At 42.4% G+C, this 144,179-nt stretch overlaps 4 protein-coding genes across 14 annotated transcripts; 1 reads left to right on the top strand and 3 right to left on the bottom strand.

Annotated features, from left to right (window-relative positions):
• Positions 1–3,088: 3,088 nt before the first annotated feature.
• Positions 3,089–17,228, bottom strand: KCNE4 (potassium voltage-gated channel subfamily E regulatory subunit 4). Of its 2 annotated transcripts, XM_083742187.1 has the most exons (3): positions 16,982–17,228; positions 7,084–7,303; positions 3,089–5,705 (listed from the first exon to the last, which is right to left on the bottom strand). In XM_083742187.1, the coding sequence occupies exon 3, from the start codon at positions 5,677–5,679 to the stop codon at positions 5,167–5,169; it is 513 nt and encodes a 170-aa protein (XP_083598313.1). In that variant the 5' UTR covers positions 5,680–5,705; positions 7,084–7,303; positions 16,982–17,228; the 3' UTR covers positions 3,089–5,166. The 2 variants fall into 2 exon arrangements, with proteins under 2 accessions (XP_083598313.1, XP_083598314.1); XM_083742188.1 differs by lacking the exon at positions 16,982–17,228 and having other exon boundaries at positions 7,084–7,707.
• Positions 17,229–36,734: 19,506 nt separating this feature from the next.
• ACSL3 (acyl-CoA synthetase long chain family member 3) lies at positions 36,735–95,296 on the bottom strand. Of its 10 annotated transcripts, none has more exons than XM_083742102.1 (18): positions 94,759–95,296; positions 74,926–74,965; positions 72,313–72,411; positions 69,677–69,753; positions 67,964–68,387; positions 61,565–61,742; positions 55,161–55,270; positions 52,704–52,842; positions 51,946–52,102; positions 50,772–50,895; positions 49,907–49,978; positions 48,598–48,737; positions 47,715–47,887; positions 47,270–47,344; positions 44,810–45,001; positions 44,088–44,202; positions 42,709–42,866; positions 36,735–42,050 (listed from the first exon to the last, which is right to left on the bottom strand). In XM_083742102.1, the coding sequence occupies exons 5-18, from the start codon at positions 68,336–68,338 to the stop codon at positions 41,887–41,889; spliced, it is 2,172 nt and encodes a 723-aa protein (XP_083598228.1). In that variant the 5' UTR covers positions 68,339–68,387; positions 69,677–69,753; positions 72,313–72,411; positions 74,926–74,965; positions 94,759–95,296; the 3' UTR covers positions 36,735–41,886. The 10 variants fall into 10 exon arrangements, with proteins under 10 accessions (XP_083598228.1, XP_083598227.1, XP_083598225.1 ...); XM_083742101.1 differs by having other exon boundaries at positions 74,926–74,970; positions 94,759–94,991; XM_083742099.1 differs by having other exon boundaries at positions 72,243–72,411; positions 74,926–74,970; positions 94,759–94,925.
• On the top strand, positions 76,204–93,736 carry LOC310846108 (uncharacterized protein; the record flags this gene model as incomplete). The annotated part of the gene is made up of 4 exons (XM_083742193.1): positions 76,204–76,286; positions 79,176–79,296; positions 91,473–91,520; positions 93,229–93,736. The coding sequence occupies 4 exons, from the start codon at positions 76,204–76,206 to the stop codon at positions 93,304–93,306; spliced, it is 330 nt and encodes a 109-aa protein (XP_083598319.1). The 3' UTR covers positions 93,307–93,736.
• Positions 95,297–113,994: 18,698 nt separating the features above from the next.
• On the bottom strand, positions 113,995–138,495 carry MOGAT1 (monoacylglycerol O-acyltransferase 1). The gene is given in 11 exon segments (XM_083742119.1): positions 113,995–114,299; positions 117,279–117,478; positions 119,966–120,140; positions 121,834–122,038; positions 123,086–123,264; positions 137,850–137,969; positions 137,972–138,120; positions 138,122–138,155; positions 138,158–138,211; positions 138,214–138,244; positions 138,246–138,495. Coding segments are annotated over 11 exon segments (1,392 nt in total). The 5' UTR covers positions 138,336–138,495; the 3' UTR covers positions 113,995–114,144.
• Between the last annotated feature and the right edge of the window lie 5,684 nt (positions 138,496–144,179).

Below are 144,179 nucleotides of genomic sequence, written 5' to 3'. Positions count from 1 at the left end.
AGATCTTGGAGAGAATTTTATTGTGGACCTGTCAGCTAATTCATATATACTATATCGTTTTTGGCTTACGTCCCTTGTTAAAAATATTTCAAGAATTTCTGGATCAGGTTAAGCTGAACTTCAGTGTTTGTTTTCATTTCGTATTATTTCCAATGTTGCTAAAGGTCACCAGCTTAATTTCATAAAAACCCAAAATCAAAGTGAATGGAAATGTTTGAAGACTCCATGCACAGTTGGGAGTCAGAAGAGCAGACGTTAGAGAAACATACATTTTCAGATGGTACATTTTGGTCATCCGAGTCTCAAAAGCCATTGTTTTGCCATGGAGTGAGCCATCACTTTTCCCTTCACAGCCCTGACATCTTCCAGTGGATCACAGTACAAGCAAAGCTGTGTGTCCCGTGCAGGAGGGTTGAAGAAGAAATTCAGTTTGGAATGCATATTAATGGGGAAATTTGCATTTCCTGAAACAACATACAAACTAAAACAGCTATCCTTCAAAATTCACTGACCTCTGAATTTTGCAGTGCGATTTTCTGACCAAAGATACCTATACAAAAAGGTGTATGTTTTAAAAGGACTGTAAAAATGCATACATTAATGAGTGCTCTTGTGCATGAATCCTGCCTGTGGGTTTTCCCACAGACATCTGCCTGACCCCTGTGATAACAGAACACTTGGCTAGATGAGCCATCGGTCTGGTCTGTAAGATAGTTGGTGAAGCCGCTGCTCTCTGCCTTGCTTGCCCTACATTTCCAGGCTTTGCTGCCATCATTTACAATCCTGCACCCTTGGAGCCCTTTCAAAAAAGTTAAAATCCTACAGTTTAGCCATTTGACACAGGGAGCGCAAGACAGATAGTAACCAACAGTGCTGTTGCAACCATGTCAAGACAGAAGTAAGTTCTACTGAACTCAGTGGGGCTTGCTCTCAGGTAATACATGAGCTTGCTTTTTCCCCTCTGCCCTCCCAGTCTTTTTTCCTTTTGTGCCATGGCTGTTAAATTGCAATTTCCTATTACTGATCTGGGAGAATATTAAAAATGTCTTATTTCATTTATCAATTAATTAATTATTTAATCAATGGAACTGGTTGCTGGGATTCTGATCTGCATCAGCTGCTTATACCTACTTTATTACAACGGGGTCCCCTTCCCCGTTACTTTTCTCATCTTCTTATATTCATTACTTCTTGTTCTAAAGAGCACATCTCTGTTCTTTTGTCTTGCAGAAATCAAGAAAGTGTGCGTGCAGGCTTCTATCCAATCCCTTGGTATCCAATTAAATCACTTTAAACCCATTATGCTACCAGCATGTATACGCGAGGTGTTTTGCAATTATGTCGTCTCTAACTGGCTTCCTACAGTCCTGTCTGGGCCACACTCAGAAGCCTACCTCTCTTCCTGCCACCCCCTGCAGCCTGCTACTCAGAGTCCAGTGACTCAAGTGGGGCCTTCAAAGGAGTACCAAGACAGCCCAACAGTCCTTTAGCTAAGGCTAGCCCAGTCACATTTCCTCCACTTACATCATCAGAAGTAGGACGGCCCAAAAAGAAAATATGCATCACCCAGATAGAGGACAAAAGAAGGAATGGATTTCCATAAGTTTATTCTTCTTACATATAGAGGCAAATTTAGAAACTGTAATTTAAATAGAATAACATAGTGAGGAAGATTGTACCAGTTGACCTGTGTGTCTGCTCAGTCTGCTGCTCAAGTGCTAATTGTTGGTTGGCAGCTTCCAGGCTCAACCACTGCTATGTCCTAAGATGGCAATATTGATGCTCTTAGCGTTTGAATGTCATCGCTGGAAAGCTGTAAGGTAATCTTTCACATTAGACAGCGTTAATCCCAGGAGAAGCAATGTCCCAGTTATATTAGGGTGGCAATTTGGGAACTAGCCGCTTGGGATTATCACCGCTAGTGCCGCCACAGACTTCCAAGGGGATCGTGTTGTGTATTAGATACAAGTCCAAATGCTCAACCAGAACGGCATTCCACATTCAGGTTAAGAAAACTTCTAGCAGTGCAGTGGTAGGGAAGCTCAGGCCCATGGGCCAAATTCAGCTCCCTCTGAACCTTTTTATCCAGCCCTCAGGACTCTCCCCAGGCCTGGGGTGGGAACCTTGTGTCCTGTGGCCAAATGCAGCACCCCTAGTCTATCGGGCCTTTGGGATGCTCCCCTGGCCCTCCTCCATGCCAGACCTCCCTCTTCTCAGCCCTGCTCTATGCCTTTTGTGTTTTGCATGGCCAAAATGTGTCCTCGAACTATTATCATGCCTCCTGCCTCAATGGAGAAGAGAGAGAGAGAGAGAGATGTGTGCAAAAGAGAGTGAATTTTACATGACTGGAATGCAGCCTGTTGTAGAAAGGTAAGAGTCTTATTCATTGACCCACACAGGGGAAGACTAGAGTAATCTTTTATAATATGGCACCCTGTGAGAGGCCAGAATTTGGTGCCCCCAAATGGATCTTCTCAGTTATTTTCTCAATTCTGTGCCCGCTCGGCTTGGCACCGTGTGTAGGGGAACCACCTTAAATCCCGTGCTGCCCCACACATTTTTACCTCTGCCCACCACTGGAATGCAGCCCCCAAAAGGTTCCCTGTGAAGGAATGCAGTCATTCAGCTGAAAAAGGCTCCCCACTCTTACCATCAAAAGCAGACCTGTTTGTTCACTTCTTTCAGTGGCAATTTCAGCCACAATTTCCATAAACTAGAATGTCCACTGCCTTGTTCTGTGCTACCAAGTGCTTCAGAAACATTATCTTGTTGCACAAAATAAAAGTAGGTATGTTGGCTCAAAATACACGCTGTGTGCAAGCTTTTGAGTTCCCCAGAACTCTTTATCAGGCTAGATGGGGGAGGAAAAAATTTGGCTGATGTTGAAGTCATGCCACTGTAATTCTGGTCTGCTGCAATCCTTACAACAACCTTAGCTCCATATTGAAGTGGTGGGAAAGCAAGGGAGGACCAAGTTTGAGACAGAGCCGCTTACTCAAGGCAGTGTTCATGGAAAAGGTGAGATTTGCCCCAGGGAATCCTGAGTCACAGAAAACCCATTGGAGTACTGAGCACACACCGCAGAAAATTCACAAAAGAGTGGTCGCTTTATTTAAATAAAAATTAGTGTTTGTCAGAAAGGAACAGTTAAACATAAATATGTAAGACAAATATATACAGCTTGGTATCAAAGTATATACACAATTGTCTTTTGAAGAAAAGAGAGAGTGACAAGTAGATTTGTACGGAAATCAAAGAATTGAGGACAAAGCAATGGAAAAACATGACAACTCGAAAGTTGGAGTTGGAAAGTTTCAGGATTCAAGTGATTCCAGGCAACATGCCAGAAGTAATTTGGCTCCTTTGAAAACTTAAAACAGTCCCTCTTGGAATAAAGCAACCCAGAATTCATGCTTGCGGGTTGATCGGCCGAGTCAATGAAATATTCCCATTGCCTTTAATGAGATCTGCAGCCATTCGTCAATGAGCAACAAAGTCTCTGCACAAACAAAAGTATCCCCAGTGACATCAGAAAGAGGAGGTGAAGGTCCCATTTAGTCTGTCACACTCATACAGAACTTGGAACTGAGACTTTCAGATGGGAGTGGGAAATGAGAGCTCTTTGCCTCATTTGTGCCTGTCCCCTTTTCATGCTCTGTTTTCCCACACCGTATCCCATGGCAATGAATATGTTCTGGAGCTATTTAACTCAGAAAACTCAGAGAGGCATTTTGGCAGCATTTCTGTTCTCATACTCATGAGACCAATCTGACGTTATTGTCCAGTGCAATGCACGATGGAAGCAAAACCCCTCTGCCCCATTGCTATTAAACCCTCTATGAAAATTGTGCAGAGGTTTAACTGGCAAGTTCCAAGCATTTGTAATATGAACATACAGTTCAGTTCTTCAGAGACACCAGTGCCAAACTATGGTTAAAAAGCTTACCTATGGCTTAGCATGATATTTGAACTGACAAACTATGTTTTGCAGACAGCCAGCAAATGAGAATCAGGAATTAAGTTTGAAGGGCATTTGCAAACAAACGGTTGGATCCAGACTAAGCTAGTAACACTTTGTTCCCATTACAATCAGTTGGACAAGTTTATCATTACTAACTTAACTCCCACTGATTTCAAGCATGACTAACTTAGTCTGAATCCAGCCCAGTGTTTTGTGACAGTGTGAAATCTAAATTGCCAGTTACAGGCCATGTTCCATATCTTGCATCATTGGAACAAGAGTGTTGTACAGATGGAAAGCAAAAGCATGCAAGCAGATTTGAACCATGATTTGCCCCCATCTGCTATGAAACTTGATGTATGATTTGGGTGCTAATTCATGCTTTTCATATGATAGCTGAATGGAGCCATTGGGGTAAACATTCTTACAGCAAATCAGGACATAGAAATACATGCATCATGATGCAGACCTAGCCTGATCTGTGTCTGTTTTTGTAGAATTTCACCATGGTACCCACTTCGTTTCATTGTGTTACCCCACCCCACCCCCTCTAAATGCTACTAAAATGAAAAGAGTTTGAGTATCCCCATGGATTGAGATCATGGTCTGCTGGTATGAATGGATGTAGCTTCATTTCTTTCGCAGACACTCTGAAAGAAATATTTGCTCAGATATACTCGCACATGGACCTACTTCTTCTGACACAGCTGCACATATTTGAGAGTCAAGAATGAATTAAACTGGGCTTAGTCATTGGCTGAAGCAAAGCTCTTTGTTTGGTATTGCATTATCCCTGCCCTTGGTGACCACATTTTCCATAGAAACTCTTTCTTTTTAGACTTGCTTATGGGGGTGAAACACTCATAAGACCAGATCCATGAGGCTGGCAGCTCATTCACAAAACATCCCTGATGTTTCTCAGCTACTTCCCAGATATTTGCAGCATTCTAAAGCAAACAGAGAGGCTACGCAAACACATTTGCCAGGAGAGAAATATCCCTCCCTGTCCTTAATAACAAAACTATTCTCCTATGCACAACAGATTCCTACCCAGTTGTTTTTCTGCTTGCTGCCTCTCCTCCCTGCTTCCAGGCACCCCTCCCATCACTGGTGCTCGACAAATCGAGACAGGAGAGAAAGTGGGAAATGGTTTTCCTTCAGTTCTACTCATTCAAAAGATGCTGTGTCTCCAGGTCCTGCAAGCGCTAGGAATTTTGGTGGATGCTTTCCGAAGAACCTTCACTGCTGTCATCGAGGAGAGCCACTTCGCCTGTTTCCCCCAGCTCGGAGTCAGCCACTTCCTCTTGAATAGTAAGGTGAACGTCTGTCAAGGAAGACTCGCTCACGCTGCTGCCTTCCATGGAGCAGAGGGTGCAGGAGAGAGCCGGTGCCATGCTCTCTTGCAGCATGCTGAACATCATGGGGATCTGGACAGACCTCAGTCCCGAGATGGTGGGCAGAGGCTTGACAGCCTGTCCCCATGCCCTCTCCTCATCCTTGTAGAGCAGCAGCAAGTTGGATTTCTTCTCCTTCCTCTTGGACTTCATGTAGCCCAGCATGATGCCCATCAGGAAGATGCCGTAGAAGGACATCACGATCAGGACATAGAAGTATTCGTTTCCGTTCCCTCCGCCTTTCTCGAGAGTGGACGCAGCAGGTCCTGTGCTTTCAGCAGCAAGCATGGGCTGGGTCATGTTCAAATGATCCATCGTGAACATCAAAGCTCTGTGGGGGAACCAGGAACCTGCAAGAGGAAATAGGTCGGGACATCAAACCCAGAAATCAAAACCCAGGAAACAAAATAAATACAAACATTTTTAGAAAGCTAAATAGCTGCAAATGGGAAATCCTTGGTCTATCTATTTTCAAAAGAAAAGGAACAATCCCAAACGACCACCATCATCATAATTATTTTATATACTTTGCCCAGGAAAGATGTCAAGTATTATTATTCCTTTATTACGGATGTGGGAGCTAATATTCAGGACCAGGGATGGAGACAGGGTGGCCCTCCAAATATTGCTGGATTACATTTCCCATCATACCGGCCTTTGTCTATAGTGGTTGGGGCTGGTAGGAGTTGCAATTCAACAATATCTAGAGGGCCATCATATTATTATGCTGGAAATAATAGAACAGTTTTCTCAGTTGGGAATATTTTAAGGAAGGTAAGAGGAGGTCCATCTCAATGACTTTACACCAGGTCAGACTATGTTTCCATCTAGCCCCATGACATCCACCCTGTCCGGAAGCAGCTTTCTGGCACCTCACAGTGCCTGCTGCCTGCTCCTTTATAATTGGAGATCCCAGGGATTGAACCTGGGATCTTCTGCATGAATAGCATGGTGTTGTGCCCCTGAGGTGTAGTCTATCCTTTATGCAGTGTGCATCTCTTGCCGTCCCCTAATTCTATGAGAGCTGGTGTCATGTTTGGTGGCTGAGGCTGCCACCTCTCAAGGAATTCTGACCACTGCAGTTGATTGAAGGTTGTTGGGAATGGGAACTCTGTGAGAGGTGAACTACAGTGCCCAGAATACTCTGAGGGAAACATGTGTTTCGAATGTGTTCTAAAGGTATAGTGTTCACGCAGACTAGGAGAGTGAGCTGAGAAGATTCTGGTTCAAATGTCACCATAGCCATTGAGTTTCCTCAGCATCAGTCATCCACTCTCAGTTCTGCAAGATGAGGATAATACTTGCCCTAGGCTGTTGCACGACTTACTAAGAAAAAGTATACAAAATGCTATTTCTTATAATAAAAATCATATGGCAGATTTTCTTTCCTTTTGAAAAGAAGATACAGAGCTTCACAGACTTGGGCTTCTACCAGAGCAATACTTTGGTTTTGTCTGAAGATAATCCAGCAGACAGCACCACAAAGAGAGTATGTGATCACAAATGAACAAAGTGTGAAAAAGCCATTCTAAAATACAAGAAATATATAAACGTGGGAGGCAAAAAAAGTTTCGGGGGAAGGCTTACTATCAAGACAAGCTTAATGCATCAAAGCTCTAAGAATCTGAATACATAGCTTATCAGTGTTGTTCTAGACAAGGTAATAATAAGAAAACACTATTATATCTAGCACAGTGAAACAAAGGAAAAGAGACTTGAACAACTTACGTGAGTCTGCAAATAATTTTGTGCTTCCCAAAGCTCCCAAGAAGACTGTTCACGAAGCAGTTTCCTGAGTTCTGGAAACTTTCTCCGTCCGCTGCCAGAATTAATAGCCTCTGAAGAGAAGTTTCATCACGTGATTCCCAAGAGTTTACAATAGCTGCATGCTGGAGTCAGTGCATGAACTCAAAGGCTTGCGGTTTAACTGGTTGGATTCCTGACACCTCTGTGAAAATGAAAAAGGCTGAGGATGCTGAGTAACTTTTCCTAAACAAAGCTCAGTGCCAGAGAGTGTGGACACAAACACAACTCAGGCACTCACACTCCAGTGGTGGAAACTGTGATTTGTACCGACGGTCGCTTTGTGCCAATGGAGGAAGAAGCTTTACAGGGCAATACAGTTAAGAGAAAGAGCAAGCAGCAGAAAATCCCTTTCATGGCCATCTGCAAGTAGGGATGGAGGAATATGTCAAATATAGGGCCGTATATATAGGTTTCTCAATTCCCTATCTTAATTTCAATTCTCCACATTTCCACATCAGTGGAAAGAAAGAAAAGGTATTCATGAAAATCCACCAGCATTTTAGTGTTATTTTTCCTTCTTTTTTTGCAAAACAATTTTGCCTAATATAATGAATTTTTGTATGCTAATCTCTCCTGTATTAGTCTCTACAGCTACAGCAGGCACTGTAACCTTACATATTATATGTAGTAGGCACACTTTCCTCTAGTATGTACATTTTTGTACACATTGCCTGAGAGAAGAACAGCACTGAAAAATTCAGAGAAGTGCAAATTTCAAAAGATTCAGTTCATATATTGTTTCGGAAGTGTGAATTAGGTAAGCTTGCTAATGGAATCCAATTTTTCTAACATCCATATGTCCTGTTGCAGACCGACTTTGAAATTGCTCTGAGGAACTAGTTATATGGCATTGTGGTTTAAAGCCTGGCAACAGTGCACTCTGAACTCTAATCAAATCATGCCGCTTCCTTCTGCAAATAGGTCAAACCAGTGATAATAGTAAGAGTGACCCACTCCCATTTTACTCTTTTCAGCAAGATGCACACTCTTGCTTTCTAATGTGATAAATGATAGTTGAAAGCCTAAGTCCTTCTGGAAGGTGACAGGATCCTCAGGGACTTGATCTACAGGGAGCTGGCTTCAGGCACCAAGCCTGCTGGCAGACCAACTATGCATTGCAAAGGCAAACAAGATATGAAGGCTGGCAACATCAACTCCACTATGTGGGAATGCCTTGCAGACGACCACAGTGCCTGGAGACAGATAGGTTGTGCATCCAGAGCAGTGACCAGATGGTGAATGTGTGAGGAGCTCAGAGTAGGACCCTGGCAGAGACACATGCCCAACTGGCATGTTCTCTCCCTCCTGGTCTTTCGTTCCGGAGCTTCAAAAGCTTTCTTTTGCCTGAACATCACAGCGACCGATGCCAACAGGCACCTGCACACTTAGGGATCTGCAGAGTCTTCGCAGTTGCGTAACAGACCTCAGCAACTCAGCATTTTGGCTAATCTACTTTATTTACATATAAACACACATGGAGCACTGCAACATGGCTCCCTCTCTCTCTAGCATCAGACAGCAAAGAGGAAAAGAATAAAGGACAATAGTCCCACTTCACGGAACACAGTAACACAAACATCCTGTCTCCATCACTTCCCACTCTGTGAAGTCAAAACCTACACCGTCTTGTGATAGACAACAATCCTATGACTGCAATCATGGATCAGGAATTCTAACAGAATGACCACTGGGAGGATCACATCTGCAGCAGCACAGCTGGATACCTTCACCTGCCACAGCTGCAAGAAAAACACGTCTCTCCTGTATTAGTCTCTACAGCTACAGCAGGCACTGTAACCTTACAATAGTTTGAAATTTGACTTAACTGACTTAGGGTGGACTTATCTCACTGCTCACAGATATTCAAGGGTGCTCAGTTAGTGAAACCCCTCTGCTTCCAGTGTTTGCCCCATCTCTAATGGAAAGTTCCAGGATGTGCTAGAATAGCACTTCCCAGATACAAGCATTCAGTGTCTGGCTGGAGTCTGAGACACGTTGGTTCATGTTGCAATTGCTTCCTCAGCAATCCATCTGACGCTATCCTTCAATTGGGTGCGTTAGTACAATATAGCTGCTGCAAGTAGTAAATTGTACAAACTGCAGTCTTTTCTTTGCCAGCTGTGGTGATGGTTAATAGCAATGGCTTTAACTGATAAAATAAGGCATTGTCAGGAGCAAGTGCCAGGAGCAAGTCAGCTATAACTCATATGGCATCAGTGAAGTTGACTCTGTTGAAAGAAACAAGACAACTCAGAAGGCCAGATCTAGAGAGCACAGCAACTCTTCCCAGTAGATCTTGCCCCTATGAGGTAGCTGTGAGGACTGAAGATCCCCACTTTCCCACAGCTCCCTAAGTCTCCTTCTCCCCTGGTTCCTTCCCAAGCAATCTGAGGCTACATCGTCTTGCCTGTCTTTGCTCCTCCTTCTTCACACCCCTTTGGGTTCTGGAAGACAAGGGGGCAGGAAAGCTGGTCGCAGCAAGAGTGGGAGACAGCCTGGCTTCCTCACCAGCTGGACTCATCTCTGCCTCTTGGCCTCCCTCTCCTCTCCAGTCTCCTCTTCTGCCTCTGGTTCTGGACTGCTCTCTGCCCCAGTCTCTTCCTGCTCACTAAACCTTGTTACCTCTTCAGCTTCCAGGACTCCTCCTCCTCCCAGTTTTCTCCCTCTGACCACTCATCATCCCACTACCAATCTCCTAGCTCTGAGCCTTCTTCTCTTGGGAGGGTCCCCAGTTGGTGCCTCCAACCACTGCTCTGCATCCAGTCAGTCTATGACAGGCATCCATGAGAAGCATATGGGCAGAATGTCAAGTATCCTATATTACTGCTTTTGGGGAGCTGTTTCTGATTGCTTCCAGCAATGTGGTTTTCATCCACTTTGCCCAGGAAGAAACTGTGTGTCTGTGAGCATGTGTGTGTGTGTGTTTTCATTCATTCATCACTGGTCTTTTTTCGAAGGACAATTAAGGCATCAGCAATGCAACTTTGTACTATGCAATAGAATCTCCCCCGTTAAATGTAGCACCAACCACATGGTATCCTCCTCAGACCCCACCACCATCACAGGAACAGCAACTGCCATTAAAGGTAACTGAAGTGACCCTTCAGAGGATATTTAAGACGCTTTCCTTCAGTTGCTTCTGCCCTCAACAGGAAGTAATAAAGAGGGCAGAGACATGAGGCAGAAGCTTTTAATGAAAGGCACAGAAGTCCTGAAAAATCTCAGTGCTCTAACACTGTGAATAGGCTGGTGATACAATTGCACTGCATTTCTGCCACAAATCATGTTGGGGGGGGGGGAGAAGACTATGCAGAAAGGCTGCCATGTAACAGGCTAGCAAACATGTTGTCGGGATTCTCTATAACATGTGAAAGAACAAAATATGACAATTCCAGACCACACAGCTAGTGTGGAAGCAGCTGCAAAGTCCACCCAGATAGTTGCAAGTGAAAACATTTCTTTCTTTCTTTAACATAAGTATTTGGGTTATGGCATACTTTTCTGTCCTACTTTTTACTTGGCTTGTTTTAGGTGTTGTATCATTTTTATTGTCAGTTGCTGTGGAAGAATTAGTTATTTAGAAAGGCAGCTATTAAAGATTTAAGTAAGTGAAATTTGGCAGCTGTTTATGTTCCATTATGTTTTCACCAGGCAAGTGCAATCACCCATTCTTTGCCATCCTGCTATCTTCCTTTTTATTTACTGAAATTACACATCATGTAATCTATCCCAGAAGCAAATAGAGTGATCTAGGGCCAAGATGAGAAAATAGTCCTGAATCAACCATGCTCTCTGTGTATAACATAAATGACATCCCCACTGCGTAACTTTCAGGGATGTGTATGTGAAAGGGCATTTCAATTTCTCACTGGATTTTGAAGACTTCTTGATGATAGAGCCTGGATATTTCCCAGTTGAGTCTTGGCTCTTTAAAGGTTAAACAAGCATGTAATTATAGAATCAAAAACTTTCAGTCTTCAAACTTATTTATTTTTTAATGCAGAGACATAAAGACTAGTATAATGGGCTTCCCATCATTTGAAATCAACATGGCTTTGTTGTCTAAGATGACGATCTTTTCCCCTCATCACACGTTCCCATACAATGGCCCAGGAGTTGTTGATGTTGGATTAACATCCATGGGGATTTGATACATCATCTGTCTGCAGCATTGCTTTGCCAAGTCTGTATGTGTGTGTGTCATCCACCCGTCCCTTATCTCGTAATATTATTTCTAATGTTGACCTAAGTGTATCATATCTGGCATTTCACATCCCCCAGAGACTTGCATAATCATCTGTAAACCAACTTTGCTTTTTCCAACTTTGTGGAGATTGTTGGGTCCAAATTGAGTCCCACTCCCCTGCTAATCTCTGAATAAATAGCAATTGGAAAGCAGCTAAAAACACAGAAGCCTTTCTCCCTGGTGGCAAAGGAATTGCTACAATAGCTTTTCTAGACACCCAGAAGAAAGAAAAACACATGTAATTTTCTATGCTGAGAACTCTTTGGTATTAATCCATGTGGCTACAGACCTTCTGGGAATATTTCATTTCTCCCTCCTGTCACCTCTCCTCCAATTCATATAATTCCTGATATGATAGGGCATACAGAAAACAAAACAACAATCCCATCTGTGCTTTGTCAGTAATGTCCCATACAAAAACAAAATATTGCTCCAACTTATGGTTCAATAGGTAGCTTGCTGGGTTGGGAATTTGAAAATTCTTAGATCCGAAACCTTTGTTCGAATCCCTGCTCAGTCAAGAACATGACTGAGTGGCTTCAGACAATTCATTTCTCTGACTAGAGTGCCACTCACACATAACAAAATGCATCTCCTGGGTGGGGGATGCAGTTTTGCACTGAATTTGCATCTGCTGATTTGAATGGATAGAGGCACATTAAGATAATTCAAATAGAAGTATAAAACTTCTCACTATGTTGGCTCAGCTTGCTGTCCAGGAGCTAACTGTGGAGGAGCAACTTCTGGGCCCCTCCCACTGCCCCTTCTTAGGGTTCATTGCCTACAAACAGGACTTGAACTAGGCAGCCCTTCAAAGAGAAGCCTCCTTCAGATAGACAGCCCTTCAGAGAGAAAGCTGTCCTATGTAAAGCAAGACCCTAGTACAGTGGAAACTCGGTTGTCAAATGTAATCCATTCTGGAAGACCATTCGACTTCCAAAGCGTTCAACAACCGAGGTTCCACTGTAGCAGCCTGCTTCACCAGGTTGCTATGAGGCTAAAACACTGCTCTGGATACTTAGAGGAAGTACATGATACAAATGAAATGGAGTGGAGTGGAATGGATGAAATGAAAGAATGAGAAATGATGAGCATGGCTCTTACATTTACACAACTCCCTCTCCTTCTTCCTCTAAATTTGCTCCTGAGGGTTGGAGAAGATACTTAGGGAGCCTGGGGGTGGGCTCAAAAGGTGAGAAGATGCTAAGTTCCATTGTGTGGCCAAAGGCCAAAGGGACCTGCTTATCTGGAAGTCTCCTCCTGAGTCTCAATTCCACCTATGATGCATGTGTATAACAACCCAACATGTCATATGGGTGAGTCAAGAGTTCTCCATCTTTCCTCTAGTATGGGAATATGAGAAATAGCAGCAACTATTCCAGAGCAACTTAGCAGCCTAGAGTTATAGTGCTGGAAAGAACCGAAGGATGATCAAGACCAACCCCTTGCCACAAGGAAGGTGCACCCGCTGGACCTTCTGCCAGCCCTCCCCTCCCCCTGCCTCATAAATCTATGCATCCCCTTCATTCCAATGTCTGTCTAGGGCAGCGGTTCTCAACCTGTGGGTCCACAGATGTTGTTGGACTACAACTCCCATCATCCCTAGCTAGCAAGGCCAGAGATCAGGGGTGATGGGAGTTGTAGTCCAACAACATCTGGGGACCCACAGGTTGAGAACTGCTGGTCTAGGGGAACAGGAAATAGGACGATACACATCTGCCACTACACAACCTGCTTGAAAGCAACTATTCTCCCCAGGGAGCTGAATAGCTAAATCCTGCAGCCTTCTGTGAAAAAAAAATTGCTGCATTAACCCTTTGGAAAAGAGCATAGTCCTTGTGAGTATCTGCCAGATTCTATCTGAGTCAGAGAGGATTAATGACATCAACCCTTTTCTTGATGCATGAGATGCTGATCCCCATTCAATTCCCACTGGCTCCACAACACTCTGCATGTAGCTGAGTGGCGTGTATACAAACCGTGACTATCCTTCCCTGAAGCAATCTGTTTATTATCAGTGTGAAAGGAAGGGCAGGAGGAGGACAAGGGAGTAGACGTTAGGATTTCCCCCACTTTCTAGCACTGGGTATTTACGGAAAGAGAGGCATGAAGATAAATATGGGAATTTTTTTGGATCCTGAGATAACATAAGAAATTTCACAGGAGGAGAGCTTCCTGTTGCATCCTCCCTACTGCAGACATCTGTGTCCCCCAAAAAAGCCTCCATGGAGAATCAGGGGCATCTCTTGAATAATGTGCTTTGAGGACCCATCTATTCCAGTTGGCTTTTGGTAAAGAGGATTGTATTAAGATTGTTGTCCTCTGTTTTTAGAATATTGCTTAGATTGCTGATTACTGAATTTTTGCCATTTTTATGAATAATATTTTAAAATGTTGATTAACTCAAGTTACAGGGAAGCTTGCTGGCTTATTGACATTTTGTGGTTTGAAAATTATGTATATTATATTAAATTGTATTATACGAACAGTGGTGTCCATTGCTTGTTTTTAGGCCTACGAAAGAGGACTGTGTCCTATAAGGAGACCTCAAATGATTTAAATAAACAAATTTAATGCGGGGTAGCAAACAAGGGGCTGCTGGGCAAAGATGAAATCACCCAAAAATTGAGTAGGCATTTGCCCAATTAAGGGTGATTTCTCCCTTTCCCAGCAGATGCCCCCATTAGGGAAACTTCAAACATTACTTTCCCCCAGTTTACACCATACAGTAAGCAAGGGAGAACAGTTAATTACATTTTAGCATTGTCATGTCCGAATATTCAGACATAAATCTGGCACAAAGGGATTGAGAATTTTCCAAGTCAGAACGCTTTAGGGAATTAACTCTGGAGTAGATGCTTATAACCCCCAGTTTTGGAAGCAAATTAAGCACAATATTTTAATTTCATTGAACGCAATGCTCATATAGGAAGTGAATTCAAATGGTAATATTTTGGCTATGAGCATCTTCCACGTTCTCCAGTTTTGCCAGTTCTGGAAGATTCTGAAAATAATAGTTGAAAGTCTCCATTTGTAATTGTGGGGTGGGAGGAGCAATCTGAAATGAACAGAAAGTGGAAGAGGTCGGGGCTCCTTAAAAACTCAACAAGAGCCTGTTGACCAATGACCCAACTAGTCTTCTCAACCAGATGCCTGTGGAAAACTCACAAGCAGGACCCAAGCACAAAGGGACACTTCCCTCCATATATATATATATATATATATATATATATATATATATATATATATATTATGTTTTTATTGATTTTAACATATAAATTATAAAATGTACCACAAAACTTATCACTTATACAATCTTTTTAGACTTCCATCAGCACCTAAGATGATCCACCGTTTTAACCACTTCTTATGCATTTCTTAACTTTATATTGCCTTTACATCTCTTAACAAATCATCCTTCCTCTTCTCCATTTTTGCAATACTTCCAATAATACTCCTCACAAAACTTCTTGCAAACCTACTAACATCGTCTGATCTTCACGAATACTTTTCAAATAGTCTGTAAATTTACTCCAGTCTTCTGTGAATTTCTGGTCCTGCCAGTTTTGAATCTTTCCTGTTAGTTTATCTTGTTCTGCATAGTCCATTAACTTCATCCTCCATTCTTCAATTGTTGGTGATTCTTCTTGCTTCCATTTTTGGGCCATAAATATTCTTGCTGCTGTTATTGCATATAAAAAGAGCTTATATTCCTTTCTATTTATATCACTCCCAACAATGCCCAGTAAAAATGCTTCTGGTTTCTTTATAAATGTATATTTCAACATTTTTTTCATCTCATTATATATCATCTCCCAGAAGCATTTCACCTTTTTACATTCCCACCACATGTGATAAAATGGTCCCTCTTTTTCTTTACATTTCCAACATTTATTACTGACTTTATACATTTTTGCAAACTTGACAGGTGTAATATACCATCTATACATCATTTTCATCACATTTTCTTTAAGGGCATTGCATGCAGTAAATTTTAAACCTTCTTTCCATAATTTTACCCAATCACTCAGCTGTATATTATACCCAAAATCTTTGGCCCAGTGAATCATAACTGACTTAACCTCCTCGTCCTACACTTTCCCCTCCTAGGGGGAAAAAACCTTTCTCCATGCCATGCACAATTTCAGACTTCTCTCATGCCACCTCTTACTTTTTTTGCTAAACTACAAAAGCTCTGTCATTTGGGTTGCCCTTTCCTGAACTTTGTAGCATGGCTCTCATTGCTAACAAGCAGAGCGAGAGCAAGAGCTCCCATGATTTTAACATAGCGCTTCCATTAGTAAAGAATGATTTGGTGGAGTTTTCTCATGACCTGACACTGTGCAGATAAAGCAAAGAAAACTATTTCTTGCTTAAATCAGGAAATTAACCAGCAGGGAAGTCAAATGCTCTGAAGTCAGGAAGTCTGCTCAGTTCTAACTAAACCCAAATGGCTTGCATTGAACAGTGAATTAAATGTGTACTACTGTCCTCCAGACTCCTTTCTCCCTCTCATCCCAGAGACTAGGAGAAATCTTGCAGAGGCCTGTAGTTGGAGCCCTGCCAGGGAGCTGTATATGACCTGGCAAATAAATCAGTTTGGAGCCTGCATTCCATAAACAAGGTTCAGCACACCAGGAAAATCAAGTTTTGTCCTCTATTCATGTAGTACATTATTATTTATTTTATTTATCAAATGTATATATTGCCCTATACCTCTCAGGGCAGTTCACGGGATAAAATCAGAATATAAAGCCACAATGTACATAATCAAAATAATAACAGCAACAGGATGCGATTGGTGTTGATGCAATTGGCTTTTCATGTAGTCTACACCTCAGTCAAACTTGCAATCTGTAAGAGGAGTCAAATAGCATTGAGGGTTTTTTTTCTTTTTTTCAAGCATATCAGAGCACCTCTCTACTACAGAAAATGGAAGGAGGCCACCAATCCATCTCCTTAATAAACTATACAACGCACCGAAAAGATTTTTGGTCAAACTAATAGTTTGACAGACTGCAACAACTGGCAGAAAACAACGCTGATCTTAACTTGGCAGAGAATCTGAGGGCAGGTGATAGCTGACAAAAAAGAATGGCAGATGGATTTTGATTCAGACAGATCCTCATATGAGACAGATTCTCCAGTATCCTTCAACAGCTTGTTGAATGCCGTTCGGGACACTGAAAGCTGGTTTTACTCAATCTTAGCACCTCATGGCAGATTATTGTAACCCAGAGATACATACCAGAGGTAATCTGCCAGAGACATTTGAAAGATCTGAACTTGGCACACTTGGGGCAAATCAATTTGTTCGGATTTATTCATTCTGCAGGATTTTGTCCTCCCATTTGACACTGATAATAAACGATAATACAGTGTGTGGTGTTTGTATGGAGCCCCCAGTCGTTTCACGGACTATTGACCCGTACACCACTAATCCGCTGCCACCAACCAGGTTCTCCCCAGTAAAACACTTAATCTCAGTAGGGTTTTCAAGTTAACAATGAAGATTGTAGTTTATTGCAAACACGAATAAACTTTAAACACATTCGAAACACTGTTACCCTTTACCCTCTTAGTCTTATTTTATCCTGTCTCTAACTCTTCTATCTCCCCTCACACAAGAACCAACTGCACTAAGTGTCTCTCTATTTCCATCTCTCTTCCAACTGCTTTCCCAACTGCTTTTTCCCAACTTTCTAAACCTCTGGCTAAGCCTTTTAAAAACAGGTAGGCTCCACCTCTGGCTTTTCTATTGGTCTACCTATTAACCCTTTCTCTCCCCCTGTACAGATATTTCCAAAAGAACGGGGAAACGCCACACAGTGGTACCTTGGTTCTCAAATTTAATCCGTTCCAGGAGTCTGTTTGACTCCCGGAACAGTTCGAAAACCAAAGCGCAGCTTCCGATTGGATGCAGAAACTTCCTACACTCAAGCAGATGCAACGTCGTACATTCAGCTTCCGAAAAACATTCGCAAACCAGAACACTCACTTTCGGGTTTGCCACATTTCGGAGCCGAATTGTTCATCTAAGCCAAGCATCCCCAAACTCGGCCCTTCAGATGTTTTGGGACTACAATTCCCATCACCCCTGACCACTGGTCCTGTTAGCTAGGCATGATGGGAGTTGTAGTCCTAAAACATCTGGAGGGCCGAGTTTGGGGATGTCTGATCTAAGCCGTTCAACTACTAAGGTACCATTGCACGCTGCTTCTTTCAATCAACACAAAAGCAGAACAACCAGCTATTTATGGGTGAACATGGCCCTACTCCAGCCAAATTCATATATTCTGAATTCTGAATTCTCCCCCCTAATAAATGCAGAAAAGCTATTTGTAAAATGGGCAAATTCTTGAAAAAATGGAAAGTCATTGATCAAGAGCCAATAGATAGCGTATGTACAGTATGTATGTTTGTTTGTAAAATATCTATGTCCAAGCAACATTTTCCCTCATCAGCACACATTACATGTTTGTCAGTGTCATTTTGGTGTACCTGCAGGAGTTGCAATACTTAAAACAGCCCACAAATCATTAGTAGGAAAGACTTGTTGGGATAAATTGTTTCAAATACTTAAAAACAGAACTAAGGGAAATACAATGTATCTGAAAGCTGGCTGACACTGCAAAAAAAATTAATTGGAAAAGGAAGAAAAAACAATGCTTCATATAGAATTTAATATGAAAACAGCGAGCGGAAAATATCTGTATGCCAGTATACAACCCCAACTTTTGTCACTTCTGCTACTTTCCAGGTTAAAGAGTCTGCAAATGGATTTTTTTCTGGAATCAAACAACCTGGAAATGAACGCTAAACAAGTAGTGTATTCCATTAGTTTTCCAGAAGTGCTTTTATGTCAGGTGAAAGCTCAAATGTTATGCAGAAATTAACAGTTAGGGAAATAGAATAAACCACTGTGTAAATGCAGCCTATGAATGAACCGTAAGTAAAAGGGAGGGGGAGTCAAAGAGAACTTTGTGTCCTGAGAAATTTGTTCAGCATCTAAACTCATGCTTCAAGACAGCAGAGGCCATAGACATTAATGGAGACTGTCATATTGTTTGCAAAAACAAAAACAACATACTGTGAACACGCACCAAAATATTCAGCAGAAATAAGACATACGCGTGTGAAATGTGTATCGCCTTATGCTGGAAGAAGACCCAAGCAGGGTACATTTGAATTGCAGCTCAGCATCTGCTATCCATGTAGAAATGAAACAGCTGCTATGCTATTAAGGTCATAGTGACCTAGGATGACTGGTGAAGAAGCCTTTTTTTTTTTTTTTTAATACTGCACATTATTTTTCCCTGGCTTAAAATTAATGTGAAAGGGAGCAGCTTGTTCATGCGGCGCTATGCAGCCTCTTGGATTTCTCTGAGGCTACACAAATGTGCTAGGAATTGAATGGATAATGTTGTTCTACAGGGTAGTCACTAGGTGGCACTGGACTTAGTTACATCTGGGTGGAGCCTGAAGTTTACTACAGCAATTGAATTCCTGTTTGAGGAATAAATGATAAAGTTATAGTCAAGCTCCCTGACTGAACGATTCGGAACTGTGACTTCTTGCGGGGTGGGTGAGCTCACTGGGGCCAACACATACTCAGTTACTCTCAAGTTTCTCTCTTCTACACGCACATGCACACACACTGTGTGTGTGTGTGTGTTGGCAGTGGGTGTGGCTATCAGGCTGTCCTCACCCACATGCACACACATACAAGACATGCATGCACACACTCTTCCTCAGCTGATGTGTATGGCTCACCCCCTACCCACTCCTCAAATGACTGCTCTGATTATTGGGGAGGGGGTGATTTACATTTCCCTCGGAGTGCCAAACACTTTGACCACTTTCTTTCTTTCCTTTTTTCCACATCTGACCAAATTTGTGATGAAGAAAACATTGCTTGTGGGGCTGCATCAAGCCCATGTTAGCTGTCCGTGTTCTAGAGTTCAGAGAAGTAGATAATGGGATCAAGACCATAGTCCACAGAGCATGAAAGGAGTGGAAGGCATGTTTTTTCATTTCGAAATGGGGAAGTGATGCCAGCCCCAGTTATTATACAGTGGAACCACTATTTGTGACCATAATCCATTCCGGAGGTCTGACCGGAGGTCAAAATGGGTCGCTGGGAGAGGCACCATTGTGCGCAGGCACAGGCAGTGATTGCCCACTTCTGCACATGTGCGAACAGCAGCAAATCTGCCAGTTACTTCAGGGTTTGCCGCGGTCACGACTTGGAACGACCATAAGAAGAGGCAGTGGTAAGTAGAAGTTTGACTGTACAATGATGCTACGGGGCCAGATTTTTCTGCTTTTTGTTACCTTTGTATTTAGAGGTTTTATTCCTCTTAATTTTATTGTACGGTTGGATGTGTTTTATGCTGTTGTTGTTAGTCATTTAGTCATGTCCGACTCTTTGTGACCCCATGGACCAGAGCACGCCAGGCACTTATGTCCTCCACTGCCTCCCACAGTTTGGTCAAACTCATGCTGGTAGCTTCAAGAACACTGTCCAATCATCTCGTCCTCTGTCGTCCCCTTCTCATTGTGCCACCAATCTTTCCCAACATCAGGGTCTTCTCTTCTCATGAGGTGGCCAAAGTATTGGAGCCTCAGCTTCACGATCTGTCCTTCCAGTGACCACTCAGGGCTGATTTCCTTCAGAATGGAGAGGTTTGATCTTCTTGCAGTCCATGGGACTCTCGGGAGTCTCCTCCAGCACCATAATTCAAAAGCATCAATTCTTTGGCGATCAGCCTTCTTTATGGTCCAGCTCTCACTTCCATACATCACTACTGGGAAAACCATAGCTTTAACTATACGGACCTTTGTCAGCAAGGTGATGTCTCTGCTTTTTAAGATGCTGTCTAGGTTTGTCATTGCTTTTCTCCCAAGAAGCAGGCATCTTTTAATTTTGTGGCTGCTGTCTCCATCTGGAGTGATCATGGAGCCCAAGAAAGTAAAATCTCTCACTGCCTCCATTTCTTCCCCTTCTATTTGCCAGGAGGTGATGGGCCCAGTGGCCATGATCTTCATTTTTTTGACGTTGAGCTCGCTGTGTTTTATACTGCATTGCAGTTTTTAAAATCTCTTTGTATACCATCCTGTATATATAAAATCTGCTACATGAAGATACATTAACAACATATTTTTAAAAACTTGATTCTGTTGTGAGTAAGCAAGTAATAACTTTGGATTATCAAGGAAACGGGGATGTTTCTAGAATACTTTTGCTGAAATTTTCAACCAACTTGGTATGATTAATACTTGTATATTTAAATAAGAGGACTAATACTAATAAAGATCACTGTTAATCCAGAGGAATGCTGGGGCTCCTCCTCTAGGTATTTAAGTGATATCCAGTTGTCTTCTAATGACATGCAGTTAGACACTCCGTGTAAACAAATGAACAGCTGGTGTACCAAAAATGTGTGTGGTCCTTTTGCTGTGCATGGGTCAATGGTTTCTGAAGCATGTAGGAGAATCCAGGAAAAGGGAATAAAGTGAGGGCTTAGATGATGCAATTCTTAAAAGAAGTTTCTTCAAGAAAACAAATCCAAGAAGTGTACAGTATGCCATTGCAAGGATATAGGAAATATATAGGGCTGCGACCTTTATATATAGAGTGCAACCTTTCCATACAAAAGTTCACTGGTTCAATGTGATGCTTACCAGATGTTATTGGGATGCAACTTCCATCAGTCCCAGCCAGCATGGCTGATGCTCAGGGATGGTGGGATGAGGAAGAAATTCTAACCTGCTCCTATTTAAAGGCAAACCTGTCTAATTCACACTTTCTGAAAAAAATAATGAGGACTGAAACACCAGCCATCCTTTGAAATCCACCCTGCTCTGAATTTTACAATGCAAGTAATAACTTTGGATGATGGCACTTTACTCCTGCCAAGTAAAGTGTACAAAAATGCATGTATAAGTGTGCCTAAAAATGCATATATTTAGGGAAATAACATACAAAAAATGCATTGTATGAAGGGAAATTACTTTGCAAAAATGTGTATATTAGGCAAAATGAGCACACAAATGCTGTTGGATTTTCAAGATGTCCTTTTTGAATGAAAGAAAGAGGCAGAAAACGGACAGATTTGACAATCCCTGGTTGTAATCCAGCAACATCTGGGCAGCACCAACTTAGCTACACCTTCTCTATCATTCTTGGGAGGGATGAAAAATAGCCCTTTCTGAAACCCCAGAGAGCCATGGCCAGTCAAGGCAATACTAAGCTAGTTGGAGAAAGTGACTCAGATGGTTGGTGGCATTTTATCTTCCCATGTGCATACACACGACATGCACACACACGTTAAGAACATGGAGGTCATTGGAAAGGAAATGGTAAAATAGTGTTTCAGCTTGGGCCTACTTTGGCTGCCGGCTGCTCAGCCTAAATTAAGGCGCACTCTTGAATCTGACAACAGCAGCAGTTTGAAGAGAGAGAAAAAATACTAATGTGGCAGAAATACAGCCTTTCGGAGTTTGCCTTGTCAGCAATACCTATTTACTATGTATCCTTAATGATTTATGGTGCCTTTAAATGCTTCTCTTGAATTCTCTGCAAAGATGACATCCCAGAACTGCTATAGGATAAATGTCACAGTATTTAAAATTATCACAGTTTGGGGGAATGGGCAAATTCCACCCTTTCCTGCTACTTAAAAGTGCTGGATTTATATTCTGCTGAATTTCAACAATTCTTGCCTGTAATGCTGCTTTTTATCATGATTAACTGTGTCACTTTTGTTGTTTTATTAGATATTATTGATTGCCTTGGTTTTATGTATGCCGCTCGTCAGCTGAAAGGTAGGATAGGTGTATATCAAATAGGGAGGGGGAAAGTTGTTAGACTCTGACTCCCACCAGCTCCAGCCCATGTGACCAATGAGAATACAGTGGTACCTGTAGTTACGTACTTAATTCGTTCTGGAGGTCCGTTCTTAACCTGAAACTGTTCTTAACCTGAAGCACCACTTTAACTAATGGGGCCTCCCGCTGCTGCCGCACGATTTCTGTTCTCATCCTGAAGCAAAGTTCTTAACCCAAGGTACTATTTCTGGGTTAGCGGAGTCTGTAATCTGAAGCGTATGTAACCCGAGGTACCACTGTACCTGCTGTAATGTAACAACCTCTGGAGGGACACAGGTTTTCTCTCTCTCTCTCTCTCTCTCTCTCACACACACACACACACACACACACACACACACATCAAGGGATCGTTCAGTTAAATGCACGTCAGATATGGAAGCATAAAGGTAAAGGTAAAGGTACCCCTGCCCGTACGGGCCAGTCTTGACAGACTCTGGGGTTGTGCACCCATCTCACTCAAGAGGCCAGGGGCCAGCGCTGTCCGGAGACACTTCCGGGTCACGTGGCCAGCGTGACATCGCTGCTCTGGCGAGCCAGAGCCACACACGGAAACGCCATTTACCTTCCCGCTGGTAAGCGGTCCCTATTTATCTACTTGCACCCGGAGGTGCTTTCGAACTGCTAGGTTGGCAGGCGCTGGGACCGAGCAGCGGGAGCGCACCCCGCCGCAGGGATTCGAACCGCCGACCTTTCGATCGGCAAGTCCTAGGCGCTGAGGCTTTAACCCACAGCGCCACCTGCGTCCCTTATGGAAGCATAGGAAAGAGCAAATAACACAATGCACTCGGACAAGAAGCTTTGCCACTGCAACTGACACAACATATTGCTGGTGACTCCCAAAGGGTTGAAATAACCTGGGAGTTTGAGTTTATGAGCCACTGGGTTGGTATATATATCCACCTAAAATATAACAATAACAATACATTGCAAACCCTCATCCCTGCAGCAGGAAAACAGAATGTTTGTAAAGTTTCTAAAATGCACTTCTGTGCCAAAGCAAGGCCTGTTGCAAGACCTCAGCTTCTCTGCAAATAAGCTGCAAATAGAATTAAGCTACATTTCCCAAGCTGATTTCCTTACAAGACGTTAGCACTTGGGTCAGCAAAGAGGACGTGTCCAGATTAAATTTTACAAAATTTACACAGTGTTATATCTGTCTTGGTTTTATTTGTTTTGCCCTAATTCTGTCTAAAGTAGTGTGACCAGAGTCAATGTTGACTTTATGTTCCTTGAGAGGAACTGCATTGTGGTTCCTTTGGCTGTTCCAAAGCTGGCAGGCAAAGAACATTTCAAGAAAACTACGAACATCTGAGAAGACTGTTTAGCTTGGAAACGTTTATGGAAATCTAACAGTTATATCATTGTTGCTTCTGTTCCAGACATAACAGTCTTATCTTTTTGACATGATATGTGCAAGAAGGCAAATATTCTTTATGAAGGCATCCTTGTATTGAAAACCTTAGGAGTTTACAATCAGTATTCCTAAAAGATAGTATTCCCACAGAAAAGTTTCTTTCAAAGCTGAAGAACACCATGAAATGCATTCCTGCCTTTAAATACTGAAATTACCAAAACAAACAAACTCAACCACCCCCAAACCCTTCCATGCATGGAGAATACTTAATTCTTCTGAATACAGGGGATGAGAGCAGCTTAGTGTGGCAATGGAGCCCTACTATTGTATTTTAATATTCTGTTAGAAGCCACCCAGAGTGGCTGGGAAAACCCAGCCAGATGGGCGGGGTATAAATAATAAAGTATTATTATTATTACTACTACTACTACTACTACTACTACTACTACTACTTTGCAAAGGACAACTATCAACTTGAAGGCCTCTCAGAGGACAATCCTTTATTTGCAACTGCCACATGTTTGAGGGGCTGCCCAGTAGAAGTCCAGTTTAAGGATAAAGGCCACATCGGCACCATACCTTTAAAGCACTATCATCAGTGCTATTTTTCTAGAAAAAGGGGTGTCAGAACTCAGTATGAACACCTCCCTTGTTCTCTTATAATGGCAATGGCACTCACCTGAGAGGTGCCAAAACTGAGTTCCGGTGAGTTCTGGCTGAAAAAAAGCCCTATCATACAACGTTAAACACTCCAGACTTGCCCCAAAGAATTCGGGGAGCTGTAGTTTGTTAAGGGTGCTGAGAGTTTTTAGGAAACCATATTCCCCTCCTCCCAGAGCTACAATTCTCAGGGTAGGTTAACAATCAATCCCCCTTCACTTATTAGGAAAAATATACCCCACTGAGCACAGTGGGACTTTCAAGTCAACACGCACAGGGTTCAGTGCCATGCTTTCCCTGTAAACATGTACGATGGATCCCAGCTCAGTCATTAATCTAGCAACTGTGTCATGCAAAGTGTTTTCCATCCTTTGCCCTGGTCAGGCTGTGAGAAATAACAGGTTTCTGTACAGGAGTTGCTCTTCTAAATATGGTTCCACACACAGTACAGAGGAGCATGTTGTTTGGAGGAACAAAATACCACATTATCACCTAGGGATGTGCAGGCAGGTCTGCGGCACCATCTGCACACTGCCAAGCAAAGGACAGGTGCTGTTGATTTGGCTGTGCTTGACAGATTGTCTAGCCTACTTACAAACGATTGAAACGAAGTCGTTCTTTCCCCAAAGATACAGATGCAGAATGCTTTAGATGTTCCCCCACGCACACACACAAAAAGGAGAAACCAACCAATAGTCATAATTGTCTTGAATAAGTCATCATGGTTACCAGTGGCCTGCTTAGATGTCAGCGGTGAAATGCTGGTTGCCATAGCTACCTGCAAAGGTGCAGGGGAGGGGGGCCAAGTCAGCTATGGAAATTAAATTGCTCTGGAAGATCAGACATCTGGATGCTGCATGCATATTAGATTCAAGATGTGGCAAGACATTCTAATTCACACAAACTATATGGGGGTGCCTATTGCTTAGCTAAGGCATGCCTTTGAAATAATTCCTGTGGAACTAGGAGTCTGGTGTATTTTGCACCAGTTCTTCTAAAATTAATGAAAACATGAAGAAATGAAAGAATTAACCATTTTGCAATGGCAATATGGGTTTTCAAGTGGGCGGTACAAACAGTATGCTGGCTTCCGGAATGATCTTGTTCAGTGTTCCAGCTAGATATTTTCCCCTTCTTTCATAAAACTGCATTCGACTCTTCTCCATACTCCTGGTTTTCCATTTGCTGACCCCCACAAGACCCTCAGGGTTCGGTTCTGATAATGTTATAGCTTATTTATATGCCACTTCTTGGGCCAAATGTCTCCAAAGCAGTGAAAAGCATACCAAAGAAAGAGACAATAAATCAGCAGAACAATATAAAATAGCGGAATCTCCAAATAGGCAGCGATCACGCTAGATCAACTCCATTCATGTATTCAACACAGGTATGGCTCCCTAGCATTTCCCTTCTCACTTGGAAGCCAAGATAACACACATCTCCCCCTGCCCTGCCCAAATGCTTCAATCTCTTACCTAAGAGGAAGTTCTTCAAATGCCACTCACCCACAGCGAATGCCCTCAGTCTCGTCACATCCTGGAGGAGTAACACAAAGGGATTTGTCCCTTTCAGTGGTGTAGCGTGGGGGTGCAGGGGGGCGCGGCCGCACCGGGCGCAACATCTGGGGGGCGCACTCGCACTCGCAGCTCTCTTCCGCTACCTGGCTCACTCACTCTCTCTCACTGCAGTGCTGGCTGTGCGAATCCGATCCGAGCCGCTGGGTCTCTGCACACTGTGGAGGGGGTGGGTGCCAGGCGTGCAGTGCGGAGAGAGAGCGAGGGACTATCTGGGGGAGGGACAGTGCAGCGGCCGCCCAGCGCAGCACTGAGCGCGGGAGAGAACCACACCAGACCAGACCAGGCAGCAGCAAGAAGAAGCTGGCAGCGGCGGCAGGTTAGGGGTTAGCGGGCGCAAATTACTTGCCTTGCCCCGGGTTAGGGGGCACAAATTACTTGCCTTGCCCTGGGTTAGGGGGCGCAAATTACTTGCCTTGCCCCGGGTGCTGACAACCCACGCTACGCCGCTGGTCCCTTTTGTGTCTTCCTTTTTGGGGTTGGTCTTGCAGCGGTGACCCACTTGCAGCCGTGGCTGCCAAATACAGTGGTACCTCGGGTTAAGAACTTAATTTGTTCCGGAGGTCCGTTCTTAACCTGAAACTTTTCTTAACCTGAGGCACTACCTAAGCTAATAGGGCCTCCCACTTCCACCGTGCTGCCACCGCATAATTTCTGTTCTCATGCTGAAGCAAAGTTCTTAACCCGAGGTACTATTTCTGGGTTAGCGGAGTCTGTAACCTGAAGCATATGTAACCTGAAGCGTATGTAACCCGAGGTACCACTGTAAATAGGTTTCCTCTCTGGAAACCAAGCACAGCTGTGGCAAGTCACTGCTCTTCATGAGGTAAACTAACTTGACCAACAAGCTGCTGTGCTCCAGGTGCAGCAGAAAAGAACTGAGGTAGCTAAGGTTGGTATTCTGTGGCTACTGTATATGCTCAGTCTTGGGCTGTTGTAGTGTTTTTGCCCCCTGGGGTTTTATCTGGAAACGTTGGGATTCCTCTGAGCATACCAATACTTCTCTCTCCTGTTTTAATCCCATAGCTGTCAGAACTCAGAATCTGAGTTCATTATTCACATATATAATGTGTCAAACTATAAAAGATGTTCTCCTCAGTCAAGCTCTAGTCAATCTATCAGCAGCTACAACTGTAGAATGTGAAGGGGTTAAATAAGTGAGTTTTCCCTGTTTTCTTTGTGATGGAAATTCATCAGCAGCTGCAGCAGAGACTGCAATAGCACAGTGATTTCGGAACTGCCATAATTTGCCTCCCTTCTTATACATAAATGAGATGGCGTGTTCCTCTTAGGTGCGTTTCATTTCTCTTCCAGGTTTAGAAGAAAAGACCAATGATAAGGGGCCGCAAATTGCTTATTCCAGGAAAGGCTGGCACTAAAAGAATTCTGATGATAGGGAAATGATTATCAGAGCATGGCTTCTTGAACATCACGGCCTGAAGCGCAATGTAGCTGACAGGCCTGTGAAATGAAACAGTAGCTGCGTTATGTACAACAGGCTACACACATTTGGAAACTCCATCAGGCTGATGATTTGATTATATAGCTTGCCTTTTCATCTCATCCTCTTTTTGATAGAAGCTGCAATGTGATAACCTTCTAATACACTGCTACCTAAAATGTCTTAAAAGCTAGGGCTCCTAGGCTTTTAGTAGTTGCATGGAAGGCAGAAATTAGACAGGCAAAGCTATTCCTGACATAGATTCATAAACTTATAGAACTGTAGAGTTGGTAGGCACCCTCAGGGCCATCTAGTCCAACCCCCTGCAATGCAGGAATCTCAACACTCGGTCCCCCGTCCAATTTGAAACCAGACCAGACCATGCTTAGCTTTGCAAATGTGCTAGCTGTTTTATTGCTACTCTACTGGGAGGCCATGAGATGCAGTGATGGGGAAGCTACCCCGGGTGAATATCTGGCTGTCATCTGCCATTAAAGAAGCCTTGTAAATTAGTCTTCTCCCCAGCCACCCCCAAAAAAGTTACAAGCCTGCAAAAATCTATGAATAACCATAGTTTAGAGGTCCCGGGCCCTAAGGAAGTCAGACTATCCTCTACCAGGGCCGGGGCCTTTTTAGTGATGGCTCCGACCTGGTGGAATGCTCTGTCCCATGAGACTAGGGCCCTTCAGGATTTAATCTCCTTCCGTTGGGTCTGTAAGACAGAGCTATTCTGCCTGGCCTTTAATTTGAATTCAGCCTGATCTTTTATTTCCCTTCTCTTCCTTCCCCCTCCCCTTTTATGAAGATTACCTGCTCTGAGACCCCACAGCTAATTCTCCCCTGGCCTCCTCGCTGCTCCAAGTAGGACCAATTCAACCAGCTAGCCCTGGGGATTATCTAATTGATTTTTGAATTTTATTGTTATTCATGTTTTTATACTATATTTTATGCTGCTTTTATAATTAAGTGTTTTAAAGTGTTTTAAATTTGTTGTTAGCTGCCCTGAGCCTGCTTTTTGAACCATGAAGGGTGGGGTATAAATAAAAAAATATTGTTATTATTATTATTATTATTATTATTATTATTATTATTATTAAATCCTGCTGGGGGTGGGGGGTGGCTATCAGAAGAGGGACCGAGAGTCCATCTCTCCTGAAGCAGTGCACTCCAAACCTCTGTTGGATGTGGAGAAGTCTTTCCTCCTCTGGCAGCCCACCTGGTTTCTATGTTGGGCCTGGAGGAAGGATGGAGCACTTCATTCATCCTTTTGACAGCCCACTCACTTGCCTGCATGCCCTTCACTGGGGCTAGCAGGCTAGTGTTTAAATATAAGTGCTTTAAAAGGCTCAGGGTGCTTGCCAGCAAAAAGAAACATTTGTGGCACTTTATTCAAAGGATACACATCCCAGGAGGCTCTGCATGTCTGCTCTTTTCAGAGACAAGAGAAATAAGAGTGTTTCAAGTAGAGTTGGACAAATATGTCAATTTTGCTTTCTCCATTTTCCAGTCTTAAATTCACGGTTCTCCACATGAGGTGTTTTTTTTGGGGGGGGGTTATGGGTTATGAGTGGAATTCTCAACAATGGGGTGGTGGTTTTTTGGGAGGGCGAGACCCTCCTGCAAATACCATCCCACCATGTTACTCCTAAGAGCGCCTCCAGATTGTCAGTATTTTGCAGGAAGGATTCAGGCTCATACCATAAATTGAGCAATTAAAGTAGACTAAGGTGCTGTCACCTTAGCACTTCAAATCTGCTTTTTAAAAAAGAAGCAGGCCTTTTTTGCAGTTACGAAAGTGATGAGCAAAAGCTCTTTTTAAAAGATTTGTTTGATTATTGCACTGTAGCAGGCTGGCAAAGATGTTGAAGATGTCATTAAGAGCGAAACTTCTGGAGACGTTGAGAAGGCATATTTAACTCTTGGTAAAAACAAACAGACTTTTTATATTTAAAGAAATGATCAGCACTTGAAGTGACTCTATTTGCTAAACTGGATGAAATAGTAAGTTGAGGGAGGGGACACTATATGGGATCATATTCTGAAAAGTGTGGCATAAATACCCCACAAGCAAACCATTATGAATGCAGAATGAATGCTCAGCTCATTGCTTTATAACCAGCCTGTAAACAAATCAGAACAAATGCTCAATAAAGACTAGGCATCGTGTGGCCTCTAAAGAAAGATAGGGCAAGCTAGTCAAGACGAATGCTCCGTGAATAGTTTGTGTGGAGGAGCCATAACTGTCGAACATGTTTGGGAAGCAAGTTGGCAAAGAATACCACACTTCTAAAGTGTCCTTTAAAATCCCTCCCCATCACACTTTTAATGAATGGCCAATCCCTCTTTAGCACCTTTCCTTTCACCCCTGCACCCTATTCCCTGATATGTAACTTTATTCCCTCCCGCTTTTATGCACGTATTACTTTGAACTAAGTAAATGTTGAATACGCACGAAGTTTCACAGCAGCAGGTCTGCTGGATCTACTTCCGATTCTCTTACAGTCCTGTTCTGAGACGCATTGTGCCAGCAAAGAAACACTTGCGATTTGACGCACCAGCTGCTGTGCTGATGTTACATCACTAGCAATGATATTACGCTGATGTTTCAGGAAAATGTATCGGCAGGAACATTTAAGAACTCTGCTGCCTACCTACAGATCCACTTGAAGGAAAACATGCCTGTATGAGTCAGTTTCTGCATTAAGTATAAGGACACAATTTTTTGTGTGAGTGCATAATTCTTCCTCCCACTTATTTTCCACAGCATCATTCATTTTCCTCCCTGGAAATGCTGCTTTCAGTATTTTTTTATGGAGATCCTGACATGAGAGCAAGGGATGCCCCACACAGTCTGCCATGGGACTCGATTGTCTATCAAAATTTCCACACTGTCTTTTCATTCCAGAAGAGATTGCTCAAGCCAACTCACATCATAGAATGAAGACAAACATTACAATGCAATTCATTTGAATTATAACACAGCAAAGCCATATGTTTCTATAATGTCGATGGCAATGAGATTGCCATTTCTCCAATGCTGGTTGCCTTGGACCAGCTGTATGTAGTTCCTTAAATATGCAGATTAGGGTGTTCCTTGAATAGTACAGGTGAACTTACTTAATTTGTAATTTCCAGAACAATACACAGACTGAAACATAACCATTCATCGAAATTTGCATTTCTCCAAACTTTGCAATATAACAAAATGATTTTTTTTTAAAAAATACACATACTAAAGAGTGAATACAAATACAAATATTCGTGAAAATGACAAACACCTTTTTTACTGCAGAAAATTGCTTCACAAAGATAGGTTTATTAGGTAAAATTGCATACCAAAAAAGTGTATATTAGTTGATTGGGGTGTGGTGCTGGTGAATTTTCATGAGGGAACTGATGTGGAAATGTGGAAAACTGAGGAGTGGACAAATGAAAAATGGAAAGGAACCAAAATAGACAGATTTTCCCATCCTTATCCTTGAACCACTTTCATCCCTGGAAGCTCAAGTAGCCACAATGACAATCAGATTGTGGCTTGAGACATATAAGCATCTACTGTTTGAGATGCTCATGAAAAGGTATTACAGGAAACCAGCCCAAATGATGTGCTTAAGGTGCTGAGATACTGTGTTTATTACTCTGGGAAGTCTTTATCAACAGTCAGTCCAAGCACATGATGATTTATTTATTGATCACTTCCTCTAATAAAACATCCCTTCTTTCTCCCTGGAAAATCTGATTTTGCTTTAAATACAGCAAGAGTTTTGTTCTCTGATCTCCCCGACACCAAGCTAGTTATTGAGAGGAGTCTTTTCTGCGGCAGCTGGCCTTTGTTTTGGAGAAACAGCTAGTATTGATGCTCACAACTACAGAGTGTTCTAGTTCCAGCAGTGACATCTGATATCATCATGGAAAACTCTCTTGGCAAACTTCATGCATTTGAGAAGCCAGGCTGGGTCTAGCCAGCTGATGGAACCAGGCAGGGTTCATATTCTTCATCTGGAAAGCATATGAGCCTGTGAGATGTAACTTTGTATGAAGGACAGTTCCAAAACATATTGGTTTTGTTATTTCATTTCTGCTTAAGTGCAGCAAATTTCAAACAGCAAACCCTCTGAAGCATGCGCACAAACATAGGACTTTTAACAAGTTGAGTTTAGATCTGCTTTATTTTTAGTTATTTTTTGTAATATTGATTATTCAATATACTACTTGTAATTTTTATTGTTGTAAGCTATTTTGGACAGGCTTTGACTAGAAAAGCAGCATATAAATATTTTTGATTGAAGTTTTTTATTTAAATCACCCTTTGGTGCAGAATGTGCCATGGCAATATAGTCACAATGAAACATAAATAGAGACGGGGGAATAATTTTTTTATATATATATGGAAAAAGCAAGTGCCAATGCTATGTGCTTGTGTGTGTGTGTGTGTGTGTTTGCATGTGCGTGCATGTGTGTGCTATGCCTACTAGCCACAGTAGCTATGCTCACGCTCAGAGGCAGTGTGCCTCTGAATATAAGTGGGGAGAGTACTGTTGCTTGCAGGTTTCCATAAGTGGTTGGCCACTATGAGAACAGAATACTGTACTAGATGTGCCACAGGTCTGATCAAGCAGAGTTGTTCTTCTGGGTTTTTTTAAAGGGAAAAATACCACCCTTCTTTCCAGGGGCTGCCTGCATAAGCCAAACAGGACTATTGACTTGGTGATCTCTCTCCCATGGATTCTTCCCCACTCCCCCCCCCCCCATAAAATTGGTCTTGTAAAAACAGCCATACACAAGTATTCATTTATTGGTGTTATCTAAACAACAATTGTGTGCGTCTATTTACTGTGAGAATGTTTATATTACCCTCCCACAGAATAACCTGCTGTTTTCACCATTCACATGATTGGTTAACTGAACTCAATGAACTCGGGGGACGTACTTCTGAGTAAATATGTACAGTGGTACCTTGGTTCCCAAACAGCTTAGTTGTCAAATAAATAGGCTCCTGAACGCCGCAAACCCGGAAGAAAGTGTTCCGGTTTGCAAACAAATGCCCGATGTGTCTTCCGCAGCTTCCGACTGAAGCCACGCCTTGGTTTTCGAATGGTTTTGGGAGTCGAACGGACTACTGGAATGGATTAAGTTCGAGAACCAAAGTACCACTGTATTACGATTCCTTTGCATGACTCTTATAAACAAACCAACCCTCAGAGTTGTGTTAGAAATGTGATTGTTCAATTAATAGCATCTTAGAAACCAGTGAATCATGGTTTGCTTTAAAAAGGAGTTGGTCTGGGAGACATCTAGATACTTCTGCAACAGTGTCAGAACCATGTGGAGATTCAGAAGTCCCCCAGCCAATATTCTTAGGGTGCAAAAAAGAAAAAAGAAACACGATCAAATGAGATTAGAAAAAATTATTTTAAACATTATAACAGCATCAATAAGCAGTCCACATTATTGCTTGGATGATCACAGAGGAAAGCACACACTGAAATTTTCTCTGGAGCTTTTGAAAAGTTGGATGAGTGCAAGAATAAATGGTCTGGTGTCAGGCAACTCTGTATCTACTTTCTTTCATTGCAACACTCAAAATTAATTGCAAAAATTATGGATCAAACAACATAATTCAACAGTAAATGCATCCAAGTCTAAAACAGTGCATAAGAATATCAGTCATGTCTTCCTCCGAACGTGTGACCCTCCACGGCATATGTGGCTGGGATAAAGAAGAATTCTTGTCCAAGGGCCAATCCTGGAAAAGTTAAAATGTTCAGTCCAAGCTGACCTGTTCATCTGAGTCTTTTGAATCGTGAATGGAAAGTTTAGCCACAGTGCACAGCTTTCCACTGTTCAGAAATCTAATGAGAATTTCAGACAGCTTTTACTCCAATCTCTGGTGAAATTGAAAAATGCACACCCTTCTGAGTAGCAGAATCTTACATTTAAAATTAATATTGCTTTGTGTTGAACCCAGGCGAAGTTGGGAATTCTTTCATTACCTGAAATCAATGGAATAAATTGATGATGGTTAACTTGATTTCCCATTGATTTCAATGGGAGCAAAGCACAGATATGATCCAATCTATTAAATGTTAAACTAATAGTGAACAAGAAATTTCTTCAGCAGATAGCTGAAGAAATTAGAACTGTACAGAAGGAATGTTGCATTCTTTTAAATGAGCTGCAACTTTTCTACATATTTATCCAATGGCAAGATTCACAGATAGATGTATCAGACCTAAGCAGGTGTTGCTACATGTGAAGGCAACCTCTACCTCAGGTGTAGGGAACCTGTGGCCCTCCAGATGTTAAAGGTAGCAGAAGAGGTGGTGAGAGTTGGTGAGCAGAGTGATCAGTGGTAGTAGCCCCTAGTGATTACATATTTACAGTATTTCTTAGTTCAGGGGATCTCAATGGATGCCCAAGTAATTTAACAACAGTCATGCAAGAGCATTCCTAAGAAAAAATAAAACTGTTAAAACATTTCCAAAAATAAATGAAAAAGAAAGTGCATAAAAAACCCAACCCACTCTCAATGCCATTTAAGACAATCATATTGCCTCAACAGCAGCAGAATACCAGTCTGATTTTTATCACAAGACCATCCTAAACAGCCAAGTAGTCACCATTCACTAAAAAAAGGCAGCACTGATTATGCCAGGCAGACCTTCCCTGTGGAAGGTCAAGCAAGCGTTGCAGTACCAAGACTGAAAAGACCCTGCCTCATGTGTGCTCACCCACCACTCCTGTGGCAGAGGAACATGGAGCAGGGTCTCAGATGTTGGACCCAAGTGATAGGCACACATAAGAGACAAGGTATTTTGGATATCCTGGTCCCTGTAGTATAGGATTCCAAAGGTGAAACGCAGAACTTTTGGGTCCAAAAACAGTAACCAGTCCAGATAGAATAACACTAGTCCCATGCCTCACACAGCAAGTTCAGCTTCGACTGTCCACAACAAACACTGTCACTTGTATGCTATTTCAGAGGAAGTATGAAAGCTATGCTCACAACTGCTGGAATATTTGGGGGGGAGGGGTTCTTTTTTCTTTAAGGAGAGTGAGAGAGGGAAAATAACCAAACAGATGAAAGCAATGAAATCCCCAAAGTATTGACAGCGTGGGAGTAACAATGTCAGATTGGGTCAAGGTCGTTTGAGGAACTTTGCCAGTTTATGACGGAATGAATCCTATTAAAATGGCACAACGTACAAGTTCTGCAATCACCAGTCCCAGAAGTTAGATTGGGATAGTCAATGTGGTGCCCCTCCAGAATCTCATCATCCCAGATGATTCTCTAGGCTGAGTCACGTTGCTAGGATTTGCAGACCAACAACATATGGAAGGCACAACCTTAACTAACCCAAGTTAGGTTCTCTCATTGAAAAATTGTGGTCAATTGCTGAAGTTCAGGGGGCTTCTGCTTCTTCAAGAACTCCAAAGTAGGACCCTACTCATTAATCTCTCCCACTACACCAGGCATAGGCAAACTCAGCCCTCCAGATGTTTTGGGACTACAACTCCCATCATCCCTGACCACTGGTCCTGTTAGCTAGGGATGATGGGAGTTGTAGTCCCAAAACATCTGAAGGGCCAAAGTTTGCCTATACCTGCACTACACGTTATTATGGGAGAGGCTACAGAGGTAAAACCTACAAACTGCTACGGGGTTTTTCTTTTCTTTTTTTACAATCAAGCAGTATATAAATGTTATGAAATATAAGAAAATTAATGTGCATCATTTGGCAACTGCTACAAGAAGCAATGACATGCAAGAACAGACACAGATCAAATGCTGCAGAAAGCTTTGTATTACCTCAAACGCACTATAGTTCAGTGGAAAGTGTTTCTAGTTCAGCCAAGCATCAATGAGCAATATGATATTAGGAGCGATGTAGCCGCTTGTACAAATCACTGTGTGTTCACTAGGGCTTTTAAACAGACAACTCCTGTCCAATTACAGCACCCCAGCTTCTGCTGGCAGTGTATACTAAACCTCAGAAAGTGCTGTGGAATCAGAATCGGGAAATAAGCACCATTTCCAATGGGAGCAAACCCTCTATAAAAGAGTAGAACTGCTGGACCATCTGGTCTACATCAATGTTGGCATTTTCAGTGTTGGCATTTATGTAACATTCTCAAGATTTTTTCTTCTTCACATGAAATATGCACATTCTGTATTTCTTGCCAAAATGTTTCCAGAAACCCAAAGGGGACTAAACACTGTCCAAGGAGTTGCGAGACTACAGCACAACACAACTCCACCTAATACTGCGCTTCGCCATTTAAGAAAATGCAAAAAATGCACAATTGCTCACAGGAATTTGGAACGGTGGGCTGCTTTTGAAAGCGAACTTTCTCTGGCCCTTGGTTGCTAATACAAGATAAGGATGCCGCAAGGCACACCTCAGTTTCTCCCTTCCACTGCTGATGCTGCTGTTCACATAAGACAGACTAGGTCACAGGAACAGGGGGCATGGAGCACCAGCGCGTCATAAAGGCATCACTGCTTCCTCTTCCAACTGAAGAAGGCATTCCCAATTCTGAGTTTGGCTGCAATGATATACAGTATTCCAGGCTTTCTCAACTTTGGGACCTCAGATGTTGTTGGACTACAACTCCCATCATCCAGAGCCAGCAGGGGCAGCAGTCAGGGATGATGGGAATGGTAGTCCAACAAGGCCGCTCCACTTCCAGGTGGGGTGGTGTTGCGGACAGGCCATGTGGCCTCCTGCTAAGCCCTCGTGTCACTAGGGAGACCCTGGCCGGAGGGCGTGGCTTAGTGCTTTTAAGCAGCCACGTGGCCAGGGGATCTCCCTTCTCATTCTGGCTTCCGCAGATCTCCCACCCTCCCTTCAAGCGTTCGACATATTGGCCTTGCTATGGACCTCAGTTGGTCTCCTGTTGAAGGGGCCTGGTAGGAATTTTTCCACTTGGCAAATTGGCACTGGCCCTTTGGCTTTCGCCTACCTCGTAGCAATCGTCACAACTTTTGGAAGGTTTGGCGGTTAGGCATTGGTAAAACCTGGTTCGGGAGAGGGGAGGTGTGGCCATCACCTGCCCCTCCATTTTAAGGGTATTTCGTTAAAGGCATAAAGGGTATTTCGTTAAAGGGTATGCCTAATCCAATACCGCTCACATTCTGTAACCAATAAAGTTGTGGCCCAAATTTGCCCATTTACCCTAATATACTATGTCCAAGCGTTATTATTCAACATAAAGGGAGGCCTCGGGGTCTTGACATCTAGCGACCCAAGGTTGAGAAAGGCTGGTATATGCACTTACTTGGGGGTAATTCCCATGGAGCAGGCATATAATATATAAGCTTGCACTGTCATTAATTCTATGAAGCAAGGAATAGGGTTAAAGGCCCATCAGGGTGACTCTCTAGAAAAATACAAAACAGGAAGCAAATTAACTTGTGAAACTCAATTTTAATTTTATTTTTGAAGTGTAAATGTCCAATTACAAATAAATAATTCATACAATATAACTCAAGTTATGATAGACACATTTTCAGGCAGTTCAGAATAACAACCAAGATGAATGAATTTACATTAAATAATCAATTAGTACAATGAACAACTGGTCATCCAGTTATGTTTTCAGCTTGGTCTAATATGTGTACAGCCTTTTAAAACAGTTCTCTCTTTTTGCCACTTTAGAAGACAACAAATGCAAACAATTTTCATACAAGCCCAGAAGAACACACACATTACATTTACTTTAAAAATTTCAAAAATTAGTCAAATGGGTGAAGTGGAAGTCTTAAAGCAGGAAGAAAGAAAACCCAGCTTGTGGAATTTTTGCAGCCAACATTTATTTTCTAAGGATTTCTATTCTGCTGAATTTGCTGCATAAATTCTCAAGCATTATAGGCTCAAGGAAGTTTTTTATTTCAACTCTGTACATTTTTCTCATCTTTGCTAAAAAGCAAAAGCCCAGAGAACACTTGTAGGCTTCATTTTGAGTTTTAATTGCACACTGCTTTTAGCTTTAACTTCAGCGAATTATTTTACTGCTAAAAAGACAGCTTCCCCTTGAGGTAAATAGATGTATTAATTGTAAACTGCAATAGCAGCAGCATCAGTAAAACCACATAAAAAGTGTTTCCTGACATAAAAGGGTACAATCACTGCTGCTTTATTTTTTTCTACAGAGTTTGCATGGGGCTCCATCACAAGACCTGGTGAAATTAATGACAGGAAGCAGTGCTTGGGCAATTTCTTTTACATTCATTTCCACATGAAGCTTTGCTTCTCCTTGTTCAAGGATACATGCAGTATCTGGGGCAAAATGTATTGATTTTTGAAACCCTGACCTTTTTTTTTTAATGTGGCACTTTTACAGTTCATTCTGTTTCCCCATAGTTCCTATCTTGAATGACTATGGACCTCTTTCCCACATCTGCAGTCCTGTGGAAATCACATTATTGTGGCTTGAACCTTTGTGGTTTTAAGCTGGCAAGATCCACAGGATCACTCACATGCAGGTGGTCACATTATTCACCAGATCCCAAAGCAATGTGGAATCCTATGGGAAGGTAGATCCCCCTTGGCAGCAGGAAGTCTTAATCACATTTACTGCTGAAATCCATCTTTCAAAACTACTGGGACAGGAAGCGAATGGTCCCCAATGTGCCTTTGGATCAAAGCTAAAGTAGCATATATAGCTACATAACAATCTCCCTACTATTTTGAAAAATGTGGGGAAGCAGCTATGGGAGCTGTAGTCTTTAAGCAGAGGGAGGAATTGCCGAATCCTGTCTCACTAGAGCCCATTTCTTTAATTCAGAACTGCTTTTCAAAATATATTTTTGCTGTGTGGGTAGAAAAGTGGTGATAGAGGCAAGCAGAAAACTGCTTGAAGGCCAAAGCTCCAGAAGGAGTTCTCCTCTACAGCTCTTCTTTTTCTTTTCCAAAAAGATGTTTACACACATTTGCCATGCAATGTCTAGCAATGGCTTTTTTAAAAATGGCAAGGCTCTTAAGGTTCTGAAGCTACACAACTGTGTTTCCAGATCTGGTTGCTAAGGAAGGCCTACTGCCTCTGCTCACTTCTACTTCTGGTCCTGATGCAGAGCAGCTATGATGGCATGCAGCCAGAGGGATGAAAGAATGCTCACAGTTCAACAGCCTAGAAGATACTGCAGCACAAACAAGGAAAATAAAAAAGAGATTGCCAAAAAACAAACCCAAAAAAACCCACTCCTTTAATTTTGGTGATCAAAGACTATTTATGGCCCATAGTCTTTTCACTTTGGTTCTTTGCTTTAGTACCTGAATCTAAAAAAGCATAAAGAACCCTCCAGCATGAAAACCATTCAATGGAAATAATAAGCTATTCCATGGAGCCACACGTTAGGCCGTTTGGTATCTTCACTGCAAACAACAGCTGTAATATACAACATTTCTCCAATAAAGAGAGCACAATGATGCTCAGAAAACTAATTTGTGAAAATTCTCAGAGATATGTTAGCAATGATTTTAAAAATCCATCAGTTTTAATGACAAGGTTGAACCCATACAATCAGAAATGTGTCATCTAATGTTTTTAAAAAACAGAGGGCAGTATCTAACGTTTGTCATTCTCAGAGCAGACCCACTGGACTCAATGGACTGATCAATCTATTGATTTCAGTAGAACAATGGGTTTAGTTCTGGATTGTGTCACAAATGCTATTCCCACAAATTGTTATTAAAGGTGTGTAACATTTTTAAGCACAATAGAGGAACTAGATAAATGTGAAATTGAGCAATTCAGGATGAAAGAAATATTTTTAACACCCATCTACCTTATTTTTCTCCAAATGAGTTTTCATGACCAAGGCAACTTAAACACCGTAGTTTTTAAAATGATATCCAAAGTGATTTCGAAAATTTAAAAAGTGAACTTCAATTACTCATTTGCAGCTGTGGGATCTTGTATCTTAGCTTACATCAGGCTGTCCCAACCTTGTGCCTTCTAGGCATTGTTGGACCATGCTGGCCCTGCTGGCTTGGGGGGGGGGGTTTACTCCAGAAAATAAGGTGAACAGCAGGTTGGAGAAGGCAGATTTAGCTAATTCCACCAGCCTATTTTGTTTCATAACATAAAAAGAATAAACCAAATGCAAAGTCCTAATGCATTAATTGAGTTCCCAAGGAATACAGTAGTATCTTCAATTAGTGAGCCAACTGATTTTAATTATAGAAACCTACCTGACACTTTGCAATAGAACTCCATATATTAGGAGAACATAACACTCTATACACATTCTGTAATCTTTTTCTAATTAAGATGCAATAGTTAATTTGCCTCCCCAATTAAAGCTTTTTAAGAATCTGTGGCCACAGATTTTTTTCAAGTAAAGGATGGGCATGATTCAACCAAAATTAAGCATTTGTAAGCTCCATTGTTTTCAGTGGGAGAGAAGCAAGCTTTCATTCTCCATCAATGGGTTTTAAAGTGCTTAATGCTGGCCAGATAGTGTCCAAAATCTGAATATCCAATGCCCTACTACCAAGATATAGGTCCAAGGCCACTGTTTTTGTAATTTGATAGAAAAGAAAGTAAACCTTTTCAAACTAAAGCCTCTTCCACATTTCAGACTTGTGTATGGGAGAGATCAACCGTTGCACCAGCAGATGTGCCTCCCCCCCCCACATTCCCAGCCCCCAACCTGCTCCAGAGGATCACCCAATCAAGTATAATTGGGAGGGGGCACAAGGGGGCTGTAGGGAAGAGGAGAGGAAGGAGAAATCTCATTTGTGAGATGTCACAATTGGATATCAATTACTCTACATCTTCTATATTGTCAAGTTGACAATAGAAATTATATTTGTAATATTGCCGGGGGAGGTGGGGGAGGTAAGTAGATGAACCAAATATTGAAAGGTTTTCCGGACTGAGACCTTATGTGGCACTTAAAACTTTCTCAACACATCATAACAATCTGGAACTCCAGCTAACCCTCAGATGCCCACACAGAACTGAATCAGCAGGGACTGTGCCACCACTTCAATGTCAGGAAAAGCACAGAATGCCCATGCCATTGCCTGCACACTGCTTTCCCCAATTCTGCAGTCCATCCTGTTCTGCTTCTACAGTTATCTGTGCACACACCAGAGCATGTGGACTGGAGCCCAATGGTAGTACTTATAATGAAGCACACAAAGGAACACATTTTCAAACTGCAGATTTTGGGCACAACAATGACAAAAAAAAATGTGACTCAAGGTTATTATCTCAAATACGGTTAATCTGGGAGAATGTTTTCTTTCGAAACAGCAAATTATATGCCCAAGTAACTTGCGTTCAGGAGTAAGGTACCAACAATGGGATAATTAAAGACGACATTTCCATCAGCACCCATGACCACTGAGACAGACAATAGTAAACAAATCACCATCAGTACATTTGAAAATGTTCTCCAACGGCACAATCCACCATGAATTTATCTTGTGCAAACCCCCTACACACACACACACACACACACACACACACAATTCAAATCCATTTTGGCTAGGCTTGTGCAGGAGAACGTCACAATCGACTGTGTTCTTAAAACATTTGGGCTTCAGCTAGACCTGAACTGGACTGTAACTGCTGATTTATACGCACATAATAATAATAAAGAGAGAGAGAAGCAGCCTGAATTGTAAAGCAGATAAAAATCAACACACATAAAAGTCCCATCTTAGTAAAGGACATTGTCAATCAGAATGCAATTCATTTAAAACTGAGTTGTCACTAGTTTTAACAAGTCAATTTCTTTATAAAATGGCCTCAATATATTTTCAAAATTGAACTATGTCTGTTAAACAGATTATTCACAGGTGTCACATCTGCTGTGTTAGAACATACTTTGCATGACTCAAGCCTCATTCACCCTTGTTTTGCAGGAAGGCCTGCTTATATACAGCACTTTGCCATGACCATTTTTCCTTATTTCAGATAAAAATAAAATATATATGTAGGAGGAAATTGTCAGGCACATACTTCAGCTGTTACTTTATAAGTCAGAATATCAGACTATTTCTCTTGCAATTTTATACAAAACAATTGCACAGCAACAAATAATCTGGTGTTCTGGCCAACAATGATTTTCACCTATAAGTCATTTCATTGTACATAATTTCACATTGATACCTCTTTAATATTTAAATATTTACGTAAAAAAAGGCCCCCAAACTAATCATTTTGTATATAGCCAAGTTCTCCCTCTATATATCCAAACTTCAAAAAGTTACGAATGGAAACATTATACAGGATTTATAAATCAGGTTTAAAAACTTGAGGCTTCAAAATCAGGTTAGCCCAAAAGGACGTTTAGGAAAATCCACTCACTGACAAGGTAGCAGAAAAAAACTAAGGGAGGGAAAAAGGAGACAGACACCAATTTTCTGCCTTAACATTTTACTAATCCTGCCAGTTAAAGACGCTGATATTATCAGAAGAAACAGCATAAGCTGAGAGTGAGTAAGGATGTTTTTAATGTTGGTCCCAAGTGATGAGACATGTGATTCAAGTATTTCCTATTTGATCTGAGCTCACCATAGCAAAGTGGTGCAAGAAAAAAAAACCATTATTTTATTTTTGTTCCATACATTCGATTAATATCTTCCTGGTAGTGTGCAGTAAGCTCTTTCCGTTTTAGTTTGAAGGCATCTGTCACCAAGCCTGTCTCTGGGGTCCAAGGTTCAGGGCTCAAACGAATTTTGAGTGGGATTTCAAATTTCTCCAGATTAGCTACAACAGCAGAGAGAGAAAAAACATCCAATTATACAGTGTATTTCAAAGAGGACAGCACAGAGCTGGGAAAGGGGCAGAAAAAGGTCAACCAAAACGATCAAGGAACTGCAGCATCATCCCCTCTTTTTGGGTGTTTAGCTTAGAAGAATGGGAATCACAGAGGTTTTGAAAAACAGGTATGGGGTGCAGAAAGAGTTCTTCTTGCTTTGACAATACTGTACTAAAGCTGGTGTCATCCAATAAAAGAGGCAGACAAATGAGGTATTTTACACAATGAACCATTAATTTGTGGAATTCCATGCAATGAGATGTGGTGATGGACATAAGCTTAGAGGTCTTCAACAGGAGATTAGTCACATTCATGGAAGATGAGTATGTGAATGGGGAATATGAACAGCAATAGCAGGGGAGAGCTGTTGCCTTAATGCCTTGGTTGTGAACTTCCTGGAAGCATGTGGTTGGCTAGTGTGGGAAACAGGATGTGGGAAAGCAGATGACGCTCTTCTGTAATTTTTAATTGTTGTTTTTTAAGCAATTCCTCAACAACTAGTGGTGATGAAAAAGAATCTAACATTTTCAAGAAGATCCTATCACTTTTCTGATACCTTTCTTTAATTAACAGTTGTTCTGCATTTTACTTTGCAACTTTGCTTACCTATGAGAGCAGCTTCAGCTATAATCTTCTGTGCTTCTTTTTCCATTTCAGGACTGTTACATATCTCCTCCACAGTTCCTTTAAATCCTTTTTTTCGTGCTAACTCTTTAAGTTCTTTATGGTTTGGCACAACAAATCCAATGACATAAGACTGGAAACTAAAATGAGAGAGCAAGAGAGATGCACACCATTTCAGACTGATGTTTATATTTCTTACTGGCTTTTTGCAACTTTTTGTATTTTACTATACATGGATCACATTTTTTCCGAAACTTATGCCCAAGTGTAGAGTGGAGCACATGTTACTTTTGCCAAAGAGTTACTATTGCAGTGTGCACCCAACAGCAAGTTTACATTGTAAAGCCATCGTACCAGACTTGCTCAGACATAATACCAAAACTATGGTTTGACATTACAGGAACAAACCTTTAAAGACCCTCAGCAATAGAGCCCCTTGGAAACCAAAGGAGCAGGAAATACTTTTTTCAGACAAAGAGACAATTGTTAAATCTTACTGATGAGTTACCGTATTTTTCCCGGAGCTGTTCTGCCAAAGCCGCGCGCAGCCTCTCCCAGCTGGAGAGGTTGCACGTGGCTAAAGAGGAAGCCAAGACAGCCAGTGGGATGGACCCCGCTCGCTGTCTTGGCTTCTTTGCTCTTTGGAGCTGGGGGGGGGGTAATTTTTTTCCGTTATTTCCCCCCCTAAAAACTAGGTGCGCCCTATGGTCCGGTGCACCCTATGGAGCGAAAAATACGGTAAATCTTGTTTGTTAAGTGTCACTAGGAGTTGATGGGGAACGATGAAGATTTTCAACTACATTTTCCACAGCACACACTAGATTAAAATGAACAAAAACAAAACACCTCTGTCAGGCAAAAAGCTATTTCCTATTCTTTTCAACTGATCGGTACCCTTCCTCCTTCCTAGGAGAGCAGGGAAAGGCAATGGGTGAGCCTGGGCTTGAAGGAACTCCATTTCTCCTTGCCCGATAGGACAAGATGTGGGAAGGAGAGCTTCAGGATTCCAGTATCTGCTTCTAGTGTGAACAGCTGTAACATGTAGCCACGATCTAAGCTTATGGAAGTTCTGTAAACCAATTCAGCAGTTGGTCTTGGGACAAAAACCTATTAGCAGTTCCCTTCAAAGACAATTAAATATGGATGTTTTTGGACAGTAACTCACAGCTAGCTTTAATTTTTCTTATTCTTTGCAATTGATTCACCAGCTGGTGATGAATGGATCAGAAGGAATTTATTCTCCTATCAAGTCTATGCAAATTCAAAAGAGCATGTGATAACTTTTCAGCTAAAAGCATATAAAAGTCTCCAGATGCAAACACTGCTCTAGCACAAACGCAAGATTACAAGGGCTGTCTTACCTGCTCGCATATACACAAATATTATCTATCAGTGGAAGATTCTTCAAAGCAGCTTCAACTTTACCGAGAGAAACATATTCTCCCGCTTGAAGTTTTACAAGGTCTTTTTTCCGATCTATAAAAAGGGGAAATAAAATTAATGTGATATTCATTAAAAGTTCAGAATAAATTAAACACAGGTGTACAGGAGGAGACTCACTGCAGATGTGGAGTTTATTTTATTTTTATTTACTTAACGGATTTCTATTCTGCCTTTTGTGAACCACATTCCACAAAGCAGCTCACAAAGATATACAAAAACCATCCAAATCCCATACAATATGAAACCATTTAAGATATCCATTTCCTAACACCAAAAGCCTAATCACCAATATAATAGTTAAAACTAAAATACAGTAATGAAGCGAAGGTCTTCAGGACCAGCTTAACAGAATTCCATAATCACTCCCTCTTCAGGGAAATCTGCGATTTAATGATCTAGACAGGATTTCTGTGGCTAACTTCTGCTAATGTGCTTAGCCCTTCAATAGATCAATCACGGGCTGGACTTTTTAAAAAAATGATCTTGCATTAAACCTTTTGTCTAGTGACTTCATAAAGTCCCACAACATGTATTTAAATCTTGAACATGCTCATATAAATAATAGAAAAACCATGTTCATGGCATGAAATGGTATTACCGCAATAGTCCAGCTCAGTCAAATATTACAGGATTAACTCACCAATAATTTTTAGACAACCATCTGCCTGGAATTCCCCAATGTCACCAGTGTAGAGCCACCTCTGTCCATTCTCATCCACCATGAAATCACTTTGGGTTCGTTCTTCATTTTTGTAGTAGCCCATAGTTATGTTCTGACCTCCAATAACAATCTCACCTCTAGGATATGGTTTGTCTGTGTTAAAGTATCCACCTATAATATAAATTTCATGAAGAGGGAGTGTTAATTCGTAAATATATATTTTTAAAATACAGAGTAGCTACATTCCAAAATATGTTATGCTATGTTTCAAGGCAACATAAACTTGAAAACCGTATGCAATAATACCTCAGAATGTTACAATGCCCAAACCACTGAGGATGTGCAGAGGAAGAGAACTTTGGGTGGAATTCACTGTTGCACTGTGATGAATGTTCTAACAGTGCAAGTATTACAGCTTGCCTGATAGAACAATCCCCCTTTCCTCCCTTGTGTGCTGTTCTGGGGTGTCTCCTGACCCCAGACAAGCCAATTTCAGGGAGCACAGGATGTGAATGAATCAATTTGAACTTCAAAAGCTGTCTAGAGATGTAATTAGTTGATTGTGCAGCTTATTTAGATAACAGATTAAATGAGATGCCCCTTCACACATACTTAGCAAAATGGAAAAGGATATGTGATGCAATGGGGCAAAACATGTGCTCTTCCAATATGCAGATTACTTTTCTCAACACAGAGGTTAGTATGTGCAGTGGCCCTGAAAGCAATGCCTAAGAACAAGATTTGGAGCCCAAGTCTTCCACATCTGAATCCAAACAATCCACTCTAACATACAGCTGTTAGGGTGCCAGTTTTATAGACCTAGTTGTCTACATTTATCTCATTAACAATGACTCACAGTTTCCACCATGAGGCTCAAAGTAAGCAGGGAAGCAAATCAAATGCAGTTTACACTGAACTTTAGTGAATCCAGCATTTTGAAGCATTGCAAGTCCTTGTGTATGTTTCTCTTTATCTAGCGGACTTTATAATATAATTTAAGAGAGAAACAAAAATATATAGTGCTTGGATTATTTCTCCAGACTGCTGAAAATAGAACAAATACGCTGAAAATATTGCTGATCTTCTTGTGCTTTCTTTTAAGAATATTTATTCCAACATTTCTGTGTACAACACGACAGGTGATTTATTGAAAAATTGACACAAGATGTTCAGCTAGAAAACCAATGTATCATTTCTTCCCAGCATGAATTCAGGATTCCTATTTCTTATGGAATGCATCCATACTCATTTGCCTTCCATAAGTTGCGACAGGTGGAAACCACAGGAGAGAAGAGTCCTCTGGTGCTCAGGTCCTGCTTATGAGTTTGGCATGTGTGGCTGGTTGGACACCATGAGAACAGGATGTTGGAGTAGATGTTCCTAGGTTCTTATGTTCCTAGGTTGACATTTCTCTTGTCTGAAAGATGGGAAATAAGAGCTCTAAAAACCCCTTGTGCCTATAACCTGCACAGGGCAGATAGGGGAAGACTAGCAGTATCTATAGAAATATATTTAAAAAATTAAAAAGAATTGTCCAGCAGCACCTTAGAGACCAACTAAGAAGTGTGCATGCACACGAAAGCTCATACCAAGAACAAAGTTAGTTGGTCTCTAAGGTCCTACTATATATATATATATATATATATGTATGTATGTTTCTACTGCATCAGACCAACACGGCTACCTACCAGTATCTAGCTATGTGTGGGCAAGACAAGCTATGTGTTGAGAAGACACAAACAAAACCTTGTGCTAATTGATAAAGTGCACCTTGCAGGGGGCGGGGAGGTTCAAAGGGAAGGGTGAGCTGAGCAGAGGGGTTTTAGCGAAAAACTCTCTTTCCTCAGATGGCATGGAACCCAGATCATGCGTGGTATTCAGCTGGCATGTGAGGCTGGAGGAAAACAAGCAACCTGCCTCTTGACCTCAAACTTTTCACCGTGGAACATAAGGCATGGAAGAATGTGTGGCAGAGAGGACCTGCGTTTGGGATACTATGCTCCTAACACATGTCCTCCCAAGTCGAATTTTCTCTCTCAGGGACGTCGCTGTTTCCTCCCCTCCACCTATTGCTAAGAGTTTCAGTGGGCTGCTACACAGTCTTGGAAATAGTCAAAGGAAAGGGATCATTAAACGCAGGGCTACATCTTCAACCCAAATCAGGTGCCACTGGCTGTTTTTAAAACTAATGGAAGGAAATATCATCATGGGAAAGCTGATAAATGATCTCTGATGTTAGGGCTAGTTCTGGTCTCATAGGTAGTTTATGAAATATCAGAGGGTGTTGCTTTTAGTCCAGCCACCAGCAAGCCAGCCTTTGGAAGCATGTTAATAAAGAGCTCACTGGATCACTGCCGCATTATTCTATTTAAACAAAACGTTTCAGTCTGTCTTCAAACAAAAGGATAATAATCACACATTGAATAAAGAACTTCCTACCTTCTACCCAATTCATGAGCTTGATTTCACAGCAAACCAAGGGTGCTCCCACTCTGCCTGTGGCATAGTCCCAAACTGAAATTTTGGAAAATAAAACATCATTAGGAACTCAAGAGGTACAGCTTAGAAACCATCTAAATATTTCTTTGAATACCCCATGCACCATTTGTTTTTATTTATTTAATAGAATTTGTATACCACTTAAATCATAAAAACCTCTAAACTAGACATTAATAATTACCAAGAAAATCAGGTGTAAAAACAAGCTGAACTAAAAGACTGACAAATCAGCAATTAAAAAATACATTAATATAGAAGAAAATTCCATATTAAAATACACGTCAACTTTACAGAGATTTTGGAGTAAAGTACTATGACTTTACTGGTAACACCCAACTACATCTCTACACCTGGATTGACACCTGAACCTAAACCCACCACTTACCTTCTGTTATCGTTCCAGCCCCAGAGGATTCTGTTAGTCCATAGCCCTGTCCCACTGGGCAACAGAAACAGATGTTCATGAATCTCTGAGTTGCTGCAGAAAGTGGAGCTCCTCCACACAACAAGACCCGAATCTTTCCACCCAGCAGCATCCGGACTTTCCGGAAAATAAGTCTAAAAATGTTAAGAATATGTTTTTATTGCTCAATAAAAATAATATCAATAATAAAGAATCGGAAATCATTGCACATAGCAAGTTCTGCAACATATATGGCACAATTTATGTGGAAATTGTTCAATTTTGTATACTTTTTGTTGTGTTTTGCTTATTATTTATAGCTACTCCTGTAGTTAGCCACTTTGAGCATGGCTTTTCTATGGAAAGCATCATATTCTATGCTTTGAATTCTATGCATGCTTATTGAGAAGTAAGTCCCACTGATTTTAATGGGAATTACCGTACTCCTAGAAAGTGTGTGTGTAAGTTTATAAACAAAGGCAGATGAGAGGGAATACAGACTAGGCAACAGAGTAATATAAATGGTTTTTTCTTTCTTTTAAATACTTCATTATTTTTACTATTTGCATGCTGCTTTCCCACATAAATATGCCCAAAGACAGAAAACAACGGCAATACTCTTCAATTTATTTCCAGGCTCAATTCAAAGTACTGGTTTTGATCATTAATTAAGCTACCTATTCTCCCATCCAGACTACCAGATTTGTGTATTGCTACCTAGCCCTTTCTTCTAATAGCCAGCAAAAGTGTCCTGGTTCCATGACAGATTAAGCCATGCAGGCCGCTCTTCATCCGTCCATCTCCCCGAGTAAAATCTTCACCCCTTAAGGGGAAAAACACGCCCGCCACTCCCTCAGTTACCTACCTGTCACACAATGGAGTAGTGTAGCCTTTTGAAATCTGTTCCATCTTGTAATTATAAGCCAATATAAACAGATTACGTTGGAAATTGGACATTTCGTTAACTCGATTCATGACATTTTTGTAGATTCGATCCATGATTTCCTAGTTACAGAAATGAATTAAGGGTATCAAAGCAAGCCAACAACAGGTGATAAATTTAGATTTACTGCACAGCTCTCTGAGGGCATTAGTATTAGAGAGAATTAGAGGGGGCAGGCCAAATTTGACAGGTGGGCTTTGCTTTTCAGGAGTTCAAAGAGCAGTGTAGGGCTGCTTGAAAGCCCTTTGCAAACATCCCCACGCAGCTCCTGAAACCTCCTAAAACAGGGCCATAAGGAACAGTGTCGTGCTGTTTACAAAGGGCTGTTTAAAAGCCCTTTCCCTAACCATTCTGCACTGCTTCTAAAGTCTTCAGAGGTTTGAGGTGCAGCACAGAGGTTTTAAAGAGCAGTGTAGGACTGTTTGGGAAAGGGCTTTCAAACAGTACAACACTTTAACCGCCAGCTTTTGGAGGTTCAAAGAGCAGCACTGGGAGAGAGAAGAAGTTTCAACTGAATGGAAACAGCTTCCCTCTCCTTCAGCAAGGTGTGCTCTCACCAGAGCTCACTTTAAGCTCCCAACTGTTCCTCTGAAGCCCCATCCTTACCAACTTCAGGTCTAGAGGTCTAGAGTGGGTGGACATGGCTTCCTAAAAAATGGCCTGGTGGGACAAATGGGGAGGCCTGGCATGCCAAGTTTTGCCTGTGGGCCAGCAGTTCCCCGCCCTTGATACACAGCATGAACTATAATAGAAAGCTTGGCATAAAACAACTTCAAACGTTAACTGTTTTCCCCTAAAATCTATCTGCTCATACTACTTTTTGAGGGGCTGCTCTGAAGAGGCGAGAGGAGGAAAATAAGCTTTATTCCACTTGTGACTGTCAGGAAACATGTCATAGTAAATATTAATACTATGTTTTAAGCAACTTATTAATAATATAAATTGGCAGGATTAGTTTTATCATTGTTGTTTATTGAAAACATGAATTCACCCAACCATGTGGATATTTCAGGGAAGTTCCAGAAGCAGGAGGCATTTAGTGAAGCAACTACAGACCTGTCATGAGATCTCGCATATTATTCCCATGCACAGTCCCATAGTGGAATGAAGGATTACATGGGAACCGCTTAAACAGGCAATAGAGAAATTCCTAAGGTACTAAACTACCTTCAAATCATCATCTCATCGTATGTAACTCTTGAAAAAGGCAGGCTTCAAATGCACAACTTACCGGCACAGCTGCCATCAGAGTTGGCTTCAGTGCAGAAACATCACCTTTACTTCCTTTCTTTATTTTAGAGGACTAAAAGAGAAGTGAAGAAAGCAACATGTAACCTTAAGTTAGTCTTCATCAAAAATCCTCTTGTTTGCCCGGTGTAAAAGATGCACACACTGGAAAAAAATCATGTTTCACCATAGCGCTGGGTCAGAAAGCATCTACAACATATTTTCGTCAGAGATATTGAAACAGATATCCTGTTAAGTAGACAAATACTTAATTTCACATATATTTTAGACAACTTTTAAAATGCGTAATTTGATACTATGGTCCAAGGTTGTTTTCAGTGGGTAGTTGGACACAAAATGTTGTGTGTACAGTTGGAAAGTGGATGCAGATTTTGAAAAAAAAGGGGGGGGGGATTAGTCACGTTATGCTTGTGTATTTATTAAGCACTTACATGCCAGGCGGTATTAGGACAGAATGTGCACAAATTATAAGAGTAAAATGCACTCACTTTCCATGCTTAAAACAAATTGCCCAAACCATACAAAGAACCTTCTTTTAGGACAGAAACACCACTTCTTTACCTTCATCTTTGGGCAGGCAACCCTTCCTTGTAAATACCCTTAAAAGTGCTTTTTCTGCTGAACTGAGGCAGATTCATAAATGAATCATTGCTGCATAGTAGATCAGAACTACTGACTGCCATGAAGAAGCTACCATTGATACAAGGTCTAAGCCAAGCAGACTGTGTGCTTGTTCAGCTTTTTCCCCTATTAGTGTGGAGTGTCAGATGGGGAATTTGTCTAGTAGAAAAACGTGCTTTTAAGAAGCGTGCTATGGTCTGATTTGTTTGGAAGTGGGAGAACCTTACCTGATCACTTAATGTTTGAGGTGATGAGTAGCCAATACGGCATCCGTGAGTCAAGCAAACAAGTTCAGCACTTAACTCCAAAACATGAGCAAGTGGCAAGTATCCAATGTAAGTATCTTTCTCTCTAGGGGAATAAGAGAGAGATTACGGTAAGATCTGTGCCAAGTTGTGTCAATCCACTGCTTGAGACTGCAGCAGCATTATAATCTAAAGAGCATCCTGGCCAACAACTTTGCAATGCTGGCATATTGTCATATTTAAACAAGAGCAGGCTGAATTATACGTTCTCCTCATGCATGTGGTAAAGCATTCTGGCAGCATGATTTACCAAAAGTAAGACTACTAACCATTCTTCTTAAATCAGTCAGAACATTTCATCTCCCTACTTAATTAACATAAAATGCAGCACCATTGCGGGGGGGGGCGGATCTCTGGTCCACAAAGTCTCCCCATTTGGCCTGTGAGGCAGTTTTGGCCAAATCACACACTCATCTGCCCTAGGCCCAAGTCATAGGACATCAGTTATCGGGGAAGGTAAATACAGGGCTAAGCCAAAAGGGAGGTTGCAGGCACTGGTACTCTGACTTTTCTGGCGTGGTTTCATTTCAAAATTTACTTGACCAAAAACAGGTCACTTGATGTTACTGCAATTTCAGGTATTGGCAAGTAGACGCCCCCACCCATTTGCCCATGGATGGGTGTCTCTGCAGTATATTTAAGCTTAAACTATCAAAGGGTAAACAAAGCTACAGGAAAGCCCTTGTTCGAAATAGCTTTGAGGTTTCAATAATCGTGTTTGTCTTTGCAAAATACAATCACACTAGTGCAAAAATGTTTGGGTTTTATTGTGATTTATCATTCCTGACAATCTATTTGTACTGAAAATGGTACTCTTGCCAGACTTGCAAAACAGTCGCAGAACATCTCTTTTCTGAATATCCAATACTAAAGAACATAAACCAGAACAATATGACCACATATATTCCAACATTTTAGGTGAGCATGGAAAGTTCTTAAAGTAGGGGTTCTTTTTGTGCAACAGAAGTTTAATTAAAGCCAGCATTGTACTATATTTCTCTGAGGACGTTAACAACATACACACTAATGTGTTCATTTCAATAATTTTAGTGATAAAGCAATAAAAGCATCATTTAGGATGATGTGTGTTACATACCCAAGATTAGGAATCCTTTCAGCCATCCCAGTTATACCAGAAATAAGATTACAATGCGAAATCATAACGCCTTTTGGGACACCTGTAGAACCACTGGTATACATTATTACTGCAATGTCCGATGGCAACGGTCTCTGCTTCTGCTTGTTGGCTGGAACTTAAAACAAAAAAAAGAAGCAAGCGTCAAAACAATTTGAAAGAAAGCAAAACTGAAAGAAAATCTAAAATATTGACTACTAAGTTATTCTTGTTGTAAACCTTAATGTGTTCTACATTTTTATATGTCACCATTTTAAGCCAATGAGTGAAGTCAGGGCTGTGAGTGATAAGTGGTTTCTCTGGACACCAGGGAACAGGAACCCTGGGAGTCCTAAAGTGCTGCTGTTTCCTGCTACCCTACAATACACTTTTCCTGCTTCCATCTTATTTTCTAGTAGTCCCTGGAATCTTTGTTTGCCCTTCATGTTTTACTAGCCACCAGGATGCATCTTTCCACTGGTAGGTTCACCTGATATCAGGTACTGTATTCCTTAGAAGTTATTTTCTTAAAAAAAATACTGCTATGCAAACCCTGTATCCTGATTAAACAAACATATGCTAAAAATAATAAGTTATCAACACAACACTCATCCACCATATACCCTGGGCAGAATATAACTGGCAAGATAATAACCACATTTAGCATTATCATGTCTTAGATTCCCTTCACTTTTTTCAAGAAAATACTATGATTAGGAAAAAGGAAAAAGTATACGTACAGTTTTCTGTTTTCTCTCCCATAGCTTGAACAGATGCCATCGTGTGAACGATTACCCCTTTGGGGAATTCTGACCATGTTGTTGGTGTGCCATCCACAGTAATAATATGGCGCATCAGAGGAATCTGAGAAGCAATACTCTGCAGAAAAAGATGGGGCAAACAGTTTAATTGTTTCCATCATAATAATCATAATGCCCTACATTTGCAGCTCTATACTTTAATAGTTCAACCTGCTGTAAATAGAGCGCATTCAAAAAAGCTAATTTGATGTCATCTAAGCTGCTAGGTGGGGACGCAGGTGGCACTGTGGGTTAAACCACGGAGCCTAGTGCTTGCCGATCAGAAGGTCGGCGGTTCGAATCCCCATGACAGGGTGAGCTCCCGTTGCTCGGTCCCTGCTCCTGCCAACCTTAGCAGTTTGAAAGCACGTCAAAGTGCAAGTAGATAAATAGATACCACTCTGGAGGGAAGGTAAATGGTGTTTCCGTGCGCTGCTCTGGTTCGCCAGAAGTGGCTTAGTCATGCTGGCCACATGACCCGGAAGCTGTACGCCGGCTCCCTCGGCCAATAAAGCGAGATGAGCGCCGCAACCCCAGAGTCAGTCACGACTGGACCTAATGGTCAGGGGTCCCTTTACCTTTACCTTAAGCTGCTAACAGTGCTAATATATTTTTAAGGTACATTCTTTCAGTCGTAACTTGTTTTAACCCTATTCTTTTGGTTGCAAATTGTTTTAACCAATTTTAAGATTTAATTTTCACATTTTAACTAGTCCTGGAACCTTATGGTGAAGTGTGGGTAAAAAGAGGGCAAGTTGATTAATTACTATTTACTACCACAAGCAGCCAGTTGTGAAATTTCAATATGTTTGGAATAAACAGTATCAATGTAATTTATAACAATTCTTGCTGACACTAAAAACGGTGTGCATTAAAGTTCTAATGATGAACTTAAAAAGGCATGGCTTTTCTCAGCTGCCCATTTCGCTTGTCATATCCCCTCAGAATTCTTCTCCATATATCCTTTCTTCTTCTTCTTCTTCTTCTTCTTCTTCTTCTTCTTCTTCTTCTTCTTCGTCTGTCCACTCCTTCCTCTAACCATCTTATCTTTTGGTTCCCTGGCTCTGCTGCTACAAATACTTTTAGTGAATTATAATATAGATTACACTTGGAGACATATGGTCCCCAAAGTGCTTTTATGGTTACACTGTGAGTCAAGATGTTGGCCTATGAAGCCAATGCTCAAAAACAGGATATTTAACAAACCCTTTTATGGAAAGAAACTTCAGATCTGCGATGATTTTTCCATGCTTCATTCAATTAGAAGCAAATAGAAAGCAACCCATCACGTCTTGACAAGTTTGCTGGCTCCTCCCCGCCCCCGCCCCCCACGCAAATCTTGTTAAAATTGTTTAGGCTTTATTACTGGCTAACTGATGTACACAGCTCTTTACAATATAAGATCAAACCGTGGCAGCTAGATTACAAACTCAGAGGCACACAAACTCCACCTGAGCTGCACCTCCTGACTTGCTTTGGGGACAGATCCTGGACAGGGTGGTAGGTTGGTACAAGCAGGGCAGATTGGCCTGATCCAGGGCCAAGAGGCCACAAATAGAAGATATGGGGCAGCATAGCCCTACTAAGGGTATGATATAAATAAATATAACGACTACAACTACTACTACCACAATACTAGGAAATGAAACATTTATACATAGCGCACCGTCCATGTATCTCACACTTTGCAAGAATGAAAAATTTCCCACATTCCCTGAAGTGTGTGTCAGTGTCAGAGGACTATCTAGTACAGTGGTACCTCTAGTTGCGTTCACCTCTGGTTACGTATCCCTCAGGAACAGACTCCTTCGGGATACGTATCCCTCAGGAACAGATCTCCTTCAGGATCTCCTTCTTTGGAGGTCTTTAAGCAGAGGATTGACAATGATATGTCAGGAGTGCTCTGATGGTGTTTCCTGCTTGGCAGGGGGTTGGACTCGATGGCCCTTGTGGTCTCTTCCAACTCTATGATTCTATCATTCTATGATTCTACGTACACGGCAAATCCAAAAGTATTTTTCCGGGTTTTGCCGTGCGCATGCGCAGAAGCACTAAACTGCTCCACGCCCATGCGCAGAAGCGGGACCTCCAGTTGCGAATTCCTCGAGATGCGGCTGGAGCTCCGGAACAGATCCCGTTCACAACCAGAAGTACCACTGTATTGAGTTAAGCACCATTGTGGGGGTGGGGATCACAGTCCTTTTTTAAATGGAAACTATGGGTGCATCCAAATCATTTACACTTCCATAATTTTCTGTTACATAAGAACATAAATCTGTAGAGCAAGAGGAAAAACCTGCACTATATATCACATTTTCCTCTACAGAATTGAATAAACAAACAAAATCCACATTTGTATACATGAATCCAATTTATCTAGTCAAGGAGAATCCTTACCTTCAGTTTTGTTTGCATCAATTCTCTGCTGGTAATAATGGTTGTCACTGCAGTTTCATTTAACCCATGTACTATCGCAGGGCCTCCTAGAGTGGCATAAAGTGTAACAACTGGGGAGGAAATGAATAATGAATTTCCTATTATTAATTATTATTATTATTATTAGACTCATATACTATAAATGCCCAAGATACAAAAGAGACACTGCATGCTGAAATCGTCTCAGTACACTGCTGCTTCAAATTCAAGATTTCAAACTTTGAGAAATATAAAATGCAAATGTACTTTGGTTTCACTGTGCAGCTTTGTCCTCTGAAGAATTGCAGTCTTCTTTTCCAAGCCACACTAGCAGGATCCCTCTTCTTTTCTTTACAGAAGAGGTAATGTGACTTTTGAGTTCTACACCGCACTCTCAACACAATAAGAGAGAGTAGAGCACAGAAAGGACTTCCACCTTAGATACTTCCCTCCCATATTATCATAGAACTGTAGAGTTGGAAAGGACCATGAGGGGCATCTAGTCCAACAGTGGCAGAAGGAGTATCTAATATTTGCAGGAATATGGCACTCTGATCACCTGCTTGGGGACTTTGGTTTCAGCTAGTCTCCTCAGCACTGAGAAAACAGATGGTGGCTTTATTACTTTGGCAGGAAAGGACCTCATACATAGCACTCTGTATGCAACTCACTGCTGTGCACGAGGATCTGGATCAATTCGGGAATTCTACAAATATAAGTGGGTTTGCTTTATGGACATCAGAGCTGTGTATCTACGCTGCTCACTTGAAAGCAAGCTCTGCTATAACTGCTGTAACATCCTGATTATTGTGCAAAGTGCTTTAAAAAGCAGCCTCTGCCATTTTTCTGACCCCAACCGTAGCTGTGCTATGTAATGCCAGCCATCTCATCATTCTGGTCCTATGCATGGAGAGTTTCTCTGTCAGTGTCAGCCACTTCCCAGAAGCCATAGCAGTAGCCTGGGAATTCTCAGTGTCAGAATGAAAACCTGGGCTTGGCAGAAGTACGTTAACACAACAAAACGGTTTCCAGTAGTCTCAAGCTTAAAGCTTTAACATGCACATCAGCTCATACATCTCAACAAATATGTTTAAGATATCTATTTATATACATAAACAGCAATTAACCTATACGGTATGGGATTGTAAAGTGCTTTTTAAAAGATATGCACACATATTTGCTGCGAAAGAATTTGCTGTTGCTTGCTTGTGGATTCTGAAGTGTGAATTTGCACCTGAAAAGCAGCCTTGTATGTTGATAAATCAAAACCATGTAGTGTAATCCTAAACAAAGTTCAACCGGACATTTCATAAGGCAAGTATGCTGTAGAATTGCAGCCTTATACTCAGATACAAGGTAATGAAATTGATAGGCTTAGGCATACAATTCAGCTATTAGTTGCAATGTAGTTCTTTGGAGTTACTGGTTAAAACAAAAACCATTTTCCTTGATTCAAAAATCTGAATGGTTGCCGTGAGGGTATTTAACAAGGAACACAATTCCAAACTGTTTCAAAGCAAGTACACATGTACATTGTTTTCTTTAATTTGGTGGGAGCAAAGTACAAAAGATTGCCTTTATTAGTTCCCATGTGCTCTCTGTGCTCAGTCCAATGACCCTCATTATATAAACACAAGATTTCCCTAGCAGGCTCTCAGCAAGCCGAGGAAGAAAGAGTATAATCTCTCAAAAAACCATTGATATTATTCACCTAAAAACTGGAGGGGGAAACGGGGTGGGGGGGAGAGATGAACGAAGTGAAAAACAATTAGGCAGTTAATGAAGTCAAGAAGCTTGTCCAGTTTACAAAATGCTGCACTTATGTCATGGAGAAAGAGATGAAGTGAGCCACAGCAGCTGCAAGTGATTATCGTGCAGTCTGATCCACCGAGTTGCCACTTAACAGTGTGTATAGCACTTCTTCATGCACAAATAAAATCTGATTAAAAATTATAGTGTTACAAACTGTAAAGTAAAAGCCGCCGGGTGTAGATTTGTTACTTTCTAGCAATGAGAAAGCAGAAAAAGCTTTCCAAGACAATTCTTGTTATGGAGCTATTTTCAAATACCGTATTCTTTGCTCCATAAGACGCACCAGACCATAAGGCACACCTAGTTTTGGGAGGAGGAAAACAAGAAAAAAAATATTCTGAATCCCAGAAGCCAGAACAGCAAGAGGGATCTGGCTTCTGGGATAGCCCTGCCAGGAGAGGCGCTGTGCAGAGAGGGAGAACTGCGTAGCGCCCCTTCAGCGAAGCAGGAGGAGGAACAGAAGGGGCTCCATTTCTCCTCCCGCTTCGCTGAAGGGGCGTTGCGCAGCTCTCCCTCTCTGCGCAGCATCATTCGCTCATTGAAGACGCACTCACATTTCCCCTTTTTATGAGGAAAAAAGAGTGTCTTATGGAGCAAAAAATACGGTACTTAAAGAAATTAATTCTGGGCAGGGTGGGGGGGGCTAATTTAAGGGACATGCTCTACTGTTTGTCCCATTGGACCGTGAACAATGTTCATTCACTTATCTCCAAGGAATAAAATATTATCAAGAACAAAAATCAGGGCAATTTTGGCTAAATATGCACATAAGTTACCATAACAATCAGGCAGAAAAATCCTTTAAAATAACAGTAAAGTTTAAAATGCAGTTAGTAGATGGAGGGGACATGTGCCACAGAAGAATGAAGATTTAAAAAAATAAGCACAGTTAAATCAGGCCTATTCAGGAAGAGCAGTACTTGGCCAAATCTAGATTAGCAAACATATTTCCTTGAAAAATTAAACAAAATTTAATTCGTTGTGTTTCACTGCCTGCAACTCAAGTTTCAGAAACGACTACGTGAAAAGCATATGACAATATTACCATCTGCCAGCAAGCAAGTCAGCCAAGTTCATTCATTTGACATCACCAAATGCTGTGTCACGCTGTGAGCTGAAGCACGTCTCAGAAACTTGAAACATCCACTTAAATCCCCACTATCTCCCTTCCTACCAACCCCCCTTTCAAATGCAAATTTCTTGATTCCACACATTTCAGCATTTCCCTACATTTTCACATTACCTTAAACCGACCCTTTTGAAACTTTAAAGTTTTATAAAGGTCTACGTGGAACTTGCCACAGAATTGCAGTATTTCTGATGGTGGTTTTTATCTATCTTTCTATCTATCGATACATACAGCTTTTGGGTACTTTAATAACTCTCTCTCTTTTTTTTTTAAAGACAAACAACGGGGGGGGGGGGGCGGATTATCCATAATGCTGCCTTCCAGTGTAATTTATTTCTTTGCAGCAGTGTTTTCCACAATGCCCCCTCCAGGCAAGTACTGAGCTAGTTCAGATGTCATGCCAAATTATGAACAATGGCTTTGTGACTATGAGCTTTATTACCACACGATAATTCTGATTACGTCTCTTAGCTCCAAGGTGTCAGCAAACAATAATTTGCAATTTCACCCAAACCAAGGCAAACCATAATTTGTGTATGCCATAGAACCAAAGTAGATATTACTTGTGTTGATACTTAAGTCTCTATTGATTCACAATAAGGATTTGCAAATGTGATGTGGATAGCTGTTGCTTTGAATTATTGAGTGTTCGACAAGGGAGAGAATGCACTGGAAATGCATTATGTGCTGTATTTGTGTACAGTATTACAGGGTTACCAGCAGCTATAAAATGGAGTATAGGAGCATTTCCATTACTTTCATAAACATATTCCAAGAGGTCCGAGGATATTGTGCATGCCCCATGTGCTCCACAGATCGCTGGAGGAGGGAACTAAACACTCTCTACATAACGATGACAGGCATGGCCAGGTAAAGGCATACCGGTGAACAAGGCGGTGATGGAGGAGGAAATTACCATGGAACCACAGAGATGAACATGGAGGAAAGGAAGATGCAGAGCAGAAGCAGCCAAGTCAGCTAGTAGTTATCAGATCATATTTGACTCAGCTAGTTTTCTAGTTGTGATTCTGTCTATCAAAATAATTGAGATTCCTAACTGCAGGGGGTTGGATTAGCTGACACTCAGGGTTCCTTGCAACTCCAATATTTGTGATTCATGGAAATCCCGTATGCTTGATTGCCAGAATGATTTAATAATCAAGGTGGATGAAGCAAGTCACAGATAGCAGAGAACTGTTGGCTCTGAAACTAAATGCAGAATACGACTAGGAGTGAATAAAATCCTTTTTTTTTTTCCTAGGAAATGTTTATGGTTAAGAGCGTTGAAGGTTTTATTGTTGTAAAAGATATCAGATACTGCAATTTTTTATAAGCAGTGTACTTTTTTATTGTAGTATTGTATGATTTGGTGAGAGCCCTTGGCTACACAATAAAGATGTGAGATTAATGAATAAAAAAAGAAGCAAAGATCATCACTCCATCTAGTAGTGAACTAAGCTGCGGAGTGCTGACAGAAATGGTACTCGGAGGGGAAAACATTCATTCGCTGAGGAACAGGGAAAGGCAAAGGTTTTATAAACTACCTTTTTAAAAAACCCTAAAAATAAAGAGCCATAATGAGTCTCTCCCCACTGCCAAAAAGAAGAGGGACTGAGCATGCTCGGTAACCAAGACACACCAAGTATCATTTGGAAAAGAAAAAAAAATAGAAGATGGGAATGTCAAGCTTGAACTTCCTCTAAGCTTACCATCTCCCTACCATTGGGTTGTTCTTCTCTTTATTTTGATTAAGTATATTTTGTGGCTTTATATTGTGAGTTTATCCTGTGAAACCTGTGGGTATAGGGTGGAAGAAGAAGAAGAAGAAGAAGAAGAAGAAGAAGAAGAAGAAGAAGAAGAAGAAGAAGAAGAAGAAGGAGGAGGAGGAGGAAGCAACTACCACTACGTAGCCTGTACAATAATGGAAGCTGTGCTAGCTTTTCTTTTATTCCATTGTCTAGAACAGAAGTAGCCATGATACTGGTACTTTCCAGAATTTTGGACTACAACTCTCATCAGCTGCAACCAGCACAGCCAATAATTGGGAGTGACAGGAGTCACAGTTCATAACATCAGGAGGGCATGATGTCATTGATTCCTGGTCTAGAAATGATAGCAGGCAGCCCTCCTGTCAGCAGCCACTGCCTGCCACTGGCTTAGCTAAAGAAGCTGCAGCTTTACACTGGCGAAGGGGACTACTGCCCAAGCCCGGGCCATGATTTTGCCAAGCCCTACAGCTCCAGAAAGTAGCAAAAGTATTACATGCCAAGCTTGTGGAGATTTTGCAGAGATACATGTTACATGTCCAACTTACATTCAAAGAGATGCTTTCCTTTTAAATGGGTGTCAGTTCTATTTTCCTCAGAATACACTGCAGTAATTAGAGCAAAAACTATGAGGGGAGACAGAAGCTGCAAAGCTTCCGTTGAAAGAAAAGCTGTAACAAGCTACTCCCACAGCTATAGAGAAGCTATATATAATAATCTGTCAAGGAAGAATTACCAAATCTTCAAAGTGCTTTTTGCAATTGCTTACAATGGCCTATTAAACCAGTCTCAGTTCCTTTTTCTACTTGGGCTTTATATGATTTCTCTTTTGAGTTGTAATTTAACATTCTGCAAAACTGCTCTCTGAATGAAACAAATTTCATTCATATATGTTTGCTGTTTTTACCATGAAAGGGTCTTTTAATTGCTCCTATTAACTTTTTGGTGAGAACATACAATACAAATATATAAAATCGGAAAGAATTCTTCAGTCTTCTACAGACATTGTTCTCTGCCTCTTACCAAGGAAGATGCTTTTATTGGTGCCCTTTAGAATCACAGAATTGTAGAGCTGGAAGCGACCCAAAAGGCCTTTCAGTCCAACCCCCTGCAATGCAGGAATTATAAGTGGAGAATCCCTGACAGATGACCATCCAACCTCGGCTTAAAAAGCTACAATGAAGGAGACTCCACTACCTTCCAAGGTAGTCCGTTCCACTGTCAAACAGCTCTTACTGTCACAACGTTCTTCCTAATGCTCTAGCACTGCTGAAGCACTGCTCTTGCACAAATGAACTGGAATTGGACTTGTAACGATGGTTTTCCGGGCTGAAAAGAAGTGTGATGCTTGGAAGAAAACGGCCTGCCCTCCAAAACATGTGCTTGGAGGAAACTGAACCTAAGAAAGGCTGTGTGAGAAAGGGAAATTCCCACCCTTCCCAAAGCCAGAAAGTTAACCATCGGCTCATCCTAGGAATTGGTATCTTTGCAATTCCATGGAGATGGCAACACAAGTCCTAGGAGGAGACAGAGGAAGAATCGTCAAAACAAAACTTAATCATACTAATTTAGGGGCAATAGTAGCTGCCCTACACAAGTCATTAAAAGTGTTAGGAAAACCTTCTCAGTGTATCCAAAAGCACACAAAAAAACTGATATGGCCATAAGAAAATGCTTACGTATGAAGTTGTTCATGAAGCAAGCTTGGGCAGCGATCATCCACTCTGCTCTAGTTTCACAGAAGATGGCAATGTTCGTCTTCGGTTGAATGCCCAACACAGTTAATCCATCTCCAAATTTTTTCGCTTTATTGAAAACATCATCGTACGAGAGCCAAATATATTTTCCAAGGATAACCTTAATAAATAAAAAAAGACTTTTTAAAAAATCACAAACAAGCCTAAGCATGCACAACTGCATTTCTGTGTACTTGCTTGCCTTTGTCTTTCATCTCCATGTTTGTTTTCCTGTCTAACAAGATTTAGATTGAAAGGCCCGTGAGACGCAGACATGACATTTTGCATAGGTTACTTTCCAAAACTTACCGTGCAAAGTGGTGCTGTATGAATAAAAATACAATAAAGAAAAGGAAGAGTACAGAACTGTTTCTTATCTCCCTAATCAAGTGAATGGATTAATTTTGTTAAACCAAATACCATATTGGTCTTGAATATAAGCCTCACTTTTTGCCCCAAATTCCAACCGTGAAAAGTGAAAGTGTGGCTTAAATTCGCAACCTTACAAAAATGGGCTTTTACGATATTGCTGCTGAAACAGACATACGGTAAAACGAAACAAAAAAAGGTTTCATTGCCTATTTGAGAGCTAAAGACGGTTCATTTGCCATTTGTGGGTGTGAGTGCCTGCGGAATTGTAGCAATTGAATTGCAATTTGCACTTTTAGCAATTGCACAGTAAGTTTTGCGGGCTTGCAAGATCAAAGCCTGAAATTGGCTAAGAGTTACAATTCTACCAACCGCAGCAATTTTCAGCCTGCAATCCAATTTTAAGGGAGTGGCTTATATTCGGGTATTGTCTTCCCCCTGCTTTGAATTTTAAAGGTGTGGCTTATTTGCGGGTGCGGCTTATATTCGGGCCAATACGGTATCAGAATTGTATCAGTTATCTGTAAGTGCTATTCAAGAAGAATTCAGGGGTGAAACAACTCCAAGCCCCAATCCACCATGCTGCAAAGGATACTGCATAGAGCAGAGGGGTCCTCTACTTAGTGCTGCACAGCTTCTTTGGCCTTCACCATCAGGAAAGCTCTGCCAGCCTCTGACATTGGGGAAGGCCTGCTGGTGAGGAGTGCCCCAAAGTGCCCATACAAGTGGCAGGTGGAATTTACCAGTGGTAGTATCTCCACCGGAAACGCCCCCGCCCCCCGAAGCAGGGCATTTTGGAGTGGGGATGGGATGACAGAAGATCCTATGCAGATCTGCCACCGCCACTTGATAGCGACAGGCCCAATCTTAGCATCCATGCTGTACCAGCCAGAGAGATGACCCACAAATGACCCCACCTGGACCCCACCTCCTGCCTTGGCTAGCGCAAGTGCACTGCCAACCAAGGGCTAGGACTGCAACAGGCAGTTTCCCAAAAGCAGTCTTGCCACTCACAACATCAGGAGGGGTTTCAAATCAGGAGGGGTTTCAAATAATTTTCAAAGGGATTTCAAAGGGTGTTCGTTGTTATCAACAATTAGACATTTCAGATTGAAAACCCAATAACAGCTTTGATTTTCAGATTCATACCAGCCCTTTGGACTACAATTGTGCTTATAAAAAAAAAGGACTGAAGTTACTAATACATCTAGGCCAGGCATGTCCAACCGGTTGATTGCAAAAACTGTGGTCCATTTTCCCTAAAAAAGCTGCTCTAGGCTATGGGTTTCCAGATCAGCAAAACAGATAACAGGTTTTTCCTGTTAAAGCTCCTACACAGAGCAGCAACTGTGAGTAAGGGGCCCATGCTGCACAGTGTTTGCCCAAGATCCCAGACCAGCCTTCCTCTTGGTCTCCACTGAGGAACTGAGTGCGGTCGCCAGCCCCCTGCCTCACACCACGACAGCAGCTTTAATAGGAAGAGACTGGAGTGTCTAATCTATGCAATTTTGCACACAGAAAGCTATTTACCTAGTGCTGCACCGCAGAAAGTGTTCGACAAAAGTGAGCATAAAAAGATAAACACTGCTCTCTAGTGTGTGCTTTTTGTTATAACACTTAAGTACAAATACGAGTCTGCTGTGATCAAAAATGAAGTAAATTTCAATGTGGCCCTGAGGTTACTAAGGTTGGGCTCCTAAGAAGACCTGCTAGGAGTCAGCCCCCACTGCCGTCAATGAGACCTGCATTCAAATCAACATGCACAAAATGGCAACTTGCACCCTTCAGCTTGCATTCCTTCATTGAATTAAAAGGAAAGCCTCCTCTTCAGATTCCATACAAGAGTTTTGACATAAATTATTAACCTTATGTGCCACTTAGGACACAGAGGAAGATTACAAATGTTTGTTGCACTGCAATTTTCTCCTAAATGTATAAAATTCTATTTTTCAGCACAAAAGAAATAAACAATTCTCAGAGGGGAATGCAGAATTTTGTTGTAAATATCCCCCAAAACTTTAGATTTTTATGCATAAGCTCTTAAATTTCAGTAATGGAAGGAAAAAATAAGACAAGCAGTTAAATTCACCAGCAATTATGCACTTGAAAATAAACAGGATTTTATCATCTACACTTGGGGTTTTTTGTTTGTGTTTAAATAAACTAGAACATATCCAATACTGCCATCATATGGAACAAAACAGAATAGCAGCAAGTGTGCTTATTCTGATTGCTATTCACCAGAGAGCCTTCTTGACATTAGTATTATGGACACAGGACAGCATTGTCATGTTGTTTTGCTTTGTTTTTATTTATTTATTTATTTATTTATTTATTAAATAGATTTATATATTGCTGTCTCATAAATATATATATATATATATATATATATATATATATATATATATATATATTGCAGCAGTTCACAACAACATAAAACCAGATGATAAAATTATAGAAAGTTAAAAACTAGTTTAAAACAAATAGAAATTAAAAGCATACATCAATTGACCATGGGGGGATGTACTCTTAGCTACATGCATAGTTCTGGAGGAACAGAAAAGTTTTCAGCATGTTTCTAAAAGTCGGCACAGATGAATTGGAGGCTATGATACTTAGTTGTATTTTACAGCTTGGTTTTTGTTTGTTTTTGGTTTTTGTATTTGTGTTTGTGAACTGCCCTGAGAAACCTGGTGATGACGGGGCATGATATAAATCTACACTTGATCTTAGCTAAAAGGCTGAAAGCAGTAACAAAAATTATCCAATGACTTATCTGCATGCATATTTGAATCTGTTTTTAACATCACACCACGCTCACCATTTCAGTGGTCTAGCACGTTCAATAAAAGCCAATATGGCTTTTAAAATACTTTATGTGAGCTGTACCAACCAAAGGAGTCTGACAACTCCTTTTTCCCTACTTTAGCCACCATGTTAACACTGACATGGAGCTGGGAGAATGAGGCTTGCTTAAGGAATATGTGTTCCAGTTATGTGACTCACTTCTCTGCAGGAGGTTGGGCAGGAGCAACTTGGAACGTTTATCGGTTCTCCCTACCCCAAAAAGTGGCACACACAATTGTGGGGAGGAGGTCAGCTCTGTGGAGTTCACGGTCCCCCCTTGACATTATCCAAGCTGCTTTAGAGTGTAAGGGACAAAGAACTGAACTCTCACTTCTCTTTCTTCTCACTTCCCAGGTCCAGTTGGGCGGGGGGTCAAACAGAAGGTCAGAAAGGAAGACAGCCCTTCATAAAGCTTTGCCAGACACATTATTATAAAAAGTGTGGAAACTAAGATGACCATTCAGCTAGAGGAAGGACACATGGGCTGAAGTCTCCTGGAAAAGCTTGTCCTGGGCTGCACTTCAAGGCCAAACTACAATGCTCCCACAACTCAAAAGTGGTCCACCAGTGGATAAACTCAACATTTTAATCAGACCATTCTTCCCTGCCCCCACCCCTTTCCCTTAAAAAGAAAAATAAGAGGAGAATAAGCAGTTCCATCCCTGCGATTTGCAACTGCCAAGTAGTTTAATAACTTGCATAACAGAATGGCCTAAAGCTCCCTCATACTGAACATTCATTCCACTAATTATGCTTAGAAAATAAACTTACTAAGTAGCTAAAATGTTAATCTATCCTCAAAAGCCGTGTGCAGGCAATAACAAGTTGTTTTCTGTAACTTTTCAAGCCAACCAGGATGAGGGTCATGCACATTTATGAATCACAAGCCCTCGCTGCTCATGAATAGCAAGTTTTAGCTGGACTCACTAGGAAGCCAGTATTTGTGGTTACCTGCAAGTATCACCAATCCATCCCCTGCCTCAAGACCTCTGGCAGGAAGAGAGAATGCAAGCAAGAAGGGGCGTACTTTTTTCCTCATCTTACATTCAAGGGTATATAAAAAACCAAGAGCAGACAGCCCTTGCTTCCCATTAAAATCCTCCATATGCAATAAGAAGAAACTTAAGAGGATAAAAAATAGGTAAGAGAGCAGTGGTACAAGGCAATATGACGAATTTGTTCACTGGATGAGCTCTCTGCACTGCTGCTGAATGTGGGAAGGAAGGTCTTAACTCAGCAGTAGCGCACATGGAGAGGGTCCAAGGTTAGTCCCAGGTCTCTCTGTATGGGGATGATAAAATACCCCCGAAGATGGACTGGTCAGGCATTAACACAATTTCCTTTGTTTAAAGTAAATGGTAGGAAAGTCAAAAGCTGGCTCAGTGTATAACCTTTGTTTTGTTTTATTTATTAATAGTTATAACAACAATTTTAATAAAGAGTAGTGGCCGTAGAACTAACTCCTACCTCTTCTCAATTCTAATAATGCTACTCTATAGGCACAATTTAAGCTATGTTTAACACCATATTCCAGTTATGTCATTCTCCAGAAACAGAAGTCTTTAAATGGACAGTTAGAAGTGACTGCTGGGACAGAAAATAAAGACAGCTACTGAACAAATCTGTAAGAAACCTGTATCTCCGTGCTAGGGATTCATCACCCAGACCAAAAAATCACAAGAGCACTCCTCCTTTTTACAAAGTACACAGTGTCGTTGTTCACATTACCTGCGCATGTAATGGCCATTTGGCTGTGCAGCTAAGCCAGTTTTTGGCTTTGCATCATCATTTGAACCTGGTCTCCTGGCTTAGCTCTCCCAGACAAACCACCAGATGTGAATCTTGGGGCAACCTTTTGTCACAGCTCTTGGCATGTCTGGAAAGAGCTAACCCACAAGCCCATGTCTGAATGGCACATTAAGCCAAACCATGGCCTGGTTCAGTACAGTGACAAAACAACCAGGGAGGAGCAAAACTGTCCCATTATTTTATGTGGCAGTTTGCTTGTTTGCACTAAGCCAAACATATGCACTGGGCCAATATCTTTGAAGCACTGGAACTAAATGGAGAATGTTGAGTTTAACTCCTGCACATGGAAGTGTCTACCAACACCAAAATGCCCACTAGAGCACCTCAAACTGTTTTGGAGAAGAAAAAGATGTGGCATGAACAACTTACACCAATTCTTTCCTTCACCAAAAACGAGCCAAGAGAAAAAGTCAAAGGACTTGGAGTTGGGAGGTGCTGGTCTGTCAAATACAAGTATTATCTCTGCAGTGTATGGAGAACCTGGGCAAACAGATCTTTGTGTTCAGGACAGTCGTCAAAGAGGGAGGAGCAGATGCCACCAGTAACTTGGCAATGGGATTTCTGGGTTCATGAAAACAAAGTGAAAACCCACTTAAGCCATGCATCAGTGATTCTCTACTATCATAAGCAAGTCTGAAGTCTCCAGCCATTTCCCACAGTGCTATTTCACACAAACTATTGTGCGGCCTGTGGGGGCCCTCCAAGATTCCAGGCGATTGCTGCCCCGGGCATCCTTTCCTTCTTGTCCCCTCCACCATTTAAGCCTGGGAACTTCTCCCAACAACGGTCCAAGTCAACAAAGTTTGAAAAACTAGAGCAACAGTAGATGACCATCAGCCATAAAAATGTACCCACCTCCGTGAATTTGATTACTAAACTGGAAGTTTGAGACGGCACTATCCCAACCAAAGGTAGCAAACGTACAAATTATCCATCAAGACCCAGGCGAAGATTTGTGAGAACTCATCTGTAGCCAACTGTTCTGAAAAGGCCCACACAGTAGCCATGCTTCCCTCTGTCAAATCAAACTTACCAAGGAGCGCTATTATATTTAAATTTGCCGTAAAAACATACGCTAGCCTGCTTTCCATACCATGACTGCACATACACTGTCTATACTCCTTCCTTACAACATAGGTTTTTACACTAGGATGTTGACAGATTCCCAAAGGCCACCAGTGCCTGCCAGCATGGCGAATAGGCAGGGATGATGGGAGATGTAGTTCAGAAATATGTAAAGGGTTACAGGTTCCTCACCCCTGCTTCACATTCCATTTAAAAAGGGATGTTTTTAAAAAAGACGGAAACATAGCATACCTTTTTAAAAACCTTTCCAGATGGCTGGATTTCATCTTCCTCCTTCAAGACTTCCCGTGTTCCCAGGAGTTTTCTGTCCTTAAATTTACTCCTAGCATACTTGAAAGCTTTGTCGAGTGTATCACAACCAGGGTATAATACAGATGCTAAGCAATGCAAACTGTTAACAGATCTGTATGCACTGCCTGGCCTGCAACTCACAGGTTTAGCTTTAATTTGCTTTGACTTGGCTATGACATGTCTTGCTCCAGAAAATAAATACCATGGAATAAAAGTTATAACTGTGTAAAGCAAGATTACAAAGTTTATAAAAAAAAGAAGCAATGGATTGATATCATGCTTTAGCTTCATAGAGTCCATTTTTGAAGATTTCATGCTCTCCTGTGTAGCTTACAAAGTATATTACAAAAAGATCAATGAAGTCCTGAAACAGAAAAGAAGGGGGGAAACTATCATCACACATTGACCGAACTGACTTAGGTTTCATAATTAAAACTCATATTCCATTTATGAAACTATAACAAAGTTAAAAAGGCCAAGCAAAAGTGGAGAGGATAAATGTTTTGAGCACATCTTTCATGTATGAGTCCCCCATGTTTGATTCACAGCACCTCCAGTTAAAGGGTTCTGAGGTAGGGAAACTGAGAAAGACATTTACCTACCCCTCCTCTCTACACGGGTCCCTCTTCCACTTCCTTGTTTTCTTTAACCAAATTTTTCACGACAAACTCATAAAATCACAGAATTGTGTGGCTAATTGTCAAATGAAGGTTAGCACTTTCCTCCAAGGGTTCCTGGTTCATCTAATCAAAGTTCACAACAGCAGCCCAACTGACAAATGATGTTTAGCACTTTGCCTCCAAGCAATGGCTGACAAACCTATGTCAAACCGTAGTTGAAAGGCAAACTGCTGCCAAGTGGTTGATCATGATAAAACGATTAGGTAAACTGGGAAGTGTAGAAGGAAAGATGCATTGCAGGCACAAGGAGACTGCATCACGTTCTCGAGCCTCCGAACCATGATTTGGAGAATGGGTTTGGGACATCTGAACTAAGCCCATACAGTGGTACCTCGGTTTAAGGACAGTCCGGTTTAAGAACGATCTGGTTTACAAACTTCGCAAAACCAGAAATAGTGCCTTGGCTTGAGAACTTTACCTCAGTCAATGAACGGTGGAAGGGCACGGGTGGTGGGAGGCCTCATTAGGGAAAGCATGCCTCGGTTTAAGAACGGTTTTGGTTTAAGAACGGACTTCTGGAACGGATTAAGTTCCTACACCAAGGTACCACTGTATAAAGATACCTGTGAACAATGTCTAGACCTCATAAAGTCAAATATATGTTCTTCAAAAGGATAGTACAAAATTCTCAGTATACTTAGAAGAGTGATTCTTAAATTATACTCAAAAATAAATTGCAAAAAAAACCCAAAACTTTTTTTTTCTAAAAGCACAGGAAACCCGAAATTTTCTACTGAATCTGCCACTGGTCCACATAGCTCACAATTTCCTACCAAACTGACTAGCTGCAGTCCTCCTATCCAGTACTTACTGCAAATTATAGACATACATTAAAGCTAAATTAAGCAAGGAATATGAATGACACATTCGGTGTTTACAATTACCCTTTTAAAAAAAAACAAGGAATGTTTTTTGAACATTGAGAAATGGCACAACATCATGAAATGTCATCTTTCTTGTTCACCTTACTTACCAAGCCATATTGCTATGTGGCCTTTAAATATATGTTTAATTCACTGGCAGAACTTGCATTAACACCTTCTGTTGTGCCTGTAAGAAAGCAAGAGAAATGGTATGCTTTTAGCTCACAAACCAAAGTTCAGACAATGATAGAAGGGCAGGCTCTCTCCACAAATTATCATACTACATTCATCGTACTTATTGAATCTTACTATAAGCTATAATAAGCTATCTGAAAAAGGATGGGATAAAAATATACTACAAATCTAAATATTTTACATGCAATTACATTTCCCAATTATTAACCAAGGCCACCACAACATTCAGTAAACCCAACCCAGCCAACCTTTCTGCATGTGTTCTGGAGTAAGCAAGCTACAGACAAGTCTGGCTAATGCTATTAAAATTGTGGTCAAAATCTCCAAACTAGGGAATATGCAAACTTTTACACAGAACTCTTCAACAAACAGTCATGCTATCGATAAAATTGAAGCACTGAACATTGCACAATGTGCACTAAAAGACCTAAATAATATAGGAGTCATAACCATAAAAGAAAATAGCAGCTAAATGTGCTAATATCAATATTTAAATGGATGCTAAAAGGCCCGGGAGGACAAGAAAATCCCTGCTTGGTACCAGCACAACATTAGAGAGAATTCTGCCAACCAGTTTCAGGCAGCAATTGACATCCATGAATTTAACAGTTTTGTGGCACTTTACTTTTAAAAACTAACAAATTTATGAAGTCGATTAAAGATTCCTTTCTTCATGTAAAGAGAAAGCAGTGCCAGTAGCCCCAATTTCTGTCCTCAAATATGCAGTGCAAAGCAGGCTTGATGGCAGTTTCTGTATACTTCTAGTAAACAATTCAAGTAAGAATTTGGACAGGGAGATTGTACCTGTGGGCTTGGTCATAAAAGGCCCACAGGCCCACTGGACAAAAAGATCAGCTGTGTCTTCCCCATTGGTCAGTTCCTCTAGTAACCAACAGAGAACCTTCTTGTTGTAGTGCAGGTCTTAATTTCTAAAGCCTCTCTTTCTTGCAGTCTCCCTGCAATAGTGTGGGCATCTAGGTTGAACAGAAAATACTGGCTTTGTTCTAGTGCCACAACCTTGGTCTTTCCTTTTCACTGGAAATGGTCTGGAGGACTGATGGGTCCTCCGAGTCCTGCAGGAACTGCCCCCTTTGTGCTAGCCTATTTTCACCTGGCCTGCGGGGGGGGGGGGGGCTGACTGACTCCAGCTACAAGAGATGGTGCTGTGGCAGTGGCAGCGGCCAGAGTCCTGTTTATCCTGTGACCCCTGAAATACTTCCTACTATGGATGTCTAGAAGCTAGAAGATGGCTATTGTGTTTGTTTGTTTTGTTGGGATCAAGATTTGTGTTTTTTTGCTGTTATTGGCAGTATGATATTTGTTGTTATGGGTATTATTCAACTAAGTTTTAGTCAGAGTAGACTCACTGAAATTAACAAACTTAAGTCATTTTCATTAATTCCTATGGTTCCACTATGAGTAAAACTTAGCTGAATACCACCCTATTTTTTTTAATATAGTTAGACCTTATTTTGAATTATGTGCAAGTTTAATTTTACTGTAAACTTAATGAGATGTTTTCATTAATTCATGATAAGGCATAACAATAACGATAAAAATAGGGTGATTTTACAAAAACAAGATTTAAGTAATTAAGTAACGGCCACTGTGGAGTACTTTGTGGTACCTCGGGTTACAGACACTTGAGGTTACAAACGCTTCAGGTTACAGACTCGGCTAACCCAGAAATAGTACCTTGGGTTAAGAACTTTGCTTCAGGATGAGAACAGAAATCACATAGCAGTGGCATGGCAGCAGTGGGAGGCCCCATTAGCTAAAGTGGTGCTTCAGGTTAAGAACAGTTTCAGGTTAAGAACGGACCTCCGGAATGAATTAAGTTCTTAACTCGAGGGAGTCCAGGATTCAAACCTCCACCTAGCCATGAAACCCATTGGGTGACCTTGGGCCAGTTACTATCTCTTAACCTGATCTGTCCCACAAGGATGATGTGGGGATAAACTAAAGAGAGAGAAGCAAGTATATCATAGGCCCACTCTTCAGCACAGCTAAAATTAAAATTATATTGAAAAAATACTCTTCAAGAGCAGTTATTCTTCAAGAGCACCTGCTAACTCTGGTTGTTGTTAGAGATAAAATGAGTAGTCCCAGTCAACTCTGAAAAACAAGGGGGTGGGGAGAAGGCAGGTTGATTCCCCACTTCACCCTTTCTAAGCTTGTACTACAAGGAGCAAGGTGGCTTATATAGTCTTTCTTTGCTTTATTTCACCCACACCTCTTTGGTGACAAACTATATTATGGTTGCAGCTTTAAATATTTTTTTGCCAGGTTCCACTGAAGTATTAAATTAAAAAGCCTGTTTCAAAGAAAATATGTTTTAGGATTTATTCAAAATCAGTCTGTCCAGAGTTCTGGGAAATGCACTGACTGATCCCATTATACAATTATTATACAATAATTACTTTCAGAGGTACGGTACTTAAATGGGAAAGTGGGAGGAAATCCAGATAAAAATGTGTTTACCAGCTGATCTGATAATCTTGTGACGAACAATTAAACTAGAATAAAGCACAAAGTGTCAAGACAAAGAAACCTTAAATGACTTCTCATTGTTGTGGTTGGTACCGATGGGACAGCAGTTTCTAGACGCTTCAGTCTCAGCTGAGTATTTCACCCACAACGTTGCAGAAATCTAAAGACAAAAATGTGAAACTAAATTAAAGCAACTATAAAAAACTAATTGCTGCCCTTTCACCTAAATAGATGCAAGATCCAACCTGCAAATTTTCCAAGTTGCACTACACTAATTAGATACAGACAAAACACAATTACTACCATTGTACCCCATAGTCCATTGCATCACATTTTCTTTATTTCCTGGATTTGTTTCCCACCAACACAGCATTCGGGGAGGCTCACAACCAAAAAACCTAAAGACTAAGCAATTATACATCATATTGATTCCAAGCCACAGGCCAATTTATCCAACTATGAGATGTGCACCATCCACTCAAATCAGGATTCTGTTGGTTACTAGCCCATGTCTAGCGGATCATGCACATCTACCACCACATGTGGTATTCCATTTTTGGTACATCACAGGGAACAATTGCTTTTTGATAATTTGCCATAAGCTAAAATTTGAGTCCTGCTCACAGCAGTGGATGCAGACAACCAGGTGCCTACTGTTAGGAACTGGAACAGAAAACATATTCAGGTGCTTCTCTTGCGGACAACATAAAAGCTCACTATCTCACACAGAGGAATTAAGTCACAACGGCCTGTATCCTCCAAATAGCAGAAATGTGTACTTTGCAAACAATAATAAAATTTCAAACATGCAAGAACAACATGCTGAAAGACTGGGCTAGAAGAATTACTGATGGGCTTAACAATTCTCTCTTCAACTTTTGCACATATGTCCTAAGGAAGGCCAAGGCCATCTGCCCCGAAGATCATAAGGTGAGAATCCAAAAGAATTCAAAAATGCTTAAAACTACAAGAACTTCTAGTGTACAGTTTTCATTTTTGATAGGTAAGTGGGTTGTCTTGGTTTTAAAAAAATTAACTAGAATCACCTTGATTGACAATTGCCTAACCTTGATTAGCTTTATTCTTTTTTAATAAAAGCATTCAACTCAGTTCGCAACAGTCAAATCTAATATAGAATATTGAGTTTTTAACTAGATAACTCAGTCACTAGAACATATGGCTCTAAATCTCAGGGCTGTGAGTTTAAGTCCCACACTGAGAGAAAAATTACTGCACTGCAGGGGGTTGGAATAAATGACCCTTGTGGTCCCTTCCAACTCTATAGTTCTATGATAATATGAGAGTGAAGTCCTAGGGCACAGTTTCTCAAACTGCAATCCATGAATTCCCTTTCAGATGGCCTAAGGAAAAGTTATGGAATGTTTGATAAGATCTGTACTTGGTGGTGAACTTGGTTGCTTTTTTTCTGAGAACAGTGCATGAGGCTGTTTATACAGAGTCAAATTATCAAAAAGATTAACAAGGACCCATGATTATCGGAATTATTATTATTATCAATTTATGGTAATTTATACACAATTTAAGCATACACAAAATGATTAAATATCTAAAAACAGATGCAGAATATGACAATGATGCTGGTGTCGAAGGGGCGATAATATTATGCTTCATATTTAATCCAGAAACAAAACCTGAATATATATTTTTCTGGCTTGGTATCACCATACTCACTACATACTTTTATTTGGTTGCAATAGCCTGCATATGTTATCATCAGATGCACTTCCGCTAGCGTACATTGTTGGGTATTTTGTGGCTGTTTGTCAACTGTGTGTTTAAGGGTTTCACTTGGTAGAGTGAAGGGAGCATGGAAGGGAAACAATGTGTAAGCCCATACAGTACATGATGTGAATTTATAGCTGTTAATGAACGCAGGTGGCGCTGTGGGTTAAAGCCTCAGCGCCTAGGACTTGCCGATCGAAAGGTCGGCGGTTCGAATCCCTGCGGCGGGGTGCGCTCCCGCTGCTCGGTCCCAGCGCCTGCCAACCTAGCAGTTCGAAAGCACCCCCGGGTGCAAGTAGATAAATAGGGACCGCTCACCAGCGGGAAGGTAAACGGCGTTTCCGTGTGTGGCTCTGGCTCGCCAGAGCAGCGATGTCACGCTGGCCACGTGACCCGGAAGTGTCTCCGGACAGCGCTGGCCCCTGGCCTCTTATGTGAGATGGGCGCACAACCCCAGAGTCTGTCAAGACTGGCCCGTACGGGCAGGGGTACCTTTACCTTTAATGAAAAGTAAACTCCCACTTAAAACACAATCTTACTCACAGTTGCTCCCCTGCACCTTTTACAGAGCAGAAGTATAATGCAGAGCAGAAGTATAAATGCACGAGGTATCAGCTAAACCCAGTGTGGTGTAATGGTTAGTGATGGACTAAGACTTGGGAGACTGTCCAGTTCAAAATCCTACTTGGTCATAAAGTTCATTGAGTGGCCTTGGGCCAGTCACCATCACTCATCCTCATAACAACCCTGTGAGGTAGGTTAGACTAACATGAGGAGAGGGAGAATTATGTATGCCACCTTGAGTTCCTTGGAGGAAAGGTGGACTATAAATGTAGTAAATAAAAACAGTATTTTAACAAATGCACCTTGCTATAAATTTTACATATTTATCATAAAGTTGTTTGCACATTATACATTTTAATTTTACTACCTGCTGAACTTTCTGTGCACTGCTCAGTTGCATTTCAGGGCTATACTGCAAACAAAGAAAAATATGTCACAAAATTACTTTGCTGCAACATGTATCAGGCTCCACAGTGAACCAGCAAACCATCTGCTTCTGCCCCAGTTTGGGTGGCGACAATATAGAAAAATAATGGATTGAAAACACCCAGATATAAAATTTAAGCTACTGATCTATTTTATATGTACTTCACATACAATCCTGTGTGTGTCTACTAAGTGTACTAAGTCTACTAAGTGTGATGGGAGTTAAATTGGTCTTATGTTCTGGTGTGTGATTGCAACCTTAGCTTGCAATCGTATGCACATTTACTAGGGAGCCTGGGTCAGTGTACATAGGACTGCAGTTAAGTCTTCAACTAGCAGCAGTAACAGGTGTTGGGTGAGAAGCCTGGTGATAATCTAGCCCCATCAAAAGCTATGCGGTAGCAGTATTCAGTTCAAGGGGAAACTGTCAAATCCGGAAGTAATTACGTGAATTAAAGGAAAGATTATTTGGGGCCTCTTTCCTTTTTGATAGCACACGTGCCTTAATGTTTTTATTTCTTCCGCTGTGCTTGTGGCTCGCTATCTTACAAAACCAAAAACCAGTAATGTGTATAAGCATCTTAAAATTAAAATCTTAAAAAATCTTAAAACCAAAGAACGGAACAATCGCCCTTTCGCCATTCATTTCTAACAGGAGAACAGGAAAGCGTTGGGGCAACTTGTATCTATATATATCTATATATAGCTTCGGGGAAAACGCGGTGAAGTTGGCGAAGAGAAAACGCTGAGTGAGCCGAGTGACGCTTGCTTGGCGTCTTTCAGCATCGTCACCCGGATGACGGAGGAGGCCCAGCGCTGTTTCGAAAGATGCAACTCTGCCTGGGGTGCAAACCTTACCTGGCCAAGTGGGATCCCTTGGTGGGCGGGAGGGAGGGGAGGCGACCTTCGTCCCCCCGCCCCCCACCCGCTAGGTGTACCAGGCAGCACCCACTGCCATCCGATTCCTTGTCCCGGGGGTTGAGAGCAGCCTCAGAGGAGGCGTTGCCGTGGAAACGGAAAATCCGCTTTGTGACGCGGTTCGAAGAGCGGCCGCTTCCCTCTAGCCCGCCCCTCCCCATCCGAGACCCAGACAAAAGGAGCCGCTCGGAGCCCACGTGGCTGCAAGCCGCAAGGCACTGGCCTGCTTCCACGCCCCCAGCCCGTAAACTCCGCCCCCTCGAGGGGGGGTGTCTCAGGGAGCGCCGCGCATCGGGGAAACATGGCTTCACGCGCATTCCAGAGGGGTTCGGTGTCAAAAGATAAGCAAGGTTTGGCTGCCAGGTTGGAGCCCTACCTTCTAAGGTGCGGCTGCGGTTGTTTCCGGGGGGGGGGGGGAGGAAAAGCTCCGCTATGGAGCTCCCAGTAGTTTTAAAGAAGCCTTTTGCACATGTTTCTGCACAGTAGCGGGTAGTGGGAAACGCCCAACGAGCCCATCACGAGTTTAGGAGAGCTGCAACATGCTTTAAACGCGATCTCACAAACTTGTAGGGTTTTCCCTGCTTCCTTGAATGTGTTACGTTTCAATGCAGCTATAGGAGTGTCGATTAAGCTGCCATGTGTTGTTTTTTACGGGTCTCGTATGCTACTTCATGCAACACTTTTCCTGAAGGTTACTCTATTAAAAATTGGACTACACTTCCTATTATCTGCAGCTCACCGGCTTGGCTGGCTGGTGCTGCTGGGAAATGAAGTACAACAATGTCTGGAGGACCACAGTTTCCTCATCCCTTGGGCAGGTCCTGTCACCATGTTTGACAATCTGCACTCTAAAGGCACATATGCAGCTTAATGGACTGGAATTCTTGCTTCGATTTCAAACTCTTATTTTTTGTAATGAAATGGCAAAAGTAAAGTGAAATAGATCTTTTACCAGGATAGTCATCAAAATTATATAATCTGAGCAAGTCAATAGCAAGTTGGGGTGTGTGAAGGTAAACAAACTGTCATGATACATGACATAGGTGATTTACTCTGGAGCTTTTTATTAGCTCATCAGGATAGTAAACATTAAATGTTGATTGCCACACAAAAGCAATACAGTCTAGTGATCTGTGAAATGACCATGTATTGGGCACACCCACAGCCTTAAGATTTTATTTGGTAAATATTTTATTAATACACCTTTAGATTCAAAATTTCCTGGGGGGGGGGGGCTTTTAAATTATAAACAAGCTTTCAGGCAAAACAAGTTTTCACACTATAAAAAGGTGGCAATTGTGGGGTATTCTTATTCATTCTACATTGCAGTAGACATAGTATTATTCTGCTAATGCAGCCAAACAAATAATTGTTATACTTTATAAAAAATGACGTGAATTAATAAGGTTTTTTTTTGTTCATGTTTAGTAACTGCAAATGTAAATGTCTACCATTTGTTTGCTTACCTGTGAACTGATTTTTAAAAAATCCTTGCCCCTCTCTATCACTTTATAGGTTAATTGCTATAGCTCTTTCCATAATTGCATCAAGAAGATGAGGAAAGCTCTACCTGTGCAACAACTGCTTGATGTTATATACACAGTATTGGGAAGACATGGCAACCAGTATTAAATCAGACAAGCAGATGTCTTAGCTCAGCATTCTGTCAGCAGTTCTGGCTAACTAGATGCAGTACTGGCTAACCAGATACAGAGCTTAATGTTGGCTCCTCAATAATGGGAAATGCATGGACATTATAACACAGCAGTGCCATCAAACACATAATCCAGTGGTTTTCAACCAGTGTGCTGCTGCACCCTGGGGTGCCTTGAATGATGGTCAGGGGTGCCGCTGGCAACACTGGCGTCTGTCACACTTTTCTCTGGTGCCTCTGTCCTACCTCTGATGCCCTCTCTGATGCTTGCACAGCTGTTTATTGCAGCAGTCCTGGCTATAAGCTCTGCAGGTGAATGGTGCCTCTGGAAAGCACCCCTCCTTGGGGGGAGGCAGCTCAGAGACCAGGGACGGGCAGCGCTCAGAGGACTCCCAAAGAGAGGGGAGAGTAGAGGAGGCTAAGGGAAAACTCCACATGGAAGGGTGTTCGAAAACGGGTGAGAGGCTGCCAGCTCTGCAGGAAAATGGTGACATAACTGGGCTCCTGAGCCCCACAGGGGTGCCACAGAAAGAATGTAGCTGGTCACGTTGGTGGACTCACAAAGGTTGAAAACCTCTGACATAATCTATAACTCACTAGCATAGCTCTTACCTTTAGATTGACAACACACACAAATGTTCTCCCTCTTATCCAGAGTAATTATACCATACTGTATTGTAAATTAGAATAAACCCTTCCAATAGAAGAGGTTAGTACTTCCACAGGGTCTTGAGCCCCAGGACTGCTCACTTTAGAAAGGAATTCCTGGCCACAAGAGCAGGACGATTTTCACCCTTTGTTAGTCAATTGCTACCTAAAACCCAGAAGTATATTCTCTACATTAAAAATAGGGTTTTGTGATTTAGCATAGCCTTGTAAATTAAGCCCACAAAGCTTACTCCCCAGCAAAAAAATTAGTGCAAGCCCCCTCCTCTGCAGCTAGTATGGAAATTTAAACTTAGTGGCCTCTTAGCAAGCTAGTGAAAACAAAACAAAAAGCTTAGAAAGAAAAGCAGAGGGTGTCCCTCCTGTGTTGAATGTGGAAGAGAAGTAGTTTTCCATCCTTTGCCATTAACATGGTATCCAAGTGGAGTGCGGCAAGAGTACTCACCTGCTTAGAATTCCTCATCACTCACAGCTACCTGGCAAGTTGTTAAATACAAGACTGATTTAATGGCCACAAACACATTAGTCATCCCTTAAGTGGTTTTAAGAGAGCTATTTTATGCACTGGGGCATAAGAACAATCTATGGCAATTCATTCCAAAGATGAACTCTGCATTGTGAGAATTGAAAAGCCACAGCTTAAAGCTGGCAAGCAAAATTATATATAGCTCAGATGAATCATATATATATATAGAAAAAGGTAAAGGACCCCTGGACAGTTAAGTCCAGTCAAAGGTGACTACGGGGTTGCAGTACTCATCTCACTTTTCAGGCTGAGGGAGCCGGCATTTGTCCACAGACAGCTTTCCGCATCATGTGGCCAGCATGACTAAACCACTTCTGGTGCAATGGGACACAATGACGAGTGCCAGAGCCCATGGAAACGCTGTTTACCTTCCTGTCGCAGTGATACCTATTCATTTACTTGCACTGGTGTGCTTTTGAACTGCTAGGTTGGCAGAGGCTGGGACAGAGCAACGGGAGCTCACCCCGTTGTGCAGATTTGAACCACCGACCTTCCGATCAGCAAGCCCAAGAGGCTCAGTGGTTTCCAGGTGTCTTACACTATCTGAGGTACGGCAATCAGAAGTGTAAGGTCCATAAAGATAACACCATAGACTTTATGAAGTAGTTTAAGATTGACTGTTTAGCTAGCAGTATCTCACTTAGTTGTGCAACACAATGACTATTTTTTTGTAACTGTTTCAGAGATTGGGAAAGGATAGGAGTGATATTCCACAACCGAGGGCACACTGAGGATTGAAAGCATATTACAAGAATCCAGCACTTTCCTCAGAACACTGAATCTTGCAGGGGGTGGGGTTATCTCCAGTAGCAGACAACAGAAATAGCAGAGCAACAGAGAATAGGAATTCTACATGCAGTCATTGATAGTGAAGACTAGGCAAGCAAGCAGGAGCATCTTTTGCCTGGGCTATAAAATAACTGCATGACAGAAGGCAGCAAAGGAGGAGGAAAGGAGGAAATAGTGGCTTCTTCATGGCTCATGTGCTGTCCCTATTATGTACTGTTACTTAGTGGTAGGTTTTGGGTTGAATTAGCAAGGGCTGGTATTGATTGATGCTTTATCATGTCAATGTAACTTGCTGAATATCTCTTACTATTAACTAGTAGTCACAGTCCAAATTGCACAACTCAGGCACTGCAGCCAACTGTGATAATCACAAACCAGGAGCCAAGGAAGCAATCAGTACATGTATGGGGAGAGGTAGACTCCAAGGAATCTTTCTTTTAACATGTGGAGTTTCCTTCTGCTAGTTGTGCTTTTGGTATAAATTGCCTTATGCCAAATCAGACCACTGGTCCAGCTTGCTTATGGTCTGCATTCTCAACAATGACTGGCAATAGGTCTCTTGAGTTCCAAGACAAAGTTTTTTCCCAGCCCTACCTGGAGATACAGTGGTGCCTCGCTAGACGAAAAGAATCCGTTCCGCGATTCTCTTCATCTAGCGGTTTTTTCGTCTTGCGAAGCAAGCCCATTGACAGCTTAGCAGATTAGCGCTACAGCTGTCAAGCGGCTTCCAGCGATCAGCTGTTAAGCGGCTTATCAGCGGAACAGCTGATAAGCGGCTTAGCGGCTTAAGAAAAGGGCGGGAAAAGCGGGAAAAACCCGCGGGGGGATGCAAGATTTTTTTCGTCTTGCGAAGCAACCCCATAGGGAAATTCGTTTTGCAAAGCGCCTCCAAAACGGAAAACCCTTTCGTCTAGCGGGTTTTTCGTCTTGCGAGGCGTTCGTCTTGCGGGGCACCACTGTACCAGAAACTGAACTTGGAATCCTTTCCATGCAAAACATGTGTTCTACCACTGAGCTACAGTCATTCATATGTTAAACACTTATTAACTGAATGTTGGATAATTTGTTACAAAGTACCCAAAAAAATCCAGCTTTTGTTTTGGTAGCCTGTACCTGAGAAGTGAGGGAACGCGGGTGGCGCTGTGGGTAAAACCTCAGCGCCTAGGGCTTGCTGATCACATGGTCGGCGGTTCGAATCCCCGCGGCGGGGTGAGCTCCCGTCTTTCGCTCCCAGCTCCTGCCCACCTAGCAGTTCGAAAGCACCCCTAAGTGCAAGTAGATAAATAGGTACCACTTTATAGCGGGAAGGTAAACGGCGTTTCCGTGTGCTGCGCTGGTGCTGGCTCGCCAGAGCAGCTTCATCACACTGGCCACCTGACCCGGAAGTGTCCTCGGACAGCGCTGGCCCCCGGCCTCTTAAGTGAGATGGGCGCACAACCCTAGAGTCGGACACGACTGGCCCATACGGGCAGGGGTACCTTTACCTTTTTACCTGAGAAGTGAAGTTAATTTGGCCTGGAGAGAATCTCCATTAAAGTAACTCAGTCAGAACACATTCAAGAGATACAACACCTCCTGTGAAATCAATTGATTTCTTCACTGTGAATCTTTCTAAACACTTCTAAATTGAAAGTTAAAGAAAAGAACAACAGACACCTTCTAAACATGTGAAGCCAGGGTGCAAATACCTAAAATCTTACTTCTTTCCCCACAATAGCTAATCTGGTAGTTTCCAAGGCCCAAGGCTCCCACCAGAAAACCCACAAAAGAAATTAATCCCTTTCCTTCTACCCATTAGGACAGCAGAATAAAGATGCATTTGTAGGAGCCATACCTCAGATATTTAGGACAAGCTTCCTGTCTGGCACCATTTTAAAACTTTTAACACCCAATTACTACCAGGAATACAGCATTTGTAGTCTTTTTTATTTTAATATTTAAGCCCAACTTAAGCATAAAACATGTTTTTCACCTTAGCAACTAGGAATCTTTGGAACCCACTACAGAAATCTTACTTTCCACACAGTAGCACATACACAGTAGCACTGCTACTTCTTACTTCAGAGGTCTCCATACTACCACCCCAACAAACTCCAACAACTGAGAAATAAAGGAAGATATGAAATCTCACTCCTCTCTTCCCTGGCAAGCAAGTCCATTGGCTAGCCAAACCCTTCATTTCCCCCCTTGCCTTCTCTACCAGCCCCAAGCCATCTACTTCACCCACTTTCTGCTCCATAGGGCAGAATGCCCCTTCTCTTTTAGCTTTTTACTCTGTCATCCCAGTCTCTCTGTGTCTCAGCCAGTCCCTTTCTCTCCCTGCTCCTTTTATCTTGTGCTTTCAAGCCCCTAATTGGGTCCCTTCCTCTTGAGGGAAATCTGCCCCTTTCCTGTGCTAAATCTCTCATTCTATTTTGCTCATTTGGTGATCACAGACTACTGCTTTACTGCAGGTGGGCATAATTTGGGGAAATCATGCTTGCGGACTAAATCTGAACCCCTGCTGGGTCAAGTTTGGCCTGCAGACTCTAGTCTAGAGGTTCACCACCCGTGTTCTACTCAGTATCAGTTTTCCTTCCAATATCAACTTTAGCTAAATCTCCTTCGTCCAACATAAAACTCCACTTTCTTTAACCAATTTTACTGCATCCTAGTTTTTCTATGTTCTAAGGCATGCTTTTCAATATAATTAATTATACTTTTATTGGTTTTTAATTCAACCTATTGTTAACACACACACACACACAGCTTCTTCAACTTTTTTTTAGTAAGAATGCTTATTTTCTTTTTGATAAAATGGTCTTTTTTCTACTTCTTTTTTTGCTATCCTTGTTGACATTTGAGGTGCCAAATTCTGGAGTGCATTCAGGTCTTGTGATAGGAATTTTATGGTCTTAGATATATGGCAATGTTCATAACCGCACATACATAGATCAACACAGGAAGGCCAACCTGGAACCATTTTGATTCCTAAACTGACCAAATGTTTTCTCTGCAAGGTCAAACTGGAAAAGTCTCCCCATTGTCTCTTTCCTCACAAATCCTGTCTTAAGGACATATTTAAGATAAGAATAAGGTGTGAGCCTGTGACCTGGCCCAGGAAATAAGTATTTTACCACTACAACAGAATGGCCAGGCTCCCCAGGAAATCCAATCAAGTAACCTGCCAGACAGGAGATAAACAAGGACAAGAGGGGAAAAAAATTCTGTGATGTAGGTGGGATGTATCTGAGGGGTGGTCTTAGATTACACCCCTTCTGTGATGTATGCATAATGTTTCTGGGGGTGGTCTTGATCTAGAGGATGGGAATTTCAAAAGTCTTTATAAGCCCTTGCACAGCAATTTTGGGGGTCCTCCTCTCCTGCGTGTGAGGGGAGTACCCTGTTGCAACAGATCAATAAAGATCAAGCTTACTAGCTGCTTTGCTTCTCAATATTGTCTGGTTGGCCTCTGTTTATTTTCTCCTACCAATAGGGAACCTGTGTAAGGACTCTATATGGGCTCTTGGATACCCCATAAGGGAAAAGGGCATATTTTTATTTACAACAGTCTCAATGTCAAAAGAGCCTTTAAAAATGTGAGCAGGGGTGTATGTTACAACTTCAGGCTTGCATGCACACTTGAGGAGGTCCTCAAGGCATTTGTTCTGTATTTTCAGAAACATAAGTAACCCTCAAATGTTACAGTAAGATGTGATCAGTATATAGTGCTAATTCATTGCTGTGCCAAGCAGCCCCAACACTTTCATCTTTTGTAATTCCCACTGGATTCATTTATCCAATGAGATCAAAAAGTTGCTTAGGCTTTGCATCATGTGTGCATGGTTAAGAAACAATGAAAACCTTTATTACTAAGCCTTTCAAACATAAGAAGAGAGATAACATTCCTTACTATAGATACAACAGATGTCCTTTGTCTACAGAATTAGAGCATCATTGTGACTAAGTCCCACTTGGTAGTTGACTAAGATTAATTGGATAAACAGAAGACTATAGTCACCAGCTCTAGATACCCAGACATGTTGCCTTCAATAATGACCAAGCTACAGGTAGGGAAGATGTGAGATGCAAACTTATCCAGTCTACAAGAGCAAAGACTACGGTAAGTCCCTGGTGTTTACTGAGGTGATACACCATGACTATACCACTTCAGATTGCAGATTCAGCTTCCATAACTGAATAATAATAATAATAAACAACTATAATAAATCAAATTTGTATACTGCCCTTCATCCATAGATCTCAGGGCATTTCACAGTGTAAAACCTGAATATTGCACCCACTTCTACAAATAAAATATTAGACTATCCCGAGGATTTCATACAGTAAAGCATTCAATTATGCAAGTGGTACAGTTCAGATACAAGTTTGTCACAAAAAGAGTACTAGATCTTGGTGAACCAGCAGTAAGATGCACAAACTACAAATATTTGGGCTGAAGGAGCTTCTCTTTTAATGCAGGAGTTTTCCTAAATACCTTAGGAGTTCCTGCCAGCAGTAGAGGCCCCTTCTGTCCCTCCCCTCACTTCTGATTTTGGCAAACCATAAACGAAACATGTAATTTTCGTCTTTCTTCCCTTATTAGCAAAATGCAATGCTATCATTTTGTTGAAGGACTTGCTAGGTGCTTTAGGCCTCAGATACAAGAAAAATGTAATTTGACTTTAAGTTTAGTGTGTTTAATCTCTGAAGTATCTACAAGCGATCTACAAGTATCTACAAGTGATTACTTAAGGACAGCAAGTGGACTAGGTTTCAATGCTAATCAAGACAGCAAATACCCCAAATCATGAACTCTATGTTGATAAAGCAGAGTAGCTAGCCTATCTTTAAGGCTGTTGGGTAGTATTCAACTAAGCTTCACTCAGAGGAGACCCACTGCAATTAATGGACCTAACTTAGTCATGTTCATTCATTTTAATCCGGCTACTCCAAGTAAAACTTAGTTGAATACCACCCATTGTTAGCTCATCAGGCTCAGGCCCTCCATGAACACTGGAACACATAGAACACATAGAAAAAGGTGGTCTGGGATCTGAAACTACACCTTTGTTGACCCCTCTGCATAAGTCATCTTTTCTAACACGCAGGTTATCCAGACAAAAATTAATGTGCGTGGTCTCTATTACCTGCTTAGAAGCCATCTGGTAATTAATTAATTGATTGATTAAAATAATTATAATATACTCCAGGACAAAGAATATAAGTTCCATGCAGCCATATGAATGCACGCTCACTCCTAAATTCCCATTTTGATATTCACAGGTATACAGACAAACAGAAACTTCTCCAAGACATTACAGGGAACTTTAGAAGATAAGTTCTCAAAAGGCCACATCTCATCTGTAAAAATCTCATTTCTTCCTGACTGCTTGCCACACATTAGACTCAAGCTACAGATTATACAGGAGGAAAGAAGACATATCTTTTGCCAGTTGGTGATAACTATGCCATTATATTTTAATCAACTGATTAAGGGAGGCATAGGCAAACTCCGGCCCTCCAGATGTTTGGGACTACAATTCCCATCATCCCTGACCACTGGTCCTGTTAGCTAGAGATGATAGGAATTGTAGTCCCAAACATCTGGAGGGCCAGAATTTGCCTATGCCTGGATTAAGGAGTTCTATTTTAAGGTCATATATATATTTTTTATACAATACCATCTATGTACATTATATATACATAGGAAGTAAGAAGATGCCCCCCAAAAGTCACCTACAATTACAATGATGCAATTTCAAGAATAAAGTTTGAATTATAAAATAGTCTAATTGCTACATTTAAATTTATTTTCTAAGACAAGTCACACAAGCAATATGTTCACCCTGTACTGTTAGTGAAGCATTCTATAAAAATGCACAAAAAATAGCAAACATTTTACAGTGGTACCTCTGGTTACGAATTTAATTCGTTCTGGAGGTCTGTTCTTAAGCTGAAACCGTTCATAACCCAAGGAGCGCTTTCACTAATGGTGCCTTGTGCTGCTGCTGCGCTGCTGGCGCATGACTTCTGCTCGCATCCTGGGGAAAAGTTTGCAACCAGGAGCATCTACTTCCAGGTTAGCAGAGCTCGTAACCTGAAGTGTTTACGGTACGTAACACAAGGTTCCACTGTACTGTTTAAATATGCATTCTGTGCACTCTACATTCTTTCACACATGAGAAGTAGGGTAAATTCACACATTGCAAAGCAAAAAATCCATGTTTGACATGGTAAATCCTAGCAAAACATATATTGTCTTATACACCAGTAGAACCTTGGTGGTTCTAGGAAGCCTTAGTAGCTTCTTCAGTAAGGAAAGCAGAAATAGGGACTAAGGCAGGCATAATAATAATAATAATAATAATAATAATAATAATAATAATAATAATTTATACCCTGCCCATCTGGCTGGGCCTCCCCAGCCACTCTGGGCAGATTCCATAGAAACCAAAAATACAGTAAAATATCACACGTTAAAAACTTCCCTGAACAGGGCTGCCTTAAGATGTCTTCTGAATGTCAGGTAGTTGTTTATCGCTTTGACATCTGCTGGAAGGGCGTTCCACAGGGCGGGCGCCACTACCGACAAGGCCCTCTGCCTGGTTCCCTGTAGCTTTGCTTCTCGCAATGAGGGAACCGCCAGAAGGCCCTCGGCGCTGGACCTCAGCGTCCGGGCAGAATGATGGGGGTGGAGACGCTCCTTCAGGTATACTGGACCGAGGCCGTTTAGGGCTTTAAAGGTCAGCACCAACACTTTGAATTGTGCCCGGAAACGTACTGGGAGCCAATGTAGGTCTTTCAAGACCAGTGTTACATGGTCTCAGCGGCCGCCCCCAGTCACCAGTCTAGCTGCTGCATTCTGGATTAGTTGTAGTTTCCGAGTCACCTTCAAAGGTAGCCCCACGTAGAGTGCATTGCAGTAGTCCAAGCAGGAGATAACCAGAGCATGCACCACTCTGGCGAGACAGTCCGCAGGCAGATAGGGTCTCAGCCTACGTACCACATGGAGCTGGTAAACAGCTGCCCTGGACAATAGATTTGACCTGTGCCTCCATGGACAGCTGAGTCCAAAATGACTCCCAGGCTGCGCACCTGGTCCTTCAGGGGCACAGTTACCCCATTCAGGACCAGGGAATCCTCCACACCTGCCCGCCTCCTGTCCCCCAAAAACAGTACTTCTGTCTTGTCAGGATTCAACCTCAATCTGTTAGCCGCCATCCATCCTCCAACCGCCTCCAGAAACTCACACAGCACCTTCACCGCCTTCACTGGTTAAGATTTAAAAGAGAGGTAGAGCTGGGTATCATCCGCATACTGATGAACACCCAGCCCAAACCTCCTGATGATCTCTCCCAGCGGCTGCATGTAAATGTTGAAAAGCATGGGGGAGAGGACAGAACCCTGAGGCACCCCACAAGTGAGAGCCCAGGGGTCTGAACACTCATCCACCCCCCCACTTTCTGAACATGGCCCAGGAGGAAGGAGCGGAACCACTGTATGAAAGTGCCCCCAGCTCCCAGCCCCTCAACACGGTCCAGAAGGATGTTATGGTCGATGGTATCAAAAGCCGCTGAGAGATCGAGCAGAACTAGGAAACAGCTCTCCCCTTTGTCCCTAGCCTGCCGGAGATCATCAACCAGTGCAACCAAGGCAGTTTCAGTCCCATGATGAGGCCTGAATCCCGACTGGAAGGGATCCAAATGGTCCGCTTCTTCCAGGCGTGCCTGGAGTTGTTCGGTAACCGCTCGCTCAATCACCTTGCCCAAGAATGGAAGATTTGAGCCTGGGCGATAGTTGGCCATCGTGGCCGCATCTAAAGATGGTTTTTTAAGAAGCGGTTTAATAACCGCCTCTTTCAGCGGGTCTGGGAAGGCTCCCTCACGGAGGGAAGCATTTACCACCCCACGAAGCCCATCGCCCAGTCCTTCCCAGCTAGCTTTTATAAGCCAGGATGGGCAAGGATCCAGGAGACAGGTGGTTGGTTTCACTCGTCCAAGCAGCCTGTCCACATCCTCAGAGGTAACAGATTGGAATTGATCCCACTCAATTTGACTAGACAGAACTCTAGCACTCTCCCGCCCCCGCCCTGCTCCCACAGTGGAGTCTACTTCTTCCCAAATCTGAGCGATTTTATCTGCAAAAAACTTTGCAAAATCATTGCAGGAGAACATGTGGCCCGTACTGGGCCCCAATGTTGCAGGTGGTTCTGCTAAATTGTGAACCACCTGAAAAAGTCTCCTGCTGCTGTTTTCTGCAGATGCAATAGAGGCGGTGAAGAAATTCTTCTTTGCCGTCGCTATCGCCACTTGGTATGCTCGACGTTGAGCTCTAACCTGTGTCCGGTCAGATTCGGAATGAGTTATCCGCCACCAGTGCTCTAGCCATCTCAACGATTGTTTCATTGCCCTCAGATCCGTGGAAAACCACGGGGCTGTCCGGGCTCCATGCAATCGGAGAGGGCGCTTCGGAGCCAAACAATCAATAGCCCTGGTTAACTCCACATTCCAGCGGGCCACCAGGGAATCAGCTGAAAGGCCATCAACATGGGATAAAGCATCCCCTACCACTCTCTGGAAACCATTTGGATCCATTAAGTGGCGGGGGCGGACCATCCAAATTGGTCTCACCTCCCGGCAGAGGGGATGGGTCGCAGAGAAGTCTAGTTGCACCAGGAAGTGAACTGACCATGGCACTTCTTTCATTTCGCTTTTACTTAGTGTCAGATCACCAACATCCATAGAGGTAAACACCAGGTCCAAGGCATGTCCGCGGCTATGGGTTGGGCCAGACTTATTCAGGGACAGCCCCATGGAGGCCATGCTTTCCACGAAGTCCCGAGCGGCCCCTTGTAAGGTCGTGTCGGCATGGATGTTAAAATCCCCTAGGATGACCAAGCTATTACCGTATTTTTCCCTCTATAACACACAGATTTTTTCTCCTAAAAAGGAAGGGGAAATGTCTGTGCGTGTTATAGAGCGAATGTGTGGTCCCTGGAGCCGAAAAATCAGCCAAAAATCAAATTGCGGCGCTTCACGGAGAAGGGAAAACTGAAAAGAGGACTGCTTTCCTGCATTCTGCCTCAGGGTCTTACTGCCCACCCCCCTCTGTTTCGTTGCTGTGTTTGCTGAAACGGAACAAAGAGCAGGGAAAGCCCCTCCCCTCCAGGCAAGCTCCGGTGCTGCTGGGGGAGAGGGAGAGAGAGGGGAGAAGGGAGAGGGAGGGAGGGAGGGAGGGAGGGAGAGAGAGAGATGGCTGGCTTGGGTGGGGGGAAACTTTTGCCTTTCTTTCCTCCAACCCGTTAAATCCCTCTCCTGCATTCTTAGCCAGCTGCTTCTCTGCACACCCCTCTAATGTCCCTTCTTTGTTTTTCCTTCGCTCCCCACTTAAAATGTGGTTACAAAGCATAGATCCACATGGATCCTCAGGATCTTTGCATTGGGTCACCCCAAATTCACCATCAGATCACATAGCATGTCCATGGCTACAGCCTGCCCCCCCCCCCAAATCATGCACCCACTGTTGCCTGGGGCTGCAATGGTGCAAAAATGTGGTTAAAAAGCATGGATCCACATGGATCCTCAGGATCTTTGCATTGGGTCACCCCAAATTCACCATCAGATCACATAGCATGTCCATGGCTACAGCCTGCACCAAAAAAATCACGCACCCACTGTTGCCTGGGGCTGCAATGGTGCAAAAACGTGGTTAAAAAGCATGGATCCACACGGATCCTCAGGATCTTTGCATTGGGTCACCCCAAATTCACCATCACATCACATAGCATGTCCATGGCTACAGCCTGCACCAAAAAAATCACGCACCTACTGTTGCCTGGGGCTGCAATGGTGCAAAAATGTGGTTAAAAAGCATGGATCCACATGGATCCTCAGGATCTTTGCATTGGGTCACCCCAAATTCACCATCAGATCACATAGCATGTCCATGGCTACAGCCTGCCCCCCCCCAAATCATGCACCCACTGTTGCCTGGGGCTGCAATGGTGCAAAAATGTGGTTAAAAAGCATTTATTCACAGGGATTCTCAAGATCCTTGCATTGGGTCACCCCAAATTCACCATCAGATCACATGTCTGTGGCCACAGCATGAAGCCCAAAAATGATGCACCCACTGTTTCATTCAGAATGCTTTTTCCCTTGTTTTCCTCCTCTAAAAACGATGTGCGTGTTATGGTCAGGTGTGTGTTATAGAGCGAAAAATACGGTAATTGACACTTTTAATCTCATTGTGGCCCTACCACACGGGTATCAGACAAGATTCAAACACATACTGGTAAACCATAGTTTAATATTACATCTTAACTAGGCCAATATGTGCCAACAAATATTTCCCAAATTCCGCAAAACACACTGGGGTTCCTTCACAAACAAGATAATGATGTTTTAAACATTTGTTATAAGCAATTGCCCTTATTAATGAAGCCTTTGCAATATGCTCGCAAAACATTTCCACCATCAAAGCTTTGCCTACTGGGTTAAACTGAAGGACAGGCCCCATGCATAAATTGTGGTACCATTATGAACATGTTGCAGCAGACATAGCACTGGGATAAGCAATTTGTGGTATACATAGAAAAGCATTTCCATGATGAAACGTGCCCACATGCAGGTGATAGCAGAGAAATAAACACCATATTACACCACCCTATATGGGTAATAGTTCTGTGGTATAGCACCTACAAATTTAAGAAACTCAGTTTGCCTCCCATAGTATGCAATTTTTTTCTGAAAAAAGATAGCTTTGTATGTTTCATCATCTCTGGTGTGAACTCCTATATAGAAGAAAGTGCCTACCCACTAGTAGTAAAAAAAAGGTAAAAGTAAAGGATCCCTGGACGGTTAAGTCCAGTCAAAGTCAACTATGGGGTTGCGGCGCTCATCTCCATTCAGGCTAAGGGAGCCGGCATTTGTCCACTGACAGCTTTCCAGGTCAAGTGGCCAGCATGACTAAACCACTTCTGGTGCAACGGGACACCATGACAGAAGCCAGAGCGCATGGAAATGCTGTTTACCTTCCTGCTGCAGCAGTACCTATTTATCTAATTGCACTGGTGTGCTTTTGAACTGCTAGGTTGGCAGAAGCTGGGACAGAGCAACAGGAGCTCATCCCACCATGCAGATTCAAACTGTGAACCTTGCAATCAGCAAGCCCAAGAGGCTCAGTGGGTTAGACCACAGTGCCACCCGTGTCTCTTTTTGTCATACTAATAACCCTTGCTGTTTAATGTACTGCTCTGAACCTTTAGAAATTTCCACATACTATTCATACATTTATGGTGAATGCCCGTTCCTACTCATCCAGACACATGCTGTAGGGCACCATTGCCTACACTTATCTCTATTATTACATTTACTTCAACAACAGATAACACTCCTGGTACACCTCAATATACTTGCGGAACACTGCCAAAACATGACACAACCACTGATCACAAAAAATCACCTGTGTAATAGAAACCTTAGTGTGCCACCAGAAGAGCAAGATTGAGGCAGTTTTGTATAATTCCTTCTCCAGGCCCAGCAGGAGGAGAGTACTGCTAAACTGGGCCCAAAGCCAGCAGAGTTTGGACTCTGAACTTTCGTTTTAAAATAAAATAAAAAAACAAGTCTTTAGCCTTTGCAAACCAAGAGTTATGAAGCAAGACATGCAGAGCCATGTCTGCATTGTGAGCCATCAGCCTATTCCTGCTTTTCAGTGCTTCTAGCCAATTTTTGAAACAACTGATGTGACAGACAAGTGCTAGAGAAAAATATTAGAGTCACATCCACCAGGGAAGACCCTCAAAACCAGGAAGACCCTGGTTCATTTTGAAGCTGACTTTGGTTCTTCTTTCAGATGTGTGTGATTTCTTCCCCCCCCCCTCCCCTGGATTCAGATAACAGAAGAGAATGCATGGTTCATTCTGAAGCTGCCCCCCCCCCTTTTCTTGTAGAGTTGTGATTGCTGCCCAGTAAAAACAACTGCTACTGCAAGGCAGAAGGTAGAAACAAGGACTTTATACTCTTGCATTCAGGTTTAAATACTTGCAAAACGATCATTGAGTGTACGGACATTTTAATTCCCTGCAATGAAAATAATATCATTATTAGTATATCCATTTGGGAGGCAGAGGGAATAGAGTAACAGCTGTGAAGTATACCCCAACCCTGACATGTTGAGGGGGTGGGGGTTAGAGGTAAATGCAGCTGGGAGGTGTTTATTGGTTATACAGTGGTGCCTCGGTTTAAGAACAGCCCTGTTTACAAACTATTCAGTTTACGAACTCCGCAAAACCAGAAGTAGTGTCCTGGTTTGCAAACTCAGTCTAAGAACGGAAGCCGAATGGTGGAAGGGCACCAGTGATGGGAGGCCTCATTAGGGAAAGCATGCCTCAGTTCAAGAACGGTTTTGGGTTAAGATCAGAATTCTGGAATGGATTAAGTTCGTAAACTGAGATACAACTGTAGTAGCAACATGGAGACAGTTTTCACACTTATGAGGGGATAAAGAAATTCTCCAGGCGGAAAGTTGCTGCTGATATAAATGCTAAAATGGGTATAGCTATGTAAAAGGTTCATGTCTTTCTTCATAACCCTTGGTGAGTGAGGGACAAAGTACAAGCTACATATAGTGTACTAGGCCAAGAAAATCCTGTTGGCATCCCTGGTTCTGGCAATCCAGAAAAAGAGAAAGTAATAGCATTACCACTGAACTATGCTACATGGTCTGTCTATTTTTCTTTACACAAATGTTTTATTTTAATATAAATATGCCTGATCTCCCGTATTATGGAGAGGTAGCTTGACAATGAATAGTCAGCTATAGTGTATCAAAGAAACAACCTAATCAAAGCCTATCAGTTATGTCGTGAAATCTCATGATTTTAAGAGCCCTACTTTTGCCCATTGGAAATTAGTAACTGCAATTACCTATCTACAGGATCCAGTGAGTACACAAAAGGCTTGAATTATTCAAAATGCCATAATTATGACCTGAAATGAAAATGAGGAAAAAAACTAGCCAGAAATATGGCTTACATGGAAAAATTGCAGGAATTTATTGAAGGCACATCCTGTACTTATGTTTTACCAATACAATAGACCCTCAACTTGTGTGAGAGTTAGTTCTGGGGATTGTGCCTAAAGCCAAAATCATGCATAGTCAAAACCCACTGTGTTCAATGGTAGGTGGAATTACCAAAGTCATTTTTCCCGGAACCCTGCCCCTTTTTATTTTTATTTTTAAATGTTTTGCCACATGCATAAAGCTAAATACGCACAAATTAAATGCGTGCAAGTTGCAGGCTTACCGTAACAGTTGATATTTAATCAACCCTAGTAAGATTTCAATGTAGCTTAATGATTAATCATGTATCAGTGTAGTTCAATCAATTAGCATCTTCAAAACAAAGAACTACCTCTCCAACTCTGATGAAAGAATCTAGTATCTTGTCAGAAGTGCAACATTACAGGTTGGCCTCTACTCTACACTGTTGATACAAACTCAATGCATACCTCATCAGCCAGTATGAATACAATCATGTTAGCTGTGATCCTCTAGTTACAATGCTCATTTCAATTTCTCATTAGCAACTTTTCAGAATCAGTTTATAAGCAGTGTTTTAAGCTGCAGCCAACTATGTCTGACTGGGAAGCTACATTTTTCATCCTCCACACTAACACTATTGTATATCTTTCCCTGTTTTTTAGAATCAGAAAGGGAAACAAAAACCAGGAGAGGTCTCCATGAAAGGTTGCTGCAACCCAACAGAGAGGACAGATCTGTGAGAGATCAGAATCTTGCAGTAACACTAGCCAATCCCTACCAACTTCACTGTTATCAAGCCAAGCCAATCCATAACAACTTGAGTCTTCAGCTTCCCTAAACACCCAGAACCTACTTAATATGAATGGATGCCAGCTTGTGGCCTCATCTGCATTTCTTGGCAACATGTTATGCACCCCAGCAATGTGTATCAATGAACATGCATATTTGGAACAGGATTTGAGTGAAACTTGTCTTCATATACATTGGGGGGGGGCGGTCCACCTAACCTAACCCAATGACAGAACGCTAACCATGTCTACTGAGAAGCAAGTCCTGTTGAATTCATTTATGTGTACCCCAAGTTAAGAGGGGTTAGGATTACAGCCTTATTATCCTTTTGTAAATGGCAAAAGGAACAGCAGTGTAAAAGTGGGGTTTCCCTACTCTTTCCATGCTTGTTTATACATTTTCTGTACACCAACCAGTATCATGTTGTTGTTATATGTGCATTTGGAAGAGCTTCCTAACATAATAAAAGAGAAGTGGCGTCCTAGCCATTCCACTATCTTTACACAAGCAGAGAATTAGCACTGTAATTCTAGCTGGCACGAAGTGACAGAGCCCTCAGAACTGTGTGTGCACATGCACCCCAGTATTGTTTACAGGAGTGTAGGCTCTACTACTCTTGATTTTTCCCTCCTAGCTGAGAGTATAAGAAAGGTATTTTTAAGGCAACCCTAAACCTAAATGGTCAGGGGTCCCTTTACCTTTAAACCTAAATCATATTGGGGTCTAAATCCCACTGACCACATCGGAGCCTCCTGCATAGGACGACTCTGCGGACACAAGCTCACCGCCTGCTTATTTGTCAGCGGACTCTGGTTCCAGGCGACGGATCTGCACGTGTGAAAAAGCCGCTGCCTTTCCGGCGCACCGCGCACGACTTTGCACACCCACCCGGGGCACGGCAGAGACGTGCCTGGAAGGCGGGACGTCCTAGTAAGTACATGCCGCGGCGCAACCCAGGGCACGTCTACTCGGAAGCAAAACCCTCGGAGGGGGAAAGCGTGCACGCAGCTGCCACCTCCGCGGGCCTCAACCGAGCAAAAAATAAAAAATAAGAAGCGAAAGTGCCGACGTGTAGCTCGGTGTGAAGTTACTCGGGATTTAATCGGAATGAAATCGGGTGGTCCCGAAGCCAGCAGGCCTAGTGCCACGAAGCGCCCACCCCCGGCCCCTTTCCCACGTGCACCTCCGGGCCCGTGGCCCCCTCCCCGTCCCTATGCTGTGGGCCCCGATCCCGCGTTTCCCTCCCCTTGAGAAGAGACCCTGTTCGTCAGCCAGCGCCTCAGAGGCTCCCGCCGCCTGAGACCCTCCTGCCTCGCTGCCGCCGCCTCTGGCCCGCCGGCCCGCTAAGCGGGGCTCGCCCTCGCCCGCCCGCCTCTCCCACCGGCTCCCCAGCCCTGACTCACCGCCGCGGCCGGAGCAGGGGGAAGCCGGCGAAGGGATCTGCGCGTGTGCCGAGGGTCGCCTCGGCCGGCCGCGCTGTGTAGCTCCAGCTTCGGGGGGCGGGCCCAACCCCCTCGGAGCCAATGAGCGGCGCCCAGGCCGCGGAGATGCCCCGCCACCGCCTCCTTTCTCTCTCTCTCGCTCGCCGACCCCTCCCTCCCTTCCTTCCGCTCCGAGCTGGCGCACCTCACAATCGCCACCGCCGCCGAGGAGCATCCTCATTCCATATGCCTCGGCGGAGGATCCTCATTGGCTGGCGAGGGGTGGCGCGCGAGGGGCTGGCGCTGCCGCGTTCTAAAACGGCTGTGTCTGCGAGGAGGGTTGCGCGAGGGAGCTGCGCGAAGGGTTACTATCGGTCACCGCCGGGCCTGGGGTTACGGGAGCCGCTGGCGGGCCGCTGGTGAATGACACAAGAGACCCATTAACAGCTGCTGCTGGGGGAAAGTAGGCTCCAAGTGCAATATTATATATATCTTGTCTTTGCATTGCAAATAAACACGACACTCTCGTGGGCTTTTCGGCTCTTGCATTAGTAGTAGTAGCAGCAGCAGCGTTACTTTCGTCATCGTCATGTGTTGCTCCTGATCCAATGTGATGATACAAGTCATGTCGTGCATGTTCCAGTCAGAAAATATTCGGGGGCGCTTGCACCTAAGTATATCATGCACACAGGATTGCAGCCTGATATGTATACGGGAAGAGAGAGAGGGAGGGAGAAATCACCCTATTCTTCTGATTGCTAATTGATTTTAATGCTGTTATTCTACATCGTTGCAACCCTTCCCGGCAGCTCGCGGTGAAAGGCCGGTAGGAAATGGAATAAATACAATTAATGGTTCGTGTGTAGTTTATCATACGGATCAATGAGGCTTGCCTGCTCGACTCCTGCCATTTAATTCTACCATCTAAGCAAGTTATTATTTATTACATAACGATGTAATCCCCACATGTTCTTTCTCAACCACTATAGAGACTGCAGGAAAACCATGAATGGAGCACAGGAAACTCGGCTTCAGCGTTTTTGCTTATTTGAAGGAAGGAATCCATTTTAAATTGGGGGGGGGGGTTCCCCTCACACTTGACATTTATTTAAGATGTTTCATATTATCATAGCTGTCAACTTTCAGATTTGAAAATAAGGGATCAGCAGCCTCACCTGTCCCGGGGACAGTCTATGGGATATCTAACAATCCGGGATAGCAGCGGGGAAACGGCGCTGGAATAAGGGAATATCCTGCAAAAAAAGAGAAGGTTGACCACTATGCATATTATAGCAAGTATGGTTGCTACTAACTGCATCAGGAAGAAGGCAACACAATCTTGCATATGTTTACATAGCGGTTCACGCCATTGATTTAAAATGGAAATTACAACACCCTTTCGACTCACTTATCTGCACTTGGCAATGAGCTCTGTACCTTTGAACATGCTCTGATTCCTGGTGAGTGTACCAGGGATGTTAGCCTTAGGGCAGGTGATTATTTCCTACTGATGTCACACAGAATTGCTCTATTGGTGTGGCAAATGTGATCCCCACAACACTCTGCTACTTCATACAGCAGTGCGGAGGAGAAGGACAATGTAGACACCACAATCTACAATGGAGGATGTTGCACTGACTGCCATCCACAACATCCTTTCTCTTTTCTGAGGTCTTTCCCCCACGCTTTCAGTTTAGTGCTAAAGTCCTGAGCAAAGCTATACAGGAAGCAGCTGTTGTCTGAGTCTCTAATCTGTTCACTATGAGAAGCTCCACACATCAATCATGTTTGCTATATTACATGAGTTTTCTGGGGCAAATGTACAATGTGTGAGCAACAGGTGCACACCCATAAGTGTCAGCTGACGTGGGGCTGAGAGCCCTGGTTGTGCTAAACCCTCCATCCCAAGCACATGAGCATTTAAGAGCATGTGCCTGGCAGTTTAAGCATTGGTAGTACCATTGTACCTTTGACAAACAACTCACATAAAGCATGGAGCCACTTTTAATGGTTAAGAACATAAGGAAAACCTACTGGATCAAGCCAATGGCCCATTTAGTCCAGTGTCCTGTTCTCACAATGGCCACCAGATGCCTGCAAGCGGGACCCAAGCTCAGGAGCACTTCCCCTCTTGGCTATTGATACTGATTTTGCAGATTTCCAGGGATTTATAGGAGTTTCCTTCTAATGGCCTGCATCCTCTTCTGACTTCCTTTCATTATGCCTGTTAAGTAAACATGGATGGTTTTAAATGGGGTTTAGACAAATTCCATTGTCAGAGGCATCACCATGTCCTCCTTGAGGGGCTCCTGATAGAAATCTGGCTACCATGAAAACAAGCTGCCAGACAAGATGGGCCCCTGATCTTATTCAGCTCTTTAGAACTTTTTGCTGATTTTCGCATTGTATATTTATATTGCTATAACCCATCCTGGGACCTTGGGATGAAACGTGGGTGAGCAATTCAGTTAGTAGCAACTTAAGTAAGTGCACGTGTTTGTTATATCACTAATCATATTATAGCAATGTAACTATAAAACAAATATGTACAGTTAACTTTAGAACATTGATGATGATGATGATGATGATAATAATAATAATAATAATAATAATAATAATAATAATAATATCTCACTCTTTGTCATAGACCCCAGAATGGGTTGCAACAACATAATGCATTCAGTGCATCAATGCATGGTTAAATTACCTCATAACACCTAGAATAGCAATCACCCCCCTTGAATTTAAGAGATTTGTGCCTTTTGCAAGAATAATTCTAATGCATGCAACCATGAATTGTTGATAACAATGACCATTCACTGTAGGGAGCCAACGGCCAGAGCTTTGTACCTGAGAAACAACATGTGATCCATGAGGTGGAGAATGTCCCCTTGACCTCCTTAGAGGGCACCTTGGTCTTAACCAGGAGTCACTGGAACTGAGATGCTTCTGTTCTCCCATCTAATTTTAGAAGCCCTTCCTACTGTCTCTTTAAAGAGGTGGCCAGTTGAAGTGGAGGTAAAGGGAAGAGTGGGGCAAGGTAGAGACTGTGGAGGGCTGTTAATTTGTAACAGCCAAGGTAAGATCAGCAGACAGGGTAAAGTCAACAGATAGCTGTAGAATGAGCAGACAAGATAAAAGTCAGCAGGTCAAGTAAGTCTTAGCCGCCAATCTGCTGGTTGAGGCAACTATTAATCATCATTGCCCCTTTGTCAATGGTTTATTTACATGGCCCCAGTTACAAAGGACAAGTCCCCAAGAGACTGGTAAAGGTTTCTCTGATGACCTGACCCAGTAGAAAGAGGAGGATGTGCCATTGCAAATGGCTATTGAGCATTAGAAACAGGAGAATGAGCTAAAGAGACAAAATATAAGACCAAAAAGTGTGGTCTGCATAATGTTCAGAATGTTGGTCTAGGATTGGGAAGACCCGGATCCAAGGCATCACACCACTGTGAAGCTCACTGAGTGACTGTGGGCCAGTCACTCTCTACTACCTCAGAGAGTTGTTGCATAGATAAAATTGGGGGACCTGGGGGAGGATGTATGCCATCATTACCCCTTTGACAGAAGGACGGAATATAAATACAATAATTGAAATAATAAGCAGTATTTAAGAAAAATTGCAGTGGATAATTATTAATCTTTTCAAGCTTTAAGGTGAACAGTTTGTGTCCAATATTAGCCTGTATTGTCAACTCCATTCATTCAGATAAACTAATTACGATAAACATGTAAGGGGAAATTACTTTCTCCTCCATACAGATACACACACACTTGGCCACCATAGTTTCAAATTCTGGGAACAGAAACAATTTCTATATCATTTCCACACATTTATCAAAAATAAAACAAGTCTTTTATGGGGCACAAAACTCTACATTGTTTATGATAGTTAACTCTACTGTTCATGCTCACTTTCCTTCCTCACAATGACTGGTCTAAAATCTGTGCCTGATTTGGTGCAAATGAAATGCTTGGGGCAACTTCTAAACCACAAGAATATGAGATCATCCCTTTTTGGGGTTAACCAGAAATGTTTTACTAGTCTACATGAATATGTGTTACAATGATGGGCAGCTTCCTGGAACAAGATACCAGTGTGAGCATCAACTATCCTAATCTTTTAAATGTGTGACAAGTCTCACAAGGTCTCAGACCTGGTGTGAGAAGAATGTTGGTTTAAGTTCATCAGCCTCTTGCCTGAGTTCAGAGCAGATAACTAAGTTACAAGAAGACAATTTCTTCACTTCTATTGTACTCAGTTACCTGTCCCTTACTGGGACGCGGGTGGTGCTGTGGGTTAAATCACAGAGCCTAGGACTTGCTGATCAGAAGGTCAGCGGTTTGAATACCTGTGACGGGGTGAGCTCCCGTTGCTCGGTCCCTGCTCCTGCCAACCTAGCAGTTCGAAAGCACGTCAAAGTGCAAGTAGATCAATAGGTACCGCTCCGGCGGGAGGTAAACGGCGTTTCCGTGCGCTGCTCTGGTTCGCCAGAAGTGGCGTAGTCATGCTGGCCACATGACCTGGAAGCTGTAAGCCGGCTCCCTCGGCCAGTAAAGCGAGATGAGCACCGCAACCCCAGAGTCAGTCACGACTGGACCCAATGGTCAGGGGTCCCTTTACCTTTACCTTACCTGTCCCTTGTTTGAGCTCAACAATAACAAGTGAAGAACCAGCAGGGATGCAAGGCAGGAAATTGAAATGGAGGATGGGCAGATCTGGAATGGTCAGGAGGGTATGAAATACAGCAAGAACTTTCTCCCATCTAAGCACAACCTACTCTGCTTATCAGACTGGTAGACTTTTACCTAGTTTTGTGGTTATATATGTACAGTTATTAAGCCACCCCAAAACTGCTTGTTCAAATGATGGGTGAACTCAGCACTGATACAACAGAAGAGTCTGAATGGCATCTTGTCAAGAGATTCTCCCATGACCTGACCCAGCAGAGAGGAGGAGGTGCCATTGTAAATGTCTAGGTCACTGCCAAATTGGTGAAAGCAGAAAGGCATACACATCTATCAGTGTCTACTTCTTCAAGTTTCTGATTATCGGTACTTTTCCTACCGTAAGGGAATTGCCAAGATATCTAAATATGGAGGATTAACAGTGCATGGATGAAAGAGACTAAGCTTTTCTCCCTCCCTCCCTTCCATCCACCCTTCCTCTTTGTGGCCAAAGCCTTGATTATCTATCAATAACCAAACTATCGGTGAGGGAGGAAATGCCCAGTGTACTCTAAGCTGGACATTGATCTCAGCGTTAAAAACTGAGCCAGCAGGATGGAGCTGAACACACTTGAACTTTACTCTGTTAGAAACCTTTGTCCAACTTTTTGTATCTCAGGGACATATTCCAAATGAAATGCCATCCCCTTGCACTTTAACTTGGTAATCTAAGAGCCAAAGTGCACATCATGCACAGCTGTATGAATGTTCTCCCAGAGGGGGGCAGAGGTTGAAATCAGACTTGGAAATTCACGTGGAAGAGAGAGAGAGAGATTTACCTCCTGCTACCATCCATGGGCTATTTTTCTTATTATAAAACTAAGTTGTGGCAGTGAAAGAGAACTAGCTTCTGTCTCTAACTGTTCAATTTCAGCTGGTCATTATAATAACTGCTATTTAACATTTAATGGCTCTCCTCTAGACAACCTGTTTATTTGAACATTCATCCTAGTTGGCTAGCACAAAATTTATTTGGAGGTTAAGCCATATCCACCCTTTACTTAGCATTTGTACAGATTTGTTTGCTGAGAGGGTGGTGCTGTGGTCTAAACCACTGAGCCTCTTGGGCTTGCCAATCACGAGGTCAGCAGTTTGAATTCCCATGACGGAGTGAGCTCCCATTGCTCCATCCCAGCTCCTGCCAACCTAACAGTTCAAAAGCACACCAGTGCAAGTAGATAAATAGGTACTGCTGTGGCGGGAAGGTAAACAGTGTTTCCATGTGCTCCGACTTCCGTCACGGTGTTCTGTTGCATCAGAAGTGGTTTAGTCATGGTGGCCACATGATCTGGAAAACTACCGTATCTGTGGACAAAGGATGGCTCCCTCAGCCTGAAAGCAAGATGAGCGCCTTTGACTGGACTTAACCGTCCAGGGGTCCTTTACCTTTTTTACCTTTACAGCAATGAGCATTCATCCTTGTTTTTGCTTGCCTGATGCTTATATGTTCTCTTGTTCATTATGTGTTTTTCTGCATTTTTCACTGCATTGCCCCATTTCTTTCCTAACTGTAGAAAGTTGTTTTTTAATGAGTTGGGCAATGGAGTACTTTAATCCACTTTATTTGCTTCAATGGGTATGTTCTAATCCCTCCTGCAAAATAATGACAGTCTGGAGGTGACTTAAGAACTGGTTGTCGAGTTTGCCCCCCCCCCCCCACTTCCTCTCACCAGATTCATAAAGTGTAATGTTTGCATTATCACCAACTATTATTGTGTCAATTGTCACTATAACTATTTTGCTTTTATGTAATTATCACTGTAGGTTTTATCTTGCTTTGCTTCACACTTAAATTCTCTCTAACCTCACTCCTCTTTATTCTTCCTCCCCCAATGCCTGCCAATTTAGGATTGCATTTAATGCCTTTGATGAACTGTTTATGAAACATTATGTCAGCCTTTTTTTGTTTCAGACAAGAATGGAGTCTGAAACTAAAGTTTTCCTACCAATAGAATCATAGAATCATAGAGTTGGAAGAGAACACAAGGGTCATCGAGTCCAACCCCCTGCCAAGCAGGAAACACCATCAGAGCACTCCTGACATATGGTTGTCAAGCCTCTGCTTTAAGACCTCCAAAGAAGGAGACTCCACCACACTCCTTGGCAGCAAATTCCACTGTCGAACATCTCTTACTGTCAGGAAGTTCTTCCTAATGTTTAGGTGGAATTTTCTTTCTTGTAGTTTGGATCCATTGTTCCGTGTCCGCTTCTCTGAAGCAGCAGAAAACAACCTTTCTCCCTCCTCTATGTGACATCCTTTTATATATTTGATAGTTTAGAAACTTGTACCATTTTGTAACTAAGCTACATTTTACTGCCTGTGCAACTTATTCAGACTCCTGTATGGAAAAGCACCTGAATCTGACATTTGAAGGGTTTTGTAAGTAAACCATTTTATAACTTATTAAATGTGTGGTCTGGGGATATGGAAATTCACTGGAATGGGGTCAATTTTAAGGTTTTACATCCTATATTTCTATGTTTTTCTATACTGCATGTTTTGCAATGTTAAATCTCTGCTAGGGCTCTTTCACCAAAGAGTACTTGCCCCAAACTTGAGTCTTGGCTTCCAAGATTTCCAACAACCATCTTTTTTTCTTGCCCGTCTGTTTGCAAATAATATCCAAAAGTCTGTCTCTCACACTGTAAGGCCTTAACTCCAACAGCACGATAGTAATTTTCCACCTGAATGGATGGCACAAACCCCAGAAACAGCCCTTTGAAGCATGGTGAGACCTGTTTTGCAAGTTGCCTTTTGAAGACTCAAATGTCAACAATAAGTGAAGTGTGGTCAGGAGGAAAAAACAAATAGCTTATTATACTATTTATAATTTTACCCTCCATTTCCTAGATTCTCAGATTAACTAGGTAAATGGCTAGTGTTGGACAACACCTGCGGTGGGGAACCTTTTGCCCTCTAGAAGTTGTTGGACTCAGCTCCCATCAGCACTAATCAGCATGGCCAATGGTTGCATATTATGGGAGCAGAACCCCAGCAAGAGTAGAGTAGACTGGGAGGAGGGGGAGTGACATTTTAGCAGCTTTCACTTGCAAATATGATTACTATTTAGTAGCTGGTGAGCTAGATATCATTTTTAGACAGAAGAGCTGGTACACATTTATTCTACTTATTCATATCCTACCATTAAGAAAATATTTGTACAAGACAGGTTATGACAGGGCCTAAAAACAGAAAAGAGTTTTGCAATCACAGAACCACAATGGTGGAAAAAGCTTTGTGTGTAGTCAAATATAGCACTTGTGTCATGTTAGAACCAAGTAATAAGAGACGTGGTTAAGGTAAGGTGGTATGTTGCGATTTGAAAAGAATCCCACTAGCCAAATCAGTGAAAAGTCATTCTGTAGTTATGATAGCTGCAATTTCTCCATTACAGGTTCATAGAAATTCAGCTATAAGATCTTCGGGGCAAGAACATATTGTTGGGAGTTTTTGTGGGCAGGGTGTCAATCTGTATGATGCCTGAATCCCTTCTCATTCCTGGGGTCCTGGATCCAGCAAGGGTTAAAATGTAATGGAGGATTTCATTACTGAACTAGTCAGGCTAGTTTCTCTGTGAGTAAATGGTCCTGAGGACTGTCATTAGTATAACAAAAGAAGTGGCTCTGAGCCAGAGAGCAAATGGGTGGACCCCCTCACTCACCTGGCTGGTAGTGAGAAAGACAAAAGCTGAGTGTACCTCGGGTTAAGAACTTAATTCGTTCCGGAGGTCCATTCTTAACCTGAAACTGTTCTTAACTTGAAGCACCACTTTAGCTAATGGGGCCTCCTGCTGCTGCCGCCGCGCCGCCAGAGCACGATTTCTGTCCTCAACCTGAAGCAAATTTCTTAACCTGAAGCACTATTTCTGGGTTAGCGGAGTATGTAACCTGAAGCGTATGTAACCTGAAGCATATGTAACCTGAGGTACCACTTTCCTTTCTTGGAAAAGCACCAAATCCATCTGGAGTCTTCGTTTATTTCATGACAATATCAGGCACCTTTCTCCAATAGAGTTAAATGTGATATGTGTAAGGGTTTCCATATGCAGATCTGATGAGCTCCACCAAGGTTGCTATATTATGGGCCTTAAGACCATAGCACTGGCATTACATGCCGACATAACTCTAAAGATAGATAGTCCCCTAAGTGAAAAATGAAATATCAAAAATCATACCTTTTAACTTTTACACTGATGAAGCCAAAAAGTAACCATTCAGCGCTAGCGGCTTTCAAAATCAACACTTGCCACCTTCGGTCCTTTGTTTAAAGCATAAATATTAAAATACTTTCCTTATTTCAGAGTAAAAAACTGAAACAGTGCACAACACTAGATGCGCTTCACAGACTATCCCTTCTTATCTTCACTCATATTGCAATCCTAAAACAGATCACTCAGAAGGAAGTCCCTCTACATTCAATGGGACTTATTCCCATGCCTATTGGGTGGGGTTAGGATTTCTGCCTAAATCAGCTTGACACTTCTGGAGTTACTGAATATGCTAATATAGCACAGCTTGCAGAGCATTGCTGAAACAAAGTAATAAAGTTTGTGTTTGAATATGTCAATGTTTCTATACCTCGTGCTCAAACAATATTGTTTTCTTGACTCTAACATGGTGCCGTTACCAAATGGAGATCATTACTCTGTGGTTAACTGTGCAATTATTTTAACTGTTATATGCTTATGGCACTAGCCAGTGCATTGTTTGCAGAAGAACAAGTTTCTTATTTAATTTCTTTTAAGCTTTGTGTGCTCTTTATTTTATACCAGAAAAACGCCCATATCATAGAACAACTCTTCTCTGTTGCTGGGCAAGGCCCTCTAGGCACACAGACTCTGGAGGTACTGGGGATTCTCTCCCCCCATCCCACTAGCTGTGGAGCAACTCCAAGGGTTTAAATATACAGGATTTTAATGTATAAGCGGAACCCTTGAAACCGAACACCCACGTAAGAGTGGGTACTATAGTTAAATAACACAGAATTACCAATAGCAGCTGTTTCATCTTACAATCCCAGCTATGCTTGTGGCTTGAAAAGATTGGATAGAAATGAATGGAACTTCATTCTGAACAAACCATTTTCGGATCAAGCTATCCTAAAACACAGGTGGCGCTGTGGGTTAAACCACAGAGCCTAGGACTTGCTGATCAGAAGGTTGGCGGTTCGAATCCCCATGACGGGGTGAGCTCCCGTTTCTTGGTCCCTGCTCCTGCCCACCTAGCAGTTTGAAAGCATGTCAGAGTGCAAGTAGATAAATAGGTACCGCTCCGGTGGGAAAGTAAACGGCATTTCCATGCGCTGCTCTGGTTCGCCAGAAGCAGCTTAGTCATGCTGGCCACATGACCTGGAAGCTGTACGCCGGCTCCCTCGGCCAATAAAGCGAGATGAGCGCCGCAACCCCAGAGTCGGTCACAAATGGACCTAATGGTCAGGGGTCCCTTTACCTTTATCCTAAAACTGGTTGGTTTTCTTAAGCAACTCTGTTAAGCATGCCATACTTTGCCTATATTGATATGTCTTCAACTGGCAAAAACGCCAGGGATATAGTATAGAAATATATGGGGCACCTTAATGGTGATAGAGACAATTTGTACTTCACACTATGATATACCCAAGCCCATCCTTCCAAAAAGGGATTCTGGCCTGTGAATTAGAGCTTTGGATTACAGCCTTGATGATTTACTTGGCATACAAGCAACCGTTAAGAACAACTGCCTACATTTTGTAGAGCTGGCTTACTTTTAAGACAGGTTGAATCTTGCAGCAGGTGGAAATGGATGGAAGTCAGAATGTGTATTTTGCAGATGTGTATTACACACACCCATACCTTTTTCTCAGACAAATGCTGCAATACTCTCACCCATACGATTAGAAACAGCTGTCCACGTGCACTCTTAAGCAACAGCTGTCTGCCTCTTTCCCCAGATTGTCAGACCAAGGAATCCTTTAATTTGATTGGTTTGGAACATTCAGTACAGAATTTTCATTCTTCTCTGTGTTTGTGAATGGTTGCCAAGAACACCGGTCAGCAAAAAAACATAAAGGAGAATTTCCTAAAGAGGGGCCAGATCTGGATGTACAAGCATTGCAGTGGTTGTTTTGACAGAAGTGGATTATATGTTTTGTCAGAATCCCTATAACATTGTTAGCTCAGAGCACTAGTACATGGGTAGGCAAACTAAGGCATGGGGGGCTGGATCCGGCCCAATCGCCTTCTAAATCCAGCCAGGGAACAGTCCAGGAACCAATGTGTTTTTACATGAGTAGAATGTGTGCTTTTATTTAAAATGCATCTTGGGGTTATTTTGGGGGGCCTGCCTGGTGTTTTTACATGAGTAGAATGTGTGCTTTTATTTAAAATGCATCTTGGGGTCATTTTGGGGGCATAGGAATTCATTTTTTGTTTTGTTTTTTTTAAAATGTAGTCCAGCCCCCCCCCCCAAAGGTCTGAGGGACAGTGGACCGGCCCCTTGCTGAAAAAGTTTGCTGACCCCTGCACTAGTATAATGAATGCAGCTTAAATCTTTTCCGATAGAACGCTATAACATTTTCTCCAGTAGTGTGCATGTCTCTGCCTGCCCACTTCTGTCCCTTACAGGCTATCCTCTGTCTGCTGTAAACAGGCAGCAAGCAGTCTCTAGGATCTGCGAATGAAACAAAACAGCAACAAAAAAATCCACCCCACTTGATGTCAGAGGAAAAAAAAGCTCTGTAGACTCAGTCTGTAACCATGTTCAGCCTCAAAGGGCAGAAAGATCATTAGTCAAAGTCCATGCAAACTTGCATAGTTACAAAAAGGTGCCCAATTCAAATCTTATCTTGAAGGAACTAAGTTCAGTGGGTGAGAGTTCACCTGATAAGATGGCAGTATTGGCCAATCCCCAGATGTGGATTTTTCTGTCAGGGCAGTAAAAATACATTATATTTGGCATAATGTCTTTCTTGGAACGGCTTAGTGGGACTTGATATGCCTATGTGGGCAGCTCCTAGGAAAGTCCAGTTAATCTTTTACATTGGTCCGTTTCCCCTCAACATTTATCCCCTAATTTGTGGTCAATATTACATTAACTTGGGCACAACCAGCTCTCCCCAAGGGTCAGAGTTTGGCAGTAGCATTTGAGAAGGACACGGGTAGGGAATGTTTTCCAGCCTCAGGGCCACATTCCCTCATAGGTATAATTGGGGGGGGGCGGGGACCAGGGGCAAAAATCAGCAGAGCAATGGATGCAGTTTATATTTGTACGATAGGATACATTCAACTCATGCTGCAGCTGGAGGTTTTGAGACCCCTCTGTTCACCCACCTTTCCATCAAGGAAAGCAAAAAGCATTATCACACTCCACAAGACACTTTCTAGTCAGTCAAAAGAAATCCAAGGCTAGCATGGAGTAGTAGATTGAGGAGCATGGCATGGAGAGAGTCCCATGGGCCAGTTGAAGAGGTATTGAGGACCTCATTTGGTTCATGAACCAGAGGTTCTCCACCCCTAGAGTAGGACATTGGAAGTAATCAGGTAGGCATTACTGGCAAAGTTGGTTGCCAAACATTGACAGACTTTATTGGCAAGTGTGTCTCAGGGTTGGGGTGTTGTTTCATTTTCATGGATTAATGAAGTTGAAACAATTTACAGTTAACTTCTAAATTCAAGCATTATGACATCCTGAATGCCTCTTCCCCGCTGCTTGTAAGAACTGTCTTTGACTTGCATGTAAGTTCAGAAGAAACATAAAAGGTTCTGCAGTGCAATCCTACGCATACTTGCTGAAAGGTAAATCCCAGTATGTCAACAGGACTTATTCCCAGGGTAAGTGTGTATAGGACTGCAATATGTTTGCTTCTACATGAAATCAATTCATGTACTTGGGGGTTTAATGGTGGTATATGCAAGTTTGGAAGGGGAAGAGGAGCAGGATCACTAGTGGAATGCAAACTAAATAGAACGGATTGGTTTGGGTAATGAGATATCTTAATTAGCTAATCTGTGATCATATGTTGCTGTCTTTTGCACCGATATAGGTTGTTTGTTGTTGTTCTAGAGCAGTGGTTCCCAATTAGGTAGGGTTGCCATATTTCTAGAAGTAAAAATACGGATACTAGCAAAGTTGTTGAGGTGTTGTTTTTTTAGCTAATTGGGAATCACTGTACTACAGGATATTCATCCTTGCTTTTCATTCCTCTAAAATGAATGAATTATTGTAATGCAAAGAATACTGCCTGCCTTTCAGTATTCCTTACATCACAATATAAAGAATGCCTTGGGTGTTCTAAATGCCCTAAAGGGCTTATGCAAGTTAATTACTCAGCCTGGTTAATCCTATGTAATACAGATTAGCACTGTCAAATATTGCTCCCATCAACTGGCTGTCTGTCAGTTCTTTTAAAACAAGACAACCATCCATCAATACAAGTATGGACATAGAAGAGTGGGAACTGGGAGGACAGGCTAGTATTTTCCCCTCCTAACTGGTAGCTTTTCTTAATTTAGTTGCAAGGCTGCTTTATAAGCTTACAACTTCATCTAATCACCCACTTGATTGTTAGAATCACCAGTCATTAAATACAGATATAATTACACACACATATGTCAATCATTCTCATCATACAACTTATGCAAGTTGGTGCATAAGTTCCAATAATTTACTTTGATCATAGCGTTACAGATATAAGCTTTAAGAATGAAGCACGCTGTGCTGCATTGCTCACAGATATATATTTTTTTGCACTAGATGGTTTAAAAGCAACTGTTATGCAACAGGATTGTACAGCAGGACCATTAGTTCTGGTGTGTTTGATGGAAGGAGCAGGCCTTGCACAACTGCCTTGTAGAGTAGGCCAGATGTGTATTGACTATCTGGTAACAGTTGCCACACCACTGTCTCTCAAACTTGCAGGAGCAGGATCCTGGCATGCTCAAGAAAAAAAGGGGGGAAAGGATCCTGAGACAACACACCCTGCATTTTCCAGCCAGATCCCTCTTAGTTCACTTGGGGAGTGAAGCCAGCACTTAGCTCTTAAACTCTCCCAGAGATCAGAATAGCTTCCTTTTCTCTAACACCCCAAATCTTATACCAAGTAGAATGCACCCAGCCGTTAGGACACATGGGAGATTACAAAAATCCTTGAGTTTAGCAAACACACATTCTGGATTCCAACAACCCAATTAAATAAAGCTTTATTAAGAATAGAAGGGATGAAGGCAGATGGACAAACAGCTCAAATCCACCTACACTGACCTAGGAACTTACAAACAGGCTTCTTACTCCTCTCATGAGTAACAGAGCAAAGACAGTCAGTTGCAGGGTTTCTTATGATTGGCATTGGATGATAGAATGGACCTTGGTGGAAGAAACAGGGGCAAAGGCTATATACCACAGCCCAATTTTGATGACTTATGTTGGTTTAAATGGCACCTGGTGCCTTGCTTAGCGGAAATCATCTCTAAGGTTTTTAAAATTTCCTGCAGACAGCACCTTTGTGGATTCAGGAGTTGGCTATGTACGTGTTGGCCTCGTTCTTGGTGTTTCTAACATAAAACTCTGGTTTCCCTTCAGACCATACAAATATTTTACTAATGTGAAAATCATATCCATAAGCCATTACTCATGACACTGAAAGATGATTTAGCATAGGAATAGAAAGGGGTTTGCTTTGATGTTACAAAAATGAAGCAGAGAGTAGGTTTTCACTTTCTGCTCTCTCCAGGCTATTTCTTTCCCTTCCACAATTTGGCGAATAACAAATGGATGGTGAGAAAGGAGATATGCCATCTAGTGGAGCTAAAGAAATATAAAGCAGGTGTGCTTGTCTTGCATAACTGCAGGCAGAACCTTTTTTTTTTTTTTGTAAAATATGAGGTATACTGATAGAAGTGCTGCAGGTGCCAGGACAAAATACTTGCCATGAGGGACCAAGGAATAACCTGGCTGCAAGGAATAACCCACTCCTGCATTACTACACAAAGGTAAAGTCAACATGTTCTTTGAAATATGAGATCGGTTAGTTTTCTTCCTCAACATCAGGTGTGGAAACCTTTGGCCCTCCAGATGTTACTGAACTAGAATGGAGCGGATGATTCTGTCACTTTCAGTTCTCTCACTTGCTCATTTTTCCATTCTCAAATTCAGTTCTCTGCATTTCTGCAGCAATTTGTGACCCCCCCCCCCAGGAAGAACCCATCATGATTTTTAAAATTGCATTTTAGTGCAAATTTCTCCTGATAAACACATTTTGTATGCTGTTTTGACCACTGTTTGGTTGACCTTGGTTGGTTGGAAAACTACACCGCAAAATTCAGTTAACTGCAAATTTCAAAGGATGCCGGTGTTTTCATATTGTTTCAGAAAGCTCAAATTTGATAAATTCGGCTTTACATGCTACCTGAATCAAATATCTCCCCCATCCCTACTCCCATCACCCCTAGCTAATGGCCAGACTCACTGGGGCTGATGGGAGTTGGAGTTCACCCACTTTACTTCACTGAATATATCATAAAAGAAGTTGGTCAACAGGCTGTGTTTGCTTCAGAATCCAGCCACAATAGGAGGATAATGTTGTTGCAAAGGATAACATATTTAAGATTTAAGATTACTTTGAAAATGCACAACACTAATAATATTATCCTCCCCTTCTCATATTCCAAATGACAATTCACTCTCTCCCCTTCCATAGCAACAAGCTGCAATGTTGATCTTCCATTATTAAATTTGAGAGCCTTATACTAGGAAGCAGCTGCTCCTTTCCTTCATTTGTTCAGTAATGAGACACTAATACATCAAGACATTTACAGTGCATGTCTACTCTGAAGTAAGCCCCAAAGAGTTCAATGGGGCTTCCTGCCAGGTAAGTGAGAATACGATTGTAGCCTTAATCAAACCTCCTTCTTGCCTTTTCTTCATTTTCATTATATTACAGCATGCTGCATACATGCCGTTGTGGAAAGAATATGAAAATCACCAACACCCAGCTCCTTTGAATGGAGCGGAACTACATGATGTGTCTGCAGATTATCTTAGTGGACTGTCTGCCAATATAAATGGCATAAAGATATTGTGATAAAACCATGATGGAAAGACATTGGCTAAGCTAAAACCGCATGAAGCTAATCTCTTCATCAATGGGCTGCTAGATAATTATGAAAGAGCACACATAAAAGATTGAGTACATGTAAGCACACCCACATATTCATATCAAAATGGTTTATTCTTCTTAAGCTTCCATTCAACAAAATAATCAATCTGTATTTTAAAAAGCCATAATACAGCAACAAGGCTGGAGCAGTGGAAAACAGCAGGTTGCATGTATGTATTTTGCAAAACTGTTCAACACACTGCAAGGCCTGTTGAAGGGCTATTCTTGATTGGCTATGTGATTAGTATAGGAAGCAATACTCCCACTCTGAAATGCTTTCACTTGGAAGGTTGCAAATTGCCGTTCCCTAAGTCAGATTGCTGCCATATCTAGCAAGTGGTCACTCTCTTCTGGGAGGGCTTGGAGATGGTCAGAGAACTGTTTTTCCTTGGGGGTTTTAAGGGGAAGTGTGGGCAGTGGAGATGGGTCCATTAGAATGAATGGGACACTGTCCCACCAAAGTCAATCTGCCCTTAACCACTCCCATGTGTCAGCTTCCTTCTCTTCAGTTTCCCATGTTGTCCTTGTAAAACTCAGCAGAAGACTGGGCACAAAACTAGAATGAGATGGCTCTGCTTGTCATTGACTCTGCCTACTGTCAGACTCCTTGCCATCCGTTCTGCCAATCTCAGTGGGGCCAACCATCATTGATGTCTTAGGTATAGGGCAATCAGTGGCTGTATGACCCATGACCTCTACCTCTCTCCTCTCTCTCTCTCTCTCTCTCTCTCTCTCTCTCTCTCTCACACACACACACACACACACAGCTCTTTTTAAGTGAACTAATACATGAGAAAGTAATGAGCTTTGAATAATTTCGTGAACCAGCAGTGCTGAGAATGACATAAGAACCATGAATGTGGTATCAAGGGGGAATTGAAGCAAATGTTGACAGCAAACCGACCTTCTGTGTATAGGGAGAGCAGCTGCTAGGATGTCTAGCCTTAGCTAGCTTGTCCCTCACAAAGCATTCTCATCAGAAACTAAAAGGACCGGACCAGACAATATATGCTCTTTTCTCCCCACTTCCAGCTCCCTCTTCAAGCATGAGTGGTTCGTAGAGGGAAATAATATTGGCAAATTTTCATATCATCTCTTTATTTTCCTCTCAGTCTTGTTTAAGTTCTTGCATTACACCACTCATGTCAAGCTGCTGTTCAGTTGCACTGGAATAATCTCAGTGCCTCCAAAGCATGATCCAGTTGTCTGGGGGCTCGGTTCAAATGAAAAACTATAGCTACATGCTTGGTTAGTTGGTGCAACTCTCAGCAGCTCTAAATTAGGAATTTAGAATTTGTGTGTGTGTGTAATTCTGAACTGACAAATGCTTCCAGTGGAACAAATGCCTGAAATTTTACACATTCAAATCATAGAATCATAGAACTGTAGAGTTGGAAAGGACCACAAGGGTCATCTAGTCCAACCTCCTGCAATGCAGAAACCGTTTTGCCCAATGTCGGGCTTGAACCCACAACCCTGAGATTAAGAGTCTCAGGCTCTACCGACTGAGCTGTTTCACCAACTAACTTTTCATGGTTTCCATTGATAGAAGAAGAGGAGGAGTTTGGATTTGATATCCTACCTTTCACTCCCCTTAAGGAGTCTCAAAGCGGCTAACATTCTCCTTTCCCTTCCTCCCCCACAACAAACACTCTGTGAGGTGAGTGGGGATGAGAAACTTCAGAGAAGTGTGACTAGCCCAAGGTCACCCAGCAGCTGCATGTGGAGGAGCGGAGACGCGAACCCGGTTCCCCAGATTACGAGACTACCGCTCTTAACCACTACACCACACTGACTTAATTTCCCCTCTGCCAAAAGCTTTTTGATTACTAAAAAAACATGCTTTTGAAAGAACAAAAAAATCAAGCAGCTTTGATGGGGTCACTCATGTGACTAAACCAGGAAGCATTATCCTGTTTCTTAATTGATCCCAGTGCCATCCAATACACTGTTGTATTTAATTGTTACAGGGAGAAGGAATCTCAGACCCACGGGCCAGTTGCAGCCATTCAGGCCTTTATTACGGTATCCTGTTCTTGGGACTTTCCCCAGCCACCCCACTTGGCCCTCATCAGCACTGCTTTGCAGCCTCCTTGGAGTTTTTGCCTGGCTGGAATGTGTCCTTGAACTCATCTAATGCCTGGATGGAGCATCGTGAGGAGTGTTAGAGTGAGTGTAAAATCTAGCCTACTGTGGAAAGGTAATGAATGCCATCCATTGCTCTGGCCCTCTTCACCACTGTCATGTGACCCCCCCAGAGTGAATGCAGGCTGGGAGCTGAAAAAGGTTCCTTGTCCTTGGGCTGCAATGATGTCATCCTGTTTACTCAATACTCTACTAGTGGGAATCACTATGTGACTTAAATGAGGAAAGACAGCAGTGCAGAGTGAGCGGAAATAGGTGCAAAAGCACTTGCCTCCAGGGAAAACAGTAATACAGAACAGAAAGGGGGGGAGTGATTGTTTACAAATACTTTTTTTCTGTCAAAATATTTCTGCACCACTGAAATTGTTGCTCTCAACCTGAAAGCTAGAGAGTATGCAACACAGTTCTAATATTTTAAAAGTTACATTGCAAGGTATTAATTGCACCTCTTCTCACCTGTCTCTTTGGTGAATGAGCTTTGAAAGGGAAAAAAATCACAACGGATGGCTCCTTTAGAAGCAAAAGTGGTTTGTTTTCCTCTATTATCATTATCATTTGGGAGGGGTGCTGTGAAAAAACTTCCCAGAGAATCATCAATTTTGCCTCATCACACTACTCTTCTAAATAAATGCACCAATTACAAAAGTACAAAGTTCCCGTCCCTGCTAAATGAGCATCTTTGGCTTATTAAATCACTTTAAGTACAATACAGATCAGTACAATACAATACAGATCAATAGCTAGGCAACAAGCCATACACGAGCATTCATCAAAAACATTTAAAATTATTCAGTCAACTCAGATGGACACAATACACTTCTCTTTCAAAAAACCAAAAAAACCAAAGGCTTCTCTGCTGCAACCACTCGGATACTAACTGAACTCTGCAAGAGCATACCTCTGCAAAATCCCTACCTGTTTCAAAGGTAGGAAAAATTTCCTGGAGGAACAAGACTGAAGACATGGGAGCCCTAGACTTATTCCACAAGCGCTCTCTTCACATAGTACAGACCAATCATCCCTGCTTACAGATTGAGTCTGTCTCGGAAAAAGCACAAGATTAAAAAGCACTAGGATTCTTTGTAGATTTGCAATGTTTTGTTACAGAATTGCATCCATTGAGAGAAGGAATAAAAATGCATTCCCAGACAATAGAGCAAAACACAGTATACAAAAACCACAGAGAGAACTGCAAATCATTTTTTTTTAAAAAAAGCAAATGCGTCACATTGTACCCAGCTACACAAGAAGATTGTAACTCTTGTAAGTTGTTGGAGAGAAGGGTTGGATGGGGTAAAAGGTTGCTTTTCACCAGCAAGAAACTCTTCTGAATCAGATTCTCCTTGTACTTGAACGTGCATTTAGGTAAATGTGAGAGATGCGTGCTCTGATATCCCATACTTTTCTTTGTTTTTGTCAAATAACTCCTGGAGTTCCTGCAGATATTTCTCATGGAGTTGATTAATTTCTTCAACGGTGGGATTCAGATTCTGTTTCACCGCAATAGGGTTCCCAACTGCAAAATCAAAAACAAAATAAGAAAATCCCAGTGAGAGTCATCTGTGTAATTGCTCTGATCCAAATATCTAATGATCTTTCATAAATTGTAAGGGACCTCTAGAGCTATCCAAATTCTAAACTTTCCTGCATTAGCAGAGCATCACAAATGACCTTGTCAAATGTGGACAGTAGGAATATCTACCTATCGGTTTTTCAATACCACTCACACTGAGGCATGTGGATACTCTTTACTATGTTGTTTTCCTGAATACATTTTTCAAAAATGGTTCTGTGTGATCTTAGTACTGCAGAGAAACAGCAATGTCCAAGGAGGAAATAGTGGCGAAATTGGCAGTATCAGTGTCACCACTTCATTAGAAGCTGTTAACAAAGATCTATACAACGTGGTTGCTTCCAACACTTCTTCATGTACATACAGTATGAATGGCAATATCAATTTGCAAGTGAAAACAAACAAAATGAATGGTCACATGAAAAGTAAAATTCCCAATTTTATTTCTTTATTTCATAAAAATTATATACTGCTCTTTAAATCAAAGTGGTTTACATCCAACAAACTGCTTTTCCAAACAGTCTCACATACTGAAGACAGATTCTTTTGCTGAAAAGAAGCCATTCTGAAAACAGAGTATGTCATTATGTCCAAAGAAAATAAATTTGCAAGTGGGAAGGACTTCTGCTGCAGCTCTGTTAATTACAGGCAACTGCCTATTAAGGAATGGAAGTACAGTGGTGCCTCGGGTTAAGTACTTAATTCGTTCCGGAGGTCCGTTCGTAACCTGAAACGGTACTTAACCTGAAGCACCACTTTAGCTAATGGGGCCTCCTGATGCCACTGCTGCACGTTTTCTGTTCTCATCCTGAAGCAAAGTTCTTAACTTGAGGTACTATTTCTGGGTTAGCAGAGTCTGTAACCTGAAGCGTATGTAACCCGAGGTACCACTGTACTTTATTGGGCTAGTAAAATGGGCACATTTTCCTTATTCAGTATTTATAATCAAATGACTGCTGCGATCTGAACAACCTGTTTCTTTATGGTGCCATCTAAACCTAGAAGTAGTTTGTAAATTTTGGACACTATTATATGCATGGGATATGTTTATAAGTGCTCAAAGATACAAAGGCATACAAAACATCATAGAAGTTGTCCTTTTACTTACCTAGGCGTTCACAGTTTAAAATGACCAGTATGCCAGTTGATCTCCTTGTGTTCTTGTTTAACAGAACTGTGTCTTTGTTGCAAATTATTCTTGTATACTTTTCAGTTTCCAAAAGTTGGTTATTTTGTTCAATCACAACCACCATGCATTTCTTTCTTGCTATTTTTAAATCACTTTCATAAAGCAACAGGTTGAATCAGCACCTGGAACCTGCTCCACCCTAAAAGGCTCATGCATAGGTCAGTTTAAATTTAGCAGTCAGTGCACAAAGTAATGCACCCGTCCTTTTAGGTTCTAGTGTTTTTGCAATTAGCATTCATTCTTTTCTTAGCCTCTTCTCCTCTCTCCTACACCTCCTCTAATGATCTCTAACTTGTATTTACAAAAGCAAATCTACCTCTCAACATATTCTGTGGCGTATCGTACTGTAGCAAGCAAAATGCCACTTTTTAGAAGAGCACTTCTCTTAATCAAAAGTTGAGCCAGAAGTGGTTTTCAGTCCTCTCTTCACTCCAGACAAAAGTGGTTAGAACATATCTTATGATCCTGTTTACATTTTAAAGCAGCTGACATAATACTTGCACACGACCTCAAGAATATGGTGTGTTGCTAGAAGTTTGCCATTTGAAAACTACGCAAAGTACAGGAATGGTGGAATGCAATATAGGAAAAAGTACAAACTGCTCAACATATTATCAAACTCCTGCAATAACCTGGTTTTGGTAGATAACCAAATGGGAATGTAGGTGGACATTTTTAAACCACTTATTATTTGGAGCTCAAGGAGACATGCATGGGGATTATTCCATTTTATATTCATAATTATCCTATATAGTAAGTTCAGCTGAAAGATAATGAGATCTGTAATCATGCTGGGATATAATGGGATCCACAATCACTGAAGTGTACCCAGTGGGCTTCTTGGTTGAGTACAGTAGGAACCCAAATCTCTCTGGTCCAAGTCCTCCTCCTCCTCCTTTAGCGATCACTCATATCCGAGTAAGATTGTCTTCCATTAATATGGTCTTAACAGTGAGTCTGTAAGTGTCTGTGGAGGCCAATTCTGGATCCACATGTCCTTCCACAGTGGGAACATAGGTTTCCTGGCAGGAGTTGATCACGATGTGGATTTGCAAAACATACCTTCCTCTTAGCACGTTTCTCCCTTTCATCCTGAGTTTGAGCATCTTCAAAGTCCATGACAACTTTGGTAAAGGCTGTTCTCCAATTGGAGCGCTCGCAGGCCAGAGTTTCCCAACTGTCAGTGTTTTATTGGATATGCAATCAAAGTATTTATTATCTCACTGCTGTATTGAAGCTTTGGTGATTTTAATATATCATCTTATTTGATTTGTTGTTGCAGTTGTTTGGTTTGTATTTTACTTGTGAACTGCTCTGGGATCTTGTAAGAAGAGCAGTATATAAATGGAAATAATAGTTAAAACACATTTGGTCTGATCCACAAAGGCTCTTATAATGTTCTTAACACAACATACCACACCAACCGTACAACATAGGGATGCGGGTAATAAAATATGAATTGAAGCATGTTATGTAGATTATTTTCTGCTGACAAATTCTAGGAGCTACATATAAACACAACACAGTCAAAGGGCAGGGGTAGACGAGGAAACCTATATATAAAAGATCAGGAAAGAGACAAATGTTTATTTCAAACTTCTTCCTCTTCTGCATTTGGTGCTTAGATGGTATATGGAACTGTTTTCAAAGGCTAAGCGGCTACTATTTCTTGACACAAATTTGTATATTAAACATGTGCATATGAGAGCAAAAAGAGAGCAAAAAGAACTTACCAATAGTGTGAACAGGTTTCCTGTAAGGCATCACCCCAAAGCTATATTGAAAGATTCCTCTGCCATGAAACAAAGGCAATGCAAACCCCATAATCTTCTGCAGTTTCTCTTGCAATGTTCTGAGCCTTGATCCTTTGGGGTTTGCAACTTGTTTGAACAGTTCATTTTCCCCAAAAGAAAACACTGGGACCAGTTGAGCCCTGCCAGAGAAAAGCAACAACGCAGTTGACATAATTCATGTCAATCGGTTGACAGTATACCCATTTAAAGGAGCTGGACCATAAAGAAGGCTGATTGCCGAAGAATTGATGCTTTTGAATTATGGTGCTGGAGGAAACTCTTGAGAGTCCCATGGACTGCAAGAAGAACAAACCTCTCCATTCTGAAGGAAATCAGCCCTGAGTGCTCACTGGAAGGACAGATCGTGAAGCTGAGGCTCCAATACTTTGGCCACCTCATGAGAAGAGAAGACTCCCTGGAAAAGACTCTGATGTTGGGAAAGATGGAGGGCACAAGGAGAAGGGGACGACAGAGGACGAGATAGTTGGACAGTGTTCTCGAAGCTACCAGCATGAGTTTGACCAAACTGCGGGAGGCAGTGGAAGACAGGAGTGCCTTGCGCGCTCTGGTCCATTGGGTCATGAAGAGTCGGACACGACTAAACAACAACAACAACAAATAACTTTGGCACTAAATTCATGTTGCTACCTACTGCCTCCTAGGAAAAGCTCAACAGGAAATAGGACTAAGCCTCCATTTACACAACTAAATGCAATATTAGTCCAGGACTAAACCAGGTTAGTCAAATGGGACTAACTAAGCAGATGCCATACGTCTAGGGCTTTCTTTCAGCCAGAACTCAGTTCTAGCACCTCTCAGGTGGGCGCCGTTTCCATTCTAAGAGAATAAGGGAGGTGTTCATGGTGAGTTCCAGCACCTGTTTTTCTAGAAAAATAGCACTGCATAGATCAGAGGTCGGTGGCTAAGCTTATTTTGGCCTGAGGGCCCCATTCAGCCTTGGCTAACCATGTGGAGACCACATGCCAGTGGGGACCATTGCCAAACCTAAGCATGGCCAACCCATATGCTTGCATAAAATTTCTGGCATGGACACAAAGTGCACATGCCCAGGCAGGCAGCCCTCTCCCCAGCCAAAATCAGTGAAGTATTGAGCACAGGGCAGAAAAAAAATATTGCATAGGATTTTTACAAAATTGTAGTTAGCCGCCTCTTTTACCAAGATATAAAGTTAGAAATGACAGTAAATGCAAAAAATGTTGAAATCGGGAACAATAACCACAGGAAGGGAATGGCCCATAGGACTGCTGTTGGCTAATAGCTCACTTACAAAGAAATATTGCAAGCACACAGTAAAAAAAAGTCATGAAACAGGAAGTTGCTACATGTGCAATTTCATACTTGTGTATTAAATGACTCTTAGACATATAAGCTCTTTTCTGTGTGTGAATATTTGGTTCTTGTTATGGGGGAGGGGAATCTATTTCACAACACTGCACTTTTCCCCTCATTTTTATATACATGTGGTGTGGAGGATAAATTTAATTCACACTCAAAGCCAAATTGATCAATTTCTCACTTTCCAAAACAATGTGAGAATTCTTCATAATTTGCACTTATCCAAATTCTGGGATGCAGTTCTCCAACCATTTACGAAAAGGCACATATCGGAGTGGGGGGTGGGGAGGGAAGAATATATTAGTGAAAATAACATACAAAAATGTTTTATATTAGGAGAAATTGTTTGCAAAAGTTGAAACTCCGTACAAAAATGTATTAGGAGAAATTCACATTAAAAGGCTGATGAATTTTCATGATGATTTTAAAAAGTCACAGATTGCTGCAGAAATATGGAGAACTGAATTGAAGGTGGGGAAAATGAGAAACTGAGAGAACTGAAATTGACAGATTTTGTATGCAATTTTCTCTAGCAATTTCCCCTAATGTAACGCATGTCAACGCACACTGTGGCACAGCAGGTGTGCTTTCGTACTATGATGTTACTTGGCTGGGGAACTGCATTGCAAAAGTTGGGAGAATGCCTTGCAGACAACCCCAGTACTAGAGACAGACAGACAGGTTGTGTATCCGCAGCAGTGACCAGAGGAGGGTGACTGTTGGGGAGGACTGCAGAGAGAAGAAACGCCACGGTGCATCTGCAGCAGCACAACAAAACATGTCTATCTCATATCAGTCTCTACAGCACTGTAACTCTCCAACCATTTGACTTCACTCCCAAAGATACACTCCTCCATTGTCTCCTGAGACAGACGGTAGCCAACGACAAGATATACTTATAGAATGCTATCAAGTACAGTGGTACCTTGGGTTACATACGCTTCAGGTTACAGACTCCACTAACCCAGAAATATTACCTCAGGTTAAGAACTTTGCTTCAGGATAAGAACAGAAATCGGGCTCCGGGGGCGCGGCGGCAGCAGGAGGCCCCATTAGCTAAAGTAGTGCTTCATGTTAAGAACAGTTTCAGGTTAAGAACAGACCTTCGGAACGAATTAAGTACTTAACCTGAGGTACCACTATAGTCCATTTCATGTTTTGGGTACCTACATTCCATCTTATTTCAATTGACAAGTTCTCTATATTCCCAGTTAATGTCCTGTGTGTTACCACTTTATTCTTAATGGGTGAGGTCTACACATAGAACTTACCCATGTTTCAAAGCCACCTTAATGAAGCCTTTCCTTTTGAGGATGCTAAGAGTTAGGCTTCCAGGACGGGCATCTAAAGACTCTTCTGCTCCTCCAATTACAATCACAGCAACATTTCCACCACCTTCGTGGCTGAGCACATGAGACACACTCTTCTTGGATGCTGAAACCAGCCCTGAAAGTGTGCATAAATAAAGAAATAACAGAATACCCAATCAGCGTTGCATGGAAACCATTAGTCAGGTGGAATGAAAAAATCTGCTGAAGTTAAATTTGTGCTCCGTACAGTAGCTAATTCTTTATTATAAACATGCAAACAGTCTACAAATGACATATTACATAATGCAATCTAATAGTCACTAATTTACCGTTTATTTTGAAATAATCCTGTATTAAGATTGTGCCCTTAATGAATTATAAGACAAATATAAATATGTTTTCTAAAAACTCACTATTACAGTTTATTTAAATATCTACAATATAAATGATCAAATTATTTAATTGAATATGACAGCAGTGGGAAAAGCTTTTAAAAAATATTAACTGAGGTTCTCATTTCATGTACTTAAAAGGGGCCCACTGACCCTCAAATTGCTCATTTCTCTGTCTACCTTCCCTTAAGCATACCAGCTCCATTAATTCTGTCACTGTGGCAGGCAAAAGAAAACAAATTTTATTAAAACTATTTTTGTTCTGTGGGAATTATGGGAGTACACCACTTAGCTGCTATTAATACTCTGACTAGATTTCAATGTTCTGCTCTGATGTCCTTTTTTTAAGCTATCCCAAAAGATGGTGGATTCATCTGTATTTGATATCCAATTATTTCTTATATATGCTCTGTAACAAACTACCGTTTTAACTTATGAAACAGTAGTGCCTACATGTTGTTACTACTGAATTTGATGACCCCTGTTTGGGTGTCTCCCCCTCATGCACAGGGCCAGATTTAGGTTTGATGAGGCCCTAAGCTACTGAAGGTAATGGGGCCCTTTATATGTCCAGCTGTCCTTTGTCAACAACAAATTGTCACTTTTTTGTGTTGAATATATGCTATATGGTAATTAGGGAGCAGGCTACCATTACTTACATCATAGGAGCCTACACAGCACAAAACACTTGCTGTATGTATGTTTTGTTTTATTTGTTTTTTATATTGTATTTTAGAAATGTACATCCAGTTTTAATTTCCCTTTAAATTTTTTGGGGCCCTCCAAGAGAGTGGGGCCCTAAGCTATAGCTTGTTTAGCTTATACGTAAATCTGGCCCTGCTCATGCAATTAATAATCATGTGAGGGGGTGACTGAAGCTAAATCCTTCTTCCCCATCTGCAACCCCCTACCCTCTCACTACCCAGACCTGAGGAGTACATCTGTAGAGCGGAATCTCCTCTTTCTGCGTCCTCTGGTGATGTGCAAGATGGAGAACACCTGAATAGGGCTGTGAGAATCGAGCCACGTGCCAGAGCTTACTTTACGAAGTGAACAAAGTGTGCCAGTGAAAGCATTACATTGATTCAAATGGTTGGTGAAGACGTGGCTTTTCGAAAAGGCCTTTGGCGAATGATCTTTTTGCGAGCTCAATTTCTGATGGCTGTTCTACAGTTCTGAATCTTTGTGACTTGTATTTTGGTGTATGGGGGCAGCAGAGGGGAATAATGTTCTGCTGCACAAGGAAAACTCCTGAAACTGGCAGAACATTCTCCTTAGTGATATGTTAAATACAGCCCACTGTTATTATCTGATTTGCTAAATGTGTTCGGTTGCTTTGGAAATCAGGTAGGGTCACATTTTTTAAAAAAAATACTGTACATCAATTCCATTTTTTGAAAAACAGACACATCTGAATTACTAGGGTTTACTGCTTACCTGCACACATAATATAGTCTCTGAAGAAAGGACACCTGAACCAGAAAGGCAAGATGTGTAGGTATGGAGTCAGACCAGGGAATAACTTCTTAAAACCTGTGTATTCTGTGCAAAAGTTTCCAAAAGCTCCAGCGACAAGGACGCCATGAGGATGAAACCCAAAGAGGTAGTTCTGGCTTGGATCCAAATCCGAGGTTTTTATGAGCTGAAATAAAGGTTCAGTAAGAAGTTCACTCTTAATTTAAAAGTTGACTGGCAATTGCATACTGGCCAATTCAGACCCCACAGTGAAAGCTAATTATTGCTTTTGCAAAACAAACATGCTCCCCCCCCCCCGACCAGACATTTTGATGAGATGGAAAGTTATGGGGAAATGCTCTGGAAAGTGGGGGGTAAGAAGAGTTTGGATGAAGAGTTTGGATTTGATATCCCGCTTTATCACTACCCGAAGGAGTCTCGAAGCGGCAAACATTCTCCTTTCCCTTCCTCCCCCACAACAAACACTATGTGAGGTGAGTGGGGCTGAGAGACTTCAAAGAAGTATGACTAGCCCAAGGTCACACAGCAGCTGCATGTAGAGGAGCTGAGACGCGAACCCGGTTCCCCAGATTACGAGACTACCGCTCTTAACCACTACACCACACTCCCTTGATGTCCTGTTGCCTAACCTCCACACCCACAAATAAGGAAAATTGCTCAAAGAACAGGTTCTCTGGAAGAGACCTCAATTTGGGTTAAAAATAAGAAATGGACATGGAAGTTGTAGAGTATATAGACACAGAGATCTCAGCTCCATAGTGTTATAATGCAATCTATGCAGAGCTACTCAGAAATAAGTCCTGTTGTGCTCAAGCTGTTTCAAGCCAACCATAGTTGGTTTGTTAGGATTGCATGGCAAGCTGTAGTTAAGCAAGAAAAGGATTGAAAGCTTTCAGAACCATTTCTTCCAGTCACAATGGAGGACAGAAGGGGAGCATGCAAAGCCCAAGGCTTATCTAGGACCATAATGTGGTGCTCAGCCATTGTTTAGTGCAACGTGTGGCCATGTTTCTGTGATGGCCTCTTCACGTTGGCCATCCACACGTGCAAAATTTCAGCACAGGAATAATAATGGAACAAAACAAAACAGAAGTGGAATCCTAACGAGATGCAAACTACATCGGCTTTCCTCCCCATGCTCTGGGACATACGCAGAGCGCACAAGCGTGCACACACAAACACATTCACTTTCACTGCAAAATATTTCACTCACCTGAATTGGAAAGTATTCCTTAAAGTATCTCCACACAGTCCAGTTTCTGACCCACTTGGATCTTCGCCCTCCAGTTTGGGGGGTTTCCCAGTCGAGGTAGAGCCAGAGCGCATAAATAGCTGAGATAAACCAGTAATCTCCAAACACAAAGATCATGAAGATTCCACAGCAGCATTGTGCTAAAAACAGAGACACAGAAAACACAAAACATTTCATACGATGAATGCAACTCATAATTTTACCTCCTTGCCATTTTCTTCTCCTTTCCCATCGTGATCCCTATGGCTGGCCAACAGTAGCCTCTTGAGAGTTCTCATTGTACCTAATCCATGGAGGGTGCTTCCCCCATAGCCACACCAGCTTGCTGCTTTGCTTCTCTGCAACTCTCTGCTCTCAACTCTGACATACAACCTGCTCTCTGCCCCAAAACTCGTAACACTGCGATATTGCTGTTGACAGCAGTGGAAGGTTCTATTGTATCCTTTGCATTCCTGCAACCCCCCTGCTGCTGCTGCTGCTGCTGCACAATTTCTGTTCTCATCCTGAAGCAAAGTTCTTAACTCAAGGTACTCTTTCTGAGTTAGCAGAGTCTGTAACCTGAAGTGTCTGTAACCCAAAGCGTCTGTAACCCGAGGTACCACTGTATACCCTTGGAAATCCTTCATCAAATGCTGGGGTTTTTATTTTACCCTTTCAAAGGCTTCTCCTTTATTTTGTTTCATTTTTGTCATTCTGCCTGATAAAACGAGAAATCAGAGCACGGAGACATAATGTCCTGCCTTGGATAATTTAAAATGATAAATATTAATCATTCTGCTGAGAATATGTGGTTCGGTACTACAATTCCATGATAGTTTCAAGCTGAAGCTGGGCAATAATTTATTTTTAGCTTTGGGAATAAAAAGGGACCACACTAATGGTAAATTATTCTAATCCTGACATGTATACATGAATAGATGCAAAAGTCACTTTTCAGATATCCACACTCAATATGCAGGTGTCAGAGGCTGAGTAGGGCTAACACGACAGTGGCAGATACAGCAAACAAGACAGTGGCAGATACAGCAAACAAGAGCCTCAGGAAAATAGGCAGCCAACTGTGCTGCCCTGTTCATGTCTACTCAGAAGTAAGTTCCATTGCTTTCAATCCTACATCAATTCACTTAGCAGTAAGCTCAATGGAACATATTTCTAAGTAGACGTGTATAGGAATTCACCATTTTAAGGGAAATGAACTTGAGAAGAAATTGTCTAAAGCCAAACTTTGTTTTTTTAAACTCTCCATTTTCTTTCTCATCCAAATCAAATACATTTGTTTCCCGCAATATAGCTTGTATCCAAAATGCATAATCCGACACAATTTAGAAATTATTTGGCAAGAGACAAGGAGACAGAAAGGAATTGGAAGAGTGAAAGACATGGAAGGCCAGACCTTTCTTGAGTAACACACTTTCAAAAGAGAGAGTCTTCTCCCAGTGCCAAACTTTAACAGATTTAGAGCCGGCACAATAATCCCATGTACATGCAGAACTTAAAGCAAAGGCATCTTGAGAACATTTCAGGGGAGAGGACAGTTATGATAAACTTTCCTCTCGATTTATCAAGCAAGTGGTCATGAGTTCTTGTATTACAAGTATCTTGCAGCACAAGTTTTGCAACTTATTCCAAAAGCCGAGATGTACGTATTCCATTTGTGGCTGAGCAAGTTCCTGACATGACAATGACTCAATATAGTCTCACTTGGCTTGACAGAATTACTACCCTTTCAGCTCCTTGGCAGGATTCCACATGGCTTAACATCAACATGACCTTGAGGTATGAAAGTCACACAAAGTTTGATGACTAGTACCTGGCAGGGCTATTCAAAGACTTCACAAAGGCTGCCACACAGTCCAGATAGCAACAAAAGCTGATAGGATAGGTTTGTTTTTGTACTAACCAAGGGCTTACCCTGAGATGTGCGTCCTGCTTTCCTTAGGGTAGGAAGCCAAATGAACTCAGAAACGCTAAGGCTCAAACTAACACACCCACTGTTCTTTCTGTGTTTGTCTGAATGACCTGTTAAGCAAAGTTAACAAAGCTCATGGTGTTAAAAAGATCAACAACAAACACATGAGAGAGTTCTTAAGCAGCTTTGATTAAAAGCAAGTTGAAGACCAAGTTACATAAACCTTGGACAACAACATACTTTTGGTGAAAGGCAACACAGTGACACAGGCAGTTCAACTGGTAAGTCTCTGCATGTCACTCTGAGCAATGTTAGGGACCTGAAAGAGTAAATGGTCAGTCATTTAGACTACAACTCCCACCAGCCCCATCCAGGATGAGCTTGTCCACCACTCTTGTTTGCATTTAATTTCAGTTTAGTTCCTGCACCTTCCCATTCAATTTATCCCTGACTTTCTCCACATGCGTGATTTCTCCTACCCAATTGCAGGCTTTGGTTTTCCCCAGGGGTCAAGCCCCTGCTAAACACCATGAATCTTAAGCAGGTGGCCTTGGACCAGTCACTATCTCTGTCTAAACTACCTCACAGGGTTGTTGTGAGGATAAAATGGGAGATGGAGAGGGTAGTTTGTTAAGGGCTCTGGGAACTCTAGCTCTGCGAGGGGAAAACTACAATTCCCATCAATCAATTGGAATGGGGGTGCTTTAAATATGTACACAACCTAAATGTGTTTCCCATGACCAGAGGCACTTTCCCTCAGATATTCCAAGACAAGGACTAATATTGAAAATGCATTTTAAAGTTATCCCTCTAGCACAAATGAAATTGAGGGCAGGGCACAAACATCTTGTGGTTTGGACAGGGTCCCTCCCCCCTCGGTTTGCATCTGCTTTTACGTCCCTAAGGGAAACAGGGTGGTTTGAAGGAAACAGGGCCATAGGTGACACATTAATGGCCAATGAGGAAGTGAGACTGAAATAAAACACCCCACATGACCTAGGAGCAGGAGTGGGGAAACTTTTTCAGACTCCCCAAGGATATTCTGAGGGCTGTGGGTTAGGGATCCAAAAACACAATGACTTTAGATGTACTGTGTGTTACAACAAGCTGTCTATAAGGAAAGAAGAGCTCAAGGATTCCAGTGTGTTTACATGTGTGCTCCCTAGCCTAGATCTTGCAATTCCTTCACCTGAACCAGAGTTTGTTGCTCCCTGCTGAATACTAGACTTACCAGCAGATGACAGCCTTGTAAAGTCCTTAATATATGTTGCTATGATTATGAACTTTGCACCCTCTGTGGTTTCCAGTACAGTCATACCTTGGGTTGAAGTAGCTTTGGGAGAAGTATTATCGGGTTGCGTGCTGCGGTGACCTGGAAGTAATGGAGCGTGTTACTTCCAGGTTTTGATGATTGCGCATGCAAAGACGGTAAAAATGACGTCAGGTGCACGCGTGGAAGCGGCAAATCGCGACCCGCACAGATGCACGGACGTGGGTTGCGTTCGCATCTGGATGCAAACTGCGCTCCAGAACGGATCCTGTTTGCATCCAGAGGTCCCACTGTACCTGTTCCTAATAAAAAACTGTCTCTCAGGGGCTTTGGCAACAATTTTGAGGATTCCCTTTCAATAAATAGTAGTCGCCAGTTCACAGAAGAGCATCAGCTTCACTTCTATTCCTGATGTAAGTGTTTATTCATATAATTAATATATATAATCTCCTCTATTTCTGAAGTTCAGATTGTGATTGCTGTTGCTTTCACAGCCAAAAATGGGAACATTCACAGACAAGAAGAAGATAGTGGAGACCCTGCGGTGTGCAGGGGAAAAGCCTAGGAAGGGAAGTGATTCACAAACAAACCTATGAGAACTAAGGACTCAGCTACATTGGCAAAGAAAAATCACTTTATATGCATTGTTTATGCATTCTAACACTATGACACCAGATGGCGCTGTGGAATTCCATTCTTCCTAACCCGATTTCTCATACAAAGCTTGCAATGCGTTTAACTGAAACTCTTCTTTGATGTGTCTAGATCCAGCCCAAGTGTTCTCACTGGCTGTGGATTGCAAACTACTCAGGGTGGGGGAAAAGAATGGAGCAACTGGAATCCTGAATAGGGAGCCCAACACACTGCACCATTTATTTGCACTGCAATACCCACTTGTTGTATTAGACGGCATACGCAAGGAGATTCATCGTGAGATTAGAGATTCCCCAGGTTTAAAAAGAAGATAACTGTGCTTCTGTTACATGGCAGGAGGTGTCATTGCAATGTGCAGCGATGGAGAGAGCTGTGTTGGCATTCAGAAAACATCCCTATTTTCACCCTCAAACTGTATGGAACTGCAACATTCATGAAAGCAAGCACTTGGAGCCAGACTTCCAGTTTGGCTCACTTGTATAGCTCCTCATCTAAACAGCCTGACTCCAGTCAGACATACAACATTGGCGCAACATTATTTGGGATCCAACGCATAAAGGAAAAACCTAACAGAAAAGCACCACACAAAGTCATTGCACTGAAGCAAGTTGTCTCCCTTGTGCTTAATCTGCACTGGGTGTTCAGCAAACATTATTACACTAATTGGATTAAGCAGGAAACACTTGTCCGAGGCTGTGCCTCTAGCTTCTATTAATGAATAATAAATGGTTTAGGAGCTGTCAGAGCATTGGATGGAATGACAGAAAGTCAATTCATCCTCACTGACAAAGAAGCGAGCCGTTTGGTAATTTTAGACTCCAGGCCTAATGGTATAAGAATGTGGAGAGGTGGGATTGCAATTCCTTTCGATGGCCGTGTTTCAAATGTGGTAAGCCAGCACTGCTGCATTTGAGGCAGGGGGCTCCTCCTCATTCTGTTGAGTGAGGCCCTGAACTTCTGCCCAAAGTCCTGCCCTGCACCACTGGGCAAGTTGAGTGGCATAATAATAATAATAATTTATTATTTATACCCCGCCCATCTGGCTGCCCCAGTCACTCTGGGCAGCTTCCAACAAAGTATTAAAATACAGTAGTCTGTTGAACATTAAAAGCTTCCCTAAACAGGGCTGCCTTCAGATGTCTTCTAAAAGTCTGGTAGTTGTTTTTCTCTTTGACATCTGGTGGGAGGGCGTTCCACAGGGCGGGCGCCAGTACTGAGAAGGCCCTCTGCCTGGTTCCCTGTAACTTGGCTTCTCTCAGTGAGGGAACCACCAGAAGGCCCTTGGCACTGAACCTCAGTGTCCAGGCAAAATGATGGGGGTGGAGATGCTCGTTTCAGGTATACTGGACCGAGGCTGCATACTGTGGTAAAGATTCAATCTTTCTTTTTTGCCAATTATTTGCAACATTTTATTCTCTTGTATGGAGTGTATGGGGGGGTTAGGAGGAACACCTCTGGCGGGAGACGCATCGTGCTACTTCTGGGGTAGCTTGCCCACCTTTGGTCCCCATCCTGCACTCAGCTCTCACCTGTGGCTGCTAGAAGCTGTCAGCATGCGACAGCAGCCACATTCTGGGAAATGTTCCGACTGGCTGACTAAACTAGGGGAGGGTAGCCAATGGGTCTCAAACCCTCAGTGGGTTGGGGACTTCCCCTGCAGACAAGCTCCAGCAGATTGTGCAGACAAGAGCAATAGTGGGTCCAATGGTCAAAAAGGTGGCTTCTGCACGCACCATAGAGGGAAGTGAGGAGCAGGTGTGGCTCATCAACCCAGGAAGGTAGCCCATCTAGGCGAAAGAAAACTCTGGTCCTAATTTTCCCTGAGGAGAAATCTGTACCTGCTACCCTGTGGGGCATCTGCAGGAGAAGAAAAGACTAAGGAGCAAATTTTACACAAATCCAGAATGGAGTCTCTAAGATACCTGGATGGTGTCTTGCATACCTCCTTCTGGCAACACCTGAAGCCAAGCTGGTGCCAAATGTATTGCTCTGCTTTCCTTTGGACCACATCAGTGAGGCCAAGAGAGGGGAATTGTCATCTGGAAAGTCCAAGACGTCCATAAACACTGCCCAGGCTTGCACCCCAGAGAGGTCACTTCAGTGCTGCTAATGCAACAAAAACAACTTGGGAAGCAGCAGTTAGGAGTTACCGGTCTCTGTAGCCACAGCAGACGTTGTGATCTTCCAGCGGTTTGATTTCACCCCCGAGGCAGACTCCATTGTCTTTCGAGACAGACGGATGCCAATAATTCCCTAGCAGTTATTCCACTACATAAACCATTAGTAGATCTGGAAAAATCTATGCTCAGTAAGGCCCCATCCATATACAGAAATTTGCCTGAGCCGAACAGGAATGATAGGAAACTTGATTTCTTTCATCTGCATGAAGCCCCATACAGTTGCCTTCCTCGTGTCACCATGTCCTTGATCTTTACAGATGATTAATAAGAGAACAACTGCTATCTTTGTCTGTTCTGCTTTGGAGAGCAGCCTCTGGCAGAAACTAGATGTATGCTAGGACAAATGAGCCACAAGCTGAAAGTTCCAAGAGAGTATTTTCACGAATTCATGCAAATGGCTTTTTGCTGATATTAGTCATGGAGAAGTGTTTCATAAGGACACAAGAGCTCTGCTATGAAGGGGACTCTTGCAGCTCTGGCTGCTCCTATACTAGCCACACTGGTTGAAGGAAAGGTGCCTCCTGGTTGTTCATTCAGGCTCAGACATACAATGCGACACTCCACACATCACACATTTGGAATTTGGAAGCCAAGTTCTGCATTCTCTCCAATAAGAAATTGCATTTGTAATGTTGGCTCAAAAGTCTGATGTAGTACTAACAACTGGAACACTCCACACCAAGCTGTCCACAATTTACAGTGTGTGTGAAGCCATACTAGACTTCTCAGAAGTAAGTCCCTTGATTGGCGTTCCTCAGGGCCACCCCTCACAAGGTAAGCAGCAGCAATAAAAGTAATGTAAACATCATCAGCACAATCTCTGGATGCTTAAGACGTTGGTAAATACTACATTTTGCTTTATTTGTTTTTTCAGTAGTAGTAGTTGTTATATTTGTACCCCACCCAGGTGACTGGGAATACAGGGTTCCTATTTGTACCAAATAATCATGAATGTTGCCAAATAAACTCATATTTAGTTGGAATGTGTCAACCATGGGATTGTTTGGTCATATAAATAACAAACGGCCCCAAAGTAGAAGCAAAGTTAGTAGGGTCCACATCACCCCTGGCGGCACATATTTTATGAGTCAGGCTTTTTTTGGAAATGGTAAAGAACATGACTTTTTTAAAGCAATAGATCTATAGAATATCAAGATGCATGCTTCCAAACTTAACAGATCACTAGATGAGGGGCAAGCAACAGATATATAGAAATAATGGCTGAGAAGTAAGGTCAGAATTGGCCGTCAAAATTGGATGAGACATAACTTAGCATCCAGGGCAAACCTGTTTGCCAACAATAATATCAGTTTCCATTACAACCTGCTTTCAGAACTTTGGTACAGTGGTACCTCAGGTTACATACGCTTCAGGTTACATACGCGTCAGGTTACAGACTCTGCTAACCCAGAAATAGTGCTTCAGGTTAAGAACTTTGCTTCAGGATGAGAACAGAAATTGTGTTCTGGTGGCACAGCAGCGGGAGGCCCCATTAGCTAAAGTGGTGCTTCAGGTTAAGAACAGTTTCAGGTTAAGTATGGACCTCCAGAACAAATTAAGTACTTAACCTGAGGTACCACTGTACATAGTTTCATGTCACCACATATGTTCCTTGTACCTTACAACTCCACCAGCATAAGGGGGAAACAATATGTGCTGGTCACACCAAGGTACTTTGGTTAATTTCTGCCCTACAGAAAATTACTGTATTTTCTGCGTTGAAGAGGCCCCCATGTATAAGATGACTCCTACTTTTGGGAGCCCAAAATTAAGAAATCAGTCTTTTAAAACTCCTGAACGACCCACTGCCCTGGTTGATGGAAGTGGTGATGTATTTCACTGCGTAATGGCAGGAGCCTGCATCTTGCTTCCCTCATCTCAGCTTGGCTCTACAGCTACCTCCGAAGCCCAGCCTCATTGACTCAGGAGCTGCCAGGAATGTCCGAGCTGACACATAGCTCACCACTGACTTATGGTAGAAATCCATGTATAAGATGACCCCAAAGTTTGGACTAAAAAATGGAGGGGGATGTTGTCTCATACATGGGAAAGTATGGTATGTAGTTTAGAGTTTGGATTTGATATCCCGCTTTATCACTACCCCAAGGAGTCTCAAAGTGGCTAACATTCTCCTTTCCCTTCCTCCCCCACAACAAACACTCTGTGAGGTGAGTGGGGCTGAGAGACTTCCGAGAAGTGTGACTAGCCCAAGGTCATCCAGCAGCCGCATGTGGAGGAGCGGGGAATCGAACCCGGTTCACCAGATTACAAATCCATCGCTGTTATAGTCAAATTGTGATGGAACACAAATCGTACTTCAAACTTCCTCAACTGAATTGCCAAATGTCCAGTGCTTCACTTTAATGAAGGATGCAATTCAGAGCTTGAAACAATTAATCAGCCTTTACAGTATTCCTATGCTGCTGAGGGAGTATTGTACATTTAATAAAACCACTAATTAGTTGTTTTTAGGTTGCCTCCATATGTAACAGTGACCTAGTAACCTATCCTGCTGAGTTTTGCTTTATTTGTTTATGCTTAGGAAATGGATCACATTTCTTGTTTTGCAATGGCAGTAATCCTAAAGACATTCAACTGGAAGTATTTTCTGAAACCGGTAGGACTCACTCCCAGATCAATGGGTTTAGGATTGCGAAACTGAACAGCTGTACATAACTCACATTGGCAAAGATTTGTACATTTCTCAAAAGGAAATGTACAAATCTTAATTTCCTATATACAAAAAAGTTTTAGCATATTGTGTTGACATGTTGTGTCCTCAGAAAACCTCAGTCATCATAAGGACCTTTTTTGGAATCTTTTAAGCAAGAGATTTCAGAAGAACTATTTCAACAGTTATAAAACCCACGTACCTATGGGACCGCCTCTCCTGGTATGCCCCACGGAGGACCTTAAGGTCCACAAATGACAACATTTTGGAGGTCCCAAGTCACAAGGTGGTTAGATTGGTCTCAACTAGGGCCAGGGCCTTTTCGGTACTGGCCCCGACTTGGTGGAACGCTCTGTCACAAGAGACTAGGGCCCTGCGGGCCATGACATCTTTCTGCAAGACAGAGCTGTTCCGTCTGGCCTTTGGTTTGGACTCAGTCTGACCCTTATGTTTCCCTCCCCTTATGGTTTTGATCTATGGGCTACTTTTAAAATGAGGCTGCATTTTAAATTGCATTTTAACCTGTATTTTAAATTGGGTTTTTTTCCTATTATGTTTTTACTGTAATTTTACTGGTGTTAGCTGCCCTGGCCAGGGAGGGCAGGGTATAAATAAAATTTGCTGTTATTAATTATTATTATTATTATTATTATTATTATTATTATTATTATTATTAAAACAAGGCTATCAATAGCTACAAGCTGTGATGACTATGCTCTACCACTACAGCCAGAGGCATTATGCCTCTGAATACCAGTTGTTGCATATTGCAGCAGGGCAGAGTGCTGTTGCGCTCACATCCAGCTTGCAAGCTTCTCACAAGCATCTGGTTGGCCACTGTGAGAACAGAATGCGGGACCAGATGAGTCATTGGTCTGATCCAGCAGGCTTACTTTTCGTTCTTAAAAACTCTGGTGTGCAGGCAGCCAAGAGTGACCCAAGTTTATTCTCCCTTCCATTCTTTTTCATGGACTTTATTTAGAAAAATGTCTAGCCTACTTTTCCAAAAGTGCAGGGTAGCTCACAAAGCAAACTTGTACTTTTGGAAAAGTTTTATTTCCCATCAAAGGAAGTGCTTTCCGAAAGACAGCTTTTCAAGTCACAGGTGGGCTGTGCAGATTTTGTTGGTCCAAGCAGTAGACTGGAGACTAGAAGGAGCCAGTGTGCCAGTGTGGTGTAGTGGTTAAGAGCGGTGGACTCGTAATCTGGTGAACCGGGTTCGCGTCTCCGCTCCTCCACATGCAGCTGCTGGGTGACCTTGGGCTAGACACACTTCTCTGAAGTCTCTCAGCCCCACTCACCTCACAGAGTGTTTGTTGTGGGAGAGGAAGGGAAAGGAGAATGTTAGCCGCTTTGAGACTCCTTCAGGTAGTGATAAAGTGGGATATCAAATCCAAACTCTTCTCAAATCCAAGGATCTTTTCCATCTGGATGGTTGTATGTAAAACTCTGCACTGGTTGGTATGACTATTTTTAGCAACTCCTCTTTGCCCTGTTTTCAGTTAGTAGTACAGCATCAAACGATCTGTGGTAATTCACACAAAAACTACTCTTAAAAATTACAGCTAAACTGTGGTTAAAGCTTTTTTAAAAATCCCCAGGAAGGTGAAGGGAGGAAGGTAATGTGACAGAGAAGTCTCAGTGAACCAAGACTTGGTTGGAAAATTGAAGCTCTGACTTCAGTTTGCTGTAACAAATGGCTTGACAGCTATGGTGAAGGATCTTAGAAGGTTATTTCTGATGGATAATGAGCTGATTAGTAGCCACTGGTTATGGTTATGTTATGTTTTTATAGGGGAGAGGAGGAAGGCTTGGCTACTGAAGCCCTGCAAAACCATCTCAATGAAGGAACAATAAATATTTGTTTTGTGTGCTTTTTTGAAGCACTCCTTTCTTAATGCCATTTCTATTCATCATTCAGGTTTAAGGAGTAGGGCATGGGTTATACTGTACCACTTCACCATGGCGCTACTATTATTTTTATTTCCTTCTCTCCCCCCCCCCCCCAAAAATAGCTGCATTTGGTATCTCTTTGACTCCACCTCTTCTCTACATTCTAACTTGCAAGATTAGTTTCTCCTGTTAGAAATTACCATCCTACATACACACATATACTAGCTAAATAATCCCAGTACATCCAGTACATCCCAGTACAGTACACCCCAGTACTGTTTCTAGTATGTCACAGAAGAGTCTTAAAGTCAGGCAGTTATAAATTACTTAAGGGGCAATCATATGGCAAGAGTCACCTGGATGAGCTGCTTAGGATACGGGTAGATATGTTTGCAAGTGAAATGTGGCTATCTCCGAGTTTGTTTGTTTTTAAACATATTATTTATTTCGTGAAATTTATACACCAAGTGATTGTAACTGCCGCCTCCCTGAAAAAACCCCAAGGCGGTTTACAGAAAGAAGAATACAATGAAATTATTAGTGAAAACAATTAAAACATCCAAAGAATTGGAAGCAGCAATAAACTAAGAACACATCAGCATTCTCAATATCCGGGTAAACAAAAATGTTTCTAGCAGGCAGCAAAAGGAGTACAACGAAAGCCCCTTTTCAACAGAACCCATCAAAATGACTCACTGCTCTGACTTCAGAAGCAGATTATAAGAAAAACAGTTGTAATCTTTTGTATTGTTAACCGGTTTTAGGCTGTAAAACTTAACAGGGCTTTCCTCATTTAGCTATTTGCTTGAAATATTTTCAGCCTACCCTTCTTCACAAGGGACCCCAGGGTGGGGTGCAGTAGCTCCATTTGAAAAAGATTAACCATCAGCACAATGATAATCAGCACTCTTGCATCTGCCCATGAGACAGGATTTTGGGTAGCTCTGAATTTCACAGGTTCCTTTTTATCTGAGAGGTATTGTAGCTCTGAATACAGTGGTGTGTCCCTGCCTTAAGAAGATCTCCCTGGGCTCAGTAATTAGACAACTATTACACTGGCAAATAGCCCCTTTGGGGGCAAAGAACTAGAAAGGGTGGCAACAGTCCAGGTTCATGCTTGTTGTTGTTGTTTAGTCGTGTCCAACTCTTCATGACCCCATGGACCAGAGCACGCCAGGCACTTCTGTCTTCCACTGCCTCCCGCAGTTTGGTCAAACTCATGCTGGTAGCTTCGAGAACACTGTCCAACCATCTCGTCCTCTGTCGTCCCCTTCTTCTTGTGCCCTCCATCTTTCCCAACATCAGGGTCTTTTCCAGAGAGTCTTCTCTTCTCATGAGGTGGCCAAAGTATTGGAGCCTCAGCTTCACGATCTGTCCTTCCAGTGAGCACTCAGGGCTGATTTCCTTAAGAATGGAGAGGTTTGATAGGTTCAGGCTTGCTTGGAGGCAACTTGGATATGTTCTAGTCTGGCTTCATGACTGGCCATACCACTGAACCTGCCTTAGTAGCCATGGCTGATGACAGTTGTTGGGAGAAAGATAGGTGGAATGTGACCCTGCTTGCTCCTCTTGACTGACTGGCAGTTTGCAGTATCATGGTATCCTTTTGGAGCATCCCAGGGAGGTGGGGGTTGGGGACCCTGTGCTTCAGTGGCTCTGCTCCTACCTCCAGGGCCATTTCCAGAAAGTACCGTACTTAAGGGAGGCTGAGCACCATGGGAGTTTTCCTGTTGTGCTCAGCAGGGTTTCATCTTGTTCACTAAAGCAGCGGGTGGCAGCAGCAGTGTAAGTTACCATCTGAAAAGAACTGTGATTTTTTGCTGGGTGGGTGGAGGGAAATAGTTTATTGCTATGAGAAAGTGACCCTCCGAAATTAATAATCCTTGGGTGGCGATGCTGCTGTGAAGTGTTAGGGTTTCTTGACCACCACAAAAGGGAGAGGGAACCAAACTGCTGCCCTTAGTTGGAGATTTGGGGGTTTAACGCTTGCTGAAAAGTAAAGCCCAGCCCTTGGGAGAAGTGGATGGAAAGCTATTCTTTTTTTTTTACCCTGCTTACTCGAGGAGCAAGGCAGCAACTGGGTGACATTGCAGAGATTGTCATCTCCAAGACGTTTACATGGGCTGAGAGGCAAGACTGGCTTCTGGGGTGAAACTGACAGTGGGCTTGTGTCCAGTTTCGAAGCCTCCTCATTCTCTAGAGGTTTGTGACGTCTCCTAATCAATTTCCGCTTTGGGAATTTGATGGTGCTCTGGCTTTCAGACTGAGATCTGGTACAGGGCATGATGGACACGTCAACCCGAACCTGCGGAGCCAAAGGGGCGCGAGGCTTCTTCTCGCAACCAACCCGCTTGACTAAATGAAGCCTGCCCACTTGTGGCCAACCGGCCCCGACCCGCCCATTGGTCCCCGGGATCCAAAATTACCAGTAATAATTTGGAAATGTGTCACTAGGTGCAGACCAGTACTCTAGCAGTTTTTACTTCTGGGTATAGATAGTCCTTTAAATATCTCCAAAAGACATCTCTGCTGATCACGGAATCCTAGATCATGATGTTTTAGTAATACAGTATACAAATACAGTGGTACCTGGGGTTACAGACGCTTCAGGTTACAGACTCCACTAATCCAGAAATAGTACCTCGGATTAAGAACTTTGCTTCAGGATGAGAACAGAAATTGTGCTCCGGCAGCATGGCAACAGCAGGAGGCCCCATTAGCTAAAGTGGTTAAGTACAGTTTCAGGTTAAGTACGGACCTCCATAACAAATTAAGTACTTAACCTGAGGTACCACTGTACTGTAATCAAAATTTATTTGCTTAACCCATCAATCACCTAAATGGCACCACCTGACCTTAGTACGCCACTGAGGATGGCGCACTCCTGATTTCTCTTTGGGAGGGGGCAAAAGTGTGCATCGCCACCCCTTCCGTCCGGTGATGCTGTTTTCCCTGGTGGTGGCGTTCTGATACATTATTTTAACTGGCACAATCTGCATGCTGCTTTCCCTGGCCCGATCGGTGGTATGTTTTTAGCAATGCGAGACTCCCTACTACTCCCTAAAAAAAGCTGGGTGGAAAATTTGCACCATGGCACCATATATGCTAAAGATGGCCCTGCATAATTTTCTCATCCCAGCTCAGCCAGTTGAAGTGAGACCAAATGTAACTTCCAAAAAGGGGCATTCTGGGTGTGGGACCAGAGAGGAGGGACTTAAATTGGAGCCTGAACCTATTCAGCTCTGTCACATGACTTGTGGGGTAGCACTTAACACTGCTTTCCTCCAGCTTCTGCTGCATAGAATTGCTCTCTTAGAATGCTAGAGCCATCACATCATCACAACCTTTCCGCGAGAGTGCGCAAAGCTCATCACAAATGTATAAAGTTCCAGTAGGCAGTTTTCCAAATCCCCACGTGGGACACTGAATGCATCTTGCCTGTTTCTAGGTGGTGCAGTCTGAGCTTAAAGCACTTTTACTCTGAAGCAAGCCCCACGGCTTTAAATGGGGATTTCGTCACAAAGACGTATGTACTGGCTTGCTGCCTTACTCTGGAGTAAGCCACATCAAGTGAGGAGGGGCTTATTTCCTAGCAAAAGCGTTTAGAACCGCAAGCCAACAGCCAGACTCTGCTCTGGTTTCCTAAATCCCACTTTGTTTCAGTGCGACTTACTCCTTAGTAAGGCAGCAGGCTTACAGCATAGCTGCTTGGAACTGAACCTCAGCTTAGTGAGACTTACTTGTGAGTCAACTTGCACCGTGCCTGAGCTCGAATCCTGCCCCATCCCATGCATGTTTACTCAGAAGTAAAACTTCATGAGCTGCCTACACAGAATTCCATTATAGCCCGATCGTATAAGCATCCCCTTCGACAGCTGGGATAACTCAGTCGGTACAGTATGAGATTCTTAATCTCAAGGTCGTGGGTTCGAGTCCTACTTGGGTAAAGAGATTCCTTCATTATAGGGGGATGACCCTCGTGATCTCTACTAACTCGACAATTCCCAGCTCCAATCAGGCTTAACTCTCAGAAAAACAAAATTTCCACTAGCCTGCGGCGCGAACACATTCGTTTACTGCAATTTCTGTTTACGTCCAAGCGATCTAGGCGATTATCGGGCACCTAGACGGGGCGCGGACGCGCTTACCTAGCAGCAGGAACGAGAAGACCCATTGAAAGACGGCGGCCGTCTGCAGTCTCCTCGCCAGGGGGATGTTGAGCGGGGCGAACTCGACCTTCATGGCGCGCCGCCGGAGAGGCTTCGGTGAGCAACGGTGAGCGCGGCTTCTCGCCTCCCCCGGGGTGGGTCCTCCTCGCGGGCCGGGCTGCGCCTGGCCAGTGGAGAGAGCCCATTGCCCCTTCCAAGTTTGGAGATCCCGAGGCGGGGCCCTGCCGCCGGCGCGATCCCTGGAGCCAAGGGAGTTGGAGACCTCGACGAGAGCTTTGCGCCTCGGGCGCGCCTTCCCCGGCGCCTAAGCTGCAAGGATCCGCCCTGGTTGCCGGCCGGGCTGCTTCCTTGGGCCGGTCGCGGAACGTGGCGGCGGCCCCAACAGAGCCCCTCGGAGGCGGTGTTGCTCGTGGGGAGGGGGAGCCTGTGGCCGGGGAAGGGGAGAGGGCATACGCGGCACAACATGGAACAACGAAGTTGGGAGGACTTTCTTAGATCTCCGATCTATTTCACGCTGCCACATGATCCATTCGAAACGTATCTTCCCTGAAGTCCTTATTGTGAGCAAGGAAAGCCCTGTTGCTTTCGAGGCAGTTAGCGTCCCAGTAAGCCCGTTTAGGACTGCACAGCCTTATAATCATCATCATCATCATCATCATCATCATCATCATCAGTTTATCGATTGCTATCATTTGTAACTGAAAAGTGTTTTTCATTTCATCCCAACAACGGGATGGAGTAAGTTACTTGTTGGGCGCAGCTCTCCCCCTCCTGCGCTCTTTTCTGGCTCCCCCATGCAATAAGCCGTCTCTCAGTTCAAAGATCCAATAATTTGTTTGCATGTTCACAACATACATTTAAACATGGCTTCTCCCCCACCCAAAGAATCCTGGGAATTGTGGTTCGTTAAGGATGCTGGGAATTGTAGTCCTGCGAGGGGGGAATTACAGTTTCCAAGTGTCTTAAGAGGGGGGGTCAAGTGCTTTAAATGTCTGTTGACTGTGCTTTGAAAGTCTGGTGAGGATTTGCCCTTTGTCATTCCTGAGGATGACCACAGAATGGAAAGGTGGTGGGGTGACCAGATCAGTTCTCCTGGACTTCTTAGCACTGACTGGTCATTTGAGCTGGGCTTAGGAGGCCTGGTGTTAATGCTAACCAGTGATGTGGGTCTTGGGGACAATTTTGAATTGGACAAGGTTCAGGTGCAAATTTCCCCCTCAATTTAGACTATATTGATTGACCTTGTATAAAACCATATCATAGGAGCCAACTCCTGGGGCCAAGGTCCCCCCCCCAATAAAATAGTTGAAGAGGCTGGGCCACCCCAAAGTTGATGGGCATTGCCATTCAAATAGTGCGGGTGTGCCCCATCATGTGATTGATTATGCAGAGCGGAGCTTATTTAATAAATACTAAGAAAGAAAGAAAGAAAGAAAGAAAGAAAGAAAGAAAGAATAAAATACAACCCAGGTGGTTAAGAAAGCCCAACAGAGACTCCATCTCCTCAGAGTATTGCGAAAGAATGATGTCAATCAACATTTGATTATCTCCTTCTACCGGTCAACAAAAGAAAGTGTCCTTTCATACTGCATCATGGTGTGGTATGCTGGTTTGTCATCAACTGATAGGAAGTGCCTACAGAGGGTGGTGTATACAGCATAAGATATTATGGGCTGTCCCGTGAATCCGCTGGATGAAATAGCAGAAGAACGTTGCCTCAGGAGAGTGAGGAAAATTCTCAGGGATGATTCACATCCTGGCTGGCAATTTCTTGATCTCCTGTCCTCAGACATAAGTTATAGAAGCATGATTAGTCGCACCAACAGGGTAAAGAACAGCTTCTATCCATGGGCTGTTAGGCTGCTGAATGAAAAGATAACAACAGGGCAACTGACTTTTGGGTTTAGTGGGTGTGCGTCAGTAAACAAGGGAATTAAGACTAAGAGAACTGAGTGGGGGGTGCTTGTGTATACAAGTTGTACAAGTGACAATAAAGTATTTCAATTTCAATTATTTGGCCTCCACCCAATATTTTATTCAAGTTGGCACCCATATACAGGCTCCTCTGCACTCATGCATGATCAGAACACGCTCAACCAGTGACATGTGCCATTTGTGGCACCCAAAGGGGGCAGTTTGGAGGCAGACTAGATGGCACATACGCTCATCCCACTGACACGAGTGGTAGCCAGTAATGGAACCCCCGTGTAAGTGGGGATTCCCCTGTACGCAAACAGTTGAGGAGAATAAATCCATATATAAGTTCATGAAGGCTGGCCATAGTGTCTGCATAGCAATGGATTCCAGGTGATATTACAAGCCGGCTCAGTTTGCCTACCAATGGAATTCCCTTTCCCCTGATTTAGTTATCTTGACTTCCCTCACTTTGGGTTAATAGGAGATTAGAGAAGATATGAGGTTTCGCAAGTTAGTTGCATTTTCCTTTGTGAACATTTTAAAAAGAAATATACATACGTAGCATTGGAACTATGTATTTATACTTCCAAAATTGAAACAAAAAACTTCTTTATCTTGATCCTTGACTAATTTTATCAGTAGCAACTCGGTATACCTTAAACAATCTTCATCTGCACGATTCAGCCTTCTTGCTTAAATGCTTTGCATGATGACCTAAGTTGGGTTCTTCCTGCTCCCATTCATTGTCACTTACGCAAGGACTCATGCTCACACACTTCCCCTCTGCTACTGATCCACAAACTGTCCACAGCCAGGGCAGGGAATTACATTTGCTTCTTCCCCATTTTGACTCCTGACTTCTCCTCTGCACCTTACCTTATGTGGGGTTAGTAGACGTGGAATCTGGGGGGAATCTAGTTTGTGCATTTTTTAAAAAACCCCAATTCTTGTCTTGTTATACTCTAAAAATGTCTTTTTGCATCAAGTGCCAGAATGTATGTGGGAATGCAAATTTATATGTGCATCAAATTGAAAGCAATATAATGCAAATCAATAACAAAATATTGTGGCACTTTAAAAACTTAAGAAATTGATTATAGCAGAAGTGTTCATGGACTGGAGTCCGTCAGATGTAACTGATGGAGTGGACTGGAGTCCACAGAAGCTTATCATGACATAAGAAATTGAGTTACAATGTCACCTGGTTGTGTTTGCTGCACCAGACGAACACCTCTGCCTCTACAGAAGTTTCTGCAATGTGGTAATGATATCCAGACTCAATATATTCATTATGTGTCCAGTTCCTACAGTAATCTGACATGTGCAGTCCAAGGCAGATCTCTCTAGGTCGGTGGGGAACCTATGGTCTTCCAGATATAACTGGACTACATTTCTCTTACATGTTGGGAATTGAAATACAGTAACCCCCAACTTACATGCATTTAACTTGTATGCATTCAGCTTAACACACTTGGCAAAAAATGTTGTTTTTTTAAAAGGGGGGGTGCATAAATGGGGCAGGCATCCATGGGAAAAAAACACCTTGGCAATTCCACATGCCATTGAACCCAATGTGTTTTTACTTTTTTCTGATTATGGCTTTAGGCATGACCCCTGGAGTGTAACCCCCACATAAATTGTGAGCTTATGGTGCAACAGAATTGGGGGGGACTGACCACAATTTCACCATCGCTCCTTTAGGACTGGGGCAGATAACAGTGAAATCTAAAGCCAAAAAATGGCAATCCTACTTTTTGTTTTCAGGGAACTCCTCAACAGGCTTACTCAGAAGTAACTTGCTGAGTTCAAGTAGATTCCCTAGTAAATGTGTTTAGAATTGCAGCATTACTGCGGGGTAGGGGGGAGTAACAGGCTACAGTTCAGTGCTGGAGCACCTGCGTTGCATGCATGTGGTCATAGGTTCAGTCCCCAGCAACTTCCCGAAAGGCTAAAGTTCCCTGATTGAAATTGTAGAAATGTGCTGTCAGCATAGGCAATACTGAACCAGATGGAGCAATAGTATTACTTACTCCATGAAATCAATAGGGCTGAAGACTCAGCTGCAGAGCATCTGCTTTGTGTGCAGAAGGTTCCAGGTTCAATCTCTGGTGTCTTCAGGTAGGGCTGGGATTGTTATCTTTGGTACCCTGGGGAGCTATTGTCAGTGTTGACAGTACTGAGCTGGTTGGATCAATGTTCTGACTTGGTATATGGCAGATTCCCATGTTCCTTACAAACAAATCAAAATACTATCATGTTATAGCTTTGGAAATTCTGTTTCTTACAGTGATTGTGTTCCCCCAAATTAGAGAATTGGGGACCATCCCGCTCAATGTGGAAAAATCAGAACGAGAGTGTCCCCAACAGAGGGCTGTTCACTCTCTGCTTGAAGACCCCCAGTGAGGGAGTTAGTCCAGTTTTTCTACAGAAAAGTTTTACATAGGAAAGAAAGAAAGAAAGAAAGAAAGAAAGAAAGAAAGAAAGAAAGAAAGAAAGATGTGTATGTGTGTGTGTTGCAGCATGGTAAACCAGCACAGACATAACAATTAAGACTTGTTCTTTGGACTATGGATGAGATTTCTTGGTTATTTGACACTGTGGCTCTCATTGTTAGGAGATCAATCAAGGATGGAATAAGGAACAGAAAATGCTGAGACATGTTTCAGTCTTATTTATGACTTTAATGCTACACTGATTGGTACCATTACAAACATATCCATCTCACAAAATAGTAGAAGCAAAGACCAAAGTTTGCACTCGTCCATCAAACTTGCTCTAATGCATTTTAAAGATTTGAATTTTCTGTGCCCCCCGCCCAGTTGTCTGGCAAATGCTTCCTGCTGCAGGAGAGGAGAAATAAACTCTTCAGTGCTGTTGTCTCCATACATGGTGTGAAATGGGTGTGATGTGAAAGAGAGGCTGAGAGATATGCTGGTATTTTTTTTGGGGGGGGGAGCAGCAAGCATGGTAAGAGAAGCAGACTGGCTTATGAGGGTTGTTATCTTGACATTGCAGGCTGGGCTGGAACTGAAGCTGAGTGGCATATGACGACCGTATAATGCAAGGTAAATGCAATGTCACCTGTTAATATCCTCATGTGGCAGGTTGGAAAAACGTTTAAAACCACTTTCTATTAAAGAGCCAGGGCTAGCCCTACCTTTAAGAGGAGTAGCTGGTGATTTGGGGGTGGGTGAGAGAGTGGTGGCAAGTGGCTGGCCCTGTGCTTTCTAAGCTATCTTGCTGTCCTCAGGAGCCTGCTGCCCTGTCACCAATGCCAACATAAGCATCAAATGCCAGTTCAATCAGTTTCTATATGTAGAAATACGTCTGTGCGCAAGTGCACCTTCTCGTTCTTCACTTTGAACATCAAATTGTACAGTGGTACCTCGGGTTAAGAACTTAATTCGTTCTGGAGGTCTGTTCTTAACCTGAAACTGTTCTTAACCTGAAGCAACACTTTAGCTAATGGGGCCTCCTGCTGCCGCTGCTGCACAATTTCTGCTCTAATCCTGAAGCAAAGTTCTTAACCTGAGGTAATATTTCTGGGATAGTGGAGTCTGTAACCTGAAGTGTATGTAACCCGAGGTACCACTGTATTTATTTGGCCCTGGGGCTGAGACTGAAGGTGGCTGACAGCAGCTGTCATATAAAAGTTTTTAAAACTGCTGGTTGAAAGAGAACATTTCAGATGCAGGATTCTGCTGCAAATTCCAGCAGGACATAGACACTAGAACAAAAAAATAAAAAAATTGTCCAGTAGCACCTTAGAGACCAACTAAGTTTGTTCTGGATAGAAGCTTTTGTGTGCACGCACACTTCTTCAGATACGAAAGCTTATACTCAGAACAAACTTAGTTGATCTCTATAGTGCTACTGGACCATTTTTTAATTTATTTTGACTGCGTCAGACCAACACAGCTACCTGCCTGAAACCAGAACAAATATAACAGGATATAGAGACGTTTCACTTGAATTCAGTTTGCTAACTGTATCCATATGCTCAGGCTGCACACCTGTGGCCACTTGCCTGGGAGTAAGCCCCGCTGAACTCGATGGGGCTTCCTTCCTAACAGACATGCCTAGGACCGCACGCTGTCAGTCATCTGTACCCATCCCACAACCACGATGAAAACACACTGGAGTACAAAGGCAGTTAATGCATAAAGTTCAGCCAAAAGCAAAACACAGCAAAGTTAAATTAACAACTCCCTAGCAGCTCTCTGCTCGGCAGGCAGCACGCAGCTAAATGCAGATCCGGTTCGCTCTATATATTTGCACGCAGAGACAGACACGTTGCCTCACTTGCAGGCGGCGGAACTAAATGAGTCCGGAAGCCGAAGTGGGGGGGGGGGCGCTGCCAATTCACATCCAACCCTACATAGGTCTATGGGC

This window comes from Podarcis gaigeae (assembly GCF_964106915.1).
Source record: "Podarcis gaigeae genome assembly, chromosome: 5".
Lineage (NCBI taxonomy): Eukaryota > Metazoa > Chordata > Lepidosauria > Squamata > Lacertidae > Podarcis > Podarcis gaigeae.
The sequence above is the reverse complement of the archived record's forward strand: the minus strand, read 5'-3'. Positions and strand labels throughout refer to the sequence as shown.

Excerpts from the sequence above, each read along its gene's own strand:
- KCNE4 (XM_083742187.1), bottom strand. The coding sequence starts at position 5,679 with ATGTTCACGATGGATCATTTGAACATGACCCAGCCCATGCTTGCTGCT.
- ACSL3 (XM_083742102.1), bottom strand. The coding sequence starts at position 68,338 with ATGAAATCTTCAAAAATGGACTCTATGAAGCTAAAGCATGATATCAAT. Across the intron at positions 47,345-47,714 it reads GGCTGGAACGATAACAGAAG|TTTGGGACTATGCCACAGGC; the intron begins GTAAGTGGTGGG and ends CCAAAATTTCAG. Across the intron at positions 44,203-44,809 it reads TGGTTGTCTAAAAATTATTG|ATCGGAAAAAAGACCTTGTA; the intron begins GTGAGTTAATCC and ends CCCTTTTTATAG.